The following is a 144,179-nucleotide window of genomic DNA, read 5'->3' as shown; positions in this document are numbered from 1 at the left end:
AACAGAAATGTGAAATAAATTATTAGTGTTTTTTTTCCTAAGCAGGTCAGGTATACTCACTTCAGGCAGTCTGATGTAATGTCTTCAGGAAGCTCACGTCCAGAGAACACAGACTAGAGTTTATGGTCTTTAACTCAGAGCTCCCCAAGGAGTTAAGAACGTGTTCAAGTATGTTGTGATGACTGCCTTACTCTGAATGCATCCACAGAGAGAGATACCTGTATTAGAGTGAAGCAACATAGAAAGAAAAGTAGAAAGTACAAAACATCTCTTCCCCACATATACCTTCGCTGCTTCCCATGAACCATTGCTGGAGTCCATCAAGGCTGACATGAACCATCGTTGGAGTCCATCAGTGCTGACAGTGTAGTGATTTTGATGGCTCTCCACTTTGTGATGTCATCAAGAGTGGCCACACGAGACACGGGCCCCAGCACCTGGAGCTGATAGTCAACAATGCCTGATGAAGAAGCCTGTAGAACACGATTTTGCACAGATTAATTCATCCCCAAGTCATTTTAATTAATGAATCAAGGAGTCAGTTTAAAAACTGGACTGGTCTTCCTAGAGTAGAAACATGCACGGCCATAGTCATAGTTTCCATTTTGTTTCTAAGAGACAAACGTCAAACGGCCAAATTGATATCATTATTAGCTGGATTAGTTTAGCTAAAATCATCATCATCCAATTTTTCAGCGACCGCATCAAGATTGTCTCAAAACGTTGGTGTCCGGGCCAAGATCAAACTGGGTCACGTCATAACCGAAGGGGAACTAGGTGTCTGCAATGGTCGACTGGGTGATGTTGCCAGTGGTGCATCCTGTTGAAACGCAAATAATGGTGAGAAAGAGAAGTCATAGACACCCACCAGCACACAAACATGCTACCCAGGAAAATCTCATAGCTTATGATCAATTAGTATTTTAAAAGCTGTTTCTCCAAGCTGATTAGGGAATAGTGGGTTTACCTGCTCCTCGTTAGGATCTCCGGAGTGAGTTGAACTGCTTGAATAGTCTCTTCAGCTTCCTCTTCAGGGTTCCCTTCTTCCTCAGCTGGCATATGAAGATCTTAAGGAATTTTCTTTCCACCTCCTGTGAATACCGAACCAATTTTATTTATTTTTTATCAATAGCTTGCACCCTTTTACAAAGATAACAAGTGTAAACTTACTCTTCAGACGTTTTTGGGTCACATACAATGGTAGGGTTCCAAGGTCTTCCAATGTTTGTTGATAACAGTGTTTCTGAAAAGTTCAAGATTGTAAATTGTATTCTTATTGCATGTACAAATAAAAGTTATTTACTTACCCATACTGTGTTGTCCATGAAAGCAGGAGTGTTTCCATGGCAGTGACCAGAGCGTGACCTGAGTGGCTGTAGAATGAAAGGGGTCAGAGTTTGGGATGTAGGAGCCGTCCATAGTGTACACCATGTTACCCAGTACCTGTAAAACTCACTCCACTAATTACCTGAATATTACAGAGCAAAGTGATGCATTAAATAATGAAAGGTGATTCATAATCATATGTTTCTATATAACTGTATTGACCTCCCAACATTCTGTAATTGTGATTGGCTATAGGCTAGGGGGATATATATTTTTTCAAATTAGGCAAATCAGTTAAGAACAAATTCTTATATACAATGACGGCCTACCCCAGCCAAACCCGGACGACGCTGGGCCAATTGTGCACCGCCCTACGGGACTCCCAATCACAACCGGATATGATACAGCCTGGATTCAAACCAGGGACTGTAGTGGCACCTCTTGCACTGAGATGCAGTGTCTTAGAGTACTGTGCCACTCACGAGCTGTCAAAACCACAACCTTTCCAAAATTCCATTGCAAACAAAAATGAACTGATATGATAGTGTTGGTCTTGGTTTGTATGATAGTGTTATCAGTTTTAGAGAACCAGACATGTCTGACTCATTCTACTATGGAACTGTACGTGGGGAAAACACTGACACTACGAAACTGGCTATTGTGTTTCAACACAATAAAAGCTGTGGAATACAGAGTGTTACTGGTATATGACTTAACTGCAGGCTATGGGTATATGCCACTAGGGATCACTTCCTATGCCACTGTACATCTTAAAAGGAGATCAAGAGGAGATATTCATCTATAGATGAAGGACACAACTCTGCAGCCACTCTCCAAGCAACTTTTTGCATTGTCCAGTAGCAGTGTGTTCTTTTCAGCACGCTGAAGAGGATGGAGAAGTCTGCAGAATCTAAAGCGCTGAAGTAGGACCTGCAACTGCTTTGCTCAGCCTTCGAGTTGCTGGAATGAAATTAACTATGAACACGGGACTAATACAAATGAGTTAATAAAACATTCCCTACACCCAGTGATCCACACATCACTCATACTGTATGAAGGATTATAAAGTCAGATTGTATTTCCTGGTAGTTCAGTTACAGTAGTCTGGATTATTATACATTATTTTAATGCAGAGATGACAAACAGGAGGAGATGACGAACAGGAAGAGATGACAAACAGGAAGAGATGACAAATAGGAAGAGATGACAAACAGGAAGAGATGACAAACAGCATGATATTTACTTGTAGTAGAGTAGCATGTCTGAGGGATAATCTGCAAAGTTCAAGTAGAGGTTGTCTTTCAGTAAATCGTACATGCAGGTCAATAGTGGAAAAATGAGTCAATCATGTGTGAGATGTATTAGCTAAGTGATGTTCATAAGTAATGTCAAGACCATAACAGTCTCCTGAGAAATGTCAGGAGAGCCCTGGGGATCAGTATGGCCATGGCATCAGGTATGTTTACAACCAATGTGTTGGGGTTTTGGTTGATGGTGATTATCTAATAGGGAATGACAGTGGAAAGACAACTACTTTGTTATAACAAAGAATGTGTCCCTTCGTCATGTTGAGGAATTTAGGGGCAAATAGAGTATCATATATCAGTGTGACCCACAAAACTGTTACTGTAGCCAATCCAACATCCTCAGATCCACCTGGTACCTTGCTGATGTAGGCTTCCTGTACAATCTGTGGGACAGCCAGCATGTTGGTGACAAACAGAGCTCTGGGATGCTGTCAACAGCTCAGTGGCTGAGATGTTCATTATCATCGCTGACAAAATGCCCCCAAGGACAGTGCCCAGTGAGATCAGGGAGGAGGCAGGGTTAATCTGTCAATCAAATAGTAATCAGATCAGGCTCATTCAAGTGTGATTATCAATAAAAAACATTTATTTTATGAACCCATTGAGACACAGGGAGACGTTTTATATTTTCTTATCAAACAGACTTTGATCCATTCAAACAATGCAGTAGAACTCGAAGTCAAAATAGAAGGCTGAGACTATGTTTCTCTGAGTATAAAGGAGATGGCGCCCTCACCTGGAAGCCTCCGGTAGTGATAACTGCACTGGCCTGGCCCAGGTTCCAGACACTCACAGAGCCGAGCGTTGACAGGGACGACACAAGCACTGAGGAAGAGACCTAGGAGATCTGGGCGGTCGTCAGGCCAGTGCTGCTGTTCCCCATAGTTGCTATTAGACAACAGTACAGTAGATACATGCCGTGAAAACATTGTTTAGTCTTGAAGCAAAGTAGGGTTGATGACATATCATGAGCAGTGGTGACCAGTCATTCAGGGCAGGTGGGGCAGAGCCTGTTTGGAGCCCCACATTTTTAGCAAAAAAATGCACTTCGTTTTTTTGGGGGGGGTTGCCTGTTCTGCATGTCATTTTGGCATTAATACATGTCACTTAATACATGTCACTTATCAGTTTTGCTTTCTTGAGTAAGGCAGCTCCAAAATAAAGGTGTTTCAGCCTAGCTCAGTGCTTTCTGTGGTGGTGGGGCAGCCAGTGAAAAATACGGAGCGTAGGGTTTGGTAATGTTCTCTAGTTGCGCCGTGATTGGCTCAGTGTTCTATCACTCATGGGGACACTACGTCACTGCCAAATCTAAGGGTAGAGCTAAAAAATTCAAGCCCCTTGGGTGCTGCCATAGAGTTACATTAGAAGTGCCCATCCAAGACGGCTCAAGGTCATTGGCCACAGATAAAATGACGTCAAATCACGTTATATCTACAGTAGCTTTGACTGGACTGATCATGTCAACATCATACTTTCAAAATCTTCGCTAGCAGTCATCATCATAAGTCAAATCGACAATCTACTGGCAAATCCTTTTTAATCCTTGTCATATGAAGACAAATAATGAAGAGATATTACAGATAAAACGTATTGGTGCTCATCGGCCATTGGACATAAACATTACACCAAGTTGGAAATTGCAAATTCAACAATGAGTGGTTTGGAAGGAATCAGTGGCTAACTGCAGGCTTTACAAGCATTCACTAGCTTGCTATTCAGGGTAGAGGGTGTGTGGTCCCAATTCTAGGTTTAAGGTTATTTTTTCCAAGCTTCAAATTATGAACATTCAACATTGGCCATGCTGTCGATCCAGTGTGATTTCTGCCACGCTCAAAACAACAGTTAACTCAGAAATGGGAAATCTGACTTCAGTGAGTTCAAGACAAAAAAAAATACGTTTCAACGGTCATCCAACTAGGAATTGTAAATCGGGAACTGAAGATCACTGATTCGACCATGATTTGACCTTGTTGTTTTTTTAGAGTTTCCATTTGTCTTGAAAGTACCATAAATCCAGAGAATTCCAGACTTTGATGACAAAGTTTGATGACAAAATTTCCCATGAAAGAATGCCGTGCCACCTTCCTGTTCAAGTGAGCAAAGCACAACAAGGTGAGTCCAAAAATGTCCTGTACTCTGCTGCATACATGATGTAATATGCCAAGGAGATATGTATACTGTAGCTAAGAAAGCAATACCAAGTGTTTGTTGTGTAGTAAGCTGTTAGTAGCCCATGTGCTTCATCCTAATAATTTGGTCTATTTTCACCTCTTAATTCCGTCTACTGTTTTGACTTGGTGGAACATATGTAGCCTATAACCTGTTTTAGAGAAATGTAATAATTGAATATTGTGAGAGCTTTCATTGTCTGCTTATATGCTCCCTTTATTTATCCTACGGTTCTGACTTGGGGTACAGGGAGAACACTGCAAGAGTGGCCCATGTCCTGAATTCTGTCGCTGTACATTTCAAAAGTGCTAAACAAAGATACATTACCTACATCCGTCCTAGCTCGCTCATTAATGTATTAATTGAAATTACGGATTGCCTCTTATCCTCTTGTCTTCCATAGTTTGTACACCTCAATTGTCAGTAGAAGCCACATTTGTTTATGCAAGTCAGCCTTATCAGCTATGTTTTTTTTAAAAGGCAGTAAATGAGGCTGAATGAACTTTTTTGCTGCCAGACAAGGCTCCGCTGATAGCCAGGTGTAGCAGTGGTAAGGTGTTGGGACTACTGTTGGGACAGATTTATGTAGGCCCTAATAGTTTGTGGGCACCGTTTGTCACCATTATAGTGCAATTAATGTATTGTTTAGTGGCTTTGCTGGCATGCATCCCCCCTATTTTGTTTGTTTGCCCCACCAAGATTTACATTATAAAATGCAACGGATCATGAGAAACTCATGAGAACAATAACGCTCTCCTTGTTCCATTTCTAAGCATGAACCTGAGGGTCCTCAGTTCCATTGCAGAATAGCTTCAGACGATCCAGGATATCCATACTGACTGTCTTGCCCAGAGAGTCACAGGCCGTACTTGGGACCTCACACAAGACAGGAAGTCTGAAGGAAAACAAAATATCAAGACCAACTATTGTTAGTGTCATTTCAGTTTGGTTCTAACCATTATCGACATAATGCTATTACTAGAGAGATTCTACTACAACAATAACTGCTGTTATTGCTGCCACAAAAAAAACTCCCCAGTCCTTAGTGATTGCAAGCATACCCATATAACATGATGCAGCCACCACTATGCCTGAAAATATGGAGAGTGGTACTCAGTGATGTGCTGTGTTGGATCTGAACACTTTGTATTCAGGATAAAAAGTTAATTGCTTTCACACATTATTTGCAGTATTACTTTAGTGCCTTGTTGCAAACAGGATGCATGTTTTTGGAATATTTTCTCATCTGTACAGTCTTTCTTTTCACTGTCTATTAGGTTCGTATTGTGGAGTAACTACAATGTTGCCATTAAACTCTGTAACTGTTTTAAAGTCACCATTGGCCTCATCGTGAAATCCCTGAGAGACTTCCTTTCACTCCGGGCAACGGTGTTAGGAAGGACGCCTGTATCTTTGTAGTGACTGGGTGTATTGATACACCATCCAAAGTGTAATAAATAACCTCACTATGCTCAAAGGGATATTCAATGTCTTCTTTTTACCCATCTACCAATAGTTGCCCTTCTTTGCGAGACATTGGAAAAGCTCCCTGGTCTTTGTGGTTGAATCTGTGTTGGAAATTCACTGCTCGACTGAGGGACCTTTCAGATAATTGTATGTGTGGGGTACATAGATAAGGTAGTCATTCAAAAATCATGTTAAACACTATTATTGGACACAAAATTAGTCCATGCAACTTAAACACATTTTTACTCCAGAACATATTTAGGTTTGCCATAACAAAGGAGTTGAAAACTTTTCATTTTTCATTTATTTGTTAATATTGCAATAAACCTAATTCCACTGACATTATAGGCCAGTAACAAAACAAATCTCAGTTCAATCCATTTTAATCTCCATGTGTAAGACATGTTTAAAAAGTCAAAAGGGGTGTGAATACTTTCTCAAGGAACTGTATACTGTACTACTTACATCCTTATCTTAGCACTACTACAGCTACTGTTACTACCACTATAAAAGGATACTCACCGCAGAGGGTTGAAAGTGGGCGTTCAGTGTGTGTGTGTGTGTGTGTGTGTCAGGAATCAAGGTAAGGCCCAGCTGCAGACACGTCAATTTGACAATGGTTTAAATATTCTAACAGGGGCAATAGACAGGTCAAGGCAGGCGGGGTCAGTAAACCAGAGGTGGGGCAACGGTACCGGATATCAAGCAGGCAACTGGGTCAGGGTAGGCAGAGGTCAATAATCCAGAGGTGGGGCAAAGTTACAGGTCGGCAGGCAGGCTCAGGGGCAGGCAGAGTGGTCAGGACAGGCAAGGGTCAAAACCAGGAGGGCGAGAAAAATGGCGAGACTGGTACAAGCAGGAGATGAGAACAAAACGCTGGTTGACTTGACAAACAAGCCGAACTGGCAACGGACAAACAGAGAACACAGGTATAAATACACAGGGGATAATGGGGAAGACGGGCGACACTTGGAGGGGGGTGAAGACAATCACAAGGACAGGTGAAACAGATCAGGGTGTGATAGTGTGTGGCTGTGTGATGTTAGGAGGTGACTTTAGTATAGCTGTGTTGTTAAAGAGCTGGTTCTCCAAGAAGATAATCTTCAAACCCAATAACACAGTTATTCATACACTGTCTTATTTACACTTCTAGTGAACGATTCCTGTTTCATTTATAATAGGTCAACATTTATATTTACACCTAAATAGACATAACCAAGATGGCCATAAACAATGACATTGCATAATTTTAGAAAGGTCTGGAGCTCACCTTTCTGGTAAAAATTGCTATAAATTGCTGAGGTGTACTCATTTGAAGTCAGCGCTGCTGAGAGAGTTGGAGGAGAGAGCAGACAGATGGGCTTTGTGACACTATAAGACATTATGGCGTTCACAGGGCGCTTTGTATACCAAAATGTCAGTCTGAACCGGTCCAGAACCGCTTAAAGTCCACCATATTGGGGACTGAACATCTAAAAAGGTTGATACAAGGGGAGTTGAGGTCCTCCAGAGAGAGAGCTAAGTCAAACACACTGATGTAGTTCAGAAACATGGCAGTTCAGCTCTGGGTCTTTGGTATTTAGGTCCAAAGCCTTACAGAAGAACAAGCATCTGTCATACAGCACCATCACATGCTGTCATCATTCCCAAATAAATGTTAGTCAACAACCTGCAATGGATAAACACGTCCTATGACGGATAAATCATCTCAGTGGAGGATTTACAGGAGATAATCATATCCACAGGATTATGGTTGCGTGCCTAGTGGAGTGTTTAGCCAGTGTCAAACCTTTGTGACAAAAAAAAGTCTCACCTGTGCCAGGTAAAGTCTTAATGGTGGCGTACACATCTCTCTGTACAAAGTCAGCTGTTGTAACTGAAATCGACTTCAAGGACTGAGACTGAAGCAAAACTCAGACGATGTGATCAGAACAAAGGCTATGCATGGTGTCAAGAGTATTACATTTCATATAATCTAATGTGCAAAGAAAGGATTCATGCATTCAGGATTCTCTCAGTCAATGAACAAAAAGAGGGGGGGGAAGGCGTCTTGTACTTAAGATGATCTCTGACGAGGCTCCTGGTGAGGTTAAACCAGGCGATCACCTCTGACCTATCGCCGCTGTTCAGGGCTAAAGACCAGACACAGGGAAAGGTCAGCTGCTTCACAGCATCAGGGACATCCTCCTGAGGAGAGAAAACGGGATGGGTTGGGGTGAAGGGACATCCTCCTGAGGAGAGAAAACGGGATGGGTTGGGGTGAAGGGACATCCTCCTGAGGAGAGAAAACGGGATGGGTTGGGGTGAAAATACCCCATGTTCTCAACACTTCTCTCTTCATTTCAAAATTGGGCTGACCATGTGTCAAATATTCATACCAAGTACATTCAAAAACAAGAATACAATTCAGGAAGTAGAAGAGCTGCGTCCTAGTACGTGTTGGAACCGTTGCCAACCACGTCAGGTTGACTGAGGATGTGACTCTGCACCGAGGAGGCTATGGAATTCAGGAGCTGCAACGCCGGGGGAATTAGTGATTACCGATCGATCACTAAAGCCACTTGAAGTACTAAATCCAATGTTCTAAACTGGGTGGTTCGAGCGCTGAATGCTGATTGGCTGTGTTCTACTATTGAATACAAAGAAGAAGATTAGGAAGTCTTCATTATTTCAGGTTTGGTGTGCGTCTGACCTTTGAGTGAAAAGCATTGACAGGTCGGGGAATCCGAAGCCAAGGAACGTGGTTCTCAAAAACGAGTGGAAGCTTCCGTTTCCATAGCATTGCAGTGGTGTTGGCTCTATAAGACAAAAGGACTGTTCAAATGCATTTTTTTTATCACTATGGCCCGGCGTTAATAAACAAACACCTGAATTACTGTATGCCCATAGAAGCAGATAGAGGAACAGTTTCAGACTCCAATCCATACCATTCAGGAAGAGCAGAGTACTGCTGTATATTTCCCTCGGTCCCACTGCGCAAAACCTGGTTGAATAAATGTTGTTTCCATGTTATTTTAACCCAAAAAATGCAATGCAAAGACATTGAATTAACATGGAAAACTGATTGGATTTGCAAAAAGTCATCAGCATAAGGGAATTTTAACCTAAATAACACTGTGCATTTTTTGTTGTTGTTATCTTCAAGATGAATTCATGTTAGTTGACAACTCAACCAAATTTAAAATCAAAACTAGACATTGAACTAACGTCTGTGCCCAGTGGGCTGTTTCTCCAGTCAGTATAGAGCGCAGTGTAATGACATTCTGAGTGTTTCTCCAGTCAGTGTAATGACATTCTGAGTGTTTCTCCAGTCAGTGTAATGAGATTCTGAGTGTTACTCCAGTCAGTGTAATGACATTCTGAGTGTTACTCCAGTCAGTGTAATGACATTCTGAGTGTTACTCCAGTCAGTGTAATGACATTCTGAGTGTTTCTCCAGTCAGTGTAATGACATTCTGAGTGTTTCTCCAGTCAGTGTAGAGAGCAGTGTAATGGCATTCTGAGTGTTACTCTAGTCAGTGTAATGAGATTCTGAGTGTTACTCCAGTCAGTGTAATGACATTCTGAGTGTTACTCCAGTCAGTGTAATGACATTCTGAGTGTTACTCCAGTCAGTGTAATGACATTCTGAGTTTCCAGAGGAAAGAAACAGGAGATCTTAATGCAAAAATAACGAGCTTAGTGGCCTAGTTTCAAAAGGCAAAGGCTTGCTTGAGAGAGAGACAGAGCCAGACCATTGTACAATTGGCAGCAACATGCTGAGTTGTGAGCACATTTGGATATAAAAATTGGCAATACTAAATAAATACAGTAAACATTATTTTAGTAATATCTATCAAAACAATTTCAGGATTGTAGAAATACAATTCAAATCAGAAATGTCAATGCTGTTTACCTGAAAGGCTAGTAGAAAGGCTAGTAGACTGATATGTACCTGAATAGCAGGTCAGTGCATGTCAAAGAACAGTCCAAAGTTAGCCAGACCGATGGCTGCCATGTGGCCCTTTAAGTTGGGAGGGAATGTTTACAGCTGAGCCAGCTGGATAGGAGTGAGGAGAATTGCTGCTTCAACCTGGAAATGAAAATTTATTTAAAAAGAGGTGTCTGACATTACACCCTTCTTAAAAGGACCTCACAGCTGATTTTAGGTTATTTTAATCACTTCAATTAAGAAACAGCTTAAGCTTAGCTCATTTAATGTAAACTTGAATATAGCTTCAGACTCAGAACTCTAATAAAAAAATGTTAACACTGACAATACCTTGTGGCTTACTCCATTGAAATCACTCTTCAGAGTCACAAAGTCCAAATATAAAGCATAGATCCGGAATTGTTCAAAGTTGCTTCCAAGCAAATCTCTGTCATCATAGTCTACACACAGGAGAATACTTGGGGGAACGGGACCAAATCTGTCGACAATCTACCTGTTCGTTATTTATAGCTTTAGTTATTCCATCAGTCCAATAGATGGCGATGTTACTCTGTTATGGTGGTATTAGGGAAGCAACAAGGTAAATACTACATGCAACATCTGGGTCACGTTCAGAAGCCAAACGTTGCAGATGGAAATGTCATGAAAAGAGCCAATGTGATTCCTTATTCTACATGTCAGAGATGAGCGTTTTCTACACATATTTATATCTGAACGTTCCAAAACATTGTGTGTTGCTGAACGCACCCCTCCTATCTGCATGCAAAGGGAATATGGAAGATGTGTCACAATTGCTAAATGTTTTGAACTTTCATCCAACTCGGAATTCCAATGTGAAAACTCTGGCATTTTACAATTTTTTTTTAATGAGTTCCCAGTTGTCTTGGAAGCATCAATAGAACTGGTCCCAGATGACTGTTCCATTCCACAAATCCATTCTGGAGTTGGGCCTCTTATGACATCAGTTCTATGACATCAACCAAGGTCAAGAATGTACCAGAGCTGCCTAGCTAGCAAGCTAGCTGCTACATTCAGATTTTCCTGAGATACTGTACACAGGTAGGCCTATGCCACGGCACAGGTAAGTAAACCTTCCAATACTAGTAGGAAATGTCGTCACATGTATAATACCAATTTGTGAGGGTTTAATACTGTGCAGCAATTTTTGGGGGTTATTTTTGTCTGAGGTAAAAATGGGGGAAATATGTTTATCAAAGCAAAGTTTATTTGTCACTTGCGCTGAATACAACAGGTAAATGCTTACTTACAGGCTCTAAATAATAGTGCAAAAAAGGTATTAGGTGAACAATAGGTAGGTAAAGAAATAAAACAACAGTAAAAAGACAAGCTATATACAGTAGCGATGCTATAAAAGTAGCGAGGCTACATACAGACACCAGTTAGTCAGGCTGATTAAGGTAGTATGTCCATGTAGATATGGTTAAAGTGACTATGCATATATGATGAACAGAGAGTAGCAGTAGCGTAAAAGAGGGGTTGGCGGGTGGTGGGGGGTGGGACATAATGCAGATAGCCCGGTTAGCCAATGTGCGGGAGCACTGGTTGGTCGGCCCAATTGAGGTAGTATGTACATGAATGTATAGTTAAAGTGACTATGCATATATGATAAACAGAGAGTAGCAGCAGCGTAAAAAGAGGGGTTTGCACACAATGCAAATAGTCCGGGTAACCATTTGATTACCTGTTCAGGAGTCTTATGGCTTGGGGGTAAAAACATTGGGGGTAAAAACTGTGGGGGTAAAATCTGTGGGGGTAAAACTTAAAAGTCCCAATGCAGCCATTTTTATCTCAATATCATTTCTGGGTAACAATTAGCTAAATACCTGGCAGTTTATTTTACAATTTTAATTGAAAACAAACAAAAATAGTTTCTTAGCAAAAGCAATTATCAAGCAAGAATTTTGCTAGGACTATCTGGACTAACTAGCTGTTATTGGCAGGGAGGTTTGGAACTCTTTCTTATTGGTCTATTATCCAATTTACCGCTTGCTGATGTCACCAGGCAGGCCAAAACTCCGTCCCACCAAAACAGGCTGACATTTCTAGCAGTCTTTTCAAATAGCTCTTACACATTTTCACAGTATTATTCCAAGCTCAGTGTGGAAATGCATATTAAACACAGGAAACCATGTTTTTGACTGCACTGGGCCTTTTAAAAATGTTATGCTAGCTAGTTAACGTATGTATAAAAAAGAATGTTTTAACAAAAAACTAGAATAAAAACAGACTTCGGGGTTTTGAGTAAATCTATATGTATTTTGATAAAGCACAGAGTTATTTTGTTTTTCTGTGTTAGTTAAGACTGTGCTCAGGAGTAAAATTACTGCCACCTATGTGTCTGCTTCAAATTGACTTCAGTGCAACCGAAAGCTAATTGATTTAAAAAAAAAAGAAAGCTAATTGATTTGATTTTAAAAATAACTGTAACAATAAGGCAGTTATTGTTACAGTTACACACACACTGAAACAGACAGATAGCTCCCACAGACATAGTATTTTGAGTTTGAGGACATATTGTGTTACCTAACTTCAATGGATTGACCTGTCAAATAATCCAAGGTGAACATGAAGGCTTGCTTGGACTGCTTCAGCGACAGTTGATGGACCACATTACCCTTGATGCTGTGTGACAAAACAGTTTTTTATTAAAGGACAACTCACATACTAACATCCATTGTGTAAAATAGACATCTAGAATATACAGCATTTGGCAGTTACAATTGAAGTCGGAAGTTTACATGCACCTTAGCCAAATACATTTAAACTCAGTTTTTCACAATTCCTGACATTTAATCATTGTAAGAATTCCCTGTCTTAGGCCAGTTAGGATCAACACTTTATTTTAAGAATGTGAAATGTCAGAATAATAGTAGAGAGAATGATTTATTTCAGCTTTTATTTCTTTCATCACATTCCCAGTGGGTCAGAAGTTTACATACACTCAATTAGTAGGTAGCATTACCTTTAAATTCTTTACCTTCGGTCAAACATTTTGGGTAGCCTTCCACAAGCTTCCCACAATAAGTTGGGTGAATGTTGGCCCATTCCTCCTGACAGAGCTGGTGTAACTGGGTCAGGTTTTTAGGCCTTCTTGCTAACTCACGCTTTTTCAGTTCTGCCCACAAATGTAATAGGATTGAGGTCAGGGCTTTATGATGGCCACTCCAATACCTTGACTTTGTTGTCCTTAAGCCATTTTGCCACAACTTTGGAAGTATGCTTGGGGTTATTGTCCATTTGGAAGACCCATTTGCAACCAAGCTTTAACTTCTTGACTGATGTCTTGAGATGTTGCTTCAATATATTCACATAATTTTCCTGCCTCATGATGCCATCTATTTTGTGAAGTGCACCAGTCCCTCCTGCAGCAAAGCACCCCCACAACATGATGCTACCACCCCCGTGCTTCATGGTTGGGATGGTGTTCTCCGGCTTGCAAGCCTCCCTATTTCCTCCAAACATATCAATGGTCATTTTGGCCAAACAGTTCTATTTTTGTTTCATCAGACCAGAGGGCATTTCTCCAAAAAGTATGATCTTTGTCCCTATGTGCAGTTGCAAATGGTAGTCTGGCTTTATGGCGGTTTTGGAGCAGTGGCTTCTTTCTTGCTGAGCGGCCTTTCAGGTTATGTCAAAATAGGACTCGTTTTACTGTGGATATAGATACTTTTGTACTGGTTTCCTCCTGCATGTTCACAAGGTCCTTTGCTGTTGTTCTGGGATTGATGTGCACTTTTCACACCAAAGTACGTTCATCTCTAGGAGACAGAACGTGTCTCCTTTCTGAGCGGTATGGCGGCTGCGTGGTCCCATGGTGTTTATACTTGCATACTATTGTTTGTACAGATGAACATGGTACCTTCAGGCGTTTGGAAATTGCTCCTAAGGTTGAACCAGACTTGTGGAGGTCTACATTTTCTTTCTGAGGTTTTGGCTGATTTCTTTTGATTTTCACCATGATGTCAAGCAAACAGGCACTAAGTTTGAATGTAGGCCTTGAACTACATCCACAGGTACACCTGCAATTGACTCAAATGATGTCAATTAGCCTATCAGAAGCTTCTAAAGCCATGACATCATTTTCTGGAATTTTCCAAACTGTTTACAGGCATAGTCAGCTTAGTGTATGTAAACTTCTGACCCACTGGAATTGTGATACAGTGAATTAATCTTTCTGTAAATAATGAATGGAAAAATGACTTGTGTCATGCACAAAGTAGATGTCCTAATCGACTTGCCAAAACTATAGTTTGTTAACAAGAAATGTGTGGAGTGGTTGAAAAACGAGTTTTAATGACTCCAACCTAAGTGTATGTAAACTTCCGACTTCAACTGTAAATGCCAAATCATTAGTCCCTGTAAACAGAGCTGAAACTCACATTGCACTATTTTTATTTAAACAGGGAGTCTCATTGAGATTAAAAATCGATTTTACAAGAGAGCCCTGTAAGCATTACAATAAAAACAATAATAAATACACACATGTATGTGTATAAAACAATATAATTCAGCAAACAATAAGAAAATAAACAGATTTAATAAAACCAATCACATTCAACTACATAGGCAGGTTAAATGATTGACTGAGGACCTCTGAGTGGCACCAGCACATCTAGCTGCAGTGAACTCTGCAGATTGTTCCACAATTTAGTGGCAAAAAACTCAACTCAGATTTTCCCAAATATGTGGAGACTTAAGGTATCTCTAGTGTTAACCATTCCTGAGAACAGTTTTGGTAACTTATGATTCTTAACCTAATTTAATGAAGTTATACATTAAGGGAGTTTCTGTCAGATTGCTTTATAAATAATAAAAGAGATTGCAACTCTTCTTACAGACAGAGAGGTTCATCCTGGATTTTTACACAGACAAAGATGAGTCCTAAAATCGCCCCCTGTGATAAAACGTATTGCGGAATGGTAGTGTGTGTCCAAGGGTTTTAAAACATAGGTTGCCACATGTATGTAAACAATATCACCAAAATCCAATACAGGGAGAAGTGTTGTTTGAACAATCATTCTCCTATTTTCAATACTGAGGCATAATTTATTTCTAAATAAATAAACTTTGATCTTAGCTTCTTAGTCAGATTCTCTATATGCGTTATGAAGGGCAGCTTGTCATCAATCCAGACACCCAGGTACATAACAAATATGCAGGTCCTCAGGGTCAACATTTCGTGACCTAGAGAACAACATGAGCTTGGTTTTACTTGTATTTAACACCAATTTAAGATCTGTAAGTGATTTCATGCTGAAGTTCACAAATGGCCTGCTGCACTGAGGTGGCACAGGAATACTAAACTGTGTCATCTGCATAGAGATGAATGTTACAAGTATTAACAGTGTTTCCTTTGTCATTAATATACAAGGTGAACAATAATGGACCCAAAATAGAACCCCGAGGAACACCTTTTGAATATCAAGAAATTCAGACTCAACCCATCTGTCAAGATGGCCTGAGTTCTGTTGCTAAGACAATTCTGAAATCAAAAACAGGCTGTATATCCCAGGCCTATTCTTGATAACTTCTTCAGCAAACAGAATGATAAACCGTGTAGAACGCCTTGGACAGGTCAATGAACATGGCAGCACAGATCTTTTTAGCATCCAAGGCAATGACAAGATCATTAACAACTAGTGTGATTGCTGTGGTAGTACTATGCCCAGGCCTAAACCCTGATTGGTTTATATTGAAAATACAATTATCAGATAAAAAGGAACAAAGTTGTACCTCAACCAAGAATTCAAGAATCTTAGCTACTGTAAACATGGTAGTCTTAAAATGGGGCGATAGTTGTCAAGATCATTTGTATGCCTACCGTTATGGAGGGCAGCACATATCCGGATTTCCATGCTTTTGGAATACTTCTTGATAACAATGTTAAATAAAAAATGTGGACTACTGAGCCAGCAATAAACAGAGCTGCACACTCAAGCAGACCAGGATCCAAATGATCAGCCCCTGTGGATTTGTTTTGTTGTAATGTTAACAAAGCATCCAGGACTTCTTTGTCAGTGAATTTCCAAAAATAAAACTCCTGACCAGCATTTTCAGTATCATTCAATAGATTTAACATCATCATCCAAACTACTCTTTTTAAGAGCTGTCTTTGAAATGCATTCAAATATGTAGCCCACATTTTTTACATTTTAGTCATTTAGCAGACGCTTTTATCCAGAGCGACTTACAGTAGTGAATGCATACATTTCATTATTTTTTTTTTTGTACTGGCCCCCCGTGGGAATCGAACCCACAACCCTGGCATTGCAAACACCATGCTCTACCAACTGAACTACAGGGAAGGCACAGAGATAAAATGATGATTTAATGCATTAATGATATCAATTGTCAGTAATAGGGCCAGAATCGAATTGAATGTATTGGGGGAGAGAAGAGGAGACAACCCTTGATTGATGTAACAGCTTTCCAAAATGTAGCACCCTGTACATTCAGATAGTGAATTAAGATAATAATCTGATTTGGGACAATGGTCACTAATATCCAAAGCAAATACTCCACTCCCAGCATATTACTCTGGAGTATTTGTAAATTTGAGGCCAATCAAAGTTGATTTTGTAGGGTCCTTTAAGTTTGGATGAGTAGGCTTTGCAATCAGCTGGGTCAAATTTAGATTAGGCCAAAAATTCCAGTCAACATCCTGCATTTCCCATGCAAGATTAAAATCTCTGGGGTAGTAAAAATTGCAATGAAATCAGTGGAGTCACAGCTGATATTCCTTGGGATGACTGAGATAAATTCTTGGGAGAAATAATGGGAGAGAAACCTGGAACACTATCTAGTGTCTGAAATTAGGGGACGAGTGTCGTCAGTGTCAGGTTTTAGAGGGTGTCTCAGTCCTGGCTCAATAGCCGTCAGGCTTCCCTGTAAAATTAGATAAACAATTATATTTAAGTGGCATTAGAGAAAATGCATTGCTATAAAAAATAAATAATGAACAATAGGTCAAAAGAGTGGCTGGAGACTAGCCTTAGCTATTTTGAGTAGTTCACAATCTATTATATAGATGGCAATAGCTTAGGACCACTCCTGGTTTACCAAGATGACAATGTTGTTTAGAAGTGTCCAAATAAACCAATTTCAATACCAATAATCCAAATTTAAACCTTTGCAGAAACCTCCGCAAATGATTGGAAAAATGGACTAATCTCCCATACATCTGACGACCCCAGAACCCATAAGAAACACTTTTACAAGAGTTGCATTTGACAGGTTCGTGGGGTCCAGTATCAGCTCAGCTTTCTGGTTTGGTGAGAGAGAGTCTAGAACTGCCACCTGGGGAGGAGAAGGCAGAACACGAATGCAATCTGCCTTATCTGGCCAAATCTCCACGTAAGCAGCGTCAAATTACAAGATTCCAACGGTGCACTTTCAAAAAAGAGTAGCAAACAATTGTTTTACCTCTGAGATGTTGAAGTCTTTGAGATCAGAATAGGTTGCGTATTTGGAGTATGGACCCAGGCTGATTACCAGCTAGTCAGCATTATTGCAGATTTCCTGCTGGCAAACTAAAAGACCTGCATGGCGATTTAGATTTTTCAAATATGGAGTAGCATACATGGATTTCTTTAGACAAGGAAGCAACATGTCAACTGTCCGATACAACAGAACAGACAGACAATGTGAACAGATATCACCAGGTATTTCAGCAGGACTCCTGCGATTCCTTATCTTCTACACAGATACATTTTATGGGAAGGCTCTGTGCATTCCTCTTACACTGTAAATGGGGAAAAAATATATACATGACATTTGCAATAATCCATGGCTAATTTTAACAGGAAGTTGCCCCTACTCACACAACCTGGACTAGACGTAAGATAGTGAATGTAAATCCGGGACACTCAAAGTAGTATATTACGTTTGGTGTGGTTACATAAAACAGAAGGTTACATACTGGTACAAGCGAAACATCTCTCCAACTACAGACGCCAGTGTCTCAGGTCAGGCAGTTTCTGCTCCCTCAAAAACACCTTTTAAGCCCAAGTCCACCTTTTGTCCCATTGTCCAGAATGCCACACTAAATACATTTGCCAAAAAGGTGCATTTTAATGTGGAGAATCTGTTTAAGGGTAAAATTGACTCCAAACAAACGCAAATTAATCTTTCTGAGACAGAGAGGGATGCAGTTGAATCATTGTCCAAAAATGAATGGATTGTGGTTAAAAAAGCAGACAAAGGTGGCGATACAGTAGTGTGGAGTAAAGACAAATATGTGACAGAAGCCAACCGTCAATTAGACAATGATGAATTCTACCAATCTCTTACTTTCAACGCTACAGAGGACCTAAAAACTGAATTGAAAGGGATCCTCACAGAAGCTAAGGAGAATGGCTACATTTCAGACAATGAGTTCAAATTTATTTTCAATGGCAGTCCGTGTATGGCTTCTTTTTACCTTCTTCCAAAAGTCCACAAAAATCTTGAAAATCCCCCAGGCAGACCAGTCATTAGTGGTAATGAAAGTCTGACAGAACCCATCTCTAAGTACATTGATTACTTTATTAAGCCTTTTCTGACGTCACTCCCAAGATACCACAGATGTGTTGAACAAAATTAAGGAATTGAACAATATAGGTACAGCTTCCTTTTTAGTCTCCATGGATGTGGAGTCTCTATACACCATCATTGAACATGAACAAAATTTGGCAGCTGTGCACCATTTCTTGAGTACCCGGCCTGAGACTGAGATGCCTCCTACACAATTCATCGTCTAACTGACTGAATAGACTCTTAATCATAACATCTTTATCTTTCAGGACTGTATTTTTAAACAGGTCAAAGGATGTGCCATGGGAGCTTGCTACAAGCCCTTCGTATGCTGGTTTGTACTTGGGTAAATGGGAAAAGGACTTCATTTTGGATCCTTCTAATAACCAGTTATTTGACCGGATTATATGGTGGGGACGCTATATTGATGATGTTTGCCTGTTTTGGTCCGGCTCAGAAGATGAACTTATTTCCTTCCACCAATACCTTAACAGCATTAACCCTAACATCAAACTAACTATGGCATACAGCAAGGATAACATTCATTTTTTGGACCTCAACATTAGTAAAAATGACAAAGGTTGTTTGCACACATCAATCTTTAGGAAGCCTACAGATGGGAATACCATTCTGAGGGCAGACAGCTTTCACCCCAAAAGGCTAAAAGAGAATATTCCATATGGCCAATGCCAAAGAGTCCGCAGAATTTGCGATCAGGAAACAGACTACAGTGTTACTTGACAGAGAGAACTTGTTGCGAAGGGGAGTGCATCGTGATACATCAGAGAGAGTGTATTTTGTTACAAAATACAGCACTGAAGCAGAGAACATTAAAAGAATCATTAAAAATAATTGGGGAATCATCCAAAGTGATATGCTACTACGCCAAGTCTTTCCTAAGCTTTAAGAGATGTCCTACCCTAAATGACAAATTAGTCCACAGTTATCTTCCGGGTGACTCTCAAAAAACTTGGCTTGACCACAAACCCAAGGGCTCTTCTAAATGTAACCAGTGCAACCATTGCAGAAATATTGACACAGCTTCCAAAATGGAGTATTACGTCAAGCATTTCATTAACTGCAAAACCACTCATGTCATCTATAGATTGGAATGTCCACAGTGCAAGGTGTTCTACATTGGACGGACAAAGAGACGCCTTCAAGATCGCCTAGCGGAACACAAGTACGCCATACTGGTAGGCAATGAAGACTACCCCATGGCAAGGCACTACAAGTCCTTACACCATTGCAACCCTGCCTCCCTACAAGCTATGGGTATTGATCATATTCCGGCCTCTATTAGAAAAGGGGACCGTCTTAAACAGTTAAACTTTTTAATGTGTATAGTATTGCTTACTATGTGTGTCCAATCAATTTTGTAACCACTCCCTCTTCAAATTAGGGCTAATTGGAAAAGCTGTTCAAAAGAGGACATTGTATTATTTCTTTGTACTCCCTGACGAAGGCCATGCAGCCGAAACGCGTCAGATTTTTAAAACTTTGTTTCTATTGAACATGCCATACAAATAAAGGCATTTTAATTAATTATATGAAGAGTGCCTTGGTCCTCCTTTCTTTTTGAAGAAATTGTCCTTAACTGACTTGCTTAGTTAAATAAAAAAATAGACCGTGACACATACGTCTCGTGTCTGAGCCGTTGAATTGTGACTCCACTTTGTTTCTCTACTCTTTGCAATTGCAATTCGTAACATGTCATACAAAATGGATGATGGAGATCTATAAATGAATACATACCATACGAAAAGTAACATATCTTCAAACCATGCAATCCAGGATTTCGAACTGTGGGAATTGAAGGCTAATGGTAAACGTCGAATTCATCACCACATTTTTAATCACTGAATGGATGTCAGGAATCTGTCAAAACACATGACCAGAGGTCATCAGCACTGCACAACTCATCATGACATTCCATCGTGCTTTGCTATTGATAAATTAAGTACAAGATTGATAGGTTGCTCATTTGCTCATTTGCTGTCTTTCGCTTTCCACAAAGGAAGACACGGGGAGACACGGGGATTGCTATTTGTCAAGTTGAAGCATGCAGTCACCCCCTCCCCCCAAAATGCATTACCTCTTCCTTTGTGTTCAGTTGCGTCAGAAACTCATCAATATTTTTGAAAGACTCTCCTTTCTCCAGCCTCTCAAAACAGAAGGTTCAGGTCATCTGTGTCATTCAATGTTCCAGATTTCAATGTCAACTGTGCCGTTTTGGTTGAGGTAAGCAGCGACAATGATTCCTTCTACAAATAAAACTGAAAAGAAAAATAAAGTGGTGCATGTCAGTGAGTGGCACAGCAATGTTATTGAGGGGATAACCATCCAGACAAACACTTAGGGCACTTACGCTGGAGAAGCCGGGATTGAGGACTTGTAACTCATGCAGTTCAGCAAAAACAGAAAAGATGCCAAAGTTCCTCAGGAGCCGGTCAATGCTTCCACTGGTGTTCGAGACAGATGGGATCTGAAACTAAATACTTTAAATCCCCGTAAGCAGATGACTTGAGTGGATTGGCCCAGAAAAGTGTGGATGTTTGTGCTTTCCAGAATCATTTATTACCTAATGAGTCATTTCTCTAAAGGAATGGATGAAATGAGTGAATATCACTCCGTTGGTCTCTGTCCATGGAGGCTGATTGGCTGCTTAAAGCATCAATGCAGAAACAGAGAACAGAGCCTATGTTACCTTGACTTCTTATTCAATTGTAGGCATATCACCCATTGCATTGAAGATGGCACTGGGTATCATGGCATTACATACACAATTGGGTCGGTCTGACAGCTGAAGTTCTTGGATCTGAGACAGGAATGGAAATTCCTGGATGGAGATTCCAAGAATGGTAGGAGCTTCTTTTGGAACCACTTGTCAACGAAACCAGCGTTGTTCAGCTGTGCATTAATGAAGTTGCTGATTTTGAGCTCTCCTATGGCATCAAAGACATGTGGCATAGCTGGACTGCTGATGTTGGGCTTCTGGAAAGGTAGAAACAGTTCCCATTGACAAAGTCTACACATATTGCCAACATTTTGTTCTAATTCTGGGATTAAACATACCCTGCTGGAGTACTCCAGAAGAGCCTTATACAGAACAGCAGCTTCCACATCTCTGTTGAGTAAGTCTTTTTGCTTGCCAATTGGCATTTCAGCAGCATCGCTAAGTTGTCCACTGAGAGAAGGGTTGTCTCAAAGAAAATAACGCAGGGTAGTGAACAAAATGAGACAACTGTGACATCAACATGAGAAACAACAAATAAGAGGGGAGAATTGTGTCTGTTGCTCCCGACAACACTCCCTGATGAAAAAGCTGACTGAGGAACAGGCATATTCAGAGATGTTAAAATTGCAAAGGGAGTCAGAGGAATTGCCAGACAACAGGTGTTGCTCCAGTTGTGAGCTGTAGGAAACGATAATGAAAAATACATGTTTACAAATGATATCTCAGTGAGTCTCAATTTCTTACACCATGCGCTATACAAGAAAGTACTGAACCCACCTGCTGATTTCAGCACAAAGTTGTTCTTCTTCAAAAAAAAAATAGAAAAAAAAAAACAATAGTTATTTTAGAACCCAAAACAAATTGCCAATCTGATGAAAGAAAATCTAAATGTCCCAGTTAGCATCTTTGCGCAGATATCTGAACAATGCAGATATCTGATGTATGGCCCTTCCATGTAAACAAGTGTCTAATTTGAATACGATCCCATTCAGGGAGTACTTACCACAACAAAAGGTGGAGGCCTTGAGCAAGCTTTGAGGAAGATAGTTGAAATAAGGACATTCAATTAACAGGAAGACTTAAAAAAAGACATTGACTGCTTTAGTGACACCCCAGTGTAGTAGGTAAAATACATTGACTGCTTGAATGACACCCCAGTGTAGTAGGTAAAATACATTGACTGCTTGAATGACACCCCAGTGTAGTAGGTAAAATACATTGACTGCTTGAATGACACCCCAGTGTAGTAGGTAAAATACATTGACTGCTTGAATGACACCCCAGTGTAGTAGGTAACATACATTGAGTGCTTGAATGACACCCCAGTGTAGTAGGTAAAATACATTGATTGCTTGAATGACACCCCAGTGTAGTAGGTAAAATACATTGACTGCTTGAATGACACCCCAGTGTAGCTCCATTGTTAGGCTACTGGACTTATTAGCAGATGGTTGTGTTCAGTTTTTAAAAATCAGCCGCCTAATGGAGCAACTGCAGAGCAGGCTCAACTTGCCTGATGCCATAAATGCCATATATTGTCAGCCTTTCACCAGAAATATCAGTTTCAGGCTTAATGTAGCTCTCAAGAACCCAAGTGGGGTATACCCAGTTCACAGCCAGCGGGGTTCTCAGCTGGTAGGCCTACTAATCACAGCTGGCTCCCTCGTGAATAGAATCCTGACACTCTGTTTAATCCCATCCCTCTATCTAAATGCAAATATGCCTCACTTGCAATAGACCTACAGTTTTGGAAACATTTTGGATTTAACACTCATATAAGCGAGAACTAATTTGTCTAATACAAAAGATACATTTACTGTGTTGCAGTTTAGCAAAGCTACACCCGGACGTTTTCAAACGTAGCCTCGGCTACGACATGTCCTCTCACCTTGTTATATAGCGCAGTGTGTTTTATGAATGAACATTTCCTCTGCATGCTGGAGCTGGGCACAGGCTAATATTGCAATGTTCAAAACCATACAAAAGAAAACTTCATCCTAGCATATAGCCCAGGCGTGTCAAACTCATTCCATGGAGGGCCTTGTGTTTGTGAGTTATGGTTTTTCCATTCAATTAAGACCTAGACAACAAGGTGAAGGGAGTTATTTACTCATTAATGACCTTATTTCATCAAGCAAGTACAAGAGAGGAGCCACTTGGCCCTCGGTGGAATGAGTTTGACGTGATTTAGCTGTCTTGAGTTTTGGCATGTCGTGAAGAAGGAAGCCTGTTTCTCTGAAAATGCTGATGAAACATAATGAATACCAACACAGAATATGAAGATAAAGAAATTCCTATTGACAAAAAAAAAAACTAAATAGAAATGAAGATCGTAACTAATCCTAATTTGTCCAGAATTTGACATGATAGTTACGTACTGTACTGTACAGTAGAGCATTGTTACGCAGTACAGTTTGTGAATTTAGAAAAATTGCACATAAACTCACTATGGAAAAGATGAATGAGCAACATGATTAACGGGTATAACAATATGTAGATAAAAGATTCATTAGAAATTCATGAACAACACTTCAACTAAAGTGTTACCATCATTTGTGTATGTACATCAAAAATAACCTCAATACCCTAGTGTGTAAGTCTAGTGTGGTGCTAGTTACTGGGTTATTGGTACATGTTGTGTTACAGCAAGATATGTTATCATCATTACATTTATTTTTAGAAAGTGTTCGCAAATCTGTTTTACCAAAGCAATAATAGCCACAAAAATCCCCCAAAGCCATTACAATACACAACCGTCCTCTCAGGCATTGTTGCTTCAACCTACACATTTCACTGAAATTAATTTTCCACAAACAAATATATATGAATATCGTTTGTTGTAGCCAATCATTTGACTGACACTGAAAAACGTATTTAATTAGTGTTTTTTTTTATTAAACACTAACAGTTCATTCAACTTTCAAGCTAAATGTAAAAAGTGTATCAAGTTACAGGGTCTAACTTGTGGTGTGTCCAAGTTAACTTGGGGTGGAAGACACCGGCTGTGTCACGCATGAATAAACAACATATCTATGGTGTCAGGCTAAACAGTTTCTTTCTATTCATGAAAAGAAGACAGGCTGAGCCTTTCTCCTCGTGTCAATAACTGCTTTGCATTTGATCATAATGATATTCTGTATATGTGCTCTGTAATGATATATTTTTCAGTGATTGGGCTTAAGGGATAGACCAGACGCTGGCATGATCATCAAACAACTGCACATCAATGGTCAACTTGCGGCCAGCTGGAAGTCCTTCCAAATCCACATCCTTGTATAAAATACCACATTTTCACAACACTTAAAAAATATATTTAAAAAAAAAAAAAGTGTTTATTTATTTTAGCTAGATATGTATTCCATCAGAACAGTTCATACAAGTGATTCAATCCCTTGTTGTGTCAGAAGAAGAATTTACGCCAGTAATGTAGGCCAGCAGCAAATGCTTGCCCGGGATTGGAACGTCTAACCAAGAACTGAATGTAGCAAGCAGGCTCATCATAACTCTACAAACTGCCCTGGTTACCCCAGATGAAGTACCAGGCTCATCATAACTCTACAAACTGCCCTGGTTACCCCAGATAGTTTCAGGCTCATCATAACTCTACAAACTGCCCTGGTCAGTTGGAAATCTCCTTCCTTAAACTCGTCACCAAGCTGGTTTTTCAGCAATGTTAGTCACCCATTAATAGCATATCATTGCATACAAGTGTTTTAGAGGTGAGTCATGAACATTAGTGTGAACGTGATCAGATGCATCAGGCCCATAGGGTCATATGCTCCCTCACATTTGTCCTGTTAAAAAAATAAGTATATTTTGTTGTTGTTGTTTCTCTGTAATAATACTAGCCACCTAGCAATTTTATGAAGATGGCTTTAGCTAGCCCACATATATTCCAATCTCCCAACATCATAACTAGCTACCAAGAGGCAATTTCAGGCTATCAATCAAGTTAGAGTAGCTAGCTTGTCTAACTATTTTAGCTGGAATGCCTGCTGGCAAGGTTGGTAGACTTTAGAAAAGCAAACGATAAGACTCCCCATTCCCCTCAGATTTTTGGTGTGCATGACGCCCCTGAACGTGATCCAGTGGTATGAGTCTCTCTCTCTGGTCTCTCTCTCTGGTCTCTCTCTCTCTCTCGCTCTCTGGTCTCTCTCTGGTCTCTCTCTCTCTCTCTGGTCTTTCTCTGTTCTCTCTCTCTCTCTCTGGTCTCTCTCTGTTCTCTCTCTCTCTCTGGTCTCTCTCTCTCTGGTCTCTCTCTCTGGTCTCTCTCTCTCTGGTCTCTCTCTCTCTGGTCTCTCTCTCTGGTCTATCTCTCTCTCTCTCTCTGGTCTCTCTCTCTGGTCTCTCTCTCTGGTCTCTCTCTCTGGTCTCTCTCTCTGGTCTCTCTCTGGTATCTCGCTCTCTGGTCTCTCGCTCTCTGGTCTCTCTCTCTCTCTCTCTCTCTCTCTCTCTCTGGTCTCTCTCTCTGGTCTCTCGCTCTCTGGTCTCTCTCGGGTCTCTCTCTCTCTCTCTGGTCTCGCTCTCTGGTCTCTCTCTCTGGTCTCTCTCTCTCTCTCTCTGGTCTCTCTCTGGTCTCTCTCTCTCTGGTCTCTTTCTCTGGTCTCTCTCTCTGGTCTCTCTATCTGGTCTCTTGCTCTCTGGTCTCTCTCTGGTCTCTCTCTGGTCTCTCTCTGGTCTCTCTCTCTCTGGTCTCTCTCTGGTCTCTCTCTCTGGTCTCGCTCTGGTCTCTCTCTCTGGTCTGTCGCTCTCTGGTCTCTCTCTGGTCTCTCTCTGGCCTCTCTCTCTTTGGTCTCTCTCTCTGGTCTCTCGCTCTGGTCTCTCTCTCTGGTCTCTCTCTCTGGTCTCTCTCTCTCTGGTCTCTCTCTCTCTGGTCTCTCTCTCTCTCTCTGGTCTCTCGCTCTCTGGTCTCTCTCTGGTCTCTCTCTGGTCTCTCTCTCTCTCTCTCTCTGGTCTCTCTCTCTGGTCTCTCTCTCTCTGGTCTCTCTCTCTCTCTCCCTGGTCTCTCTCTGGTCTTTCTCTCTCTGGTCTCTCTCTCTCTCTGGTCTCCCTCTCTGGTCTCTCTCTGGTCTCTCACTCTCTGGTCTCTCTCTGGTCTCTCTCTCTCTCTCTGGTCTCTCTCTCTGGTCTCTCTCTCTCTCCACTTTCATGCTCGGTTTTGGACCTCATATTGTAGCTTATAGAGACCCCAACTGATGTATAAAACAATCTTAAAACGTTCTACTTTGGTTTGGATACAAGCATCATGTAACCTTTAACGCAGTACATTCATTTGACCTGGTTGAAAACCATTTTTTTTTTGGAACCTAACTTGCTTACCACTTTTTCCATGTGCTTTCTTCCTTCACCGACTCCATGAAATTATTACGTCTTCCTAAATAGTTGGTCAAATGATTAATTTGGTGTATGGTTTCCCTGGAAACAAGGATGGCCCCATATACCCCACTCTTCCCTACCGAGAACATAAATTGCATAGAGAGGGAAACATGATTGACAGTAATTACAGCTGTGTCTTTTTTAATAAGTATACACTGACTTTGTATACCTCTTATGGCTTTATTCATCCCAAATACATTGAACTGATGTACAATGACATTCACAAAGATAAAAGGCGTAGTAGGGGAAACAGTAGTTCAAATATACAGGATAACAAGGATGAAAACATAGAGCAAAAAAAAAAAAACACAGGCCAATGTTTTCAATGGAGGATCTCTTGCTTCTCGACTTCTTAGCTGTAGTTGTCTGAAAATAAATTGGGAAATGCAATGTGTATTCAATGTGTATTGCCTCAGGCTATGCAATCACTCATAGATATTATTCCTATTTAAAATTCACAAAGTGACTGCAGGCGACATCGTGCTTTCACACTTTTCCCCCACAATGGTGTTGCTTTAAGAGTACCAGTGGGGGGCAGTTAAGAACCAAGGCAAGATGACACAGAAGTTATTACAGGGTGAGACAGATAGCACTGGGTGGATTAGATTTTCACTGGTAGTATCCTTGGTTACATCACAGAATTCAAAGAAGACTGATTTCCTCTCACTAACTACTGGTATTATGTTTCTCTTCAACTTGGCTTCTGATTGAAATTCTGTGATTCTGGTGCAGCGCAGTGGTGTAAAGTACTTCATTAAAGGAAAGGGTCACCCATTTTGAAAGTTATATACACTGCTCAAAAAAATAAAGGGAACACTAAAATAACACATCCTAGATCTGAATGAATGAAATAATCTTATTAAATACTTTTTTCATTACATAGTTGAATGTGCTGACAACAAAATCACACAAAAATAATCAATGGAAATCCAATTTATCAACCCATGGAGGTCTGGATTTGGAGTCACACTCAAAATTAAAGTGGAAAACCACACTACAGGCTGATCCAACTTTGATGTAATGTCCTTAAAACAAGTCAAAATGAGTCTCAGTAGTGTGTGTGGCCTCCACGTGCCTGTATGACCTCCCTACAACGCCTGGGCATGCTCCTGATGAGGTGGCAGATGGTCTCCTGAGGGATCTCCTCCCAGACCTGGACTAAAGCATCCGCCAACTCCTGGACAGTCTATGGTGCAACGTGGCGTTGGTGGATGGAGCGAGACATGATGTCCCAGATGTGCTCATTTGGATTCAGGTCTGGGGAACAGGCGGGCCAGTCCATAGCATCAATGCCTTCCTCTTGCAGGAACTGCTGACACACTCCAGCCACATGAGGTCTAGCATTGTCTTGCATTAGGAGTGACCCAGGGCCAACCGCACAAGCATATGGTCTCACAAGGGGTCTGAGGATCTCATCTCGGTACCTAATGGCAGTCAGGCTACGTCTGGCGAGCACATGGAGGGCTGTGCGGCCCCCCAAAGAAATGCCACCCCACACCATGACTGACCCACTGCCAAACCGGTCATGCTGGAGGATGTTGCAGGCAGTAGAACGTTCTCCACGGCGTCTCCAGACTCTGTCACGTCTGTCACATGCTCAGTGTGAACCTGCTTTCATCTGTGAAGAGCACAGGGCGCCAGTGGCGAATTTGCCAATCTTGGTGTTCTCTGGCAAATGCCAAACGTCCTGCATGGTGTTGGGCTGTAAGCACAACCCACACCTGTGGACGTCGGGCCCTCATACCACCCTCATGGAGTCTGTTTCTGACCGTTTGAGCAGACACATGCACATTTGTGGCCTGCTGGAGGTCATTTTGCAGGGCTCTGGCAGTGCTCCTCCTGCTCCCCCTTGCACAAAGGCGGAGGTAGCGGTCCTGCTGCTGGGTTGTTGCTCTCCTACGGCCTCCTCCACGTCTCCTGATGTACTGGCCTGTCTCCTGGTAGCGCCTCCATGCTCTGGACACTACGCTGACAGACACAGCAAACCTTCTTGCCACAGCTCGCATTGATGTGCCATACTGGATGAACTGCATTACCTGAGCCACTTGTGTGGGTTGTAGACTCCGTCTCATGCTACCACTAGAGTGAAAGCACCGTCAGCATTCAAAAGTGACCAAAACATCAGCCAGGAAGCATAGGAACTGAGAAGTGGTCTGTGCAGAACCACTCCTTTATTGGGGGTGTCTTTCTAATTGCCTATAATTTCCACCTGTTGTCTATTCCATTTGCACAACAGCATGTGAAATTTATTGTCAATCAGTGTTGCTTCCTAAGTGGACAGTTTGATTTCACAGAAGTGTGATTGACTTGGAGTTACATTGTTTTGTTTAAGTGTTCCCTTTATTTTTTTGAGCAGTATATATATATATTTTTTTTTTTTTTTTTTTTTGCATCTCTTAGTGATGTATAATTGATTCCCTGGGTCATTTCATGTTTTTGTGTGTATCTGAGTTATTAGTGTTCAAGCAGGTGGATATCCAGCCGGTATGACGTAGTACTGTGGTAAAGTCTCTCTCAATATGACGTAGTACTGTGGTAAAGTCTCTCTCACTACACTGGAAGTTAATAGGAACACGACTTTTAGATCTCTAAAACGTCTATGATACGTGTCAGATTTCAATACTAGCCGATGTCATAACTTGGGATTTTTGCAATATTCCTACCTGGAGAGATGTGTAATTTAACAGAGGGTCAAGCACATTTCTCCTATTTGTCTGCCTCTTCAGTCCAGGGTGCATTGCATGGTGCCGTTGCCAGAGATAGAAAGGAGGTAGGAATCCAATGAATGAAGGAAACGTATAACGTCCCACCCAGCCAACTGTCGACCAATCGCGTTCATGTTGTCATGCTGCGTTACACGTTGCTAAGCCAATCGGCACGTAACCCCTTTTCAAAGTCAGTGTGTATATGTCGAGAAACGTAACTATTTTCCTCAAAAATAAGTAATGTCACGATTCCAAAGCTATACGATATTACAGATAGCAAGTTAGTTATCTTACATCTAGGAAAATATTTGCAATGTTGTACTTCTAATGTTGGGTTTTTTGTGCTAGTGCCTAATAGACTCCCATTCACTCCTTGAAGGAGAGCGCTCTTTGTCCCAGAATCGCCCAGAATGAACCGTGCAGCCCATTGACGTACCATTGACGTTTTCCATCTCTTCAAAAGTATATCTACCATTGCTAATGTTAGACTCCACTCTGTGAGCCACATCAATCTACAGGTTGGTGAGATTGTAGACTCTTAAATTGATAGTGATAGATTTGTTTGACTGATTTTACAGCTGACTAGCTACTTTACCTACTGATATTGTTTTCAGTATTATTGTGTGTAGCTACGTTTGCTAGCAAGTTACCTAGCAAGCTAGCTAGTCAGCCAGCCCATAAAGAGATCATTGCATTGTGGATTTTGTAGTCGACTTGAGCTGCAACAGATTTCCACAACGATTTTCCATGTTGCTACCAATCTTATTATAACGCCAAAATTAAACATTTGTTCACAAATACATTTTAGTCTCACATATTAGTGTTATTTAACACTGTACATTAATGAGGGGTTCTGGGGGGGATTTGTCCTTTAAATTAAAAAATGTTTGAAGTACTACTTAAGTCGTTTTTTACTATTTATATTTTTGACAACTTTTAACTTTACTTCACTACATTCCTGAAGAAAATAATGTATTTTTTACTCCATACATTTTCCCTGACACCAAAAAGTACTCGTTACATTTCGAATGCTCGGGCAGGAAAGCAATATGGTCCAATTCACACACCTATCAATATAACACACCTATCAACATGACACACATATCAATATAAAACGTTGTCATCTACCTCTGATCTGGCAGACTCACTAAACCGCAAATACTGCTGTCACGTCCTGGCCAGTATAAGGGTTAATTGTCATTTTAGTTTGGTCAGGACGTGGCAGAGGGTATTTGTTTTATGTGGTTCGGGGTGGTGTGTTAGTTAGGAGGGCGTTTGATTTATTATTTCCGGGTTTTGAGTTATGGTCTATGTTGATGTATTTCTATGTGTAGTCTGGTTGATGTATTTCTATGTTAGGTTGATTGGGTTTGGGACTCTCAATTGGAGGCAGGTGTTTCCTCGTTGCCTCTGATTGAGAGTCATATATATGGGTAATTGTTTGGTGTAGGTTTTGTGGGAGATTGTTTCTTGTCTAGCATGTATGAGCATGAGAAGACTGTCTATATTGTGAGTTCGTTTTGTTGTTTTTTGTGTTCATTTTGATTTAATAAATGTTAAAAATGAACAAACACAGTCCTGCTGCATTTTGGTCCTCCTTCACCGGCGATAACCGTGACAGAATCTCCCACCACCAAAGGACCAAGCAGCAGAGGAAAGAGCAGAGGGAATTTGGATTGGATAAACGGGAGAGATGGACATGGGAGCAAGTTATGGCCGGAGAGGGCCCATGGAAGAAATGGAGCAAAGACCGGGAATGCTACCGAGGAACACGACTGGCGATTAAACCCGAGAGGCAACCCCAAGAATTTTTTTTGGGGGGGCATATGGGTAGTTTGGCGGGGCAAGTTTGGAGCCCCAGGCTGTTTCTCGAAGGCCAGTTAATGGACAGGTCTTATGCTTCGGGGTAATGGGTGTTATGGCGAGGCCAAGTGTTTTTAGGCCAGTACTCGCTATACCAGCGCCCCGCAGTTACCAGGGGGTAGTAGGCATTCAGCCAGAAAGGGCGATGCCAGGTTTAAGCTCGAGACCGCCAGTAAGCCTCCACGGTCCTATATATCCTGTTCCCGCTCCACCCACTAGCCTAGAGGTGCGTGTTCCCAAGCTGGCATATCCAGTACCAGCACCACACACCAGGATTATAGTGCGTCAGCCCAGTCCAGTACGTCCTGTTCCCGCTCCACGCACTAGCCCTAAGGTGTGTGTTTCAAAGCTGACATATCCAGTACCAGCACCACGTATCAGGCGTCTAGTGCATCAGCCTAGCCTCGCCAGTCATGAGTCGCCAGAGCTGCCCGCCGGTCATGAGTCACCAGAGCTGCCCGCCGGTCATGAGTCGCCAGAGCTGCCCGCCGGTCATGAGTCGCCAGAGCTGCCCGCCGGTCAGGTTCTGCCAGAGCTGCCCGCAGGCCAGGTTCTGCCAGAGCGGCCCGCCGGCCAGGTTCTGCCAGAGCGGCCCGACTGCCCGGTTCTGCCAGAGCGGCCCGACTGCCCGGTTCTGCCAGAGCGGCCCGACTGCCCTCCGGCCCAGCCCGAGTGGCCCGACTGTCCTCCGGCCCAGGCCGAGTGGCCCGCCTGTCCTCCGGCCCAGGCCGAGTGGCCCGCCTGTCCTCCGGCCCAGGCCGAGTGGCCCGCCTGTCCTCCGGCCCAGGCCGAGTGGCCCGTCTGCCCGGCGCAGCTATCAGCGCCACCAAAGTGGACGACACCGAAGGTGGAGAGAGGTTTACGTCCCGCACCTGAGCCACCTCCAGGACAGGTGGGTTGGGGAGGGAGGGTGTAGCACAGTGACGGCAGCCACCCTCCCTTCCCTCCCTTTAGTTTAGGGGGATTTTTGTTGTTGTTTGGGGTTTTTGTTTCTTGAGGTGCTTCCAGGGTTAGCACCTTTAGGGGGGAGGGGGTACTGTCACGTCCTGGCCAGTATAAGGGTTAATTGTCATTTTAGTTTGGTCAGGACGTGGCAGAGGGTATTTGTTTTATGTGGTTCGGGGTGGTGTGTTAGTTAGGAGGGCGTTTGATTTATTATTTCCGGGTTTTGAGTTATGGTCTATGTTGATGTATTTCTATGTGTAGTCTGGTTGATGTATTTCTATGTTAGGTTGATTGGGTTTGGGACTCAATTGGAGGCAGGTGTTTCCTCGTTGCCTCTGATTGAGAGTCATATATATGGGTAATTGTTTGGTGTAGGTTTTGTGGGAGATTGTTTCTTGTCTAGCATGTATGAGCATGAGAAGACTGTCTATATCGTGAGTTCGTTTTGTTGTTTTTTGTGTTCATTTTGATTTAATAAATGTTCAAAATGAACAAACACAGTCCTGCTGCATTTTGGTCCTCCTTCACCGACGATAACCGTGACAACTGCGTTTGTAAATTACATCATACCTGGGCTAGGCTCCTCTCTCCAGGCCTCCAAGTTCATTGATGGGATATTGTCGCACAAGAGAAAACCGTCAGGGTATTTCCCAAACCTGAAGGGGTCAAGAGGGGCCTCATTCACTTCACTGTTGTCACAGATCACGCGAGATAGTGAGTGCCTTAGAAGTTCCACCCTCTGACCCTGTGTAAACACACCCTCACTCTCCCACCAGAACCTGAAAAAAGCATACAGCAATTCAATGATAATAATAATCAGTCCAATATAGTCAAAAGAAGGCTTCAGAATATAGCATACGTAGGGGTCCAAGCAGCAAATACTACAACAATACTTCAACAGTGTACCTAATACCAGTTACCTTCCAAACCCCTCCATGGTTATAGTCTATGTTTTCTACGAATGCATCTGTTCATGTGTTTAAAAAAAACTCACCTGTCCCCATCTCGAATCATCTTTATCTGTTTTCCAATGAGACATGAAAAGAGTGGACCAGTCCTGGAGCCAGGCAGAGGTTCCTCTACCAGTCCTCCTAGCCACACGTCAATGTTGTCAGGATGTCTAAACAGGTCCATGATCTTCCCAACAACACTTGCATCCTTTACAACTTCTCTGAAGTCGTCTTGAGTCGCTATTCTGTCAAGTCCACAGAACGTCCTCCAGTCATTGTAACCTGGGACGTAGTTATTGTGCAATTGCATTATGCCTGCTTACTAGAGGATTCACAACAGATCTTCACAGTGGAGTTGTGCAGAGTGATTAATACCTTTTTGAATTTGGTTGGATTTCAATTAGATTACTTTAAATTGTCCTAATTATTGACTCCTGTTTATGGGTAACACTGACCTGGAAGTCCATGATCACGTCCCCTCTGCAGGTTGAGTGCGGCCAAGTCCAAGCCCCCTGGGACAGTAAGCACAACCAGTCTCTCTGTCAGCTCCTCTGTCAGTAGCTTTTCTGGGGTCACTACAGCCGCCGGCGTCCCCAACAGGCCTCGGAGGACTGGCTCTAGTCCACCTTTCGTGAAGGTAAAAAAAGATGACAACATTTCACAATACACTTTCCACTATAAACACATTATTCTCCGCAAATACTTCCAGTCAAATTAGTTCTAGGGTAGTTATGTAAGTTTCACATGCCTCCAGCAGAGCTAGCTGTGTTAATATGATCCCTTTCATTGCAATAAAATGCATATCTGTGGGGCTAAATCATTCAGTCTTGCTAGTAACCACTGAGAACTGGCTTTGGCTGGTATAGTTCTGCATCACTTTGGATGTTCAGTAATGTATTCTGGAGCAGCTCACATGATTATTCCTATTTAAAATGTCTAAATAACAGTTCCAAGTCTCTGTCAGATTAACAATATCCTATGAACAGTACTAAAAGTACTAGAACTTTAAAAAGGGAGTCCCCATGGCAACTGTAGTAAGGTACATGTAGTTATAGACTTCAGAGGTTACATTTAAGAAGAGACTCGCCAGCCTGGGTATCTACTGCACAAGAAACCTCCTGCTGTACAGCCTGAAATGAGACTTTGATAACCTTTACCAAAACAGAGGTGGGGACACCCTTTGTTATTGTTTCATCTAAGGATTGGCCCTTTTAAGTGTTTAGTATGCAACAGTTCACCCTATTAGTTTCAATAGTAATTTATTTATTTATTAAATGTAACCTTTATTTAACTAGGCAAGTCAGTTTAGAACAAATTCTTATTTACAATGACAGCCTACCGGGGAACAGTGGGTTAACTGCCTTGTTCAGGGGCAGAACGACAGATTTTTACCTTGTCAGCTTGGGGATTCAATCCAGCAACCTTTCGGTTATTGGCCCTACAGCTCTAACCGCTAGGCTACCTGCCGCCCCAAAATATGTATGCAGCATATGAGAATACCAACCCTCTTTGATGAGTCGCCAGGGACTGAAGAAAGTCTTATGCAGACTCAAAGAGGAGAAGCGTTCATGTTCCTGGAAGCTCTGGTTGAGTCTCCTGAGAACTGAGGGAATAGTGGCATGGCCAAATCGGAATGCAGCAGTAGAGAACACATTGGAGGCTGAGGGCTCTGTAGTTGGATCATAGCCCCCATAGGGACCAATGTAAAGATCAAAAGCCTCTCTTCCAATGATTTTGGGAACATAATCCCTGGTGGTTATAATCTAGGGGCAAATACAGAACAAAGCAAAAGGAGACCTTTCGTTAATTTTAAAGAATACATTTTGGAAAATACAAGTTTCTATGTCCATTCTATTAAAAATATTTATTTCCTGTGGTGCAAGTTGGAACAGGACAGGTTACCCTCAGGGTTAAAATTAATGCACTGCCACCAGATATCCTTGCAGAAAATTAGCAAGATTATCTAGGACAGGCTGTATACATTCATCTGAATATATTCTACTGAGATGGTATTTTGGGATATTTTATGCGAGCTTGGAGATATTATTGTTTATTTGTTCCCCTGTGGTTAACCTCAGAAAATGTAATTTGGCCTCAATGTAAATAATGTATTGTGTCATTTTGGAGTAACTTTTATTGTAAATAAGAATAGAATACATTTCTAAACATACCTACATTAATGTGGATGCTACCAAGGTTTAGGATCATTATGAATGAATCCTGAATAATGATGAGTGAAAAAGTTACAGACGCACAAATATCATGCCCCAAAGACATGCTAACCTCTCACCATAACAATAACAGGGGAGGTTTGCATTTTTGTGGGGTTATGATATTTCTGTGTCTGTAACTTTCTCCCTCATCATTATTCACGATTCATTCAGCATTATCTGTAATCGTGGTAGCGTCCACATTTATGTAGAAGTGTTAATTTACGTTGAAAGTGACTCCAAAATGGAGAAAAAAAATACATGAATTACCATTAATTTCTATTGGGCAGAAAATAATCTGAAAAACAACCAAAACAAACAAGAAATGCATCCAACACATGTGTAGATTCACAAGCTTGATGTGGTCATTGCGTGCTGCAAATATGGGACCAAATACTTTTACTACTTTAATACACATAATCGAATTTGTCCCAATACTTTTTCTCCACTAAAATGGGGGGACTGTGTACAAAAGTGCTACAATTTCACAACAGTTCACCTGACATGGATGAAAATACCCTCAATCTGCACTTTAACCATCATAGTCATTGGTTGATTTCAAATCCACATTTTTGGAGTATAGAGCCATGAGAAGAAAAAATGCTTCACTGTCCCAATAATTACAGAGGACACTGTATCACACACAGAGACTGCAGTATGTACAGGACACACTATATTACACACAGAGGCACTGCAGCATGTACAGGACACTATACAACACACAGAAATTGCAGTATGTACAGGGCACTGTATCACACAGAGACTGCAGTATGTACAGGGCACTGTATCACACAGAGGCTGCAGTATGTACAGGACACTGTATAACACACAGAGACACTGCAGTATGTACAGGCCACTGTATCACACAGAGACTGCAGTATGTACAGGGCACCGTATAACACACAGAGACACTGCAGTATGTACAGGCCACTGTATCACACACAGAGACACTGCAGCATGTACTGGGCACACTACATTACACACAGAGACACTGCAGCATGTACTGGGCACACTATATTACACACAGAGACACTGCAGCATGTACTGGGCACACTATCTTACACACAGAGACACTGCAGCATGTACAGTATATGAAGCCTTGCTCTCTTCACATTTGACAAGACAGACAATTTGATCATCTGTAGAAAATCAAAACTTCGGAGACTTTGTTGAAACAACTGTATTCTGGTTGGTGCACTCATTTAGCTTCTCTCCAACAAGACATCATACAGTAAGGGAAAAACGTATTTGATCCCCTGCTGAGTTTGTACGTTTGCCCACTGACAAAGAAAGGATCAGTCTATAATTTTAATAGTAGGCTTATTTGAACAGTGAGAGACAGAATAACAACAACAAAAATCCAGAAAAACGCATGTCAAAAATGTTATAAATTGATTTGAATTTTAATGAGGGAAATAAGTATTTGACCCCCTCTCAATCAGAAAGATTTCTGGCTCCCAGGTGTCTTTTATACAGGTAACGAGCTGAGATTAGGAGCACACTCTTAAAGGGAGTGCTCCTAATCTCAGTTTGTTACCTGAATAAAAGACATCTGTCCACAGAAGCAATCAATCAATCAGATTCCAAACTCTCCATCATGGCCAAGACCAAAGAGCTCTCCAAGGATGTCAAGAACAAGATTGTAGACCTACACAAGGCTGGAATGGGCTACAAGACCATCGCCAAGCAGCTTGGTGAGAAGGTGACAACAGTGGTGCGATTATTCGCAAATGGAAGAAACACAAAAGAACTGTCAATCTCCCTCGGCCAGGGGCTCCATGCAAGATCTCACCTCGTGGAGTTGCAATGATCATGAGAACGGTGGGGAATCAGCCCAGAACTACACGGGTGTCACGTCCTGACCAGTAAAAGGGGTTATTTGTCATTGTAGTTTTGTCAGAGCATGGCAGGGGGTGTTTGTTTTGGGTGTTTTGGGTTTAGGTTCTATGTTTTCTATTTCTATGTTTAAATCTAGTTTTCTATTTCTATGTTGGGTTTTTGGTAGGACCTCCAATTAGAGACAGCTGGTTGTCGTTGTCTCTAATTGGAGGCCATATTTAGTTGAGGTTTGTTTCACTTGTGTTTTGTGGGTGGTTACTTTCTGTATAGCCTGTGTGCCTTATGGAACTGTTTTTCGTCAGTTGTTTATTTTTGTTTAAGTGTTTTCTTTAAATAAATTAAGAAGATGAGCACTTTACCAGCTGCACCTTGGTCCAATCCTGACGACGCCTGTGACGACGGGAGGATCTTGTCAATGATCTCAAGGCAGCTGGGACCATAGTCACCAAGAAAACAATTGGTAACACACTACGCCGTGAAGGACTGAAATCCTGCAGCACCCGCAAGGTCCCCCTGCTCAAGAAAGCACATATACATGCCCGTCTGAAGTTTGCCAATGAACATCTGAATGATTCAGAGGACAACTGGGTGAAATTGTTGTGGTCAGATGAGACCAAAATGGAGCTCTTTGGCATCAACTCAACTCACCGTGTTTGAAGGAGGAGGAATGCTGCCTATGACCCCAAGAACACCATCCCCACCGTCAAACATGGAGGTGGAAACATTATGCTTTGGGGGTGTTTTTCTGCTAAGGGAACAGGACAACTTCACCGCATCAAAGGGACGATGAACGGGGCCATGTACCGTCAAATCTTGGGTGAGAACCTCCTTCCCTCAGCCAGGGCATTGAAAATGGGTAGTGGATGAGTATTCCAGCATGACAATGACCCAAAACACACAGCCAAGGCAACAAAGGAGTGGCTCAAGAATAAGCACTTTAAAGTCCTGGAGTGGCCTAGCCAGTCTCCAGACCTTAATCCCATAGAAAATCGGTGGAGGGAACTGAAGGTGCGAGTTGCCAAACGTCAGCCTCGAAACCTTAATGACTTGGAGAAGATCTGCAAAGAGGAGTGGGACAAAATCCCTCCTGAGATGTGTGCAAACCTGGTGGCCAACTACAAGAAACGTTTGACCTCTGTGATCGCCAACAAGGGTTTTGCCACCAAGTACAAAGTCATGTTTTGCAGAGGGGTCAAATACTTATTTCCCTCATTAAAATGCAAATCATTTTATAACATTTTTGACGTGTTTTTATGGATTTTTTTTGTTGTTGTTATTCTGTCTCTCACTGTTCAAATAAACCTACCATTAAAATTATAGACTGATCATTTCTTTGTCAGTGGGCAAACGTACAAAATCAGCAGGGGATCAAATACTTTTTTCCCTCACTGTATGTTCTCTCCTTGTCATTTCAATGTAAGGAAGCCTGGGTTACGCTGTGCTTTACAGATTCTTCTTTGACCAATATAATGTCGCTTTTATCCAGCTGAGATAGGGGAAAGTATTTAGTAGTCTACCTGGCCTTTAATCTAGATAATACCCTGTCCCTGTGGTCGAAGGGATTCCTAAGCAGTAAAACGAACACCATGAGGGTTATAGTGTTATCCTCATATCCACTCTGGGATTGGGCCATTTTCTATCACATTTTGAAATGACAGAAGTACATGCAGGCCATTCAGTTCACCTTATTCTATGCCAGATGGACTAAGCAAGCAGGTTCATCCCCTTTTAACTTTCAAAACTGACTTTCAACCAGAAAAGATAAGAACTGAACACAACAATATCAACCATTTTACCGTTACAGTTAATTGAAGGAAATCAGTCAATTTAAATAACTTAATTACGCCCTAATCTATGGATTTAACATTACTGGGCAGGGGCACAGCCATGAGTGGTGGGCCTGGGAGGGCATAGGCCCACCCACGGGGGAGCCAGGTCCACCGACTGGGGAGCCAGGCCCAACCACTGGGGAGCCAGGCCCAGCCACTGGGGAGCCAGGCCTGCCACTGGGGAGCCAGGCCCACCCACTGGGGAGCTGGCCCAGCCAATCAAAAGGAGTTTTTCCCCTCAAAAGGGCTTTATTACAGACAGATATGCTCCGCAGGTGAAGAAGCCGGATGTGGAGGTCCTGGGCTGGCATGATTACACCTGGTCTGTGGTTGTGAGGCCAGTTGGACGTTCTGCCAAATTCTCTAAAACAATGTTGGAGGTGGCTTATGGTAGAAAAATCAACATCAACAGCTCTGTTGGACAATCCTGTAGTCAGCATGTAAATTGCACGCTCCCTCAAAACATGATACATCTGTGGCATTGTGTTGTGTGACAAAACTGCACATTTTAGAGTGGCCTTTATATTGTTCCCAGCACAAGGTGCACCTGTGTAATGATTATGCTGTTTAATCAGCTTCTTGGTATACCACACCTGTCAGGTGGATGGATTATCTTGGCAAAGGAGAACTGTTCACTAACAGGGATGTTCATTAACAGAAATAAGCTTTTTGTGCATATAGAAAAATGTGGGGATCTTTAATTTCAGCTCATGAAACATGGGACCAACACTTTACATGTTGCGTTTATATTTTTGTTCAATATAATTGATTACATCTATTTTGTATTGACTAATGTAAGACCAATGGCCATTTTTAAGAAGTTATTTGTGCACTTTAAATTCAAACCCCATTCTGATACAGATAAGAACTCTGAATTAAGAGATTGACCTCTGACATAAAAAGGAATAACTTCTTACCTGGATAATGCTAATAACACTCTGATAATCTCACTACAATAAGTAACATCATACATCAGGCGCCAGGAACTAGGGGTGCTGGGTCATCCCACAACAAAACAAGTCTCCCCCAAAGTGAAAATACTACATAACTATGTATTTTAATACAATTCATGCAATATTATCGTGACGTTCAATCATGTACAGTAGGACTTGCCTGGTGCAGAGCTCCGATGATCTTCCGGGCCTCTTGGTAAATAATCTCTGAGCTCCAGTGTGGGTTGAGGCTATTCAAGGCCTCTGCGATTCTATTGTGTTCCCTCATCCACAAAGTGTGTAGAGCCACCAGGGTCAGAACCTCATTCACCCTGCTGTCCCCAGCCAGGAAACAATCCACCCTTTCCCCCTGGGGATCCCCTGGATCTTGGAAGCATGGAGACGGGGTGTTGGGGACAAAAGGCAGGTAGGGTCTGCCACTACGGTCAGTGAATCTGCTGTTGACAGCCAGCCGACCCTCAGAGTTTGAGAGGTCTCGAAGGGCACTCTGTAAATATGGGGTGTGGCCATATACAGTGGATGCATCCAGGAAAGACGTGATTGAGTTCATTTGTTGACGCTGTAGCACTTGTTTGATGTCCGCCGTCGCAGCCTGTGCATTACCGGAGAAGCAGGCTGGCGATGAACGAAAGAAAGGCACACAGCTTCTGTTCCCAGACAGTTTGTCATCAGGGAATGTCTGTGAGAGAAAGAACACAACTTAGTTTGAGCCAAAAATGCTCAGTTAATCATATTATATAAGTGTTTTCCAAAAGCTATATTTTACAACACTTTTGTCTCCCTAAAAGGGATTGGTAGGATTTGGGAAGCAGACAGACAACTGATGTGAAAGCGTATTCATTAGGGTGATTACGAGTGGTTACCTCAATAGGGAAACAGGGGTTTATGTTTTCACACGTCTTTAAACAGTCCAGTCCTCCCAAGAAAGCAGCTCTGCTTGTGCTTTGAGGAGTGAAGGATATGTCATGGTCGATGTACTGGCCCCAGTCCACTAGCATCTGACAATAAACAGCATCTAGCAACATTGGTCTGGTGGAGCTCTGCAGTATTTTCTTGCTGACTTCATGTACCTGGTAATGCAGTGGGAACATGACACAGTATGGTTAGATGATAAATGTTGATATTTTGGAGTGTCTCCTGTGTTTGATGGTTCTAAACTCGTCCTCATAAAGGACAATGAAGAAATCGACAGCTTCACTGTTCACAAACACAAGTACACTGCAAGCATGACCATAGCCCATGTCTCTCAACAAAGATGACCTTTAAATAACCTCTTAGATGTAAAGTCCCCTGTTTAGAGGACCTGCATGGTTCTGGTATAGGTTTTAACCTGGCATATTTGCTTTTAAATGGATCTGTGAAAACGATAGATTGAAATGGCTTGTATCGAGCGATAGCCCTGGTTCTCACAGACACAGCAGTGTATATTTTCCACCTGTGGTATGTAGGATGTGAAATTTGACACCACTTGAAGGTGGGATGTCCCTCCCACCATTTAATTCTCTCTTCAGATTATCCAACAACTCCTGGCTGAACCCTACGACACTGACAAAGCACATACATTTACATTTAAGCCATTTTGCAGACGCTCTTATCCAGAGCGACTTACAGTAGTGAATGCATACATTTCATACATGTTTTTTCTCCGTATTGGCCCCCCGTGGGAATCGAACCCACAACCCTGGCATTGCAACCACAAAGCTAGCACATGCCGCGTTCACAAAGCTAGTCGGAACTTGGACTCTCAGAAACGTTTGACTTGCTAACTTGTTGAACGCGGCACATGTGTATACCTTACAACCAGTTAGCACATGAAAAATTTCACAGCTTCCTAGTTCTGACTAGCACGTGAACGTGGCAACATGCCTGCAATAGATACACACGGCGAGGCAGGGCTTAACATGCCCATGCGCCCCGAGTACAGTACAAACTCAGTACTCCCATTACTCCTGTGTTAAATTGCCAACTTTACTCATTACCCGATAAAACATTTTTTTATCATTCTATGAACATTTGGGATATGCTTGATAGGTTTAACGTACTTCCATGTTGTCTAAATCAACTACCTAAAAACACTTTCATTCTGAACGTGAAAATGTTTAGCATGAACAGATGTCAAATGGAAGGTATGATCACGATTAGCAGTCAAAGTGACGATTCTAACGAATTTTCTTAAACTAGCTATCTAAATCCTGCTGTTTGTTTGAACAATAGTAGGAGAAAAGACCAGCACATTCATTTTCACCAACTGCCCAAGGACCAGGTGAGAAGAACATCATGGTTTCAGGCTATTGCGCTGCTATGATGATGATGGAAAGCTGTCTGGCTCTGGTTATTTGATAAATCTAGGAGTGTTCGAAGCACTTCATCGCTGGTATGTCGTTACCACCTGTTTGTATCTAAATAGCTATGTGTATTGCATAAATCTTGCTAGTTAACTTGTAGTAAGGACTAGTGAGCTGTATCCAACCAAATGACAGCTATAATATTCTTCGGCATTTGGATATTAATGCAAACCTGGATATTCCACCAACTAGGTGCTGTATTACCATAGGTTACTTTGGGCCATTTGGTAGGGTGGTCTCCCCAGCTGGTTTCCGGCAAGTTGAAAGGGCATACAGTACCAGTCAAAAGTTTAGACACACCTCCTCATTACAGGATTTTTCTTTATTTTTACTATTTTCTTCATTGTAGAATAATAGTTAAGACATCAACACTATAAAATAACACTTATGGAATCATGCAGTAGCCGAGACAGTGTTTAAAGAAATCAAAATATATTGTATATTCGAGATTCTTCAATGTAGCCACCCTTTCCCTTGATAAGGGCTTTGTACGCTCTTTGCATTCTCTCAACCAGCTTCATGAGGTAGTCACCTGGAATACATTTCAATTAACAGGTGTGCCTTCTTAAAAGTTAATTTGTGGTATTTCTTTCCTTCTTAATGTGTTTCAGCCAATCAGTTGTGTTTTGACAAGGTAGGGATGGTATACAGAAGATAGCCCTATTTGGTAAAATACCAAGTCCATATTATGGCTAGAAAAGCTCTTATAAGCAAAGAGAAATGACAGTCCATCATTACTTTAAGATATGAAGGTCAGTCAACATAGAAAATGTCAAGAACTTTCAAAGTTTCTTCAAGTGCAGTCACAAAAAACATCAAGTGCTATGATGAAACTGGCTCTCATGACGACCACCACAGGAAAGGAAGACCCAGTATCAAGCCACAAGGTGAGACCCAAATGCAGACACAGGAGGCAGATGGTTGGAGTCTTACAGTGTTTATTAATCCAAAGGGGTAGGCAAGAGAATGGTCGTGGACAGGCAAAAGTTTTAAAAAACAGATCAGAGTCCAGGAGATACAAAGTGGCAGACAGGCTCGTGGTCAAGGCAGGCAGAATGGTCAGGCAGGCGGATACAAAGTCCAGAAACAGGCAAGGGTCAAAACTGGGAGGACTAGAAAAGGGAGACTGCAAAAAGCAGGAGAACGGGAAAACCGCTGGTTGACTTGGAAACATACAAGACGAACTGGCACAGAGAGACAGGAAACACAGGCATAAATAGACTGGGGAAAATAAGCGACACCTGGAGGGGGTAGAGACAATCACAAGGACAGGTGAAATAGATCAGGGCGTGACACCCAGCTTTACCTCTGCTGCAGAGGATAAGTTCATTAGAGTTAACTGCACCGCCGATTGCAGCCCAAATCAATGCTTTACAGAGTTCAAGTAACAAACACATCTCAACATCAACTGTTCAGAGGAGACTGCGTGAACCAGTCCTTCATGGTCAAATTGCTGCAAAGAAACCACTACTAAAGGACACCAATAATACAAAGAGACTTGCATGGGCCAAGAAACACGAGCATTGGACATTAAACTAGTTGAATCTGTCATTTGGTCTGATAAGTCCAAATTTCAGAGTTTTGGTTCCAACCACTGTGTTATTGTGAGATGCAGAGTAGGTGAACGGATGATCTCTGCATGTGTGGTTCCCACTGTGAAGCATGGAGGAGGAGGTGTGATGGTGTGGGGGTTCTTTGCTGGTGACAATGTCAGTGATTTATTTAGAATTCAAGGCACACTTAACCAGCATGGCTACCACAGCATTCTGCAGCGATACGCTGCAGGTTTGTGCTTAGTGGGACTATTATTTGTTCTTCAACAGGACAATGACCCAACACACCTCCAGGCTGTGTAAGGGCTATTTTACCAAGAAGGAGAGTGATGGAGTGCTGTATCAGATGACCTGGCCTCCACAATCACCCGACCTCAACCCAATTGAGATGTTTTGGGATGAGTTGGACCGCAGAGTGAAGGAAAAGCAGCCAACAAGTGCTCAGCATATGTGTGAGCTCCTTCAAGACTGTTGGAAAATAATTCCTCATGAAGCTGGTTGAGAGAATGCTAAGAGTGTGCAAATCTGCCATCAAGGTAAAGGGTGGCGACTTTGAAGAATCTAAAATATATTTTGATTTGTTTAACAATGTTTTGGTCATTACACATGTGTTATTTAATAGTTTAAGTCTTCACTATTATTCTACAATGTAGAAAATAGTAAAAATATAGAAAACCCCCTGAATGAGTAGGTGTGTCCAAACTTTTGACTGGTACTGTATAGGCAAGCCAACAATAATCAACTTTTCTAAATACCTAGACCGTTCAAGGGCAGGCAAACACTGGAAGTAGTTACGCGACATATCTAAGACTAGCTAATTCAATCGAGATTAACTTCTCTCGCTAGCCAGCCAGATAACGTCAGCTAACAGGCAAAAAAGCTAGGGGTAAACAAACAGTGACAGCTCTATTAGCTTTACTGTCAGTGTTAGCAGGTCGGGTAAAACAACAGAGTGACAGAAGACGTATCATGCAAATAATTTGCGCTACCGAGTGGCGCAGCAGTCTAAGGCACTGCATCTCAGTGCTAGAGGCATCCCTACAGACCCTGGTTCGATTCCAGGATGTATCACAACTGGCCGTGATTGGGAGTCCCATACTGTAGGGTGGCGCACAATTGGCCCAGCATTGTCCGGGTTAGGGTTTGCCTGGGGTAGGCCATCATTGTAAATAAACATTTGTTCTCAACTGACTTGCCTAGTTAAATAAAGGTTAAAAAAAATGAGGTGTTGTGACAACCAGTAATAACGCTGCTGAAAACCTTCATTAAAACATAAAAAAAGTGTCAGTAGTTTGCTTAGGCTGCCGCCAAAGTTAGAATTATTACACGGGACTACTCTACGGCTGTACCCTACTCGGGGGCGTGGTCATGTTAAGCAACTTCTCGCCGTGTACACTACCGTTCAACAGTTTGGGGTCACTTAGCAATGTCCTTGTTTTTGAAAGAAAACGTCCATTAAAATATCAACTTGATCAGAAATACAGTGTAGACATTGTTAATGTTGTAAATGACTATTGTAGTTGGAAACGGCAGATTTTTTTTAATGGAATATCTACATAGGCGTACAGAGGCCCATTATCAGCAACCATCACTCCTGTGTTCCAATGACACGTTGTGTTAGCTAATCCAGGTTTATCATTTTAAAAGGCTAATTGATCATTAGAAAACCCTTTTGCAATTATGTTAGCACAGCTGAAAACTGTTGTGATAATTAAAAACTGTCCTTCTTTAGACTAGTTGAGTATCTGGAGCATCAGCCTTTGTGGGTTCGATTACAGGCTCAAAATGGCCATAAACAAAGCACTTACTTCTGAAACTCATCAGTATATTCTTGTTCTGAGAAACGAAAGCTATTCCATATGAGAAATTTCCAAGAAAATGAAGATCTTGTACAACGCTGTGTACTACTCCCTTCACAGAACAGCAAAACTGTCTCTAACCAGAATAGAAAGAGGAGTGGTTTCCTTACATCATAGCACAGCAGGAGGAAGTGGTTTCGTCGCTCTAGAACATTCAGAGATCGCTTTATAGTCAGTAATCTAAAATATTTTGTAGATTTTAAACAAAAATACACTTTCTGTTTGTCATAGACGGACGATTAGTATAAGAATATAGGCCAGTTCCTACTGAGTTCAGGAAGCCAAGCTGGAGCTCTGTGATGTTCACAGCGGTGGGGCAGATGTTTTGATCAAGAGAGACACTTAGAAAATATGCATTTTACAGGTATAAGGAAGGTGAAATCATGTAGTTAGTAATTTTATCATTTGATTATGCTGTATTTAGAAAGCATATCAGTAATTTCAAACCTTATTCATATAGTTTTGTTGAATAAGAAATACATCATATCAAATATTTTTTATTTTCATATTTTATCATAGTTGTATTTACTTGAACTTGTGTCCTCAAAAGTGACTATACCTCAACAATTTACAACAATTTTTTTTTTATCAGAAAAGTGAGATTTTAATATGTACTATGTAGCATTACTAGTTATTGTTTATGACCCTCTCATGATGAATAGTTACTTTTGGGGATTACGTAGATGACATTTTAGATTACATTTTAGATTACATTTCACTGACGATTACAATTAGTTTCAAGGAGTGTTTGAGGATTACAAGGGTGTTTTACCAACTTCACAACCCAGGAGGAAAAAATGTGAATTTACAGTAGCTTCAGAATCACAGTAAAAAATAAGTTGTAATACAGACTAATAAATTATAGGTTCCATTTAGTGGGTTAAACACTGTGCAAACTGCAGGCTGTGTAGCTATGTAATGTATTGTATATTTAACGATGTTTTTCTCCATTTTAAAAATCCAGTCAGTGTGTGGTGATAACATGAAATACGACAGCTGAAAATATCTGAAATACAAATATGAATGCAAATCGGATTATAATCCTTTTGGGAAAAAAAACCCATATTAACACATTCTCAGTATGATAAAAAAATATATATATTTTCTATAACCAGAAATAGTTCATATCTCTCGTACCTGCCTAATGAATGCATGCAGCATGTGTGCTTTCCATACAATTTACTAACCTAATTTTGTAGTTATTTAAATGCAATGGATATTCTGCACACGTTTTAATAGAAAGGAGATAACACTGGAAAACTAAGTAGACTCCTTTCAAATAGCTTTCTTATGAAAACATGGTGCACCTGCAGTCTCACAATTTAGAGATTACCGGGGGAAGTTGGAAGCCATTATATAGTTGCCCATGGTTCCAGCCCTTTGGTTCTCTTTCTCCGTCTTCATATTCTGCCGGAAGCCATCTGGCCAAGGCGCTGTTGGCTGTGCCCCAGAAAGGCTTTTGCCTGAAAAATATGTTTAAATCTGTCAAAATACCCCACAATACAAAACAGGTGTGTATGCCATCTCCGATTGCAACATCTCACAGAGAATAAGTTAATTATAGTGCATGGTGGGAGTTTTTAGAGGAATTGTGTGGAAATCAACAGAAAATAGCTATGTGTGTGTGTGTGTGTGTGTGTGTGTTTAGCTTGTGTCTGTGTGTGTGGGGGGTGGTATTCAATTTCTAGTTACTTAAAAAACATCAAATACTACAGTAATTTTTTTAATCTATGAAGAAGAAAAAAAATCTACTTTCTAACCTATTTTGAGAAATGTAAAATATAAGTATAAACAAAACTTATTGTGGATGTTCAGATTGAATGAAAACGATACAGGAAATATACCAGACACCTATTATTGCAGACTCCAGATATGGAACGGTACTTGTTGGCGAGGCAATCGTTGTGACAGAAGGCTGGGAGAACGGGTGGAGGACAACCCGACAGGTCTGCAATCAGCGCCAAGTCCTCCAATGAAAGGAGCTCTTGAGAAGTGACAGCACTGAGTTAACTAATGCAAATAGTCTGCAACAGATCGTCTAATTAGGCTGGTCAGGGCAGCCATTTTGCAATTCAATAATATTGCTGACACTGTATATGCGAAAGGCTTATCTTTGACGTTTAACTCTAAGTGAAGTGTGCATCTGCATGCATCTCTTCTGTGTCGTACCAGTATCTGGCTCAAGTTAGAACCACACAGATCTCAGGAAGTTATTTGACTATTCCACAGAATAGACATGACCTTTGTGCTGTCATTGCAAGCATATAGCATAGCCTACATTACTCATATATATAGTGTGATAACGGTTGAAGTGAAATATGACCATAGACCTACCTGATGCAACAAGAGCCCTTTTATGTCTCCGACTGGCTCTGTCCTTTAGAATACATAAAGTTGTGTCAAACACCTCTGCAGCTCTGGAAATCTCTTGGGTCTCAGGCTCTGCTTGCCGGAGAAATGTAAACAGCTGCATTGGGGACCGGAGTGTGCCTCGCCTGTGATTCAGAGGAATTGGCAGATAAGTAGTGAAAAAGCGGACCCCGCTCCCCCCCCGATCTTACTTTTTAAAAAAAAGTAATGTATCTAGGAACACTCTGACATGAACCATGCACACACAGTCATTAGGTGCATTACTCTGTCCTGGTGTGACATAATGCTGTGTCCACCATCTGAAGGCTTTCTTGAAAGGAGGAAAGGAGTAATCCCCCATTATCAAATGATGCTCCTGGAAGAGTCAAACATAAGACTTGTAAGGAAAACAACCATTATATATAATATGGAAACATAATATAGAGAGCGTTTCTATTTATTTACAAATTGTTGGAGAATGTATACAAAAAAAAAACAAGGCAATATTATTTTGATAATAATAAAGCTAGTGTTGTGATCCCTGTAGTAATTTGGCAAGGAAGAAAGGGACAGTGACATTCTGCTCTGTTACTATATCTCCTGTAAAGCAGTGAGGGAAAGTTGCATATACCTTTTGAATGGCACCTAATGTGGCTGAGCAGGAGATAATTAGTAACCTCTCTAGGTTACCCGAAGTGACATGTATCGACATCATGACATTACGTGGAGGGGGAAGTAGATACTGAACCCAATACAGACTGATGTGATCCAGGAAATACCCCCTCAGACAATAGGGCTTTAGAATGAGCAGTCACATGTCACTCTCACAAGGCTTTCAATTGCACAGATCTGATACCCTTCTCATATCAACTATCATGTGGGTTTTCATTTCCTTCAAATAGATGTTAAAAAAAATATATTTTAAAAAAGATGAATGTTTAATATGCCCTATTTAATAGCTCCGTTTTCCCCCTGACAATCTCCCCAAGATACATCGCACTAGCAAATACCTATTGGGAGGGAGACTGCCATGTAGAAGTTGGTCATTAGAGAACAGTCTAATTCCCCCATCCTGCCTGGACGGAGGAATTAGACTGTTCTCTAATGACCAACTTCTCAATTATATAATCCATAGTATTATATAAGTTTTTTTATGTCCTTGGGTGGAAAAGTTGACACGAATAGAATATAGAGTATGTGCAAAATACAAAATACATCTGTGTTTAATTCAATCACGCACACATAATAAAATAATCAATAGGAACAATAACCAAACAAAAGAGAGAGTACTCACGTTTGGAGTTTCTGGCCTCGTCACTTAAAAACCTCATGAGAATCGCGCAGTATACAATGGCATATTTAATCAGGTTGAAATGTCCAGCCATGGTTTGGTGATACCTGAATGTACAGTAAGTCAATCGCAGAAATATATATTTAAACTTTTTCATGAGTAACTATGTTAATTTAAAAGCAGTAGACAATCCACCAGGAGCTGAATGTGATAAAATATGATAATACTTAATGAGTGACATGTTTAAAGCAACTCCTAGTAACTGCCATAACGAGTATTTCAAGAAGTTACACCAAAGCTGCGATCGAACAACATATTTGCCCACCTTTTTTCCGTTTTTCTCAGAGAAGACTCTTGTCGTCTGTTGGCAAGGAGAAAACTGTCTTGTTGGTCTGGTTTCATAGTGTCTGGCATTATAAGAGGTTCAGTTATACTTGGTTGACTACGTTGCAGAAACACTTCAAACCTTGTTTTCTTTAGCTGCACACTTTGCCTGCACTGCCTACGCATTTAGAAGACAGAGAGACATGGTGTGTATCTCATGGTGTGTATCTCACCATGCATGTCTTGCCACTGAATTGTGCATCAAAGTCTTGCTTATTTGAGCTAGGAAAAAGAAAGGGAAATTACCTTTCTGACTCAGCGTGAGATTACCTTGTCTTTATTATGTCTGAGCAGGAAACATCACTGCCATTCTACCAATAAGAAAGGTACCATCCTGTATTTTATAGAGTAATGACATTTAGATACTGGCCATGTTACATATTATATATACATGTAAAATGCTGAGATGTTATTGTAATGTGGTAACCGTTACAATGGAAGATTTTGCATAAATGTACAATCGTATGACATGTAATTTAAAAGAAGGCCTTTACTAACATCAGAAAGTCTCCCAATGTATTGTTTGTGTCAAATTGACTGACACTGTTTATTCCCAGTGGTCCTTCTGCATTGATAGTGATTTATCTCCTTGCAAGGTTGGATTTTTTTGTCAGGCAGTTTTCGTTCCACTACAGTGACTAACTGTGTGTCCACAGATGTTATGCGTTTCTTTCAGATAGTAATTCTTCACAAAATAATGTTCACGCTGCTGCTCCCATATACTTCTGTCCTCTCACGCTGTCATTTGTAATTGGCTTAATTTAACAGTACAGTAACCTCTTTTTCTAATTCTCTAAAACAGCCTTCAGGATTTCTTGTAATAAGAGAGTAGGCACTAGTTCTCTTGGAGACGCCCTCAGACGCCCCTAATCACAAATGCTTCAGTTAGCATTCAGAGCTTACTGTTGCCTCTGTCGTCAAGAGTGGGTGTCATGGCCCCGCGGGAGATTGAGTGAGGCACTTGAGCTCTGTACTTGACAAACTGCTGATGAAACTGCATAGCATTACCAAGCAGGCCGTGACTTCAGTTCAGCGGAAGGACATGGTCCATGTCTTCAGGATGTTCGTTGAAACTCTCCATCTTGTTGTTGTTCTTCATGGTGTCTGATTTCTCTCACAGAGATATTCTGTATATCGGTTCAGGTTTGGTTTCTGCACTTGTCTTCACCCCCAAAAAATGATGGTGCTACGGAAGAAACCTGAACGGTGAAAATGGCTCAGTCTACAGGTGTGAGAGGTGCTATTTAGGAGCCTGTTGTACAGCGCCTACTGTTACGAGTCCCTGTTTAGCACCCGCTGGGAGGTCCTGGCCTAGCAGGTACAGAGTATCGAAAAAGTGAAAGATTGTGCACCGACGGTTGCATGTGGTGTGACATTCTGAACCACTGGGAAGAAGTGCCGGAGGTTGCCCCTGTAGTGCAGAACCTGAGGGACTGGCCATCTAATGAGATGGATTTGAAAGACAATTGGAGAGCAGTGGAACATACAGCAGACAATTCAGTCATGCATTTTTTTTTGTTGTTTCTTGACCATTTGAATCTGCCCTTTAGAAATTCCATACAGAGCTCAACAAAACAAAACTTAGAAATCTGATCAAAGTCAAGCTACGGACAGGTGGCAGAATACCTCCAATTAGGAAAACAAAATGCCAAGCAGAGCCCTAGTAAACACATTTTGAATCTAAGAATGGGACAACAAAGTTCTAAGCAAAATGTTATTGCTGTATAATTTAAAAAGAGTTTTTCCTGTCACTGGTCTCAATTTCCTTCTTACCCTATTCAAGACTCTTCAAGCAGCAGATGGCCTTTGTTCCGCAGCAAATCAAGAATATTGATTTGTTAGTCGGCGTTAATTTCCACCATCAATAGCTGTGAACATTTAAGGTAGGGCGCGGAATTCATTAAAAGACCATTTGACAATAAGGAGGAATGATTTGGGATTTATTTAGTAATAGAAAATAAAACAAAAGAGGCTGAGTGATAATACATATAGATGTATGTGATGGTTAGCGTTTGTAATGACTGTCAGACTGCATGGCTTCATAAAGTAAAAGATTACAAAACTTAAAACATACATGTTGATTTCGTTTCATAAACTAGCATTTTAGTCATCTGACAGATACAGTATCCTAAGATAACATTGCTACAATAATCCTGCATCTTCTTCCCCTGGTGACCTTCCACACAACCCTTTGTTATGGGAGAATATCAGTGACTAGCAGTGAAGGTCTACATAAACTAAAACACCCTCTGGTGTCATGAACGCCTCCACCAAGCCCTGCATTAACACAAAACTCTCCAGACACTCTTTTTCCCAAAATCATGCAGCAGCCACGCTCTGAAGTCATGCTGAAGTCATGGAATAAGTTAAATCAACCAGAGAGTATAGCCCAGTAGAACACTATTTCCAAAATGTTTTCATGTCTATTGATTTGTACAGTATAATCTGTTCCGCTTTTACTTTGCAAATATGAAGAAAGAAAAAAAAGTTCACCTACAAATGAATTCCAAAAACTTTGCAGTGAACCTAGAACATAGAAACCCTCTTTGTGACTGTAGGCATATTCATAGGTTGGGTCGCGTCACTGGGTCCGTCACTGGGTCGCGTCATGCCATCGTCATGAACGTTCTCAAGCCGTCCTCTATCGGCGGCGCCATAGTGGTGCTCTAAAGTGGTGATACACCCAGGCTAACTACTGTTTCATCTAAATTACACTAATAGTGCCTGGAAATATGATGACTGCTAAAGTAATTAAATATTTAGTAGGAAACAACATTGCCAGAATTATGATGTTGTCAAATTTACTGTAGACAAATGGCAATGTTGTCATTAGCTATCAAAGTTTGTAAAAAGAAAATAGCAATGGTAATGTTAGCTAGCTAAAATCTGGTGGCCTTCCCTCAATCTTAGCTAGCTAGCTAACGTTACACTGCATCTAAAGCCAATCTGGTGACGTCAAAATGATGACAAAAGGTTTTCCTACTAATTATTTGCCTCCTTTTGAATTTCCAAGCTACTGTAATGCATTTATGATGAAATCTTCATCTGCGCTCATTGACAATGCTTTGAGTAAAATGCTCAGTCAGGCATCAGTTCAAAACGAACGCTCAAAACAGTATTGTGACGAAACATGCAACCCATGAATATGCTTTTCTACATGGAAAAAAAAATCTATCATTGAGCATATTCATACTGTAATGTCAATAACAACCAATTAATGCAAGTATAAATATCCTCTACTTCCAAAGTCAAATATGTTTTTTTTTTTATATTTTCCTTATTATTATTTAACAAGAGCCTTACAAAAATAATAGGAACAAGATATACATATCAATTTAGTTTGAATGTGCATAAAATAGTCAATTAGCTCATGTGACTAAACTGTACATGACAACACAAAGAAGTGTCTAAATCATGTATTTTCCAGAGATGCTTTGACTGTTGACAAAGACAGGGTCCACAGAGGCCACTTTGGAAGCGATAAAAGAATGAATACAATGTAGGACTGCCGTCAGATTGGAAAACTCCAGCTCCTGCAATGAAAAGAAAAACCCTGAATACAAATTCTAAGAATTACTCTTAAGAGTTTGCATAACATTTACAAAATGTTTGCATACATAAAAATGTCCCAATTACTTTTGTAACAAATAGGCACTTGTATCTATTACTACTACTACTACTACTACTACTAACAACAATAATATTAGTTAATAATATTACTCTACTGGTTCCCCACATGGCATTTACCAGAGATAGTTTGATTCTATATATTGATGAGGTTATTAAGTGTCCACGGGAGTGGAGGCTGCTGAGGGGAGGACTGCACATAATAATGGTTGGAACGGTGTGGAGAGAATGTCATCAAACACATGAAAACCACCCCGATTTAAAGGTGCCACCAACCTTCTGTGGAACACAACATTCAAACATTCTGCCTTCTATCAACACTCTCCTCAGTGAGGACACTGCAATGCAATGGAACTTGAGTAGTTAGTTATTTAATTTAACCTTTAACAAATTCTTATTTATAATAACGGCCTACCGAAAGGCAAGAAAGAGGCCTCCTGCAGGGATGTGGGCTGGGATTAAAAATAATAATAATAATAAAAAAAAAATATATAGGATATAAACACACATTACGACAAGAGAGACAACACACCACTACATAAAGAGAGACCTAAGACAACAACATAGCAAGGCAGCAACACATGACAACACAGCATGGTAGCAACACAACATGACAACAACATGGTAGCAACACAACATGACAATAACATGGTAGCAGAACAAAACATGGCAGAAGCACAACATGGTAGCAGCACAAAACATGGTACAAACATTATTGGGCACAGACAACAGCACAAAGGGCAAGAAGGTAGAGACAACAATACATTTCGCGAAGCAGCCACAACTGTCAGTAAGAGTGTCCATGATTGAGTCTTTAAATGTAGATGGAGATTAAACTGTCCAGTGTGAGTGTTTTTTGCAGCTCATTCCAGTCACTAGCTGCAGCGAACTGAAAAGAGGAGCGACCCAGGGATGTGTGTGCTTTGGGGACCTTTTAACAGAATGTGACTGGCAGAACGGGTGTTGTATGTGGAGGATGAGGGCTGCAGTAAATATCTCAGATAATGGGGAGTGAGGCCTAAGAGGGTTTTATAAATCAGCATCAACCAGTGGGTCTTGCGACGGGTATACAGAGATGACCGGTTTACAGAGGAGTATAGAGTGTACCTTCATCTCTATCTGTTTGTTTTCAGCATTCTTGAAGAGGAGTTTAACCCTTGTTTTCCCATCATCAGAGGAGCCTTTCAGTTGAGAGAATTTGTATCTCCATAATATCTTCTACAGAGGATAAGAGTTGACAATATAGCAAGGGTTCATTATTATTAACTAATCAATAAACAGTAGGTATTAACCAGTCTAGCATGGATAATACCCCCCTACTGTATAGCCTGTTGAACATTCAGTTAGAATAGTGAATGAACAATGACTCACCTTCGAGGAGCTCTCGGAACAAGTGAAGCCAGATCCAAAGTCTATAGTCAAACACAGTACTTTACCCTGGCTGCTGCACATGTAGGTCTTTGACTGTTGATAGAAAGAGCTGTATTTAGAGAACAATCAGACATTTCAACATATACATTTTGTAATGGTAAGATTCAATATGTCAGTCTATTGAAGCATCTCAAACTAAAACGATTCTCTGCAAAAATCTGTGGGATTATCAGAACAAAGCAGCTAGTGAAGAAAGGTTGAAATAATGTGCATGTTCATTGTGTTTCCATTGAGGGGTGTATCTTAGGTGGGTGGTTTACAAAAGGAGTAGTTAGGGGATCCTGTTTAAGCTTTTTGTGTGAAAGCTTAGGAACTGCTGTCGGGGTCAGAGTACAGTCTACATATGGATTATTGTGAAATGAATTTCTTCCAATGCTTGAACTTCCTCTGAGCTTTGAATACACCCAACCCTCTTAAAGGATCAACAAACTGTGAACGTGCAATGCTGAAATAGGCTATCCATTTATATAGCCCTGCTATTGCTGCAGGCGTGTTCAGTCCATTATGCTTGAGAGGAATTTAGATCGTGTCAACTGAGAATTCTTCTAAACTAGTTAAAATATACTTATTCATGTTACCATACTAGAACGTATTGATTGCTTTACATGTATTAGAAATGTATAGGTTAGGGTCAATGGAGGGTGGATAGGAACTGGGTGTATGGAAAGTTACTGAGTGAGACAAGGGGAAGTGCAGAAAGTTCATATTCTGTTCAAACATGTTATTGTTTAATATCAATGTTTCTAAGGAGGGAGGCCAGCTGAAGGGCAGCAGGTCGTCACTGATAAGGCAGGTCAGCTGAAGGGCAGCAGGTCGTCACTGATAAGGCAGGTCAGCTGAAGGGCAGCAGGTCGTCACTGATAAGGCAGGTCAGCTGAAGGGCAGCAGGTCGTCACTGATAAGGCAGGTCAGCTGAAGGGCAGCAGGTCGTCACTGATAAGGCAGGTCAGCTGAAGGGCAGCAGGTCGTCACTGATAAGGCAGGTCAGCTGAAGGGCAACAGGTCGTCACTGATAAGGCAGGCCAGCTGAAGGGCAGCAGGTCGTCACTGATAAGGCAGGTCAGCTGAAGGGCAGCAGGTCGTCACTGATAAGGCAGGTCAGCTGAAGGGCAACAGGTCGTCACTGATAAGGCAGGCCAGCTGAAGGGCAGCAGGTCGTCACTGATAAGGCAGGTCAGCTGAAGGGCAGCAGGTCGTCACTGATAAGGCAGGTCAGCTGAAGGGCAACAGGTCGTCACTGATAAGGCAGGCCAGCTGAAGGGCAGCAGGTCGTCACTGATAAGGCAGGTCAGCTGAAGGGCAACAGGTCGTCACTGATAAGGCAGGCCAGCTGAAGGGCAGCAGGTCGTCACTGATAAGGCAGGTCAGCTGAAGGGCAACAGGTCGTCACTGATAAGGCAGGCCAGCTGAAGGGCAGCAGGTCGTCACTGATAAGGCAGGTCAGCTGAAGGGCAACAGGTCGTCACTGATAAGGCAGGCCAGCTGAAGGGCAGCAGGTCGTCACTGATAAGGCAGGTCAGCTGAAGGGCAGCAGGTCGTCACTGATAAGGCAGGTCAGCTGAAGGGCAACAGGTCGTCACTGATAAGGCAGGCCAGCTGAAGGGCAGCAGGTCGTCACTGATAAGGCAGGTCAGCTGAAGGGCAGCAGGTCGTCACTGATAAGGCAGGTCAGCTGAAGGGCAGCAGGTCGTCACTGATAAGGCAGGTCAGCTGAAGGGCAACAGGTCGTCACTGATAAGGCAGGCCAGCTGCGGAACTAGGAAGGAGCAAGGAATTCGGCTCCAGGTCAAGTCAACAGATGAAGTGAGAAAAACCTCTAGAGGGGGGGGCCAGAGGGGCCCACCACAACGACCCTCCTACTGCAGTCTTGTGTCACACACAATTATTTCCACGCCCACCAAGGTTCTCGCATAAGGCAGGGCCATGACTACACCAGTGAGAGGAACCAATTAAGTTCCTGCCTAGCAACAATGTATCTAATCAAATGGCTACCCAGATTATTTGCATTGCCCCCCCCCCTCCCCTTTACGACCGCTGCTACTCTCTGATAATATCTATGCATAGTGACTTAAACAACAATACCTACATGTACACATTACCTCAATAACCTTGACTAACCGTTGACCCGCCACATTGACTCTGTACCGTAATACCCTGTATATAGCCTCCACATTGACTCTGTACCGTAACACCCTGTATATAGCCTCCACATTGACTCTGTACCGTAACACCCTGTATATAGCCTCCACATTGACTATGTACCGTAACACCCTGTATATAGTCTCCACATTGACTCTGTACCGTAATACCCTGTATATAGCCTCCACATTGACTCTGTACCGTAACACCCTGTATATAGCCTCCACATTGACTCTGTACCGTAACACCCTGTATATAGCCTCCACATTGACTCTGTACCGTAATACCCTGTATATAGCCTCCACATTGACTCTGTACCAGTACCCCCTGTATATAGCCTCCACATTGACTCTGTACCGGTACCCCCTGTATATAGCCTCCACATTGACTCTGTACCGGTACCCCCTGTATATAGCCTCCACATTGACTCTGTACCGTAACACCCTGTATATAGCCTCCACATTGACTCTGTACCGTAACACCCTGTATATAGTCTCCACATTGACTCTGTACCGGTACCCCCCTGTATATAGCCTCCACATTGACTCTGTACCGTAACACCCTGTATATAGCCTCCACATTGACTCTGTACCGGTACCCTCCTGTATATAGTCTCTCTAACTGTTGTATTCGGCACATGTGACTAATACAATGTGATTTGATGTGTAGTGGCTGTGTAGATGTGTGAGGAGTTGACCCTGACTAGTACGAGGTTATAAATAGCTGTGCTTGTGTAATCATAACTTGTCTCTGTAGCTGTATGACCCAGTGGGTGAATAAACTTGGTTTGAGCTTTTCCTAGTCGTCCGTTTGAGTTTTTACTCTGTTTGTTCAGAAACTGACAATATAAAATGCAAGAACAAAGTGAAATATCTACGGGGTGCCTCCAGACTGTAGCCTTCCATCTACTGCCCTGACAAGAACAACCAAATGTGTGACATTATGCTTTTCACAGTCTTATTGAAAGCAGTGATGTGTGAGGAGTGTCTCTGTAGTGAAGTGTAGATCTATGTGGAAATAATAAGGTTCTGTGTAGAAACCCTATCTTCCCCATGTTTCCGTTCTTCAGCAAATGAAGCCCACTCAAACCGAATGCTACTATTGCTCCTTACCGCTTCGGACACTTTGTTTGACACATTTTGCTGTGAATTTCAGGTGTTGCTCCTTTCACACTCTCTCACAAGGCTGGCGGGAACCTGCTGTTTTTAATGATTGACTACAGTGAACAGTGAATGCAGTAGGACTCTTGAGTGTCTTGCTGTTTAAAAATAACCTCTTCTCCACAGAGGTGCCTGGATGAAATTGAGTTGCCATGAAAAGAAAAGCCTTTTGTGATAATTTGATGTGTCATGCTAAACACAGACTACACGTTGCTAATTGGAAAGCTTCCTCAACAGGGATTGGGAGAATACAACATGCAGTGGTTTCAAGAAATGTCTATTCCAGAGTTAGGGTTAGTGCTGTCGTTCTACTCAACATAACACAACTAAAAACATATATTAAATTGGCTCATGACTATGACCCTGTCTAAGTTGAATGTGAATACACCAATACCAGCAGCATACCACCCTGCATCCCACTGCTGGCTAAGTAGAGTTGGTCCCTGGATGGATGGGAGACCAGATGCTGCTGGAAGTGATGTTGGAGGGCCAATAGGAGGTACCCTTTCCTCTGGTCTAAAAAAATATCCCAATGCCCCAGGGCAGTGATTTGGGACATTGTCCTGTGTAGGGTGCTGTCTTTCAGGTCAGATGTTAAACGGGTGTCCTGGCTAAATTCCCAATCGGGCCCTTACACAGTCACCTAATCATCCCCAGCTTACAATTGGCTCATTCCTGTAACTGTTCCCCAGGTTGTTGCTGTAAATGAGAATGTGTTCTCAGTCAACTGACCTGGGAAAATAAGGGTTAAATAAACACTTAACTCCATGTAAAACTATAAGGGACAAACAGTGTAGGTTTGTTCTAAATAATGTTTTTTTTTTAAAGCTGACGTCCATCCAATTAGTTTTCAGTTCCAGGCTTAGCCCAAGTTCAACTCTGTTGAGAGCTTTTCTGAAACCACAGGAGGCTTAGCCAAAGTTCAATCTCTGTTGAGAGCTTTTCTGAAACCACAGGAGACTTAGCCCAAGTTCAACTCTGTTGAGAGCTTTTCTGAAACCACAGGAGGCTTAGCCCAAGTTCAACTCTGTTGAGAGCTTTTCCGAAACCACAGGAGACTTAGCCCAAGTTCAACTCTGTTGAGAGCTTTTCCGAAACCACAGGAGACTTAGCCCAAGTTCAACTCTGTTGAGAGCTTTTCTGAAACCACAGGAGGCTTAGCCCAAGTTCAACTCTGTTGAGAGCTTTTCTGAAACCACAGGAGACTTAGTTCAACTCTGGTTTGAAACCACAGGAGGCTTGTCTAATTGGCTGGAGAACTGAGCATCACCAGCTAATGTAAATAATTCATCACATCTCATTGGTCTCCCAAGGATAATGTCTCAAGTTGACATAATTAATGGTGGAAAATGCTAATTATTATTGCTTTTTCACAGAGTGACAGAGGGGAAAAAGACCACATTTTAATTATGCCTTTTGTGCTGCCCACATTGCACACCTCAGGATAATGTTCAGACTAGGCTCACTCAGAGAATAAACACAGACAATTTATTCTATTCTATTTGTATTTGTGGTTCTGCTGAGACATGGACCACAATGCTTGATCATTCGCAGGACAGGGATTCCTCCCAGAGTCGTCATAGTGTACAAGGCTAAGTATGTCTTTAGTAGTGTACAAGGCCAACTATATCCTTCATAGTGTACAATGCCAACTACGTCCTTCATAGTTACCCTTGTACAATATGAAGGACGTAGTTGGCCTTGTACACTACCAAGAACAGTTGGCCATGTACACTACTAAGTACCATGCAGTGCATTCGGAAAGTATTTAGACCCCTTGACTTTTTCCACATTTTGTTACGTTACAACCTTATTCTAAAATGGATGAAATTGTTGTTTCCCCCCTCATCAATCTACAAACAGTACCCCACAATGACAATGCAAAATCTAGTTTTTAGAAATGTTGAGTAAATGTATACATATATATTTTTTTAAATCACATTTACATAAGTATTTAGACCCTTTATTAAGTACTTAGTTGAAGCACCTTTGGCAGCGATTACAGCCTTGAGTCTTCTTGGGTATGACACTACCAGCTTGGCACACCTGTATTTGGGGAATTTCTCCCATTCTTCTCTGCAGATCCTCTCAAGCTCTGTCAGGTTGGATGCAGAGTGTTGCAGCACAGCTCTATTCAGGTCTCTCCAGAGATGTTCGATCGGGTTCAAGTCCAGGCTCTAGCTGGGCCACTCAAGGACATTCAAAGACTTGTCCTGAAGCCACTCCTGTGTTGTCATGGCTGTGTACTTAGGGTAATTGTCCTGTTGGAAGGTTGAACCTTCACCCCAGACTGAGGTCCTGAGCGCTCTGGAGCAGGTTTTCATCAAGGATCTTTTTGTACTTTGCTCTGTTAAACTTTCCCTCGATCCTGATTAGTCTCCCAGTCCCTGCCGCTGAAAAACATCCCCACAGCATGATGGTGCCACCAGCATGCTACACCGTAGGGATGGTGCCAGTTTCCTCCAGACATGACCCTTGGAATTCAGGCAAAAGAGTTTAATCTTGGTTTCATCAGACCAGAGAATCTTGTTTCTCATGGTCTGAGAGTCCTTTGGGTGCCTCCTGGCAAACTCCAAGCAGGCTGTCATGAGCCAAGTGGCTTCCGTCTGGCCTCTCTACCATAAAGGCCTGATTGGTGGAGTGCTGCGGAGATGGTTGTCCTTCTGGAAGGTTCTCCCATCTCCACAGAGGAACTCTGGAGCTCTGTCAAAGTGACCATCGGGTTCTTGGATACCTCCCTGACCAAGACCCCTTCTCCCTTGATTGCTAAGTTTGGCCGGGTGGCCAGCTCTAGGAAGAGTCTTGTTGGTTCCAAACTTCTTCCATTTAAGAATGATGGAGGCCACCGTGTTCTTGGGGACCTTCAATGCTGCAGAAATGTTTTGGTATCCATCCCCAGATCTGTGCCACGACACAATCCTGTCTCGGAGCTCTATGGACGATTCCTTCGACCTCATGGCTTGGTTTTTGCTCTGACATGCACTGTCAACTGTGGGACCTTATATAGACAGGTGTGTGCCTTTCAAAATCATGTCCAATTAATTGAATTTACCACAGGTGGACTCCAATCAAGTTGTAAAAACACATCAAGGATAATCAATGGAAACAGAATGCACCTGAGCTCAATTTGATTCTCATAGCAAAGGGTCTGAAAACGTAGGTAAGTAAGCTATTTCTGCTTTTAAATTTTGTATAAATGTGCAAAAAATTTAGCTTTGTCATTATGGGGAATTGAGTGTAGATTGATGAGGGAAAAATGCATTTAATCAATTTTAGAATAAGGCTGTAACGTAACAAAATGTGTAAAACGTCAAGGGGTCTGAATAATTTCCGAATGCACTGTATGTCCTTCATAGTGTACAAGGCCATCTTATATATCTTTCATAGTTTACAAGGCCAACTATGTCCTTCATAGTTTACAAGGCCATCTTATATATCTTTCATAGTTTACAAGGCCATCTTATATATCTTTCATAGTTTACAAGGCCAACTATGTCCTTCATAGTTTACAAGGCCAACTATGCCCTTCATAGTTTACAAGGCCAACTATGTTATTTGTAGTGTACAAGGCCAACTATGTTATTTGTAATGTACAAGGCCAACTATGTTATTTGTAATGTACAAGGCCAACTATGTTATTTGTAGTTTACAAGGCCAACTATGTTATTTGTAGTTTACAAGGCCAACTATGTTCTTTGTAGTTTACAAGGCCAACTATGTAATTTGTAATTCACAAGGCCAACTATGTTATTTGTAGTTTACAAGGCCAACTATGTTATTTGTAGTTTACAAGGCCAACTATGTTATTTGTAGTTTACAAGGCCAACTATGTTATTTGTAGTTTACAAGGCCAACTATGTTATTTGTAGTTTACAAGGCCAACTATGTCCTTTATAATTTACAAGGCCAACTATGTACTTTGTAATTTACAAGGCCAACTATGTCCTTCGTAGATTACAAGGCCAACTATATCCTCCATAGTGTACAAGGCCAACTATGTTATTTGTAATTTACAAAGCCAACTATGTTATTTGTAGTTTACAAGGCCAACTATGTTATTTGTAGTTTACAAGGCCAACTATGTTATTTGTAGTTTACAAGGCCAACTATGTCCTTTATAATTTACAAGGCCAACTATGTCCTTTGTAATTTACAAGGCGAACTATGTCCTTTATAATTTACAAGGGCCAACTATGTCCTTCGTAGTGAGTGTACAAGGCCAGCTACTGTATGTCGTATTAATGTTGTATTTTTAAAAACGTTTTTTTTTTTTCAATAAACAGCAAGTCCCGGTCCACTGAAGTACAGGATACATCACATTCCACTGAAGTACAGGATACATCACATTCCACTGAAGTACAGGATACATCACATTCCACTGAAGCACAGGATGCATCACATTCCACTGAAGCACAGGATACATCACATTCCACTGAAGTACAGGATACATCACATTCCACTGAAGTACAGGATACATCACATTCCACTGAAGTACAGGATACATCACATTCCACTGAAGTACAGGATACATCACATTCCACTGAAGTACAGGATACATCACATTCCACTGAAGTACAGGATACATCACATTCCACTGATGTACAGGATACATCACATTCCACTGAAGTACAGGATACATCACATTCCACTGAAGTACAGGATACATCACATTCCACTGAAGTACAGGATACATCACATTCCACTGAAGTACAGGATACATCACATTCCACTGAAGTACAGGATACATCACATTCCACTGAAGTACAGGATACATCACATTCCACTGAAGTACAGGATACATCACATTCCACTGAAGTACAGGATACATCACATTCCACTGAAGTACAGGATACATCACATTCCACTGAAGTACAGGATACATCACATTCCACTGAAGTACAGGATACATCACATTCCACTGAAGTACAGGATACATCACATTCCACTGAAGTACAGGATACATCACATTCCACTGAAGTACAGGATACATCACATTCCACTGAAGTACAGGATACATCACATTCCACTGAAGTACAGGATACATCACATTCCACTGAAGTACAGGATACATCACATTCCACTGAAGTACAGGATACATCACATTCCACTGAAGTACAGGATACATCACATTCCACTGAAGTACAGGATACATCACATTCCACTGAAGTACAGGATACATCACATTCCACTGAAGTACAGGATACATCACATTCCACTGAAGTACAGGATGCATCACATTCCACTGAAGTACAGGATACATCACATTCCACTGAAGTACAGGATACATCACATTCCACTGAAGTACAGGATACATCACATTCCACTGAAGTACAGGATACATCACATTCCACTGAAGTACAGGATACATCACATTCCACTGAAGTACAGGATACATCACATTCCACTGAAGTACAGGATACATCACATTCCACTGAAGTACACGATACATCACATTCCACTGAAGTACAGGATACATCACATTCCACTGAAGTACAGGATACATCACATTCCACTGAAGTACAGGATACATCACATTCCACTGAAGTACAGGATACATCACATTCCACTGAAGTACAGGATACATCACATTCCACTGAAGTGCAGGATACATCACATTCCACTGAAGTACAGGATACATCACATTCCACTGAAGTACAGGATACATCACATTCCACTGAAGTACAGGATACATCAGCACACAGGACATGACCATGTGTTCCTACTTTCAAGGGTTCAGTCTATGAAAGATTAAGAGAGGCTGTTATTTCATTGGCCTTCATTTTGTTTGAGTCTGCAGTTCATATGTTGACATTTTCTTCTGGTACAGTTGAGAACTTGCCTAAGGAATGAATGTCCTCAGAATTAAGAGGAAACTTAATTGAGCCCCTTGGAATCATGATCCTGAACTATCCATGACCACACACGCACTCTATGGAACATAAATGGATATATTTGCCTTCAGAGATTGTCAGATTGATAACTTATTTTCTCAACAGCCAATGAATTTTAGGAACCTGTGTCTGGTAAACCATTTAAGCTGTGTGATTACAATTGCTAGTTTAATATCAAATCAAATCAAATTGTATTTGTCACATACACGTGTTTAGCAGATGTTATTGCACGTTTAGCGAAATGCTTGTGTTTCTAGCTCCAACAGTGCAGTAATATCTAACAAGTAATATCTAACAATTTCACAACAACACACACAAATCTAAAGTAAAGGAATGGAATTAAGAAAATATAAATATTCGGGCGAGCAATGTCAGAGCTGCATAGATTAAGATACTAAATAGTATAGAATACAGTATATACTGTAAACATTATTAAAGCGGCCAGTGATTTCAAGTCTATATATATATATAGGGCAGCAGCCTCTAATGTGCTAGTGATGGCTATTTAACAGTATTTAACAGTCGGATGGCCTTAACAGTATAACTGACATGGGTTGGTGAGGACAGTTGATGCAGTACCAAATTGTGGAATTTTGTCGGTTCACACTTTGCCCTTGAAATGTATTTCAGCACTGCAGTGATTTACATCTCTTCTGACAGGTTCTTTCCTTTGTATTATTTATACATGTCTGTAGTTAAAGGGGTTCTTGAGCATCATAGCCCTCAGGCTTAACTGTGCTTTTTACTTAGCCTTTTGCCTTTGGTTGGCTGCTTTTGAAGAGGAGGATTATACAGAACCCTGCCGGCCATTCCATGAGGTCCCGACTTGACATCTAGCATACTTTTTTACTCTTGGTTCAAATGAATGATCATGAAAAGAAATGAGTTCAAAAAGGGAGCATAGTTATTGTGGAAAAACATCAAATCTAATTGTGAAAAATATTTGTAAAGTTTTTGACGAGTGTCCAGTTTTTCAGACATTGCTAAGCCAGGTGTTATGAAGTGTCCTGCAACGCTCAATAAGGCACTTCAGGTGTTATGAATCCCTGTACATTCCTTTAAAATGCTGTATGTGAGTATCAGAAATGACCCTATTGGTACTTTTGTCTTGAAACAATCAATAACACCTCTATACACACGGATGATAGTAGCAGGCCCACTGTGTAGATTGACTAGGTTATTCCTATTATTAGCTGAGGTGAGTCAGTCTAGTGTAAGAGACTGTACCTTTTGGCTGTAATGATGAGTAGCTAAGTAATTTAATGCAGTCTAAACTTTAGAAAATCTTTTACATATACAGGTAAAGATAATATGAAAGATTAAATAAAAATACATTAAATACTGAAAGGAAGACCATAATGCCGCAGGCCTTACCGTAACAGAGCTCATCACCAACATGCTACAGACCTTACCGTAACAGAGCTCCTCACCATAATGCTGCAGACCTTACCGTAACAGAGCTCATCACCATAATGCTACAGACCTTACCATAACAGAGCTCATCACCATAATGCTGCAGACCTTACCGTAACAGAGCTCATCACCAACATGCTGCAGACCTTACCGTAACAGAGCTCATCACCATAATGCTACAGATCTTACCGTAACAGAGCTCATCACCATAATGCTACAGACCTTACCATAACAGAGCTCATCAGCATAATGCTACAGACCTTACCGTAACAGAGCTCATCACCATATTGTTGCAGACCTTACCGTAACAGAGCTCATCACCATAATGCTGCAGGCCTTACCGTACCAGAGCTCATCACCATAATGCTGCAGACCTTACCGTAACAGAGCTCATCACCATCATGCTGCAGACCTTACCATAACAGAGCTCATCACCATATTGTTGCAGACCTTACTGTAACAGAGCTCATCACCATATTGTTGCAGACCTTACCGTAACAGAGCTCATCACCATCATGCTGCAGACCTTACCGTAACAGAGCTCATCACCATATTGTTGCAGACCTTACCGTAACAGAGCTCATCACCATCATGCTGCAGACCTTACCGTAACAGAGCTCATCACCATATTGTTGCAGACCTTACTGTAACAGAGCTCATCACCATCATGTTACAGACTTTACCATAACAGAGCTCATCACCATATTGTTGCAGACCTTACTGTAAGAGGCAATTTAATGGTTCAATGAGGTGAGGACTAATTCTTTAGATCCCTTTAAGCTACGTTTTATTAAACTAACACTAATGTTTTAAAAAGGAACAAACCGTGAAAAGAAACTGCCCGTCTTCCAATTCTCTGTGCAATTGATTTCCTTGTCGGAGAAATTAAAAGCAGCTCTGGATCAGTAATTAAAATTTGTATCTTGGAAATGTTACCTATTTGGACAAATTAAGGTTTCCATAAATAACAATCACACAGCCTAACAGTTGTATTGTCCTGCCCCAAGAAAATGCATTAAGTATGTTCTTCCTCATAATGACATACATTTTTGTATTTTGCAAAACTTTGTCACATGAACTCTGAGAACTTTTCTAAAAGGAACAGATTATAAAATGTATTCCTTTGTGAATTTAATATATTCCCTCCAGGCATAAACTGGTTTAATCAACGTTGTTTCAACGTAATTTGTCAACATATTGTGTTAACTCTCTGGTACATGTGGGACGAACTCGTCCCACCTACGTAACAGCCACTGAAATCCAGTGGCGCGATTTTTGAATCGTTAGAAATGCTATAACTTCAATTTCTCAAACATATGACTATTTCACAGCTATTTAAAGACAAGAATCTCGTTAATCTAACCCCACTGTCCGATTTCAAAAAGGCTTTACAACAAAAGCAAAACATTAGATTATGTTAGCAGAGTACCCAGCCAGAAAAAATCAGACACCCATTTTTCAAGCTAGCATATCATGTCACATAAACCCAAACCACAGCTAAATGCAGCACTAACCTTTTATAATCTTCATCAGATGACACACCTAGGACATTGTGTTATACAATACATGCATGTCTGTTCAATCAAGTTCATATTTATATCAAAAACCAGCTTTTTACATTAGCATGTGACGTTCAGAAAAAGCATAACCACCGCAAACTTCCGGTGAATTTACTAACAGTTTGCTAAATTACTCACGATAAACGTTCACAAAAAGCATAACAATTATTTTAAGAATTATAGATACATTACCCCTCTATGCACTCGATATGTCCGATTTTAAAATAGCTTTTCGGATGAAGCACATTTTGCAATAATCTAAGTACATAGCCCGGCATTACAGGGCTAGCTATTTAGATACCCACCCAGGTCAGCATCCACCAAAATCACATTTCCTATAAGAAAGATGTTCTTACCTTGCTTGTTCTTCATCAGAATACACTGCCAGGACTTCTACTTCAATAACAAATGTTGGTTTGGTCCCAAATAATCCATCGTTATATCCAAACAGCGACGTTTTGTTCGTGAGTTCTAGAATGCTTTTTCGCGGTGTCGCGCATGGCGCATTGGCGTGTCAAAAATGTCTAAATATTCCATTACCGTACTTCGAAGCATGTCAACCGCTGTTTAAAACCAATTTTTATGCCATTTATGTCGTAGAGAAGTGATAATATTCCGACCGGGAGTATGCATTGAGCCTAAACAGCCGAATAAAATTTCTCCTCAGAAGCGACTCATGCACGCGCATCATTGAAAGGTCCTCCGAGCATCCACTTACAAAAGGCGATAATATGTTTCAACCTGAGGTTCCCTCGTAAACCTTCAGTTATTTCGCGGGCTCTGAGAGCCTATTGGAGCCCTGGGAATTGTCACGTTACAGCTAAGATCCTTACTTTTCAATAAAAAGAGGTAAGACGCACGACTCCTTGTCAGACAGGGTACTTCCTGCTTGAAACCTTGTCAGGTTTTTGCCTGCCATAGGAGTTCTGTTATACTCACAGACACCATTCAAACAGTTTTAGAAAATTCAGAGTGTTTTCTATCCAAACCTGAACAATAATATGCATATTCTAGCTTCTGAGTTGGTGTAGGAGGCAGTTAAAAATGGGAACATATTTTTTCCAAAATTCTCAATACTGCCCCCTATACCAAACAGGTTAGGAATCCTCATGGAAAATACATTGGATTTTTTTTTAAAGTAAACTGTTGTTTTGAGGGTGATATTTCACCCACGGGATTATGTCATCATGGGACCCAAATATCAACATAGACAAACTTTGTATAAAATATGTTGAATTTGTACCTTTAAAACAATGTCAAGTCTTCAACGTTACAGTATATCCACTATCAGAAAAAATAAAAAAATACACTGGGAAGCACCTCCTACTGGAGAATTTATGCATCTACAGTTACACTTTGGTCTCCCATTCAGGATTTTAATCAAGCCCTGCTCGGCTATGATACTTGTCCCTGGCTATTACCAATGTGCTATCGTGAATGATTGTTGAGCAATCTACACTTAAAAACGAAATAGATTCACTTTTTCCTGTCAAAGTTATTCTACAGGGTAGGTTTAATGTTTAATGAAATGTAACTGGATTCACCTCAACCGAAAATTGAAGATAAAGAATAGGACTAAATCAAATCAAACTTTTTGTGAAAGTTCATTTAAAGTTTGAATTGATTTAGTCCTGTTCTTTAACTTTAATTATTTCTCATTGATCAACGACTCAACCCATTATGACCCAGTTATCCACTGTGGAATGATCCCACTGGGTTGGCACTGTATTTTGCTGCAGTTAACATTTTTCAATGTGTGATAACACTATGAAGGCTCTCTGGGGAATGTGGCCCAGTTCAAAATTAGCAAAATGTCAGTCATATCTCAGCACTACTTATAAGAACCCCCAAGCATTTCACTACAGAGAGCTTCACATAATTTCCAAACAAACCACTTTGCTGTTCCACATACCCCGACTCTCTGCACCTCCATAAAGACGGCTCTTTGAAAGGACTTCTCCCACACAGCGAGGTCAGAGGTCATCTCCACACTGAAGGTGTGACTCTGGCCGTGGCCGACCAGGATACTGAAACAGAAAGGCTCTCCGTCCTGCACCTCTTCATCCTGCTGGAGGCCAAGGTAGAACTTGGCCTGGATCCAACAGTCCTCTGCCATCCACAGCTACAACACCACATCCAACATGAAGTGTCATCAGTTCTATTCACTGGGAACCATATTTCAACTTGATATGAATAGGCTTCTATACGAGTAACTGTCATGTTGGTGTAGATCTACATCAAGACATGATTCACAAAACATGTTGAGTAACATGCACATAATTCAGGTAGCAGTCGATCCTATTATCTTATTCTGCATGTGAACTTTGAACATACCTTGTGAACCTTGAACAGAACCTCATAAAGGATATACAGGGTTTCAGCTTGTCCCCAGTCAGTTGCACTAACCTGAGATGGGGGGGGGGGACAAAAGTGAGTGTATATTATAAGCCTTTATTTTCTCATCAATGTAATGTCTTACAGACAGGATTTAAGATACTTCGAACCAAAGTAAATGAACCAACATATAGTGTGCTTGACAAACATCCTTTGGAAGCTCTGCATTAACCCATTTAACCCGTCTTACTCAACCAAATAACCTCACCTCGGGAAGACAATTACATGGTTTCATTACCCATGATTTGTTTAGTGGGTGGTTCGGGGGTCCAGCTCAAAACTCATTTCAGAAATAGATGATGTAATTGTAAAAGCATGAACGAAAAGATCCAGAATAACCAATGTAGCTACACACTGACTGTAGCCCACCAACATGCTCCCGGGCTAAAGGAACATTTAATGGACTATCATGGTGGAATAAAAGCTGAACTTGTCAATCCTTGGACTCCTGAACAGTTAATGGATGAAGAGGAAATCAATAAAGAGGTTCATACAGGAGGACTCGTGAAGATGTAGAGCCAAGGGCCTCTCAATGCCAGGAACTTGAAGGTATTCGATGGACCAGCATCATCAGCATGCGGGTTTCCACACACCCAACCCATGTGGACAATCTGCAGAGGCAAGGTTCAAGGGATGAAAATCCATTCTGTTGCATTTTTTTGTTGTTGTTATTTTTAATTAACCTCTATGCTATGAGTGGATACGTCTTTATTAACGGTACAGTTGAAGTCAGAAGATTACGTACCCTTAGGTTGGAGTCATTAAAACTCGTTTTTTTCAACCACTCCACAAATTTCTTGTTATCAAACTAAAGTTTTGGCAAGTCAGTTAGGACATCTACTTTGTGCATGACACAAGTAATTTTTCCAACAATTGTTTACAGACAGATTATTTCACTTATAATTCACTGTATCACAATTCCAGTGGGTCAGAAGTTTACATACACTAAGTTGACTGTGCCTTTAAACAGCATGGAAAATTTCAGAAAGTGATGTCATGGCTTTAGAAGCTTCTGAAAGGCTAATTGACAAAATTTGAGTCAATTGGAGGTGTAACTGTGGAAGTATTTCAAGGCCTACTTTCAAACTCAGTGCCTCTTTGCTTGACATCATGGGAAAATCTAAATTGTAGACCTCCACAAGTCTGGTTCATCCTTGGGAGCAATTTCCAAACACCTGAAGGTACCACATTCATCTGTACAAACAATAGTACCCAAGTATAAACACCATGGAACCACGAAGCCGTCATACCGCTCAGGAAGGAGACGCGTTCTGTCTCTTAGAGAGGAACACTATTTGCTGTGAAAAGTGCAAATCAATCCCAGAACAACAACAAAGGACCTTGTGAAGATGCTGGAGGAAAGAGGTACAAAATAATCTATATCCACAGTAAAACAAGTCCTATATCGACATAACCTGAAAGGCCGCTCAGCAAGGAAGAAGCCACTGCTCCAAAACCTTAATAAAAAACCCAGACTACAGTTTGCAACTGCACATGGGGACAAATATCATACTTTTTGGAGAAATGTCCTCTGGTCTGATGAAACAAAAATAGAAATGTTTGGCCAAAATGACCATCGTTATGTTTGGAGGGAGAAAGGGGGAGGCTTGCAAGCCGAAGAACACCATCCCAACTGTGAAGCAAGAGGGTGGCAGCATCATGTTGTGGGGGTGCATTGCTGCAGGAGGGACTGGTGCACTTCACAAAATAGATGGCATCATGAGGCAGGAAAATTATGTGGATATATTGAAGCAACATCTCAAGACATCAGTCAGGAAGTTAAAGCTTGGTCGCAGGGTCTTCCAAATGGACAATGACCCAAAGCATACTTCCAATGTTGTGGCAAAATGGCTTAAGGACAACAAAGTCAAGGTATTGGAGTGGCCATCACAAAGCCCTGACCTCAATCCAATAGAACATTTGTGGGCAGAACTGAAAAAGCAAGTGCAAGCAAGGAGGCCTACAAACCTGACTCAGTTACACCAGCTCTGTCAGGAGGAATGGGCCAAAATTCACCCAACTTATTATGGGAAGCTTGTGGAAGGCTACCCGTAACGTTTGACTCAAGTTAAACAATTTAAAAGCAATGCTACCAAATAGTAAATGAGTGTATGTAAACTTCTGACCCATTGGGAATGTGATGAAAGAAATAAAATATTAAATACATAATTCTCTATACTATTATTCTGACATTTCACATTCTTAAAATAAAGGGATGATCCTAACTGTCCTAAAACAGCGAATTTTTACTAGGATTAAATGTCAGGTATTGTGAAAAACTGAGTTTAAATGTATTTGGCTAAGGTGTATGTAAACTTCTGACTTCAACTGTAGCTATAGTTAAAGATAGTTAAAAACTTTTTCAGGACACTGCCTTTGAAAGATAATTTGTAAAAATACAAATAACTTCACAGATCTTCAATGTAAAGTGTTTAAACCCTTATGGTTCAATGAACCATAAAAAGTAATGAACATGCACCTGTGGAACCTTGTTTAGACACTAACAGCTTACAGACGGTAGGCAATTAAGGTCACAGCTATGAAAACTATGGACACTCACGAGGCCTTTCTACTGACTCTGAAAAACACCAAAAGAAAGATGCCCAGGGTCCCTGCTCATCTGTGTGAATGTGCCTTAGGCATGCTGCAAGGAGGCATGAGGACTGCAGATGTGGCCAGGGCAATAAATTGCAATGTCCGTGCTGTGAGATGGCTAAGACAAAGTTACAGGGAGACAGGACGGACAGCTGATCATCCTCGCAGTGGCAGACCACATGTAACAACACCTGCACAGGATCAGTACATTCCAACATAACACCTGCGGGACAGGTACAGGACGGCAACAACATCTGCCCGAGTTACACCAGGAACGCACAATCTCTCCATCAGTGCTTAGACTGTCCTGGGCTGAGAAAGGCTGGACTGAGGGCTTGTAGGCCTGTTGTAAGGCAGGTCCTCACCAGACATCTCCAGCAACAACGTCGCCTATGGGCACAAACCCACTGTCGCTGGACCAGACAGAACTGGTAAAAAGTGCTCTTCACTGACGAGTCACGGTTTTGTCTCACCAGGGGTGATGGTCAGATTCACGTTAATCGTCGAAGGAATGAGCGTTACACTGAGGCCTGTACTCTTTAGCGGGATCGATTTGGAGGTGGAGGGTCCGTCATGGTCTGGGGCGATGTGTCACAGCATCATTGGACTGAGCTTGTTGTCATTGCAGGCAAACTTAAAGCTGTGCGTTACAGGGAAGACATCCTCCTCCCTCATGTGGTACCCTTCCTGCAGGCTCATCCTAACATGACCCTCCAGCATGACAATGCCACCAGCCATACTGCTCGTTCTGTGCGTGATTTCCTGCAAGACAGGAATGTCTGTTTTCTGCCATGGCCAGCAAAGAGCCCGGATCTCAATCCCATTGAGCATGTCTGGGACCTGGTGGATCGGAGGGTGACGGCTAGGGCCAATCCCTCCAGAAATGTGCTGGAACTTGCAGGTGCCTTGGTGGAAGAATGGGGTAACATCTCACAGCAAGAACTGGCAAAGCTGGTGCAGTCCATGAGGAGGAGATGCACTGCAGTACTTAATGCAGCTGGTGGCCACACCAGCTGACTGTTACTTTTGATTTTGACCCCCCCCTCTTTTGTTCAGGGACACAATATTCCATTTCTATTAGTCACATGTCTGTGGAACTTGATCAGTTTAAGTCCCAGTTGTTGAATCTTGTTATGTTCATTAAAATATTTACACATGTTAAAGTTTGCTGAAAATAAACGCAGTTGTCAGTGAGAGGACGTTTCCTTTTTTGCTGAGTTTAGATGAACATAGTTACAGATGACGATAGTTATAGTTAAAGATAGCTATAGATGAATATAGCTATAGATGAATATAGCTATAGATGAAGAAAGCTATAGACAAAGATAGCTATAGATGAAGATAGCTATAGATAAATATAGCTATAGATGAAGACAGCTATAGATAGCTTTAGATGAAGATAGCTATAGATAGAGATAGCTATAGATGAAGACAGCTATAGATAGCTATAGATAGCTATAGATAAAGATAGCTATAGATAAAGATAGCTATAGATAAAGATAGCTATAGATAGCTATAGATAAAGATAGCTATAGATAAAGATAGCTATAGATAGCTATAGATAAAGATAGCTATAGATAGCTATAGATAAAGATAGCTATAGATAAAGATAGCTATAGATAAAGATAGCTATAGATGTAGATAGCTATAGATAGCTATAGATAAAGATAGCTATAGATGAAGACAGCTATAGATGAAGATAGCTATAGATGAAGATAGCTATAGATGGCTATAGATGTAGATGGCTATAGATGAAGACAGCTATAGATGAAGATAGCTATAGATGAAAATAGCTATAGATGAAAACAGCTATAGATGAAGATAGCTATAGATAGCTATAGATGAAGATAGCTATAGATGTAGACAGCTATAGATAGATGTAGATAGCTATAGATGGAAATAGTTATAGATGAAGATAGCTATAGATAGCTTTTGATGTAGATAGCTATAGATGAAAATAGCTATAGATGAAGATAGCTATAGATGAAAATAGCTATAGATGTAGATAGCTATAGATAGCTATAGATAAAGATAGCTATAGATGTAGATAGCTATAGATAGCTATAGATGTAGATAGCTATAGATGAAAATAGCTATAGATGAAGATAGCTATAGATGTAGATGGCTATAGATGAAAATAGCTATAGATGAAGATAGCTATAGATTAAGATAGCTGTAGATGTAGATAGCTATAGATGAAGATAGCTATAGATGAAAATAGCTATAGATGTAGATAGCTATAGATAGCTATAGATGAAGATAGCTATAGATGAAGACAGCTATAGATAGCTATAGATGTAGACAGCTATAGATAGCTTTTGATGTAGATAGCTACAGATGAACAGGAAGCGGCGCAGGTCCTAATCCAGGCACTTGTCATCTCCCGTCTGGATTACTGCAACTCGCTGTTGGCTGGGCTACCTGCCTGTGCCATTAAACCCCTACAACTCATCCAGAACGCCGCAGCCCGTCTGGTGTTCAACCTTCCCAAGTTCTCTCACGTCACCCCGCTCCTCCGCTCTCTCCACTGGCTTCCAGTTGAAGCTCGCATCCGCTACAAGACCATGGTGTTTGCCTACGGAGCTGTGAGGGGAACGGCACCTCCGTACCTTCAGGCTCTGATCAGGCCCTACACCCAAACAAGGGCACTGCGTTCATCCACCTCTGGCCTGCTCGCCTCCCTACCTCTGAGGAAGCACAGTTCCCGCTCAGCCCAGTCAAAACTGTTCGCTGCTCTGGCACCCCAATGGTGGAACAAGCTCCCTCACGACGCCAGGACAGCAGAGTCAATCACCACCTTCCGGAGACACCTGAAACCCCACCTCTTTAAGGAATACCTGCGATAGGATAAAGTAATCCTTCTAACCCCCCCCCCCCCCCCTAAAATATTTAGATGCACTATTGTAAAGTGGTTGTTCCACTGGATATCATAAGGTGAATACACCAATTTGTAAGTCGCTCTGGATAAGAGCGTCTGCTAAATGACTTAAATGTAAATGTAAATGTAATGAAGACAGCTATAGATAGCAATAGATTAAGATAGCTATAGATGAAGCCAGCTATAGATGAAGATAGCTATAGATGAAGATAGCTATAGATGTAGATAGCTATAGATGAAGATAGCTATAGATATAGATAGCTATAGATGTAGATAGCTATAGATGAAGATAGCTATAGATGAAGATTGCTATAGATAGCTATAAATAAAGATAGCTATAGATGAAGATAGCTATAGATAGCTATAGATGAAGATAGCTATAGATGAAGATAGCTATATTATAGCTATAGATAAAGATAGCTATAGATGAAGATAGCTATAGGTGAAGATACTTATAGCTCCTTGGGTGAGGACATACCTGATCATCCGGAGAGCAATATCTGTTAATCATTTTCATCTGTTAGAGGAGAAAACAAGGGATTGCAATTGTAAGTGGAACTGCGTTAGACCTGGCAAATCAACAGGCGGCTCCTTGTGTTACCTTACTGTGGATACTGACATTGGATGCAATGAAACCACACACAACTTTATAATCCGACAAATCCCATGCTGCTACTGTGGCATGGTCAGACCAGCTTTAATACTTTACTGATTCTGTGGCATGGTCAGACCAGCTCTAATATTTTACTAATACTGTGGCATGGTCAGACCAGCTCTAATACTATACTGATACTGTGGCATGGTCAGACCAGCTCTAATACTTTACTGATTCTGTGGCATGGTCAAATCAACAACTAACGTTCTAATAAGCAAGCTGCAAGTCAGCTGCAGTATCATATCAAGTCATTCTCCATTGATGAACATGCCAGGACCCATTAGAATGTCACAGTCTATTTCTAGGTTGTTGGTCACCACAATACAAGTCAAGAGTTCTGCTTCACCAGCTACTCTCACAATTACATGCTGAATGAATGTTTCGTTATCAGACTACTCATCCATAATCAGGTGACGCACGACTGAATGAATCCTACTTTAAAAAAAGAGCAGCTGTGTAGTTGTGTAGCTCAGAGCAGCCTTTCTGGATCCTTAGCAACACAGTGTACTAATCAACAGGGAATAATGGAAATGAGATAGCTAAACACTAGCGAGCATGTGAGAGTATTAATGATGGATTACTACAAGGCAGTAATTCATTATGCCCATCAATACCTATTTTCTAGAAGAGAAGGAAAGGAGCATTATAATAGTTATCATATTCTAATGAGAATAGAATTCAAAAAATTCTAATACCACTGGGATTTTAGCACACATCTTCTGTTGAGTTACTTGTGCTTTGGCCCTTGGCAAATCCCAATCTGGATCCTGTCCATTCAATCTGTGTCTGGATAAAAAATTCAAAATACATTTTTACCTGGTCATACTGTGGACTTACATTCTCCAGTGTCAAATCACTGATATTGCTTGATATTGCTTGAAGCCAGTCAGTGCTTTCTGCTGCAGTGCAAAATTGTAGAATATTGATGCTCGCTCCATCTAAGGCGCAGACTTCAAAGCTGTTCGACCTGGAGGGGTATGAACGTTCAGGTTAGAGATGTACAGTACAGTAAGTTAAAAGCACTTTTTGAACTAGAATGGTCAGAGTGGAAAACCTTTTACCAAGCTGTTCTTTCACTGAAGTTAGGTCAGTGTTACGGTGCAAATTAACATTACAGTTCTACTGCATTCCCTAACCATAGCAACTAAACAGATTGCACATTCTGTAGCGTTATAGCCTTTACTTTGACTGATCTTTACAATGTACTCCACACTTTTCTAGAGAAAGAAAAGTATAGAGAAATAAATAAAAAATTACTTAATTATATAATTCTGAGATATTTGATTGCAAAAGGAAAGGGCAACAGCACACCCAAATTCCTTCAGGAGCAAGCTCAAAAACAGAATATCAGACGGTTACAAATTACAGCTCGGTTTCAAAGTACATCATCATTTGTTGTATGTCACAGATAATGACACTGCCACTGTAAAATGGCGTACACATGTATTGAATCCCTTTCATCACTTATATTTAAGGTGATTCTTTTTGCCATTTCATTTTTGTGCATTTGAAACACACTCCAGATCAATTAGATTTAGAGACGACTGTCAATAGTATTGAACATAAATAGCCTTGAACATGACGATGCCATCAAAACAGTTTTTCTCTGATGGTTAGGCAATCACATTTATCACACAGATCTTGAAAAGCGTAAAATGTTAAGCAAACTCTCCATAGGCTGGGATGAAGTGTTGGACATCCAGCAGTGGATATGTTCTGTAGGGGGATGTTGAGAAACATGAGAATAATATTCTGTAGAGGGATGTTGAGAAACATGAGGCGAATGTTCTGTAGGGGGATGTTGAGAAGAGAAATATGAGGAGAATGTTCTATAGGGGGATGATGAGAAACATGACGACAATGCAGAGAATTATGAAAGCACTGCAATCAATGTTTGAAATAACCAGAGCTTGCACACACTCTCCCTGAAACTCAGACATTGTGTTACAATGTTACAAAGATCCTTTGGGAACATTGGTTCTTCTGTTGAAAACGCCCTTAACAATATGCAATGCATGTGTACAATTGGCTTGTTATAAATCTTTGTTCCACTGGGTGCTGACTCTGAGGGATGCTCAATTGTAAAGTTAAGTACAAATCCTCTTGATGTGTAGGGTAGGGTGCACATGTAAATTGCCCTATATAAAATGCAGTGAGAATATATATGAAGAGAATGATCAAAACATACAAAACAACTGTTTGGAGATAACATTATCTGAATGAATGCAAGCCGCAGTGATAGATACAGCTTTACTCTGTCTGCTTGACTTATTTCTGAGATTGCCTGGATAGTGGAATGTTCTGCTTCAACTATCAGCACACTGCAGCATGGTCCTCAGAAACCCAGACTGTCTCTGTCATGGTCCTCTAAAACCCAGACTGTCTCTGTCTTGGTCCTCAGAAACCCAGACTGTCTCTGTCATGGTCCTCTAAAACCCAGACTGTCTCTGTCATGGTCCTCAGAAACCCAGACTGTCTCTGTCATGGTCCTCTAAAACCCAGACTGTCTCTGTCATGGTCCTCAGAAACCCAGACTGTCTCTGTCATGGTCCTCAGAAACCCAGACTGTCTCTGTCATGGTCCTCTAAAACCCAGACTGTCTCTGTCATGGTCCTCTAAAACCCAGACTGTCTCTGTCATGGTCCTCTAAAACACAGACTGTCTCTGTCATGGTCCTCAGAAACCCAGACTGTCTCTGTCTTGGTCCTCTAAAACCCAGACTGTCTCTGTCTTGGTCCTCAGAAACCCAGACTGTCTCTGTCATGGTCCTCTAAAACCCAGACTGTCTTTGTCATGGTCCTCTAAAACCCAGACTGTCTCTGTCATGGTCCTCTAAAACCCAGACTGTCTCTGTCATGGTCCTCTAAAACCCAGACTGTCTCTGTCATGGTCCTCAGAAACCCAGACTGTCTCTGTCATGGTCCTCTAAAACACAGACTGTCTTTGTCATGGTCTTCTAAAACCCAGACTGTCTCTGTCATGGTCCTCTAAAACCTAGACTGTCTCTGTCATGGTCCTCAGAAACCCAAACTGTCTCTGTCATGGTCCTCTAAAACCCAAACTGTCTCTGTCATGGTCTTCTAAAACCTAGACTGTCTGTGTGAGTGACAGAGGACAATAGAAATTCCATTAGTCCACATTGTTCCATTGTTATTGGGAATTGAGGAGTGCATTGAGAAAAAGCAAGGGGGATGAGGGGGTAGGATTAGTGATAGCCACATGTCCTGAAGTGGAATACATATGGCTTTTCTGCTGACTAGTCATAGAGAGTATATTGAGATGAATAGAAATGTAAAACCTAGTGGACATCCAAGATAACAGCAGCCAGGAATATACTGTGAAATTCAAGATAACAGCAGCCAGGAAAATACTGTGAAATCCAAGATAACAGCAGCCAGGAAAATACTGTGAAATCCAAGACAACAGCAGCCAGGAAAATACTGTGAAATCAAAGATAACAGCAGCCAGGAATACACTGTGAAATCCAAGATAACAGCAGCCAGGAATACACTGTGAAATCCAAGATAACAGCAGCCAGGAATACACTGTGAAATCCAAGATAACATCAGCCAGGAATATACTGTGAAATCCAAGATAACAGCAGCCAGGAATACACTGTGAAATCCAAGATAACAGCAGCCAGGAATACACTGTGAAACCCAAGATAACAGCAGCCAGGAATACACTGTGAAATCCAAGATAACAGCAGCCAGGAATATACTGTGAAATCCAAGAGGAGGAAGATTGATAGCTGTGAGACTAATCCAAGAGGAAGAAGATTGATAGCTGTGAGACTAATCCAAGAGGTGGAAGATGGATAGCTGTGAGACTAATCTAAGAGGTGGATAGATCTGTATCACATCCAGGTGTGATTGGGAGTCCCATAGGGTGGCGCACAATTGGCCCAGCGTGGTCTGGGTTTTGCCGGGGTAGGCCGTCACAGTAAATAAGAATTTGTTCTTAACTGACTTGCCTACATAAATAAAAACAAAATAAAAAAACGGATAATAAACAGTGAGTAGCAGCAGTGTAAAAACAAATTGGGGGGGAGTGTCAATGTAAATAGTCCGGGTGGCCATTTGTGTCACGACTTCCGCCGAAGTCGGTCCCTCTCCTTGTTCCGGCAGCGTTCGGCGGTCGACGTCACTGGCCTGATAGCCATCGCAGATCAACTTTTCATTATCCATTTGTTTTGTCTTTGTCTTACAAACCAGGTTTCAACCCCAAATTACTTGTTCATTATTTAACCCTCTGTTCCCTCATGTTTGTTTGTGAGTAATTGTTTATTCTATTGTGGTCTGTATTTGTGGCCTTGTATTTATACAATGTGTATTGTGATCTTATTGAGTAAATTGCTTTCATTACTCATATCTAATGTCCTGCGCCTGACTCATCTCACCAGCTACATACAGACGTTTTACAATTTGATTAATTGTTCAGCAGTCGTATGGCTTGGGGTAGAAGCTGTAAAGGAGTCTTTTGGTCCAAGACTTGGTGCTCCGGTAGAGAACAGTCTATGACTTCGGTGACCCTGAGTCTTTGACAATGTTTTGGGCTTTCCTCTGACACCGCATAGTATATAATATACAGTTGAAGTCGGAAGTTTACATGCACCTTAGCCAAATACATTTAAACTCAGTTTTTCACAATACCTGACAATTAATCCTAGTAAAAATTCCCTTTCTTAAGTCAGTTTGGATCACCACTATATTTTAAGAATGTGAAATGTCAGAATAATAGTAGAGAAAATGATTTATTTCAGCTTTTATTTCTTTCATCACATTCCCAGTGGGTCAGAAGTTTACATACAATCAATTAGTATTGCCTTTAAATTGTTTAACTTAGATCAAAAGTTTTGGGTAGACTTCCACAAGCTTCCGACAATAAGTTGGGTGAATTCACAAGCCTCCCACAATAAGTTGGGTGAATTTTGGCCCATTCCTCCTGACAGAACTGGTGTAACTGAGTCAGGTTTAAAGGCCTCCTTGCTCGCACATGCTTTTTCAGTTCTGGCCACAAATTTTCTATAGGATTGAGGTCAGGGCTTTGTGATGGCCACTCCAATACCTTGACTTTGTTGTCCTTAAGCCATTTTGCCACAACTTTAGAAGTATGCTTGGGGTCATTGTCCATTTCGAAGACCCATTTGCGACCAAGCTTTAACTTCCTGACTGATGTCGTGAGATGTTGCTTCAATATATCCACATAATTTTCCTGCCTCATGATGCTATCTATTTTGTGAAGTGCACCAGTCCCTCCTGCAGCAAAGCACCCCCACATCATGATGCTGCCACCCCTGTGCTTCACGGTTGGGATGGTGTTCTTCAACTTGCAAGCCTCCCTCTTTTTCCTCCAAACATAACGATGGTCATTATGGCCAAACAGTTCTATTTTTGTTTCATCAGACCAGAGGACATTTCTCCAGAAGGTACGATCTTTGTCCCCATGTGAAGTTGCAAACCGTAGTCTGGCTTTTTTTATGGCAATTTAGAGCAGTGGCTTCTTTCTTGCTGAGCGGCCTTTCAGGATATGTCGGTATAGGACTTGTTTTACTGTGGATACTTTTGCACCTGTTTCCTCCAGCATCTTCACAAGATCCTTTGCTGTTGTTCTGGGATTGATTTGCACCTTTCGCACCAAAGTATGTTAATCTCTAGGAGACAGAACGTGTCTCCTTCCTTATGACGGTTGTGTGGTCCCATGGTGTTTATACTTGCGTACTATTGTTTGTACAGATGAACGTGGTACCTTCAGGCGCTTGGAAATTGCTCCCAAGGATGAACCAGACTTGTGGAGGTCTACAATTTTGTTTCTGAGCTCTTGGCTGATTTCTTTTGATTTTCCCATGATGTCAAGCAAAGAGGCACTGAGTTAGGTAGGCCTTGAAATACATTCGCAGCTACACCTCCTATTTACTCAAATGATGTTAATTAACCTATCAGATGCTTTTAAAGCCATGACATAATTTTCTGGAATTGTTCAAGCTGTTTAAAGGCACAGTCAACTTAGTGTATGTAAACTTCTGACCCACTGGAATTGTGATACAGTGAATTATAAGTGAAATAATCTGTCTGTAAACAATTGTTGGAAAAATTACTTGTGTCATGCACAAAGTAGGTATCCTAACCGACTTGCCAAAACTATAGTTTGTTGACAAGAAATTTGTGGAGTGGTTGAAAAACGTATTTTAATGACTCCAACCTAATTGTATGTAAACTTCCAACTTCAACTGTTTACTTGTATCTGTACAGGGTGAATACTGAATTATTATAGGCAAAGAGGTTTTATTGTCTTCTCAGGAAATCTGTCTTATCTACATTAGTCTCATCCCCCACACAAGCTCTTAGATGCTGTGACATCCTGCTGAGATTGGTCCTGGGAGTGTTTAGGTAACTGTAAACTTGGTATTGTTTTATTGGTCAATGGTGGTAGGTTTTGGGTTGAAAGGTTACATCTTCAGATGTTATAAATGGAATGCAATGCCTTTGTTCTCTCTCTTATCCTGTATCCAGTCCATGGAGGAAGGTTGTATGATCAATTCTCATTTCCTAGACTTCATGGCCTCTGGGCTAATAGGAATTTCTTTGTTCATGCTTTGTCTTCTTAGTTAACCTTAGGATCTATATGCCTAGAAGTGTGCTTTGTAATGCTTCTTAATGCTTTGTAACTTAATATTTATACATTGTATGTGAATCTATTCATTGTACAATGTTAATTAAATATTTGCCTTTGATATAGACAATTCTCAGACCAATTCTTGCTAGTCTACGTCAACTCATTGACTTATGCTTAGCTGTATATTTTAATGATCTTTGTGCAGTCAGATAAACATTTTAATAGGCTAGATGCTTAGTCTTATTATGAGTTGCATGTGAGGTATGTATGTATGTATGTATGTATGTATGTATGTATGTATGTATGTATGTATGTATGTATGTATGTATGTATGTATGTATGTATGTATGCATGCATGCATTTATGTATGTATGTATGTATGTATGTATGTATGTCTGTCTGTCTGTCTGTCTGTCTGTCTGTCTGTCTGTCTGTCTGTCTGTCTGTCTGTCTGTCTGTCTGTCTGTCTGTCTGTCTGTCTGTCTGTCTGTCTGTCTGTCTGTCTGTCTGTCTGTCTGTCTGTCTGTCTGTCTGTCTGTCTGTCTGTCTGTCTGTCTGTATGTCTGTATGTATGTATGTAAACTCAGTGAAAAAAGAAATGTCCTCTCACTGACAACTGCATTTATTTTCAGCAAACTTAACATGTGTAAATATGTGTATGAAAATAACAAGATTCAACATTTGAGACATAAACTAAACAAGTTCCACAGACATGTGACAAAGAGAAATGAAATATTGTGTCCCTGAACAAAGGGGGGACCAAAATCAAAAGTAACAGTCAGTATCTGGTGTGGCCACCAGCTGCATTAAGTACTGCAGTGCATCTCCTCCTCATGGACTGCACCAGATTTGCCAGTTCTTGCTGTGAGATGTTACCCCACTCTTCCACCAAGGCACCTGCAAGTTCCAGCACATTTCTGGGGGGAATGGCCCTAGCCCTCACCCTCCGATCCAACAGGTCCCAGATGTGATCAATGGGATTGAGATCCGGGCTCTTCGCTGGCCATGACAGAACACTGACATTCCTGTCTTGCAGGAAATCACGCACTGAACGAGCAGTGTGGCTGGTGGCCTTGTCATGCTGGAGGGTCACGTCAGGATGAGCCTGCAGGAAGGGTACCACATGAGGGAGGAGGATGTCATCCCTGTAACGCACAGCGTTGAGATTGCCTGCAATGACAACAAGCTCAGTCCAATGATGCTGTGACACACTGCCCTAGACCATGACAGACCCTCCACCTCCAAAGTAAAGGCCTCGGTGTAACGCTCATTCGATCGACGATAAATCCGACCATGACCCCTGGTGAGACAAAACCGCGACTCGTCAGTAAAGAGCACTTTTTGCCAGTCCTGTCTGGTCCAGCGACGGTGGGTTTGTGACCATAGGTGACGTTGTTGCCGGATATGTCTGGTGAGGACCTGATTTACAACAGGCCTACAAGTCCTCAGTCCAGCCTCTCTCAGCCTATTGCGGACAGTCTGAGCACTGATGGAGGAATTGTGCGTTCCTGGTGTAACTCGGGCAGTTGTTTTTGCAATCCTGTACCTGTCCTGCAGGTGTGATGTTCGGCTTTACCGATCCTGTGCAGGTGTTGTTACATGGGTCAAACATTTCGGGTAGCCACCCACAAGCTTCCCACAATAAGTTGGGTGAATTTTGGCCCATTCCTCCTGACAGAGCTGGTGTAACTGAGTCAGGTTTGTAGGCCTCCATGCTCGCACATGCTTTTTCAGGGTGTGTCAAGAGCAATAGAGACTTTAATAAGAGCAATAGAGACAGGGAGCTGGTGGGATAATGATGTAGCTGGTGGGGATAATGATGTAGATGGTGGGGATAATGATGTATGTGGTGGGGATAATGATGATATGGTGGGGAGAATGATGTAGGTAGAGGGATAATGATGTAGCTGGTGGGGATAATGATGTAGCCGGTGGGATAATGATGTAGCTGGTGGGGATAATGATGTAGCCGGTGGGGATAATGATGTAGCTGGTGGGGATAATGATGTAGCTGGTGGGATAATGATTTAGAAGGTGGGGATAATGATGTAGCTGGTGGGGATAATGATGCAGCGGGCGGGATAATGATGCAGACCATGGAGATAATGATGTAACTGGTGGGATAATGATGTAGCTGGTGGGGATAATGATGTAGACGGTGGGATAATGATGTAGCGGGTGGGGATAATGATGTAGCGGGTGGGATAATGATGTAGCTGTTGGGGATAATGATTTAGAAGGTGGGGATAATGATGTAGCTGGTGGGATAATGATTTAGAAGGTGGGGATAATGATGTAGCTGGTGGGGATAATGATGCAGCGGGCGGGATAATGATGCAGACCATGGAGATAATGATGTAACTGGTGGGATAATGATTTAGCTGGTGGGATAATGATGTAGATGGTGGGATAATGATGTAAGTGGTGGTGATCATGATTTAGCTGGTGGGATAATGATGTAGCTGGTGGGGGTAATGATGTAGCTGTTGGGGATAATGATGTAGCTGGTGGGGTTAATGACGAAGCTGGTGGGGATAATGATGTAGACAGTGGAGACAATGATGTAGCGGGTGGGGATAATGATGTAGCGGGTGGGATAATGATGTAGCTGTTGGGGATAATGATTTAGAAGGTGGGGATAATGATGTAGACAGTGGAGACAATGATGTAGATGGTGGGGATAATGATGTAGCTGTTGGGGATAATGATTTAGCTGGTGGGATAATGATGTAGCTGGTGGGGGTAATGATTTAGCTGGTGGGATAATGATGTAGCTGTTGGGGATAATGATGTAGACGGTGGGATAATGATGTAGACAGTGGGGGTAATGATGACAAGAGAGAGAAAGATCTTGTTCACAGATGATTCATGTCTCATGTTTACATACACATTCTGGTAAAATAATTCATTATAACCAATCAGTTATTGAAATTAAATTATGCCACGTTGTTAACGGCAATAACACTAATAACGTATCATCCTTAATTAGATTGAACTCATAAAATGGAATATCTGCAATCAAGAAGTTGTTTGCATCAGCCACACGTCCACTCAATCTCTGTCTTGTGTGTATTTGAAGAATCTTAAAATCTCATAAAATATGTCCACTCAGTCTCGTCTTTTACGGATTAAGCGTGAAAAGTGTGATTATGGGTATCAATACAAATTGGGAAAAGAAATGATACTTCCACTCTTTTCATGCATGGTATTCATGTTTCTTTGGAATTGACAGAAACAAGCACCATAATGCATGATATTGTATCAGGTTGTGACTAACAGCCATAACTTATTTAATTTCTAAATAAGAAAGATACCCATTGATTACCACTTTATGTATTTCTAAATAACAGCTCCATTAAGGATCTAGAGGACTGCCATATCTCTTACATCATGTTATCTAGCAGAGGAAGGAATGAAAATAACATTTCCTGGGATTTCCTGCCTTCATTTGATATTGTTTATATCTCTAAAAGAACCAATTCAGTGTGTTAAAGTTAAACCTTCCCATCCTATCATGGCTTCACCGTCTGGGCCCTGCAGCAGCGCTGACCTTTTAACACATTGCATGCCTGTGCATAGATATTGGAGTTACAACCTTTCACCTAAATGAAAAGTGCTCGCAAAACCAACAGCAGCGCTTGGTGAACTGTGCGCCTCAGAGGTGAATTTCATCACACAGGATTACCTTACCTTAATTTATCCGTTCCGGCTTTGTATCTGGAGGCTCGGGCCATCAACAAGGGTAGGGACACTGCATCCAGCCAGCGCTTCTCATACTTTGGTTCATTAGCCGAGGGTGAGGAAGGCGAGGATGGGGCCTACATGGTACAAGTGAAGAAGACAGTGATGGTTTCCTCTCAATCATAGGCTAAGGTCACTTTGATCATTGTGCATTCAAAGTGCATTCGAAAACAATAATGTCCTACTTTCAGTTCCTTTTGCACTTGAAAGGATGATATCCTTGTTACTTCCTAAATACTGTATGCTATTAATTATTGGTGATCATTATGGTCACCTAGCGAGCACACCTTTTACTTACTGTGTCCTGGGATTTCACAATGGCATTTCTCTACAAGTCAATCGCAGCACCTGGCACATATTCTTGCACAAATGATTTGCTTTTCCTCCCCTCTGAGCAAATCAAAGGCTATAACCAATTATGTCTACTTTCCAGAGAAAACGATTCCCCCTTTGTCAGTTCTTGTAGAGAGCAATTAGAGACCAATGCTTAATAATTACACTTGACTTTCAAGTTGTGCTGCGCAAGGGAGTGGTAAAGATTACAAGAAATGGAATACTATCTGCACGTCAACACGGATTAGAGTGACGAGGTGTCAGTTTTCACCAAGGACCTGGGAAACAAGATGCTAAGCTGCCACTCTTGTCCTTCATATCATTCACTCTTCCAAAACTCGTGATATTTCTGAGACGACAAATAGACCGAAGCGTAATTATTTAGAGGCATGTAAATGAATCCATAGGAAGCTGTCCTTAGGGCAATGAAAGGAAAACACTGTCAATCATTTCAATGTCAACGCCACATACAGGAGATGACAAGCTCAGAGAATTATAATCACCTGCAGGCAAGCAAACAACAATGCTAGAGGAAGGCAAAATAGTGGGGAAATATTGTCTGGGTTAAGCATTGTGTGTTAACTATGCAATTACAGGGCACTATGTTTTTCCACTAGCGGCTGTCCCCATAGGAGAACCCTATTGGGTTCCAGGTAGAAACCTTTTGGGATCCAGGAAGAATTCTCTGTGGAAAGGGTTCTACATGGAACCCAAAAGAGTACTACCTGGGATCTTCAAAGGGTTCTCCTATCGGGACAGCCAAAGAACCCTTTTAGGTTAAAGATAGCACCTAACTTTCTAAGATCGTACCTCCTTAAGTCGCAGAGAGAATCAGGTGAAAAAATGCAAGTCAACCATGGTTTCCAGTGTTTAGTCTATATGATTTCCAGTATTTAGTCTACATGGTTTCCAGTATTTAGTCTACATGGTTTCCAGTATTTTCTACATGGTTTCCAGTATTTAGTCTACATGGTTTCCAGTATTTAGTCAACCATGGTTTCCAGTGTTTAGTCTATATGATTTCCAGTATTTAGTCTACATGGTTTCCAGTGTTTAGTCTATATGATTTCCAGTATTTAGTCTACATGGTTTCCAGTGTTTAGTCTATATGATTTCCAGTATTTAGTCTGCATGGTTTCCAGTGTTTAGTCTATATGATTTCCAGTATTTAGTCTACATGGTTTCCAGTGTTTAGTCTATATGATTTCCAGTATTTAGTCTGCATGGTTTCCAGTGTTTAGTCTATATGATTTCCAGTATTTAGTCTACATGGTTTCCAGTATTTAGTCTACATGGTTTCCAGTATTTAGTCTACATGGCTTCCAGTGTTTAGTCTACATGGTTTCCAGTATTTAGTATACATGGTTTCCAGTGTTTAGTCTACATGGTTTCCAGTGTTTAGTCTACATGGTTTCCAGTATTTAGTCTACATGATTTCCAGTATTTAGTCTACATGGTTTCCAGTATTTAGTCTACATGATTTCCAGTATTTAGACTACATGGATTCCAGTGTTTAGTCTATATGATTTCCAGTGTTTAGTCTACATGGTTTCCAGTGTTTAGTCTATATGATTTCCAGTATTTAGTCTACATGGATTCCAGTGTTTAGTCTATATGATTTCCAGTGTTTAGTCTACATGGTTTCCAGTGTTTAGTCTATATGATTTCCAGTGTTTAGTCTACATGGTTTCCAGTGTTTAGTCTATATGATTTCCAGTGTTTAGTCTAAATGGTTTCCAGTGTTTAGTCTACATGGTTTCCAGTGTTTAGTCTATATGATTTCCAGTATTTAGTCTACATGGTTTCCAGTATTTAGTCTACATGGTTTCCAGTGTTTAGTCTACATGGTTTCCAGTGTTTAGTCTATATGATTTCCAGTATTTAGTCTACATGGTTTCCAGTGTTTAGTCTACATGGTTTCCAGTGTTTAGTCTATATGATTTCCAGTATTTAGTCTACATGGTTTCCAGTATTTAGTCAACATGGTTTCCAGTGTTTAGTCTATATGATTTCCAGTATTTAGTCAACATGGTTTCCAGTGTTTAGTCTATATGATTTCCAGTATTTAGTCTACATGGTTTCCAGCGTTTAGTCTATATGATTTCCAGTATTTAGTCTACATGGTTTCCAGTATTTAGTCTATATGATTTCCAGTATTTAGTCTACATGATTTCCAGTATTTAGTCTACATGGTTTCCAGTATTTAGTCAAACATGGTTTCCAGTATTTAGTCAACCATGGTTTCCAGTATTTAGTCAACATGGTTTCCAGTATTTAGTCTACATGGTTTCCAGTATTTAGTCTACATGATTTCCAGTATTTAGTCTACATGGTTTCCAGTATTTAGTGTACATGGTTTCCAGTATTTAGTCAACCATGGTTTGCAGTATTTAGTCTACATGGTTTCCAGTATTTAGTCAACATGGTTTCCAGTATTTAGTCTACATGGTTTCCAGTATTTAGTCTACATGGTTTCCAGTATTTAGTCCACATGGTTTCCGGTTTCCAGTGTTTAGTCTACATGGTTTCCAGTATTTAGTCAACCATGGTTTCCAGTATTTAGTCTACATGGTTTCCAGTATTTAGTCAACCATGGTCTCCAGTGTTTAGTCTACATGGTTTCCAGTGTTTAGTCTACATGGTTTCCAGTGTTTAGTCTACATGGTTTCCAGTATTTAGTCTACATGGTTTCCAGTATTTAGTCTACATGATTTCCAGTATTTAGTCTACATGGTTTCTGGTTTCCAGTGTTTAGTCTACATGGTTTCCAGTATTTAGTCTACATGGTTTCCAGTATTTAGTCAACTATGGTTTTCAGTATTTAGTCTACTTGGTTTCCAGTATTTAGTCAACATGGTTTCCAGTATTTAGTATACATGGTTTCCAGTATTTAGTCTACACGGTTTCCAGTATTTAGTCTACATGGTTTCCAGTATTTCGTCTACATGGTTTCCAGTATTTAGTCAACTATGGTTTCCAGTATTTAGTCTACATTGTTGACTTGTTTACGCTGCTGTGCGTTTTTGTTGCTGATCTTACTTTGCTACCTGACGGTTTTTACTTTTTCATTACCGTATATTTTTACTTTTACCCTCACTCAACTTTTTTTCATTCAACTTTTTTACCCCGGAGGTTTTTTCTGGACATGGTTCGTCAGGACTTCAAACAGCCAAAGCTAAGTAACATTAACATGATGCCTTCTAATTGCAGTCGTTGTACTTATAATATACAGTAGAACGATCGCCTTACGGCAAGGATAGCTGTGCTGCAAGCCCAGCTTCAGACGCAATCGTTAGGCAAGGGTAATTTCAGTGTAGGAAAGGATGAAACAGCGTCTGTGCCACCAGCAAGTACAGATAGTAACGTTAGTATGAAACCCCTCGCACGGTCCCCGCAGCCGGACAACTTTCTCATGGCTTCTGGAGGGAAACGCTGTAGGAACGCTCAACCGGTGTCGCTCATTCAGCCGACAGAAACTTTAAACCGGTTCTCCCCATTAAGCGAGTCGGAGTCAGAGGCCGAGACTTCTCTGGTCTCTACTCCTCCCGCTATGGGGTCTGAGACGCCGACGGCTCCCACCATTTGCTCTGACAAATTGAAAACCCTAGTCATTGGCGACTCCATTACCCGCAGTATTAGACTTAAAACGAATCATCCAGCGATCATACACTGTTTACCAGGGGGCAGGGCTACCGACGTTAAGGCTAATCTAAAGACGGTGCTGGCTAAAGCTAAAACTGGCGAGTGTAGAGAGTATAGAGATATTGTTATCCACGTCGGCACCAACGATGTTAGGATGAAACAGTCAGAGGTCACCAAGTGCAACATAGCTTCAGCGTGTAAATCAGCTAGAAAGATGTGTGGGCATCGATTAATTGTCTCTGGCCCCCTCCCAGTTAGGGGGAGTGATGAGCTCTACAGCAGAGTCTCACAACTCAATCGCTGGTTGAAAACTGTGTTCTGCCCCTCCCAAAAGATAGAATTTGTAGATAATTGGCCCTCTTTCTGGGACTCACCCACAAACAGGACCAAGCCTGGCCTGTTGAGGAGTGACGGACTCCATCCTAGCTGGAGGGGAGCTCTCATCTTATCTACGAACATAGACAGGGCTCTAACTCCTCTAGCTCCACAATGAAATAGGGTGCAGGCCAGGCAGCAGGTTGTTAGCCAGCCTGCCAGCTTAGTGGAGTCTGCCATTAGCACAGTCAGCGTAGTCAGCTCAGCTATCCCCATTGAGACCGTGTCTGTGCCTCGATCTAGGTTGGGCAAAATTAAAAATGGCGGTGTTCGCTTTAGTAATCTCACTAGTATAAAGACCTCCTCCATTCCTGCCATTATTGAAAGCGATTGTGATACTTCACATCTCAAAATTGGGTTACTTAATGTTAGATCCCTCACTTCCAAGGCAGTTATAGTCAATGAACTAATCACTGATCATAATCTTGATGTGATTGGCCTGACTGAAACATGGCTCAAGCCTGATGAATTTACTGTGTTAAATGAGGCCTCACCCCCTGGTTACACTAGTGACCATACCCCCCGTGCATCCGGCAAAGGCGGAGGTGTTGCTAACATCTACGATAGCAAATTTCAATTTACAAAAAAAAAAACAATGACGTTTTCGTCTTTTGAGCTTCTTGTCATGAAATCTATGCAGCCGACTCACTCACTTTTTATAGCTACTGTTTACAGGCCTCCTGGGCCATATGCAGTGTTCCTTACTGAGTTCCCTGAATTCCTATCGGATCTTGTAGTCATAGCAGATAATATTCTAATTTTTGGTGACTTTAACATTCACATGGAAAAGTCCACAGACCCACTCCAAAAGGCTTTCGGAGCCATCATCGACTCAGTGGGTTTTGTCCAACATGTCTCTGGACCTACTCACTGCCACAGTCATACTCTGGACCTAGTTTTGTCCCATGGAATAAATGTTGTGGATCTTAATGTTTTTCCTCATAATCCTGGATTATCGGACCACCATTTTATTGCGTTTACAATTGCAACAAATAATCTGCTCAGACCCCAACCAAGGAGCATTAAAAGTCATGCTATAAATTCTCAGACAACCCAAAGATTCCTTGATGCCCTTCCAGACTCCCTCTGCCTACCCAAGGACGTCAGAGGACAAAAATCAGTTAACCACCTAACCGAGGAACTCAATTTAACCTTGCGCAATACCCTAGATGCAGTTGCACCCCTAAAAATTAAAAACATCTGTCATAAGAAACTAGCTCCCTGGTATACAGAAAATACACGAGCTCTGAAGCAAGCTTCCAGAAATTGGAACGGAAATGGCGCCACACCAAACTGGAAATCTTCCGACTAGCTTGGAAAGACAGTACCGTGCAGTATCGAAGAGCCCTCACTGCTGCTCGATCATCCTATTTTTCCAACTTAATTGAGGAAAATAAGAACAATCCGACATTTCTTTTTGATACTGTCGCAAAGCTAACTAAAAAGCAGCATTCGCAAATGGAGGATGGCTTTCACTTCAGCAGTAATAAATTTATGAACTTCTTTGAGGAAAAGATCATGATCATTAGAAAGCAAATTACGGACTCCTCTTTAAATCAGGATATTCCTCCAAAGCTCCATTGTCCTGAGTCTGCACAAATCTGCCAGGACCTAGGATCAAGGGAGATACTAAAGTGTTTTAGTACTATATCTCTTGACACAATGATGAAAACAATCATGGCCTCCAAACCCTCAAGCTGCATACTGGACCCTATTCCAACTAACTACTGAAAGAGCTGCTTCCTGTGCTTGGCCCTCCTATGTTGAACATAATAAACGGCTCTCTATCCACCGGATGTGTACCAAGCTCACTAAAAGTGGCAGTAATAAAGCCTCTCTTGAAAAAGCCGAATCTTGACCCAGAAATTATAAAAAACTATCGGCCTATATCGAATCTTCCATTCCTCTCAAAAATTTTAGAAAAAGCTGTTGCGCAGCAACTCACTGCCTTCCTGAAGACAAACAATGTATACGAAACGCTTCAGTCTGGTTTTAGACCCCATCATAGCACTGAGACTGCTAGGGAGTTTTTCCTAGGGAGTTTTTCCTAGCCACCGTGCTTCTTTCACATGCTTTGCTTGCTGTTTGGGGTTTTAGGCTGGGTTTCTGTACAGCACTTTGAGATTTCACCTGATATACGAAGGGCTATATAAATAAATTTGATTTGATTGTTTCCAGTATTTAGTCTGCATGGTTTCCAGTATTTAGTCTACATGGTTTCCAGTATTTAGTCAACCATGGTTTCCAGTATTTAGTCTACATGGTTTCCAGTATTTAGTCAACCATGGTTTCCAGTATTTAGTCTACATGGTTTCCAGTATTTAGTCTACATGGTTTCCGGTTTCCTGTGTTTAGTCTACATGGTTTCCAGTATTTAGTCTACATGGTTTCCGGTTTCCAGTATTTAGTCTACATGGTTTCCAGTATTTAGTCTACATGGTTTCCAGTATTTAGTCAACCTGTCACATTCTGACCTGTAAAGGTGTTATTTGTTAGTGTTTAGTTTGGTCAGGATGTGGCAGGGGGTATTTGTTTTATGTGGTTTAGGGTGGTTGTGTGTATGTGTCCATGTAGAGAGGGGTATTTGATTTATTAGTCCAGGGTTTTGGCTACTGTTCTATGTTAGTTTATTTGTGTTAGTTTATGTTCTGTCTAGTCATTTGTATTTCTATATTTAGTTAATTGATGTTGGAGCCTTCAGTTGGAGGCAGCTGTCTATCGTTGCCTCTGATTGAAGGTCCTATAATTAGGGGTGTGTTTGTATTGTGGGTAGTTGTATTCTGTTTTGTGCTTGTCACCTGACAGAACTGTTAGTGTCGTTTCTGTTAATTGTATAAGTGTTTATTTTGTTTCTCCTTCTTATATATTAAAAAGAGAAGATGAGTATACACTTCCCTGTTGCGTCTTGGTCCTCCACACACGACACTCGTTACACAACCATGGTTTCCAGTATTTAGTCTACATGGTTTCCAGTATTTAGTCTACATGGTTTCCAGTGTTTAGTCAACCATGGTTTCCAGTGTTTAGTCTACATGGTTTCCAGTATTTAGTCTATATGATTTCCAGTATTTAGTCTACATGGTTTCCAGTGTTTAGTCTACATGGTTTCCAGTGTTTAGTCTACATGGTTTCCAGTATTTAGTCTACATGGTGTCCAGTATTTAGTCTACATGGTTTCCAGTATTTAGTCTACATGGTTTCCAGTATTTAGTCTACATGGTTTCCAGTATTTAGTCTACATGGTTTCCAGTATTTAGTCAACATGGTTTCCAGTATTTAGTCAACTATGGTTTCCAATATTTAGTCTACATGGTTTCCAGTATTTAGTCTACATGGTTTCCAGTGTTTAGTCAACCATGGTTTCCAGTATTTAGTCTACATGGTTTCCAGTATTTAGTCTACATGGTTTCCAGTATTTAGTCTACATGGTTTCCAGTGTTTAGTCTACATGGTTTACGGTTTCCAGTGTTTAGTCTACATGGTTTCCGGTATTTGGTTAACCATGGTTTCCAGTAAGTCCACAGCTGATCTATTATGAGAACCCAGCCAGCTGATCCATGATGTCACATTAAGTCAAACCTGACTTGTTTATGCATAGGTAAGCATGTGTCAGAGTATATTCTCCCACAGTTGAAAAGAACACATGAATGCCATGATAGTATAGTTAATGCAGTGACCATGTTAATACAGTGATAATGCAGTGATTATGCAGTGATACTGCAGCGAATACAGTGACCTTGTGGTTAATACAGTGATAATGCAGTGAGTATGCAGTGAGTATACAGTGATATTGCAGTGAATACAGTGACCGTGTTGTTAATACAGTGAGTATACAGTGATACTGCAGTGAATACAGTGACGACACCATTAATACAGTAATAATGCAGCGATGATGCCGCGATACTGCAATGAATACAGTGATAATGCAGTGATAATGCAGTCCACAGAGCTCAGTGCTTCAGGATAGATATTCACTAGCTGTTCTGGAAGATAACAATAGACTGAACAGACACAGATTTCCTCTGAAAAGGGGCCTTCTGACGTCCTTTCTGTTCATCCTAAATATTTCATGTTCAAAGACTATAAGGGAATTAAGTCTTTTGAGAATAGAATACGCTGCACTCATTCATAATAAAGCTTATTATCAGTCAGGTACCAATACTAGAGATTACAAAACACAATTGGAGTGTGCTTTTGGTTTCCGTCAGGTGTGAACGTATAGATAGCCTTTGCAAGAAGGTCCATTTGCATGACAGGAAATGTGCATGCTGGCAAAATATTCTGCAGTGTTTTTAGACCAGGAACATTCAAATCACTGTGAAGAATGTAGAATGGGAAACCACTCACAATATAACTGCAAGACAAGGAACAATTGGCCAGTAAAATATTTTTGTAGCATGAGCTTACAGTCTCGGTTTCAATAGTACACTCAGTTTCCCCTATTGCCAGAGGTTCAAGATGTTGTTCAGGGAGACAGGTCTCATGAGAGTGATGTTACTATGAAATGGCATCGCTACAGCATGTAGGCTACCTATCCACTCTGCGATTCCATTTGAGGGGTCACAACAGTATCCTGCACTCTAAACTAGTCCCTGTCATATCCGCTAATACTACAGAATCTGGGAGCTGTTATGAACATGGGTTACAGTACTTCAGGGCTGACGAAGGCAAAGTCACTTTGCAATGCTAAGAACACTCTGATTGGCTTCCATCTACATCATTAGTTCACTGCTAAGTGAGTATGGTTGTAGCAATGCTTTAATCTGGCTACGGGATGACTGTAGGAATACTTACACCTGTCAACTTCCATCCTCACCTCCTCCCTCAGTCTAAACCAGATATCAAATCCTCAAACCGGGTATTGGGAGCTTTCTCAAATTGTCAGTTTGTATTAGTGTGACGTTAATGCATGCTACTTGAATCACAAGCACATTTAATGGAAGAAAAACAATGCAATTGCATAAAGGTTTACTTACTGTGTTGCTAGAATTACCATTTAAATGTAAACCACTGTCAAATAGTGGTGAAGATACTCTGCTACTTTGATCAGCGGGTGGTACAGGAGAGCCTGAAAACCATGAGAGCAAATGTTATATTGTTGAAACATGAAATACTTAATGTGCTCAGCCTCAGCCGCAGAATCAGTCTGAGAATCAGCCTGTCTAAGAATCAGCCTGAGAATCAGCCTGAAAATCAGCCTCAGTCTCAGAATCAGCCTGAGAATTAGCCTCAGTCTCAGAATCGGCCTGAGAATCAGCCTGAGAATCAGCCTCAGATTCAGTCTCAGAATCAGCCTGAGAATCAGCATCAAAATCATCCTTTGGCTCTACCTCAGAATCACCTTTATAGGCCAGGTTCAGGTACAGTACATGAACAGAATGTGATTTAGTGATATGATGCTGCCACAGAATATTGAATAAACTGTGAGGGAAAAAAGTATTTGATCCCTGCTGATTTTGTACATTTGCCCACTGACAAAGAAATGATCAGTCTATAATTTTAATGGTAGGTTTATTTGAACAGTGAGAGACAGAATAACAACAAAAAAATCCAGAAGTATTTGACCCCCTCTCAATCAGAAAGATTTCTGGCTCCCAGGTGTCTTTATACAGGTAACGAGCTGAGATTAAAGGGAGTGCTCCTAATCTCAGTTTGTTACCTGTATAAAAGACACCTGTCCTCAGAAGCAATCAATCAATCAGATTCGAAACTCTCCACCATGGCCAAGACCAAAGAGCTCTCCAAGGATGTCAGGGACAAGATTGTAGACCTACACATTGCTGGAATGGGCTACAAGAACATTGCCAAGCAGCTTGGTGAGAAGGTGACAACAGTTGGTGCGATTATTCGCAAATGGAAGAAACACAAAAGAACTGTCTCGGCCTGGGGCTCCATGGCCTGGCTCCATGGCCCCTCGGCCTGGGGCTCCATGCAAGATCTCACCTCGTGGGGTTGAAATGATCATGAGAATGGTGAGGAATCAGCCCAGAACTACCTGTCCCAGACCTGTTGTCCCAGACCTGCTGGAACCCTGACCTATTCACCGGACGTGCTACCTGTCCTAGACCTGCTGTTTTCAACTCTCTAGAGACAGCAGGAGCGGTAGATATACTCTCAAAGATCGGCTATGAAAAAGCCAACTGACACTTACTCTTGTGTTACTGACTTGTTGCACCCTCGACAACTACTATGATTATTATTATTTGACAATGCTGGTCATTTATGAACATTTGAACATCTAGGCCATGTGCTGTTATAATCTCCACCCGGCACAGCCAGAAGAGGACTGGCCACCCCTCATAGCCTGGTTCCTCTCTAGGTTTCTTCCTAGGTTTTGGCCTTTCTAGGGAGTTTTTCCTAGCCACTGTGCTTCTACACCTGCATTGCTTGCTGTTTGGGGTTTTAGGCTGGGTTTCTGTACAGCACTTTGTGATATCAGCTGATGTAAGAAGGGCTATATACATTTGATTTTGATTTGATTTGATTTGAACTACACGGGAGGATCTTGTCAATAATCTCAAGGCAGCTGGGACCATAGTCACCAAGAAAACAACTGGTAACACACTACGCCATGAAGGACTGAAATCCTGCAGTGCCCGCAAGGTCCCCCTGCTCAAGAAGGCACATATAGATGCCCGTCTGAAGTTTGCCAATGAACATCTGAATGATTCAGAGGACAACTGGGTGAAAGTGTTGTGGTCAGATGAGACCAAAATGGAGCTCTTTGGCATCAACTCAACTCGCAGTGTTTGGAGGAGGAGGAATGCTGCCTATGACCCCAAGAACACCATCCCCACCGTCAAACATGGAGGTGGAAACATTATGCTTTGGGGGTGTTTTTCTGCTAAGGGGACAGGACAACCTCACCGCATCAAAGGGACGATGGACAGGGCCGTGTACTGTCAAATCTTGGGTGAGAACCTCCTTCCCTCAGCCAGGGCATTGAAAATGGGTCGTGAATGGGTATTCCAGCAGGACAATGACCCAAAACACACGGCCAAGGAAACAAAGGAGTGGCTCAAGAAGAAGCACATTAAGGTCCTGGACTGGCCTAGCCAGTCTCCAGACCTTAATCCCATAGAAAATCTGTGGAGGGAGCTGAAGGTTCGAGTTGCCAAACGTCAGCCTCGAAACCTTAATGACTTGGAGAAGATCTGCAAAGAGGAGTGGGACAAAATCCCTCCTGAGATGTGTGCAAACCTGGTGGCCAACTACAAGAAACGTCTGACCTCTGTGATTGCCAACAAGGGTTTTGCCACCAAGTACTAAGTCATGTTTTGCAGAGGGGTCAAATACTTATTTCCCTCATTAAAATGCAAATCATTTTATAACATTTTTGACATGCGTTTTTATGGATTTTTTGTTGTTATTCTGTCTCTCACTGTTCAAATAAACCTACCATTAAAATTATAGACTGATCATTTCTTTGTCAGTGGGCAAACGTACAAAATCAGCAGGGGATCAAATACTTTTTTCTCTCACTGTATATAGACAGAATATATCGACAAAATATATACATATATATATAATATATATATATATATAATGTATGGATGATAAACATTGTATACAGTATAGAGACAGCATTGTTCCCTCAATCCAAAAGTTTACAAAAAAACACACGAGCAGTGACCAAACACCATGACTGACTCTCTGGGCACCACAGGTATCATAACACTTTGGCTGCCTCTCTGGGCACCACAGGTATCATAACACCGTGGCTGCTTCTCTGGGCACCACAGGTATCATAACACCGTGGCTGACTCTCTGGGCACCACAGGTATCATAACACTGTGGCTGCCTCTCTGGGCAGCACAGGTATCATAACACCGTGGCTGACTCTCTGGGCACCACAGGTATCATAACACCGTGGCTGCCTCTCTGGGCACCACAGGTATCATAACACCGTGGCTGACTCTCTGGGCACCACAGGTATCATAACACCGTGGCTGCCTCTCTGGGCACCACAGGTATCATAACACTGTGGCTGCCTCTCTGGGCAGCACAGGTATCATAACACCGTGGCTGACTCTCTGGGCACCGCAGGTATCATAACACCGTGGCTGCCTCTCTGGACACCAGTCAGTAGAGAATCTAAAGAGGGCCTAGTATGTGTCTAGCCTGGGACCCGGACCATGTGGTTCATTAGCATAGCTAAGAATACAACTAGGTCTAATTGAGCTCTTTTTCCACTCTCTCATTCAACCAATCAGCATAAAGCTCTACTTCTTCATTGTTGACTCATCAAGCCGACAACTTCAAAGGTCCATTTCCTGACTCAATCAGGTTGCTAGGATTCTGGACATCAAAGCTATTGGATGCCAATTGTTTTTTTAATCACATTGTCAAAAACAGACCAAAAAAAAACAAACATTCAATATAAGAGCAGATGACAGCAGCCTGTTGCATGACTTTTCCCTTCACTGTGTCTCCTTGCATGCTGTTGGTCAAGCAGGGAGGCCAACAGAGACAAACGCAGGTGTTTGATGTGACATTAGCTTCGGTACTGAAGCCCCAGCTACTGTTCTAGCCAATCTTCTAAAGAATACAGCAAACCTCAGTTAGAGGTTAATAAAAATGTTTTACTTTTTAATTAACTAGGCAAGTCAGTTAAGAACAAATTCGTATTTACAATGACGACCAACACCGGCCAAACCTGGACGACGCTGGGCCAATTGTGCGCCGCCCTATGGGACTCCCAATCACGGGCGGTTGTGATACAGCCTGGATTTGAACCAGGATATCTGTAGTGATGCCTCTAGCACTGAGATGCAGTGACTTAGACCGCTGAGTCACTCGGGAGCCCAGTAAGACAGAGGAGGCCTCATGAAGAATGGGTTGAGTCAAGAATGGCCAGACGACAGTCAAACAACTGACAGGCTTCACTTGAGCTTCACTCTCCATTTGTTGAATGCGTAGTTACAGTACAGAATACGACATGAAACATGTAATGGTCCATCCACTCAGAACTCTTACCCAATGGGAGCTTTAGAAACGACGGAACTTCCCTGAGGAACCGAACAGTGATGGTGACTTCCTCCCCGGCAGTCCGCAGGAGATGAACCTGCCAGAGGAGGGAGGGAGGGAGGGAGGGAGGGAGGGAGGGAGGGAGGGAGGGAGGGAGGGAGAGAGAGAGAGAGAGAGAGGATGACAGAGAGAGAGAGAGGATGAGAGAGAGAGAGAGAGAGAGAGAGAGAGAGAGAAAGGGAGGATGAGAGAGAGAGAGAGAGAGAGAGAGAGAGAGAGGATGAGAGAGAGAGAGAGAGAGGGAGGATGAGAGAGAGCGGATCAGAGCTTGTCATCTCAAATGAATAAAATAGCAAGCCAAAAGTACATGTAGCTGTACAGCACTTAAGCACACGCAACGCACCACTTGAGCAAAATACAGAATATGCAATCAGCAGTTAAGCCCTGTCTGAATTGATGTCACTTCAGTAATCACATACAATACCATAACTTCAAATATAGCCATGCATTTGCCTGGTGAGAAGCTAGCAAAATACAAGCCAATAATATAAAGTAATTACCCTCTCCACGTCTGAGATCACACAAACCCATTATCTGATTTCTAGAAGGTATCTGCACTTGATATGGCACAGACAGAGCCAAGTCAAGAAATAAGGTATTTTTTTTTTTAGCAGTAGGCCTACAATTATACAAATGTTCATGCTTATTTTTCAGATTTGTATCCAAATGAAAGCCTTTCCTTTCCAACTACCCTCAGCTTTATTGTCAACAATTAATATCTTCTACTTCTTCCCAAAAACATCAGTGGTTTGCCCTTGTTGCTATAGCCGGTGACTATTGAGACAGCTTGGCTTTATACGCTTTACATTTTCCCGAAGTGAATTGCTCATGATGTCTCTGACATTCTGGAGGTGAATAGAAGAGAACAGCTGTTTGGAGCTACGTAGAGACAGAGAGAGAGAGAGAGAGAGAGAGAGAGAGAGAGGAGAGAGAGAGAGAGAGAGAGAGAGCGTGAGAGAGAGAGAATCGCTGATAGCGCTCCTAAACTCGGAGACTCAAGTTCTGTGCAGCTTTTGTCTAATGAATATACTCCATATCGATTTGTCACAGTCAGGACGAGAAAACAAGACAAACTAAATTAGTCTCCTGTATGACATGACAGACTCCGTTCGCTTGACGAAGCATGTCTCAGCTTTTGGCAATCACAGGGAATGATTTTGCTTTCAAATCTGGGAAAAGATTACGTGACAATGTCTGTGCAGCAGCTAATTAAATTATACTCACAACTTCTTCATGACTACAATGTTCGACATTAATGCCATTGATCTAAACAGAGTAAAAGAGAACGTATGAAGCACAGTTAGTAAACAACATCCTCATTTAAAAGTATCATTGTAAATATTGTTCGGCAATTCTACACCATGTGTTGAATCTGATGAGAGAACATGCATAGAGCAGAAAAGTTAAGCAAATAAATATACACTTTTGTTTATCAGTTGGATCTACGATCAAATTCAAGTTCAAGTATTTTGTAGCAGTGTCAAATAGCATCTTTTGAAATTACAACTCACACTCCAATGGAAGAGGGCAGCTCAATTAAAATTCAAAGAGCATATCTCTCTGTCTCTCACCTCTGACCTCAGGCAGCTTTGACAGATAAAAGTTAAGAGCCAGTGTACTAACCTGTAACATAGCGTCCCCAACGAATAGCTTCCCAGTTTGATCTGCTGCAGGCGGCAATCGTTGAGTGTCAAAGGTTAATGAAAACATTAGAAAATAATTACTAATTCCCATTCATGATGGAAATAGCAATCAATGTTCCTGTCTGCTTAATCTCCACTGACACCATAGAGCTCTAAGGAACACAGGAAACCATGAAATATGGAACTAATAAGTCATTTGCAGCAGCGATTTACGAAACAATGAAACTTCTTAACTGGTGAAAAGATTTCCATGGCTCTCTGAAGAAGGATGTTAAAACTTTCCTCTCTGGTTTATTAAAGACATGTTCTTCTCTGGGTTATTAGAGACATGTTCTTCTCTGGGTTATTAGAGACATGTTATTCTCTGGGTTATTAGAGGCAGGATGTTAACTTTCCTCTCTGGGTTATTAGAGGCAGGATGTTAACTTACTCTCTGGGTTATTAGAGGCAGGATGTTAACTTACTCTCTGGGTTATTAGAGGCAGGATGTTAACTTACTCTTTGGGTTATTAAAGACATGTTCTTCTCTGGTTTATTAAAGACATGTTCTTCTCTGGTTTATTAAAGACATGTTCTTCTCTGGGTTATTAGAGGCAGGATGTTAACTTTCCTCTCTGTGTTATTAGAGGCAGGATGTTAACTTCCTCTCTGGGTTATTAGAGGCTGGATGTTAACTTCCTCTCTGGGTTATTAGAGGCAGGATATTAACTTACTCTCTGGGTTATTAGAGGCAGGATGTTAACTTTCCTCTCTGGGTTATTAGAGGCAGGATGTTAACTTTCCTTTCTGGGTTATTAGAGGCAGGATGTTAACTTCCTCTCTGGGTTATTAGAGGCAGGATGTTAACTTTCCTCTCTGGGTTATTAGAGGCAGGATTTTAACTTACTCTTTGGGTTATTAGAGGCAGGATGTTAACTTACTCTTTGGGTTATTAGAGGCAGGATGTTAACTTACTCTTTGGGTTATTAGAGGCAGGATGTTAACTTACTCTTTGGGTTATTAGAGGCAGGATTTCATGCTTTCACTACCAGAAGGGGGGGGGGGGGGTTCTAATAGCTAAGTTGAAACAGAACGTGTCTAGTTTCTATTCATTAAAATTAAACCACTGATTTACACCTTATCAGCAGATTTCCATCTATAGCTGAGCAACTGCATTCTGGTTTAGTAGTCATACAGTAACTACATGATATAAAGGCAACTTAACCTAAAATGTTGTAAATTGATATCATTCATAACAGTAGTGTAAATGTCAGATGTTTCAGTCCACATCACTGGGGGATGTTTCAGTCCACATCACTGGCAGATGTTTCAGTCCACCTCACTGGCAGATGTTTCAGTCCAACTCACTGGCGGATGACTCAGTCCACATCACTGGGAGAAACATTCAATACTTACCAGCTTGATCTTTAAACATCTTTGAAATGACCACAGGCACTTTATGCTCAGCACCCCCCTGAGAGTCACAACAGAAAGGTCATTACTAATCACAAAGTGTAACATTTACATAAATCTATGGGAAATATGCACCGAACAAGCAAGCAGATCAAAGTTTAATTCCACAGAGAATTGTACGTTTATCTACAGTTGAAGTCGGAAGTTTACATATATACTGCTCAAAAAAATGAAGGGAACACTTAAACAACACACCCTAGATCTGAATGAAAGAAATAATCTTATTAAATACTTTTTTCTTTACATAGTTGAATGTGCTGACAACAAAATCACAGAAAAATAATCAATGGAAATCCAATTTATCAACCCATGAAGGTCTGGATTTGGAGTCACACTCAAAATGAAAGTGGCCAAAACATCAGCCAGGAAGCATAGGAACTGAGAAGTGGTCTGTGGTCCCCACCTGCAGAACCACTCCTTTATTGGGGGTGTCTTGCTAGTTGCCTATAATTTCCACCTGTTGTCTATTCCATTTGCACAACAGCATGCGAAATTTATTGTCAATCAGTGTTGCTTCCTAAGTGGACAGTTTGATTTCACAGAAGTGTGATTGACTTGGAGTTACATTGTGTTGTTTAAGTGTTCCCTTTATTTTTTTGAGCAGTGTACTTAGGTTGGAGTCATTAAAACTCATTTTTTCAACCACTCCACAAATTTCTTGTTAACAAACTATAGTTTTGGCAAGTCGGTTAGGACATCTACTTTGTGCATGACACAAGTAATTTTTCCAACAATTGTTTACAGACAGATAATTTCACTTATAATTCACTGTACCACAATTCCAGTGGGTCAGAAGTTTACATACACTAAGTTGACTGTGCCTTTAACAGCTTGGAAAATTCCAGAAAATGATGTCATGGCTTTAGAAGCTTCTGATAGGCTAAGTAACATAATTTGAGTCAATTGGAGGTGTACCTGTGGATGTATTTCAAGGCCTACCTTCAAACGTAGTACCTCTTTGCTTGACATCATGGGAAAATCAAAAGAAATCAGCCAAGACCTCAGAAAAAATTGTAGACCTCCACAAGTCTGGTTCATCCTTGGAAACAATTTCCAAACGCCTGAAGGTACCACATTCATCTGTACAAACAATAGTACGCAAGTATAAACAACATGGGACCACGGCAGCCGTCATAATGCTCAGGAAGGACACACGTTCTGTCTCCTAGAGATGAACATACTTTGGTGCGAAATGTGCAAATCAATCCCAGAACAACAGCAAAGGACCTTGTGTAGATGCTGGAGGAAACAGGTACAAAAGTATCCATATCCACAGTAAAACGACTCCTATATCGACATAACCTGAAAGGCCACTCAGCAAGGAAGAAGCCACTGCTCCAAAACCGCCATAAAAAAGCCAGACTACGGTTTGCAACTGCACATGGGGACAAAGATTGTACTCTTTGGAGAAATGTCCTCTGGTCTGATGAAACAAAAATAGAACTGTTTGGCCATAATGACCATCGTTATGTTTGGAGGAAAAAGGGGGAGGCTTGCAAGTTGAAGAACACCATCCCAACCGTGAAGCACAGGACCTCAATCCTATAGAACATTTGTGGGCAGAACTGAAAAAGTGTGTGCGAGCAAGGAGGCCTACAAACCTGACTCGGTTATACCAGCTCTGTCAGGAGGAATGGACCAAAAGTCACCCAACTTATTGTGGGAAGCTTGTGGAAGGCTACCCGAAACGTTTGACCCAAGTTAAACAATTTAAAGGCAATGCTGCCAAATACTAATTGAGTGAATGCAAACTTCTAACCCACTGGGAATGTGATAAAATAAATCTGAAATAATTCTCTCTACTATTATTCTGACATTTCACATTCTTAAAATAAAGTGGTGATCCTAACTGACGTAAGACAGCATTTTTACTTGGATTAAATGTTAGGAATTGTGAAAATGTATTTGGCTAAGGTGTATGTAAACTTCCGACTTCTACTGTAGCAGACACAGTAACAGGAACTTCCTTATCTATACCATGTATGAGCTGTGCGTTGATCTAGCAGACACAGTAACAGGAACTTCCTCATCTATACTATGTTGATCTAGCAGACACAGTAACAGGAACTTCCTCATCTATACCGTGTTGATCTAGCAGACACAGTAACAGGAACTTCCTCATCTATACCGTGTTGATCTAGCAGACACAGTAACAGACAGTAACAGGAACCTCCTCATCTATACTATGTTGATCTAGCAGACACAGTAACAGGAACTTCCTCATCTATACCGTGTTGATCTAGCAGACACAGTAACAGGAACTTCCTCATCTATACCGTGTTGATCTAGCAGACACAGTAACAGACAGTAACAGGAACTTCCTCATCTATACCGTGTTGATCTAGCAGACACAGTAACAGGAACTTCCTCATCTATACCATGTTGATCTAGCAGACACAGTAACAGGAACTTCCTCATCTATACCATGTTGATCTAGCAGACACAGTAACAGGAACTTCCCCATCTATACTATGTATGCATTCAAATCTCCTAATAAAGGCCCAATATTTATATTTCTGAAAACGAACAACTTACTTTGATGCTTAGACCCAGTCCTCCAGCTGCTTGTCTTCGGAGTACGACAGTTCTGTGCTTTAAAAAATGGGAATTGACCTTGGTAAAATAATATTGAAATGTTGAAACAAGTTTGGAGTGTAACACTGTGGTGCTAATTTTCCAGTTGATAGTCTTTACGATCAAAACCATAACATTGAAAGATACAGCATGCCTCCATAGAAAAACATAAAGAACGCAGTAACAGCTTCTTATGAGGGGTGGACTGGGACAAGAATTCGGCCCTGGCACTTTATCCACACCAGCCCATATCACAGCGCATGCTGCCAACTCCCACCGGATACCATTTTTATGTATTTGTGTCCAGTATGAAGGAAGTTAGAAGTAGTTTAGAATGCTAGTAGATACCCATAGACTTCCAGTCATTGCACTAACGCTAGTTAGCATTGGCTGGCGAAACTACCTCTAACGTTAATACTGGACACAGAGACATAAAAATGGTATCCATGAGTTCATCTGAATCTGGACACGGGGGGCCAGCACAGAAAAAAAATGTATGAAATTGTATGAAATGTATGCATTCACTACTGTAAGTCGCTCTGGATAAGAGCGTCTGCTAAATGACTAAAATGTAAATGTAAAATGTAGATAAAGGCCCTCATTGCCAAAATCCCGAAGTATCCCTTTAATTACTATTACAGGGATCCTGACTAACATTTTTCCCTGGTGTCACTGGTTCCACTAACTACAGTATGTCATCAATTTGATATGATATGTTATGTCCTGCAAAAAAATAAACAAATGGTATGATATGTTACGAATCCAATTCATAAAGAATCAAACTTTAAGAAGTGTAAAGAATAAACAACTGAGGTATTCAAGAAACAAGTTGCTTCATTTAACATCCAAACAGGAATGCATGAATCAAGATATTTGATGTGTAAACTTATACAGTGATTGTATAAGTTTACACCAGTCTCAACGTCAACAGTGAAAAGACGAATCTGGGATGCTGGCCTTCTAGGCTGAGTTGCAAAGAAAAAGCCATATCTCAGACTGGCCATTAAAAATAAAAGATTGAGATGGGCAAAAGAACACAGACACTGGACAGAGGAACTCTGCCTAGAAGGCCAGCATCCCAGACTCGCCTCTACACTGTTGACGTTGAGACTGGTGTTTTGCGGGTACTATTTAATGAAGCTGCCAGTTGATGACTTGTGAGGCGTCTGTTTTTCAAACTAGACACTCTCATGTACTTGTCCTCTTGTGCAATGGGGCCTCCCACTCCTCTTTCTAGTCTGGTTAGAGCCAGTTTGCGCCATTCTGTAAAGGGAGTAGTACAAAGCGTTGTACTTGATCTTCAGTTTCTTGGCAATTTCTCGCATGGAATAGCCTTCATTTCTCAGAACAAGAATAGACTGACAAGTTTCAGAAGAAAGTACTTTGTTTATGGCCATTTTTAGCCTGTAATCGAACCCACAAACGCTGATGCTCCAGATACTCAACTAGTCTAAAGAGGGCCAGCTTTATTGCTTCTATAAATCAGCACAACAGTTTTCAGCTGTGCTAACATAATTGCAAAAGGGTTTTCTAATGATCAATAAGCCTTTTAAAATGATAAACCTGGATTAGCTAACACAACGTGCCATTGGAACACAGGAGTGATGGTTGCTGATAATGGGCCTCTCTACGCCTATTTTTATTTATTTTATTTTTATTTCACCTTTATTTAACCAGGTTGGCCAGTTGAGAACAAGTTCTCATTTACAACTGCGACCTGGCCAAGAGCAAAGCAGTGCGACACAAACAACAACACAGAGTTACACATGGAATAAACCAGCGTACAGTCAATAACACAATAGAAAAAAGAAAGTCTATATACAGTGTGTGCAATTGGCGTGACGAGGTAAGGCAATAAATGGGTCATAGTAGCGAAGTAATTACAATTTAGCAAATTAACACTGGAGTGATAGATGAGCAGATGGTGATGTGCAAGTAGAAATACTGGTGTGCAAAAGAGCAGAAAAGTAAATAAAAACAATATGGGGATGAGGTAGGTAGTTGGATGGGCTATATACAGATGGGCTATGTACAGCTGCAGCGATCGGTTAGCTGCTCGGATAGCTGATGTTTAAAGTTAGTGAGGGAAATATACGTTTTCAGCTTCAGGGATTTTTGCAATTCGTTACAGTCACTGGCAGCAGAGAACTGGAAGGAAAGGAAGCCAAAGTAGGTGTTGGCTTTGGGGATGACCAGTGAGATATACCTGCTGGAGCGCATGCTATGGGTGGGTGTTGTTATCGTGACCAGTGTTGATATTCCATTAAAAAAAATCTGCCGTTTCCAGCTACAATAGTGATTTACAATATCAACAATGTCTACACTGTATTTCTGATAAATTTTATGTTATTTTAATGGACAAAAAAAAAAAAAAAAAAAAAAAAAAACAAGGACATTTCTCAGTGACCCCAAACTTTTGAACGGTGGTGTATATCTATATGTGGACTAACTAATATCATAGGCTAATTCATGTTGGGTTCAACACCTTAGAAAGTGTCAACTCAAAACACACTATCTAGATTAGAGATGAAATGGTATGAACATTTCTTATCACGATTATAGTGACCAAAATGATCACGGTTATCAGTATTATCGCGGTATTGTTAAAAGGTGCTGGAAATGTTCAAAAAAGTTCTGATACACTGAAATCATTTCACCACGTTTTATATTGAAAACCAACAAACAACATTAGCATCACTATGCACTTTTTGTGTGCATAAACATTAAAATAATATCATTAACATTAAAGATGGCACCATGTGTCCATGAGACGTAAAAGTTTCCCTAGTGCAGGTTTTAATGAACACAACCTTAAGCAAATCAAATGTGCATATAAAAGCAAGTAAAGCAAATGTGCATGTAAGAACAATACAACCATATGTAAACAAATCCAATGTGCAGGTGTTGACATTAAGGTGCTGCTGGCCTAACATAAGGTGCTGCTGGCCTAACATCCTGTATGTATGTTCTCTCCTTCATAAAGATATAAGGTGCTGCTGGCCTAACATCCTGTATGTATGTTCTCTCCTTCATAAAGATATAAGGTGCTGCTGGCCTAACATCCTGTATGTATGTTCTCTCCTTCATAAACATATAAGGTGCTGCTGGTCTAACATCCTGTATGTACAGTGGGGGAAAAAAGTATTTGATCCCCTGCTGATTTTGTACGTTTGCTCACTGACAAAGAAATGATCAGTCTATAATTTTAATGGTAGGTTTATTTGAACAGTGAGAGACAGAATAACAACAAAAATATCCAAGGTGAGGCAGCTCTGGTGCAGGGTCCCTTCACCACACCAGTGAATCCTCTTCTGCTGGAATGGGTGGGGTCCCTTCACAACACCAGTGAATCCTCTTCTGCTGGAATGGGTGGGGTCCCTTCACAACACCAGTGAATCCTCTTCTGCTGGAATGAGTGGGGTCCCTCCACCACACCAGTGGATCCTCTTCTGCTGGAATGGGTGGGGTCCCTCCACCACACCAGTGAATCCTCTTCTGCTGGAATGGGTGGGGTCCCTCCACCACACCAGTGGATCATCTTCTGCTGGAATGGGTGGGGTCCCTCCACCACACCAGTGTATCCTCTTCTGCTGGAATGGGTGGGGTCCCTCCACCACCAGTGGATCATCTTCTGCTGGAATGGGTGGGGTCCCTCCACCACACCAGTGGATCCTCTTCTGCTGGAATGGGTGGGGTCCCTCCACCACACCAGTGTATCCTCTTCTGCTGGAATGGGTGGGGTCCCTCCAACACCCCAGTGTATCCTCTTCTGCTGGAATGGGTGGGGTCCCTCCACCACACCAGTGGATCATCTTCTGCTGGAATGGGTGGGGTCCCTCCACCACACCAGTGGATCCTCTTCTGCTGGAATGGGTGGGGTCCCTCCACCACACCAGTGGATCCTCTTCTGCTGGAATGGGTGACAGAGACAGGTTGACCTTGATATCTTCTTTCCCTCTGTCTTCTGGGGGGGTCGGAATCTGACCCTCTTCACCTCTCTGTTGCCTTGTTGAAGTAATCTTTCTCAGCAACCCAGCCAGGCCTTTCTCCTCTGATGCCGCTGTGGGGGTGTTGGTGGTGGAGGTGCTGCTGGTGCTTTGTGGTTCTTCCCTGACTTGTGCAGCTGCCAGCTTCAAGGCCTCCTGGATACAGCTGTCAGTGTCAACTTTTGCAGCATCAGGCTCATCTAAAAAGCTCATTTTGAAGTGGGGGTCAATGAAACAAGCCATGTGCATGACTTTCTTTGCCTTCTCTGTGTATCTGTTGTTTAGGTCTTCTCTCATTACCCTTTTCATCTCCTTGGTCAGGGTTGGCTCCGTATTCTTTTCCACCAGAACATCACGGGTGATGTGGTCCAGAACAGGCTTGATGGCTGACAGTGTCACTCGTGTTTCTGAGGCAAGTGCATCTGTAAACTTGCTCAGAGGTTCAAGGAGCTGGCACAGTTGCTCCATGACACTTATGTCGGCATCCTTGGGCATCAGATGCCATGTTCCTCTTTCTCCAGCCAGTGTCGCACAGATTGGCTGCTGTTGGCTGAGGAAACACTCAATCATCTTCTGTGTCGATCCCCATCGGGTCACCACATCATGGATCAGAGCCTTGTGTGGCATGTTAAGGGCAACTTGCTTTTCTCTCAGTTCTCTCCTTCTCTTCCAGCTCCGTGAGAAGCCTTGGACCAGATGACGGCCGGCCTTGACTGCTGTGTCAACTCTCTGAATTTTCAGAGCCTTTGAGATGGTCAGGTTCAAATGATGGCCAAAGCACCCAAGCCACAGATCTGGGAACTCTTCAAAAGCCTTGATCATGTTTGTTGCGTTGTCTGTGGTTATGTAAACCAGGTCTTTGTTGATCCCCCCAACTCTTCCAAAATATTCTCAAAAAACTCTCTGATGTTGTGAGCCCAGTGATCTTCTGGGAAGAACTGTGTTTCCAGGCAGTTTGATTCCAGTTTCCAGTCTGAGGTGAGGTAATGGATAGTGAAGCTGATGTAGAGTTGACCACCCCCTGCTTTCACTGGTCCAGAGGTCAGTAGCTGCAGAAAACCATGTGCCTTGAGCAAAACTTTTTCCAACATCAGTTTTAACCTGGTTGTACAGGTTTGGGATTTCAGGCTTGGAAAATAATGTTTGTGATGGCACTTTTTAGTGAGGCACGGGAGCCTTCATCAGCCTCAGAAAGCCAGGCCTCTCAACAATATGAAATGGCATCATGTCCTTTGTAATGTAATATGAAAGGGCTGCACTGAGATCCTGAGTATTTTTTGATGTGGATGCATAAGTAGCCTGCCTTTTTAAATGCTTGCTGGAGTGTCTGTGTCACAACTGTAGATGAGGAGGGACCAGTAGTATCACTGGGTTTGCCTGCTGCACATCCACTCTGTAAACAAGGGAATAGCAAATGTAATATTATTATTATTGGTGTTGTTACATTATAATTATTAGTAATACTCACTCACACACACACACACACACAGTCTATCTTCGGTGTTGCATTTGAGTATATGCAATGACCCCATGCACAATTTACATAAATACAAATGAGTCTTAAGTAGACAGGGATAGTCATTGCAATGAGCCCAAAAATGGGCATAAATACAGGAGTCTTGTATAGGAGTCTAGTGTTTCTCCTGTTGGAACACTTTTACAACCAAGTCAATGACTGCCGGATTTTAAATGAACAAAATGTGTTGGTTGGGTGACTAAACTACATAACGTGTTATTGTGTGCAATGGGCGAATAGAGTCTGCAGGCACACGACTCATACAGCAGCAGAACAACGTGTAGTGTTTTTACAATAGTAGGTAACACTGAAAGCTTCAGTTTACATTATTGACAAGCTATTAGCAAGTTAGACAGACAAACCATGACATTTTCCCCCATTCCGAAATCCCCACATCATGCATTGAGCTAAAAGTTAACTTACCTTACATTCGCTATAAAGTAGCGAGTGGTGGTCACGAAGATGACTCAAGAGATTTGATGTGCGTTTTCTTTTTTTTGCATATTCTGCAGACAGGGTGATCATCTTCGATTAAGTTTCCCTCAGCACTCTTGCAAAACCCAAAATACTACCACACTTCAGATTTGGTCCTCTTTGAAGGCTGAAAAATCTCCTGAGCGCTATCATTGCCTTCCTCCATGTTTTCACACAAAACAAACCCCATGCTGCGTCTGCGTTAGACTGTTGCTAACTTTGGTTGATGCTGGACACTAGTTACCGTGAGTTTTTCAAACCACGGTTTTAATGATAATTAACATTTGAAACGGTAATACAAACCGTCTAGAACGTTACCGTGGTTTATCGTGAAACCGGTAACCATTTCATCCTTAATCTAGATCTCTAACTCTAAATATAATACCCACTGCTAGTAGCCATGTATTCATCCAACAGTAAATGTTTAAAAAACTTTGCAATTGTAGGCCTATGCCCTCGCAATGGCCGGTGAGGATTTAGAATGTGCACCGCTCCATATCTCAAAGTCATTTCAAATACCTTAGTTTTAAAATAGTTGCTATTGAGCTAAATATTGAGAGTTGAGAAATATGAAGTATACGGTTCCTTCAGAAAGTATTCACACCCCTTGAATTTTTCCACATTTTGTTGTATTACAAAGTGGGATTAAAATTGATTTAATTGTACTTTTTTGTCAACAATCTACACAGAAGACTGTAATTTCAAAGTAAAAGGAAAAATTCTAACATTTGTAAATAATCCATGAAAAATTAAAGACTAATATATCTTGATTAGATAAGTATTCAACCTCCTTAGGTAATACATTTTAGAATCACCTTTGGCAGCGATTACAGATGTGAGTCTTTCTGGATAAATTACAAAAATATTTCCACAACAGGATTGTACAATACTTGCTTTTTATTATTTTCAAAACTTCAAGCTCTGTCAAATTGGTTGTTGATCATTGCTAGACAACCATTTCAGGTCTTGTCATAGATTTTCAAGTAGATTTAAGTCAAAACTGTAACTCGGCCACTAAGGAACATTCACTGTCTTTTTGGTAAGCAACTCCAGAGTGGATTTGGCCTTGTGTTTTAGGTTATTTTATTGCTGAAAGGTGAATTAATCTCCCAGTGTCTGGTGGAAAGCAGACTGAACCAGGTTATCCTCTGTGCTTAGCTCCATTCTGTTTATTTTTTTATCCTGAAAAACTCCCCAGTCCTTAATGATTACAAGCATATTCTTAACACGATGCAGACGCCACTATGTTTGAAAATATGGAGAACGGTACTCAGTAAATCAAAGTATAAATATTTAGCAGTATTACATTGGTGCCTTGTTGCAAACAGGATGCATGTTTTGGAATATTTTTTTGTTTGTGTACAGGCTTCCTTCTTGTCACTCTGTCAATTAGGTTAGTATTGTGGAGTAACTACAATTTTGTTGATCCATCCTCAGTTTTCTTCTATCACAGCCATTAAACTCTGTAATTGTTTTAAAGTCACCATTGGTGTCACGACTTCCTCCGAAATGTCGGTCCCTCTCCTTGTTCGGGTGACGTTCGGCGGTCGACGTCACCGGTCTTCTAGCCATCGCCAATCCACTTTTAATTTTCCATTTGTTTTGTCTTGTCTTCCCACACACCTGGTTTCAATTCCATCATTGCATGTTGTGTATTTAACCCTCTGTTCCCCCCCATGTCCTTGTCCGGTATTGTTTATTGTAGTGCTTGTGCATCTTATGCTGGTGTGTGACGGGTTTTACCCATTGATTTATTGTACTGTTTACGGTGGTTTTATTTATTAAACTGTGCCGTTGTAAATCAGCTTTGCTCTCCTGCGCCTGACTTCTCTGCCGCCAGTACGCACCCCTTACAATTGGCATCATGGTGAAATCCCTCAGCTGTTTCCTTACTCTCCGGCAACTGAGTTAGGAAGGACGCAGCGTATCTATGTAATGATTGGGAGTATTTGGAAACACAATGTCAACTTTCACTGCTATGCAGATGACACACAGCTGTACATTTTGATGAAACATGGTGAAGCTCCAAAATCACCTACCCTGGAATCCTGTGTTTCAGACATAAGGAAGTGGATGGCGGCACATGTTCTACTTTTAAACTCGGACAAAACAGAGATGCTAGTTCTAGGTCCCAAGAAACAAAGAAATCTTCTGACAATGAATCTTGATGGTTGTACAGTCATCTCAAATAAAACTTTGAAGGACATTGGCGTTACTCTGGATCCTGATATCTCTTTTGACGAACATATTCCAAATATTTTAGGAGCAGCCTTTTTACATGTTCGTAACATTGAAAAAAATCGGACACTCTTTACCAAAAATAATGCAGAAAATCTAATCCATGCTAATGTCACATCAACATTAGACTACTGCAATGCTCCTCTCCTTGTCTACCTGGATAAGGCGCTAAATAAACTTCAGCTAGTGCTAAATATCGCTGTTAGAATCTTGACTAGAACCCCCCAAAATTATCATATTACTCCAGTTCTAGCCTCTGGCTTTCTGTTAAGCCTAGGGCTGATTTCAAGGTTTTACTGCTAACCTACCAAGCATTACATGGACTTGCTCCTACCTATCTTGCCGATTTGGTCGTGCCGTACATACGTACATGTATGCTACATTCACAAAATGCAGGCCTCCTTAATGTTCTTAGAATTTCTAAGCAAAGAGCTGGAGGCATGGCTTTCTTCCATAAAGCTACATTTTTATGGAATGGTCTGCCAATCTATGTGAGAGAGGCAGACTCGGTCTCAACCTTTAAGTCCTTACTGAAGACTCATCTCTTCAGTAGGTCCTATGATTGAGTGTTGTCTGGTCCAGCGTGTGAAGGTGAACGGCAAGGCACTGGAGTGACGAACCACCCTTGCGGTCTCTGCCTGGCCGGCTACCCTCTCTCCACTGGGATTCTCTGCCTCTGACCCGATTACGGGGGCTGAGTCACTGGCTTGCTTGTGCTCTCCCATGCCATCCCTGGGAGGGGTGCATCACGTTATGCCAGGCGTCTTTCACTATACTCAACATGAGTGGGTTGAGTCACTGACGTGATCTTTTTTGATGTCCTCGGGCAGTGGGGGGGGGATTTCGTGGGCTATGCTCGGCCTTGTCTCAGCGTAGTAAGTTGGTGGTCTGTTGATATCCTTTTGGTGGTGTGGGGGCTGTGCTTTGGCAAAGTGGGTGGGGTTATATCTTGTCTGATTTTCCCTTTCCCAGGAAAACTTTGTACGGGGCCACAGTGTCCCCGACCCCCCCTGTCTCAGTCTCCAGTATCTATGCTGCAATAGTCTATGTGCCGGGGGGCTAGGGTCAGTCAGTTATATCTAGTGTAATTCCCCTGTCTTATCTGGTGTCCTGTGTGATTTTAGGTATAATCTCTCTAATTCTCCCATCTCTCTCTCTCTCTCTCTCCACTCCCGGAGGACCTGAGACCTAGGACCATGGCTCAGGACTACCTGGCCTGACGACTCCTGGCTGTCCCCATCCCCAGTCCACCTGGTCATGCTGCTAATCCAGTGTTTACTGTCCTGCCTGCAGCTATGGAATCCTAACCTGTTCACCGGTCGCGCTACTTTGTCCCAGACCAGCTGTTTCGACCCTCTCTGTCCCTCTCTGCCTCTCTCTCTCTTTCTCTCTTTAACATATATGCTGTCTCGACCTCTGAATGCTATGACAAGTCAACTGACATTTACTCCTGAGGTGCTGACCTGTTGCCACTGTGATTATTATTTTACCTTTCTGGTCATCTATGAACGTTTGAACATCTCGAAGAACGATCTAGCCTTAATGGCCATGTACTCTTATAATATACACCTGGCAGAGCCAGAAGAGGACTGGCCACCCCTCAGAGCCTGGTTCCTCTCTAGGTTTCTTCCTAGGTTCCTGCCTCCTTTGGGAGACTTTCCTAGCCACTGTGTTTCTACATCTGCATTGCTTACTCTCTGGGTTTTTAGGCTTGGTTTCTGTATAAGCAGTTTGTGACAACTGCTGATGTAAAAAGGGCTTTATAAATGCATTTGATCGATTGATTTGATTGATAGACCATCCAAGTGTAATTAATACATTTACCGTTAATAACATCTATCAATAGGTGCCCTTCTTGACGAGGCATTGGAAAACCTCCCTGGTCTTTGTGGTTGAATCTGTGTTTGAAATTCACTGCTCGACTGAGAGACCTTACAGACAATTGTATGTGTGGGGTACAGAGATAATGTAGTCATTCAAAAATCATGTTAAACACCATTAATGCACAAAGAGTGAGTCCATGCAACTTATTATGTGACTAGTTATGCAAATGTTTACTGCTGAACATATTTAGGCTTGTCATAATGAAGAGGTAGACTACATGTAAAACAACATAATTCCACTTTGACATTTTAAATCAAATCAAATTGTATTGGTCGCATACACATATATAGCAGATGCAGTAATATTTAACAATTCACACAAATCTGGAGTAGAAGAATGGAATTAAGAAATATATAATATTAGGATGAGCAACGTAGAGTCCAGTATATATACAGTTGAAGTCGGAAGTTTACATACACCTTAGCCAAATACATTTAAACTCAGTTTTTCACAATTATCTGAAATGTAATCCTAGTAAAAATTCCCTGTTTTAAGTAAGTTAGGATCACTTCTATATTTTAAGAATGTGAAATGTCAGAATAATAGTTGAGAGAATGATTTATTTCAGCTTTTATTTCTTTCATCACATTCCCAGTGGGTCAGAAGAATACATACACTCAATTAGTATTTGGTAGCATTGCATTTAAATTGTTTAATTTGGGTGAAATGTTTCGGGTAGACTTCAAAAAGCTTCCCACAATAAGTTGGGTGAATTTTGGCCCATTCCTCCTGACAGAGCTGGTGTAACTGAGTCAGGTTTGTAGGCCTCCTTGTTCGCACACGCTTTCTCAGCTCCGCCCACAAATTTTCTATAGGATTGAGGTCAGGACATTGTGATGGCCACTCCAATACCTTGACTTTGTTGTCCTTAAGCCATTTTGAAACAACTTTGGAAGTATGCTTGGGGTCGTTGTCTATTTGGAAGACCCATTTGCGACCAAGCTTTAACTTCCTGACTGATGTCTTGAGAAGTTGCTTCAATATATCCACATAATTTTCCTCCTCATGATGCAACCTATTTTGTGAAGTGCACCAGTCCCTCCTGCAGCAAAGCACCCCCACAACATAATTCTGCCACCCCTGTGCTTCACGGTTGGGATGGTGTTCTTCGGCTTGCAAGCATCCCCCTTTTTCCTCCAAACATAACGATGGTCATTATGGCCAAACAGTTCTATTTTTGTTTCATCAGACCAAAGGACATTTCTCCAAAAAGTATGATTTTTGTCCCCATGTGCAGTTGCAAACCGTAGTCTGGCTTTTTTATGGCGGTTATGGAGCAGTGGCTTCTTCCTTGCTGAGCGGCCTTTCAGGTTATGTCGATATAGGACTCATTTTACTGTGGATATAGATACTTTTGTACCTGTTGCATCCAGCATTTGCACGAGGTCCTTTGCTGTTGTTCTGGAATTGATTTGCACTTTTCGCATCAAAGCACGTTCATCTCTAGGAAACAAAACGCGTCTCCTTCCTGAGCTGTATGATGGCTGCGTGGTCCCATTGTGTTTATACTTGCGTACTATTGTTTGTACAGATGAACGTGGTACCTTCAGGCGTTTGGAAATGAACCAGACTTGTGGAGGTCTACACATTTTTTTCTGAGTTCTTGGCTGATTTCTTTTGATTTTCCCATGATGTCAAGCAAAGTTTTAAGGTAGGCCTTGAAATACATCCACAGGTACACCTCCAATTGACTCAAATTATGTCAATTAGCCTATCAGAAGCTTCTAAAGCCATGACATCATTTTCTGGAATTTTCGAAGCTTTTTAAAGGTACAGTCAACTTAGTGTATGTAAACTTCTGACCCACTGGAATTGTGATACAGTGAATTATAAGTGAAATAATCTGTCTGTAAACAATTGTTGGAAAAATTACTTGTATCATGCACAAAGTAGATGTCCTAACCGACTTGCCAAAACTATAGTTTGTTAACAAGACATTTGTGGAGTGGTTGAAAAACGAGTTTTAATGACTCCAACCTAAGTGTATGTAAACTTCCGACTTCAACTGTATATATATACACACACATACGCACACATATATACACTACCGGTCCAACATTTTAGAACACCTACTCATTCTATGGTTTTTCTTTATTTTTACTATTTTCTACATTGTAGAATAATAGTTAAGACATCAAAACTATTAAATAACGCATATGGAATCAAGTAGTAACCAAAAAATGTTAAACAAATCAAAATATATTTTATATTTGAGGTGAATAATGTTTCATCAAATACTTTTTTATATATTTTTTGATAATTCAAGAGGTCTTAATATTCAAAATCAAATAGCTGAATCCTTGGTATGAGCTTCTTAAAACAGTTCCATATAGCTTAGTAAGAACCCCCCTCCGCCCCTTCCCTGGCTTAGACAGGGCTTACACTCTTATGGGGCTCCCGAGTGGCGCTGTGGTCTAAGGCACTACATATCAGTGCTAGAGGCATCACTACCGACACCTTGGTTCAAATCTAGGCTATATCACAACCGGCTGTGATTGTGAGTCCCATAGGGTGGTGCACAATTGGCCCAGCGTCGTCTGGGTTTCGCTGGTGTAGGCAGTCATTGTAAATAAGAATTTGTTCTTAACTGACTTGCTTTCTTAAATAAAGGTTACTTAATGGAGAGAATGGAATGGCCTCATATTTGATACCATTCCGCTCCGGCCACGAGCCCGTCGTCACCAATTAAGGTGCCACCAACCTCCTGTGTTCTGAAGGCACTGTACAAACAGAAAGCTGAGACCATCCTTTCTTTGTCGGGGAAAAAGGTGAGGAAGTTTTCCAAAGCTGTGTTTTTCCCGCAATTGCATTTTGAAAAGTTAATCAGAACAAAAAAAAATGATTGAGCGCATCAAGGGAGAGTGGCTCACTCATCACAGCAGCAGGCCCAAGGGAGGGAACAGGCACAGGGGCAGCGCAGACACTTTCATTACCGGAATCATGAGGATAATGCATTTTACTGTTTGACCAAAATCCTGGTTTTAGCCACCCCCCCCCCAAAACAAAATGGTGACAATGTAGTATGTGCTATTTCTACATTTTCTAGGCACCCTTTTCGTGTTTCACTATCCATAATCTCTCCTAAATGATAAAACACTTGACTTTGTAAATCTTAACAGACCCAACAAAAAAATGGTGCAGCCCATCTGGCATTTTCCAGAATTGCCAGATGGCCAATCCGCCCCTGCCATTTTAGAGACTTTCAATACAGTATATTAAAACGAATGTACACAAGATGGCGTGGCTTCTTTAGAAAGGTATGACGCAAAGCATATCAACTAAGGCTAAATGTGAATCACATCTTTCATGTCCCCATTACATCCAACTAAAAGCTATCGTAAGCTATACACATCAGTGTCAGGATGTGAAAAGCTTGAGTCAGCTGTGGTCTCGTCATCATCAGGGGATAGGTATTAATGTGAACGGAACTGAAGTCATTTCAAGTCAATGAACAATGAGTAACAGGAGCACAAATACCAGTTTTGAGTTTAAAGTGTTAGTTACGTGTGCCTGGTTAACCCAAGTATGGGATGTCAAGGTAAAGCCTCAGTACTTACATTTAATTGTGGGTCACCCCCTCTCGTGCAAACCACATCCAGCTTCTGTATGATCAACACCTCTTTTGTCAGCTTTAGGCGGACATCATAAGTATTACTGGTCTCCTTGTTATACAGCAGGGCAATTCCAGATTTTGTCTGTTGAGATAGATAGAAAAACTTACATTTTACCTGCCTGAGTTACTGTGTTGCTATAGTGACCTAGTTCTCTCACTAACAACAGGAGCTCAAAGAGCTGCTTCACAAGAAAAAAAAAAGGCTTTTGCATTTTTCTGACAAACTTTTTTTCTCTCCTTTCCCTCTAAAGTGTTGTGCTTTTACTTCTGTTCACATGATATCCTCCATGGATTCTTTCTACGCCTTGTTTGTCGTTCCATATCTTGCTTTTTTGCCCTAATGGGCTAGAAGAAGAAAAAAAACACAAGGATGATAAAAAAGGAACAGAACGCACATTTGGCAGGCAAACGATTTTTAAATCTTTGAGAATTCTAGAACGCTGTCTTTCTTAATAAAGCTCCACTCGGATTTGATCAGAGGAAATACATGTACAACTGAACAATACATTTGAATTAAAACAATGTTTGCCTAAGCAGCATTTTTGTTGAAGCACTAAGTACCATACAGACCACTTGACTTTTTCCTCATTTTGTTACGGTTACAGCCTTATTCTAAAATTGTATTAAATTAATTGTTTCGCTCATCAATCTATACACAATACTCCATAATGACAAAGAGAAAACAGGTTTCTGCGGCAGGTAGCCTAGTGGTTAGAGCGTTGGGCCAGTAACCGAAAGGTTGCTAGATCGAATCCCTGAGCTGACAAGGGAAAAAATCTGTCATTCTGACCCAGAACAAGGCAGTTAACCCACTGTTCCTAGGCCATCATTGTAAATTAGAATTTGTTCTTAACTGACTTGCCTAGTTAAATAAAGGTTAAATTTAAAAAATATATTAAAAATGTATTAAAAACAGAAATACCTTATTTACATAAGTATTCAGACCCATTGCAATGAGACTTGAAATTGAGCTCAGATACATCCTTTCCAATGATCATCAGGGAGACTAGTCAGGATTGAGGTAAAGATGAACGGAGCTGAACTTTTCCACAAGAGAGAGTGCCTTGGATTTTTTATGTTTTTACACAGCTGCAACTTCATTTGGTCGCTATAAGTTATACCCTTTTCACCAATGAAGACCTCTTTTTGTCTTCCTACTTGATGCAGCGTTCCCTCTTTTTTGCATTTTTAAATAGTATGATGTTACGTTTGGTTACATAAGACAGAACGTTACTTAAGGAAAAAAATAGAAGGAGGGTGGTTGGTCAGGGAGGACAAGTGGGCCCAATATGCGAATGTCTGGCCACCCAAAGGTTGTGTGTTCGGATCTCATCACGGACAACTTTAGCATTTTAGCTACTTTTCAACTACTTAGTATGTTAGCTAACCCTTTAACCTAACTCCTAACTCCTAACCCTAGCTTTAACCATAACCTAAACCCTAACCACTAACCCTAACTCTTAACCATAACCTTAACCCTAACTTTAAGCCCTAACCTTAACCCCTAACCTAAAGCACTAACCCAAACTCTTAACAATAACCTTAACCATAACCTTAACCATTAACCTTAACCCTAACCATTAACCCTAACCCCTAGCCTAGCTAACGTTAGCCACCTAGCTATGGTTTGGAATTCGCAACATATCCTACGTATTGCAAATTCGTAAATATTGTACGAATTCCAATTCATGACATATCGTACGAATTGTATGATGGACATCCACATACGAATACATACCATACGAAGCGTAACATATAATAATACTTTGAGTGTCACAGATTTACAGTTACTATGTTCTGTCTACCCCTGAGTCCAGGTTGGTTCACAACAAGAAGCCTCCCTTCACTTCACACATCACAAGACCCAGTAACCAGCACCCTGGTGGTGGGAGAAGAGAGACATGGAATGCACCCTGACTTCCGATCTTGTCAGAGCTCTCCATCATGTACTTGTGTTTCTTCATCTCCCCTGCTGAGATTCTGGGTTCACAACCGCAGGTGATAATACAATTTCAAAAAAAATGGTGTTATATTATTTAGGTTTACAAACATTTGTTGAACTTTTAGGTTTTCAACCACATGATACTTCATAAGAATTAACTTCACGTTAAAGTCTCAAACAAATCTCAATTATTTAGAAATGGAAAAATAAACTCGTAATCAAAATCTCTGTTAATGCCATTTGTGTTTTCAGGAAATCTAATAAGCTTTCTCATAGAGTAGCAGCATCCCTTACTTTCGTGCTCCCGAGTGTAAGACACTGCATCTCAGTGCAAGAGGTGTCACTGCAGTACCTGGTTTGAATCCAGGCTGCATCACATCTGGCTGTGATTGGGAGTTCCATAGGGAGTGTCATCTGGGTTTGGCCAGGGTAGGCTGTCATTGTAAATAAGAATTTGTTCTTAACTGACTTGCCTAGTTAAATAAAAAATAAAAAATAAAATTGTTAGCTACGCTATCCTTACGAACTGCGTAGCATTACAGCAGTATGTACATGTTAGCTAGTTACCTAATGTTAGTTGGCTACTAATACATCGAACTTGCCAGGCAGAATATTAACTGTCTGCTATTTAATAACTAACTACTAACAAAGTTTAATGACTTGATTATTTACATAATTCTTAGCTAAGTGTTATAGTCATGCGATTCAACGGCTATCTACTCCGATTTCAGAGCACTCTCGCGCAGAATAACTCATGAATTTACGAATGCTCATTGAATATGGCCGGTGTCAGTAAACATAGGCCAAAAAAAATGCAATTGTTGCCAGCAGCACAGTTACAGTCACCAACGCGCTGGATAACATGAAAACAGCCTAACCAGCTCTGCTATGGCGAGTTAAATAGTCAGAGTGAGGTGTTCTCTCATTTTTGTCTGGAAGTAGCTAGCCAATGTTAGCCAGTTAGCTTGGGTGCTTGGCTGCCGTTGAAAGCTCGGATCAACCCTACTCCTCGGCCAGAGCGTCCTGTGTGTGCTCTGAACGCTCCGAGAGCGAAACACTCTGAATTTACGAACGGACAATATGACAACGCTCTGGATTTATGAAGGGTTTAGCTAGTCATTTGTTACGCTAACAAGCTAGCAAGAGGTTGCATAACAATAGCATCAACTTCCGGGTTAGACAGGCGAAGCACTAGTACGCTCAACTGAAAGGATACCTTTTGTTTACAGTATACTAAAATGAACTAATAGTATATAGTATGTAGTATATACTCATTAAGTATGTAATATACAGTATGTTAGTATGGGTATTTGAACCAAGCTTATGTGTTCACTGCTATGAACGGTACTCCACTAAACCCCATAATCATTCTGTAATCTGTGATGATGGAATTTATTAAAATGATTCAAAACAATTGGTCGGCTACCTACCTGGAACCAGATGGAACATGGTGTTTGTAAAAGGAAGTGTAGTTACTGTGCAGTTATTAGGTAATTAGCATTTTAATAAGTCATTTCTAAGTAACGTTCTAAGCAGTGGTCTGTAAAATAAAGTGTTACTGTATTTACCATAATGAGCTGCCCCATAATGCATCAGCATTTAAGACATCTTACATAAACACTTCATAGAAATAATCCATTATTTGAAATATTTATTCAACACTGTAATCATTTGTGACACTGGTGTGGGACTGTTTACCAGAAGAAATTTGTTATATGTCAAGATAAGACCAGTGTTACCATGAATCCTGAAAGTCATGAATATTTAATGTACAGTATATTTTGTTTCACCGCCAAGCTCTGTTTCCTCCCAGTTCATAATGTTGTTATTGTAGCCTTTGGTGAGAGCGTTGAGCCAGTAACCAAAAGGTTGCTAGTTCGAATCCCCAAGACGAAAATGTGAAAAATCTGCTGATGTGCCCTTGAGCAAGTCACTGAATTATAATCACTCCAGGGACGCTGGACAATGGTGACCCTGGTCTTGACTCCACTCTCCGAGGGCCTCTCAGAGGGAGTTGGGATATGCAGAAAACACATTGCAATTTACACATGTGTATTAATACGTACTTCTACACATGTGAAATAGAACAAATATAAGCATCCACCAAATTATTATTATAAAATATGTTTCTATTGGGGTGAGAACTTTATTGATGAATTAATGAATTTATACTTATTTATTTGTACAGATTGTGGCAGTGCTCTTATTGTCCATTCAGCAACTCTCCGCCATTCACCCACAATGTTGTCATTACGACACTGAACCACTTCCCTGTGGTTTTTAATGGGTGGCTGTTTTCGGGCTTGTTAACCACATGTTTGGTGGTACGTTACTACAAAAAAAAACTCCAAGGACAAACATAGTGAAAACCTCCATTTAGGTAGATATTATTTGCAGTCATTGGCTTATTGCACTAATAAGATGCCAAGATTCAATTTACACTTTCTTTTCACCCCATCTGCATCCCCTAGAGAGAGGATGCCAGATATAATTATTGTCTTGTGTCCCCTCTCATGTATGTTGTCCAGATGCGTTTTTCCTTAGTCGCTACATAAAGCTTTGAATAATAGTTATCTCCTTCTGGAAGTCAAGGGAAAATGCATGACCTAAATTCCAAACTGTCTTTGAAAAAGAATGGGACCCTCCTCTACAACTTTAAAAAAGGTATGGATCAAACATTTGTGCTATCTAGAGATTGCATCCCATCTACTTCCTAAAGCGGTATGGGAATCAAACATTGTACCTTATAGAGTCAAGTATTTTATTACATTTTTTATTTAACCTTTATTTAACTAGGCAAGTCAGTTAAGAACAAATTATTATTTACAATGACGGCCTAGAAACAGTAGGTTAACTGTCTTGTTCAGGGGCAGAACGGCAGATTTTTACCTTGTCAGTTCAGGGATTTGAGCGTGCAACCTTCCGGTTAGAAGTCCAACGCTCTAACCACTAGGCTATCTGCCGCCCCACAACGTCAGCCAACATAACGTGTAACGTAACTTATTTGAAAAGGCATTACTTTATTACATTTTTCAACATTTTCTTAACATTTGTCATAATTAATTATTAAAGCAAATACACACTATTTCACATGCAGCAATGGATAGATATGTTCACAAAAGGATATGGATACATGAAAAGTACTGGGTGTTCTTAGTAGGTGTCGTAATCAGTGCTTTTGTCAAGCTTGGTCTTTCATCTGTTTCCCTTTATGATCTCAGTCTGGAATCATAATGGACTCAGTGGAATACAGGTGAACTCAGTAGAATACAAATGAACTCAGTGGAATACAGGTGAACTCAGTAGAATACAAATGAACTCAGTAGAATACAAATGAACGCAGTAGAATACAAATGAACTCAGTGGAATACAAATGAACTCAGTGGAATACAGGTGAACTCAGTAGAATACAGGTGAACTCAGTAGAATACAGGTGAACTCAGTAGAATACAGATGAACTCAGTAGAATACAGATGAACTCAGTAGAACACAGGTGAACTCAGTAGAATACAGATGAACTCAGTAGAACACAGGTGAACTCAGTAGAACACAGGTGAACTCAGTAGAACACAGGTGAACTCAGCAGAATACAGGTGAACTCAGCAGAATACAGGTGAACTCAGTAGAATACAGGTGAACTCAGATGAATACAGATGAACTACATAAAGGTTTGAATAATAGTTATCTCCTTCTGGAAGTCAAGGGAAAATGCATGCCCTAAATTTCCCTCTGGTTGGAAGTCATTTAAACTTTCCCTCTGGTTGGAGGTCATTTAAACTTTCCCTCTGGCTGGAGGTCATTTAAACTTTCCCTCTGGTTGGAGGTCATTTAAACTTTCCCTCTGGTTGGAGGTCATTTAAACTGTCCCTCTGGCTGGAGGTCATTTAAACTTTCCCTCTGGCTGGAGGTCATTTAAACTTTCCCTCTGGTTGGAGGTCATTTAAACTTTCCCTCTGGTTGGAGGTCATTTAAACTTTCCCTCTGTTTGGAGATCATTTAAACTTTCCCTCTGGCTGGAGGTCATTTAAACTTTCCCTCTGGCTGGAGGTCATTTAAACTTTCCCTCTGGTTGGAAGTCATTTAAACTTTCCCTCTGGTTGGAGGTAATTTAAACTTTCCCTCGAGGGATAATGTCAGCGAAGCGATGCTCAGTTGAGGGCCAATCATAATCTGTTTACAATTTTAAGGGAATATCCTAAATTGTAATACAATTTGGGGCTGTCAAAATTACACCAAAAGTACACCTATTGTGATCTGTGATCATTCAGGAATTCAAGGAGAATACAATCCAGCATAATGATACACATTAAATATAATATTAACAATAATCACACATCATCAGCAATATGACAGCGAGGTTAAACAGGTATTATGCAAATCAGTAGAACCTGGTGTGCGCAAACACTTCGGAAATATCCAATTTTTAGAGAAGGCAAGGAGGATTAAAAAAAATAAAAAATCTCATTTTGAAATGCATAGGACATAATTCAAATTCATGAGGTCTCTGCCTTAGAACAAAATGAAAATGTTGTGGGTCACTAATAACAATGCAGTGGAGGAGTTGCATTTTTTTTATTTGATAAGTAAACATGTCAGGAAAGGATTTAAAATCGGTATCAGCCTAGGTGATCTTATAGGAATCATATATAGGAGAATCATTATCTGGTTGAGATTGCATCGCTTACAGCCAGTATAATAGAGAGTCAAGTTAAAAGCCACCAAGGTGGCTGTGGATATGACATTTTCCAAACAGAAACGTCAGTAGGACTCACATGGTTTAATATTAAAGCCTGATTGATTTCCTGGCTACAACTCCATCGACTTTCACAGTCCGCTGGGGTGTAATTATGTTCCATGCTAAGAGGAACCTCCAGGCCTTTGACCAGAGGGAGTTGCATGGTTTCCCCCCCCCCCCCATGTACATCACAGTTTTCATTACAGCATAAATCAAAGGAGGTGTTTCATTAAAGAATAATAACCAAAAAGATCAGATGCTGAAGGCAGATTAGAACATGGTTTGATAGTACAGATACTGGTTGACCAGGAATGTTGAACATTTAATATACCTCACAATGGATGATCAATCCTTGGAGAATGTAACTGGAGTGATGGGACTTAATGAGCGCCAGGTTGGCCCATCCCATGACACTTAAGACTTAATTCATTTACATGACTAGATCAGATAGTATCTTTCCCATTCATTGGGCTTGAGCCTTATGGCTGAATCTACAGCTATAGGACGTGGGACACGGAGTCATCTCAAAAAAAGAGTGTAAACGTAATTCTAAAAAAGTTTAAAGGGCAGACCAGGGCAGTTTAGAGGCTCACATTGAAAAGCAATAGAACATCTAATCAATTTAGAACATATAAACAACAAAATGGCATACAGACATCCAATTGTCTCTGTAATTATCCTAAAAAAAAACAGAGCATCTGTGGAAATAGGGGCTGTTGATCCCGTGGGAAGAAGATGAATGGTTAAACACCTTTAATCATTACTGAGATTCATAACAGAAGACAATGCTTCTGTTATTCACTTGTGTTCTTATGAATGTTTTATTGTCTAATGTTTCATACGCTACTATCTTTTTTTGTGTGTCTGAAGTTACCACTCTACTTATGATTAGGTCATATCAACCTTTTAAACCTAGAAACCATAACAAACTGCCAACCCTGCCTTTGTTTTGGTAGAAAGAAAAAAACTGAGGGATGAGTCTGGAGAAATGTAACCACTCTCAAATGTATAGGCAGAGCTATGGATGCAAGGACTGACCATCTATAATATCAAAATAAATATTTAATTTATACATAAAAAAAAAATGGATGTAGGAACTGTGGATCTCTTATATCAAAAATACAACTTTCATCACTGCAGGTCTGAACGATATTGGAGGGTTGTTTTATAGAAACAAATAAATTGGGGAAATTCACTTTCAATAATGGAAGAATATAAGGAGGAATTATTAACAAGTTAAAAAAACAAAACATGTATTGCATTGGTCATTAAGGTCACGTTAGGGGGGAGGGGAGGGACTGAAATATCAGACTGGTGGATTCAACCTTGATCTCAGTGGACAATGGATGTTATGATACATAATCTAGTGTGTTGTCAACAATTCAATCATACATTTGACTAAATTAAGTATTTGTTATAATATAGTACACTTTTCTTATTCCACAGTACTGAGATATGAACCACCTGGTTGGTCCCCCAATTTTATTTTTTTTAAGTATTGCTTTTTAGTCTTTTTACATTTTAACTATTTATTTCATATTCCTCCTCTTCAAGGTCTCTACAGTACTAGCAGGAATAGTGGAACATTAATACCTCACCAACTGAATTGCAGCCTTTTATCCCATATCTTTGGGGACCAACTCCCGAGTTTTCTTACAGCCCTCTGACTGGGCTAAATTAGAGTGCCACAGCCATGACTGAAACCCAAAAGAATACAAATGATTTAAATTGATGCAGGAGGGCTGAGTTGACCAATCAAGTTCAAGTTAAGATTGTTTTCACATCAACTTTTAAATCCACTGTCAAAACATGCTCTACCAGCAGGTTGAGAATAGGGTAAGGGTTCATTATGTACTTTTTAATCACAACTCTTATTTACCTATAGCGTTGCAGGAGTACAAAGAGGCGATTATTGATAACCACAAGCCATATAGGAACAGAAGTATTCATCCAATAACAATATAGGAACGCAATGAATGCAGAATAGATTGTGTCAAGGTAAAATAAAAACAACTTTCTTTATATTTCATTATAATTATCCTACTTCCTGCTTCTCAAGCATCCATGGGGCAATGATCTACTGATGTGATATTTTGTTTTAAACCCTGACCTTTTCTTTCCAGCGGAACTGGGGCATATCTGATTAAACCAACTAAACAAAATACATATTTAGTAGGTTAAAGAAAGGCAGAGAGAGCCTGTACTTGCCCAAGTTGGAACCAAGAGGCTGGCTGGACGCTCTATCTGTTCCGGTAGCTGTTTCCCGGCCACATTCATTTCCCATACAGCCGCTGGCTCTGTCCGCAGACCTCGAAGAGACTTTCATGAGTGAGTCATTTATCCAACAATACTCGGTTAATGCCGTTTTACAACGTTCCATTCACCAAGAGGCACACGGACGGGCAGACTGACCAAGCGTATAGCCAGTGCGCAACGGGGTAGACTTCAAAGGTAGGCAGGCAGACTACTTCGCTCAACAGTGCACTATCTAGTCGCTAGGTGACATTTCCCGACGGTGTTTCTAGATCTGGTAGATAGTCACGCAATAAATGGTAACTATCTGAAAATAAATGCACAGCTCAAAATGTTAGATAGATGAATCCATAAAGTGAGGTTAAAACAGCTGCCGCTGCTCCTCGCTGCATTCTGTGTCGTGATTGGTGAGGCGCACAACACACCGCCTGTATGCTGTCTCCACCTGTTGTCATTGTAAGAAATTCAATTCATTTTATATGATAAAAAAAATGTATACTAATGTTTTATTAAGCATGGATTTCCATTATTAAAATGGTTAGGTAGACCTTATGTGTCTAATCAACAGAACTACAGCCATACGGCTATGAGTTATTCCTCTCAATAATAAAGGACATGATTAACATCTACATTTTGAATAAATTAGTTGATTTTGTCATATTTCAAAGGGAGCAGGGCTAGACTTCAAACGTCCAAGACTCTCTGCAACAGACATTGAAATGTATCTTACACATTCAATCCATGAACCAAATGTATTGTTGTTTTGAAAAACATTGATAAGAATGTATTTTGGAAGAGAACACAACGCTGTGAATTCCCCCGAATTCTAACAATAAAAGATGTACGGGCAATATAGTTCCACGTTTTATTAGTCATATGTACAAGATTTTAGAGTAAGTATAATACAGGAGGATATAGTTTACAATATATTCTTTGTCGTCTACAGTTTTCGGGAATACCCTGGAGGTTAGAATATGTGTGACACTGCAGACGGGCTTTTCACCTTTTTCCACATTTCCCTCACCCTCAAATGGAAAAAATATCCCTCTTCTCCAGCCTGACTGTCCATGATATGGATCACTCTCACTGCAACCAATGTGGTACTATTTTTAGCACGTCTCTCCTCATATTCAAGACAGTTATGTCGTCTCAGGTTCTATATGTTTGATTCAGCCCGGGATTCTGAAATTGGGGGATTAATTTGCACTGCCAGCTGGAAGCCTGTTTAAATGGTGCAAGCGAAAAAAATGTTGCAGTTTGACAAAAAAATAAATCGATGCACCTGATGAGAGGAAGTACTTGAGGTGTTATTTCAATTATTGAAGCGAAAATGAAACACTGCAGTCTAACATGTCAACTCTGAAAATCTTTCCATTATTGCAAATAGCAAGATTTTTCTATGGGAGAGGAATCCTACTACTCTGGCTCTGATGCCTCTTCTCCCTCAGGAGGCTTAAAAGATTTGGCATGGGCCCTCAGATCCTCAAAACGTTTTATAGCTGCACAATATTGAGAGCATCTTGACTGGCTGCATCACTGCTTGGTATGGCAACTGCTTGGCAAGGTGCAGTTTTTGCCATGATGCTCTCATACGGTCTGCGTCTGAGTGATGGAATCAGGGAGAACAGGCCGTGGTTGAGCTGGCTGAGGTCCCTGGAGGGCAGGCAGTGTGCACCCAATGGTGCGTTCGGCCGAGCGAACAACCCTCTGTAGAGCCTTGTGGTCAGTGGCGTTGGAGTTGACGTACCAGGCTGTGATACAACCCGACAGGATGCTCCCGATGGTGGAACTGTAGAACATTTTGAGAGCCCTCTTGTTGAAGGTTGAAGTGTCTCTGTCATGCCTTAATCACCACGGTGTCAATGTGGTTTGACCATTTCAGTTCCTCAGAGATGTTTAGGAATTGTCAGTTTTTGACCATTTCAGTTCCTCAGAGATGTTTAGGAATTTTCAGTTTTTGACCATTTCAGCTCCTCAGAGATGTTTAGGAATTTTCCGTTTTTGACCATTTCAGCTCCTCAGAGATGTTTAGGAATTTTCAGTTTTTGACCATCTCCATGCTGGCCACATTGATGAGGATGGGGGCGTGCCCAGCCTGGTTCCTCTTGAAGTCCACAATCAGCAACTTTGTTTTGCTGACATTGAGGGAGAGGTTGTTTACCTGGCACCATGCCATCTTTGTTGGTAATCAGGCCCACTACTGTCGTGTCATTAGCAAACTTGATGATGGAGTTGGAACTGTGTGAGGCCATGCAGTCGTGGGTATACAGGGAGTACAGGAGGAGACTGAGGACGCACCCTTATGGGGCCCCCATGTTGAGGATCAGTGTTGAGGACGTCATGTTTTCTACCTTCACCACCTGAGGGCGGCCTGTCAGGAAGTCCAGGACCCAGTTGCATAGGGAGGAGTTCAAACCCAGGACTGTGGGCTTTATGTTGAGCTTAGAGGGCACTATGGAAATGAAGGCAGAGCTGTAGTCAATGAACAGCATCCTGACATACGCATTCCTTTTGTCCAGCTGGGTGAGGGCAGTCTGCAGTGCAATGACAATTGCATCTTCCGTGGATCTGTCGGGGCGATAGGGTCGAGTGACAGGGTCAAGTGTGTCGGGGAGAGAGGAGGTGATGTGATCTTTGACTAGCCTCTCGAAGCAAGTGAGTGCTACGGGTCGGTAGTCATTCAGGTCAGTTACTTTCCCCTTCTTGGGCACTTAGGATGATAGTGGACATCTTGAAGCAGGTGGGGATAACGGCCTGAGCAAGAGAGAGAAAATGTCCGAAAACACACCGTCTGGGCCAGCTGCCTTGGAAGGGTTAACACACTTGAATGACTTACACATGTCCTCCATGGAAACCGCAAGGGGCTCTCCTCTGCAACTCAGAGTCGTTATGCTCGAAGCAGGAGAAAAAGGTGTTTAGCTCGTCTGGTAGGGCGGCGTTGGTTTCCGCGACGTGACTGGCTTTCTTTTTGTAATCAGTAATCATTGGAAATCCTTGCCAAATATGCCTCGTGTCCGACCCGCTGAATTTCTCCTCTACTTTGTCCCTATACCTGTGTCTCGGCATCTTGATCGATCTACGTAGGTTCGTGTTCGTAGTTTAACTTCTTCGGGGTAGCCCCCCTTCTTCTCAACTTCCGCCAAAGGACATACCCTAATCTAACTGCCTGTAGCTCAGGCCCAGAAGCAAGGATATGAATTTTCTTGGTATCATTTGAAAGCAAACATTCTGAATTTTGTGGAAATGTGAATTTCAAGAAAATAAACATATGTTTTCTGTTTTTTATTGTTGCTGCATCATCTTTCAACTGACCAAGAACAGCCCTAACATACATATAGTATGCTGGGGATGATTTGAATGAAGAACATAAGATGGCATCAATAGCTGAGCAAAGTTTTAGACAGATAACTTCAAAAATGAGCAAGGTACATGACCTTGAGCATGAAGTCAGTTTGTAACACCATTTGGTTGGTTTGTTATGCATGTATTGTTTGAGGCTGATTCTGGCCTTTGAGGCTACCATCCTCTCATCGATGGATAGGTTCTGGGCAGGCTGAAAATAGGTCTTGCAGGCCTCAACGATGTTGGGGTAGAGAGGTTTGATCTTGCAGAGCCTATCAAACCTTGGTGTGCCTCTCTTCTTGTCATTCTCCCCATCAACTTCTGGGTCACTGATGTGAAGCGCCCGTGAGATAGTCTGAAACCTTTTACAAGATATGACAGTCATGGGGAAAGGCAGTTGATAGAGAGCTGATGTTTTCCAGTAGTCCCTTAGAGTTTTCAACTTCACCAGCCCCATGTAAATGACCATTGAAAGATAGCAGAAAAGGTTTGACATGGAAATGGGCTTCCATGCCTGTTTCTTTCCATCCTGCTTCTTAGCCCCGTACTTATTGGTATTAGACACCAGGGAATCAACAACTGGCGAGGTGAAAAACAGTTGAAAAAGTTGAATTGGGCTGTACTTTGCGGTCATGTCGAGTTGAGGTCCTGGCTGCATTTTTGGTCTAAAAACTGGTGGAATTGGTTCCACATCGTCTTCTAACACAGAGTGCCAACGACCCTCTGGCCCTCTGTCTGCAGGTTTCTCTCTTCCCCACCTCCGCTTTTTTGTCACTGACTTCACACCTGTAGATGGCCGGGTAGGTGTGGAGCCGGAGACAGCAGGGGTCCGGCTGGATGAACCAGCTTCAAAGGGGGATGGACACCTAGACATTGGTGGCTTATAATCAGAATCACTGTGAACGAAAGACAAAAATCAGTAAGAATACTTTCACGTATGAGCCCTGTATCAACACGTAAAATAAACAGATATGTATTATATAGAGTACAGGGAACATAATCACTATGGTGAAGTGCTGTTCCATTCCATGTTTATGTAAATTAAATGTACAAAATATATCACACACACACACACACGCACACACACACACACACACACACACACACACACACACACACACACACACACACAGTATAGCCAGTGTGTACTTTACACATTTCATTACTGATGATATTTTTATATATTGCAAATAATATAAGAAAAACTTTTTTTAAAAATCGGTAATTAAGAATATTTGATATTATTAATTTCAAACAACGACATTAGCATTAGAACTTATCAGTCCAGCATGGCATCCTCTCCATGCAGAAACATGTCTTCCGCCTGGGAGTCAAAACTAGCTTCGCTGAAAGATTAATCTTCCTCAAGCAACTCGGTCTCGCTTTCTCTATCAATTTCTTCTATAATTTGGGTTAAATCTGTATACCTAGACTTTGTTTTAGCTTTTCCTGATTTATTAGCCATAATTTAAATATATAAACTTGCTGAAAATGCTATTGACTATGTACTGCTATGCGTAACACTCGTGGCTCGGTCAAGTAGGATTTGCAATGGCGAATGAACCTCTTTTATGCCAGAGTTTACGACAAAGGCTGGTCTTCGAACGTATAACCATTACATATTGCCGTTTACCTTAGCTCATTGGCTATCTTCCAAGCTAGATTTCAAGATGATCAGTGGTCATTGGGCCAAAATACAGTCAATCAACGATAGACCGGTCCTACCATTGGTGCGCAATGAGGTCATTGATTGCTGTCTTCAAATTGGTTTGTTTCGGTCAATACGTCCCGGGAAAAGAACCATCAAGTATAGTTGTGTTAGTAACAACCAGAGGATTGCAATGAAACCAACCATGACTGGATAAACGTTTGTTTTGTGTGTGTAATTACCAAGAAAGTTTAGTCCAAAGTTGAACGAGATGGAAATCACGATGCAAGCGGTTTACAAATGTTTCGTGTTAGGCTATAAAAATGGATTTTATCAAACAAAACGAACATTCACTAAGTAGTTAGGACACTTGGCATTGCCACCAGAGGAAGATCTTCAAAGGTAAGCGATTTATTTTATTGTGATTTCTGAATTTTGTGACGCTAATGATTGGTTGGAAAATGCTTGGTTGGAGAATGCTAGTAATACTTGTGTGTGCGGGGCGCTGTCCCCAGAAAATCGCATGGTATGCTTTTGCCGTAAAGCCTTTTTGAAATCTGACACAGTGGCTGGATAAAAAATAAGTTAATCTTTTAAATTATGTAAGATACATGTATTACATAAATGTTTAATATTACGAATGGTGTATTTAGAATTTTAGAGCTATATAATTTCACCTGATGGGACGGTAACGTCCCACCTACCCCAGAGAGGTTAACCATACTCTTGTCCTTGTCGTGTTAATAAGCAGCATCTCTCTCCTTCATTTTCTAGACAAGGCTGCCATCAATCCACAGTTTTGGATTCGGGTCAATTTTGAAAGACACCATCGGTATTACATCATCTATGATTGTTTGATGAGTCCGGTGACTGAGTCGGCGTATTCATTGATGTTATCCCCAGAGTCGACCCGGAACATATTCCATGGCACGTGTTCAAAACTGTCTTGGAGCATGGATTCTGATTGGTCAGACCAGCGTTGTACAGACCTGACCACCAGAACTTCCCTCTTGAATCTTTGTTTGCATGTAGGGAGGAGCAAAATGATATGATACAATGCGTATGAGGTTAGTGCAGACTGTCAGCTTTAATTTAACCTCTATGGGCTAGTCCCACCTACTCAACAGCCAGTGTAATCCCGTGGCACGATATTCAAATACCTTAGAAATGCTATTACTTCAATTTCTCAAACATATGACTATTTTACACCATTTTAAAGACAAGACTCTCGTTAATCTAACCACACTGTCCGATTTCAAAAAGGCTTTACAACGAAAGCAAAACATTAGATTATGTCAGCAGAGTACCCAGCCAGAAATAATCAGACACCCATTTTTCAAGCTAGCATATAATGTCACATAAACCCAAACCACAGCTAAATGCAGCACTAACCTTTGATGATCTTCATCAGATGACAATCCTAGGACATTATGTTATACAATACATGCATGTTTTGTTCAATCAAGTTCATATTTATATCAAAAACCAGCTTTTTACATTAGCATGTGACTAGCATGTGACTAGCATTCCCACTGAACACTTCCGGTGAATTTACTAAATTACTCACGATAAACGTTCACAAAAAACATAACAATTATTTTAAGAATTATAGATACAGAACTCCTTTATGCACTCGCTATGTCCGATTTTAAAATAGCTTTTCGGTGAAAGCACATTTTGCAATATTCTAAGTAGATAGCCCGGCCATCACGGCTAGCTATTTTGACACCCACCAAGTGTGGTACTCACCAAACTCCGATTTACTATTAGAAAAGTTTGATTACCTTTGCTGTTCTTCGTCAGAATGCACTCCCAGGACTTCTACTTCAATAACAAATGTTGGTTTGGTTCAAAATAATCCATAGGTATATCCAAATAGCGGCGTTTTGTTCGTGCGTTCAAGACACTATCCGAAGGGTAAACAAGGGTGACGCGCCCGACACGTTTCGTGACAAAAAAATTCAAAATATTCCATTACCGTACTTCGAAGCATGTCAACCGCTGTTTAAAATCATTTTTCATGCTATTTTTCTCGTAAAAAAGCGATAATATTCCGACCGGGAGTCGTTGTTTTCGTTCAAAGAGAGTAAACATGGAGTCGACTCGTGCATGCGCCTCCAGTCTCATTGTTCTCAGATCGACCACTTACAAAATGCGCTAATGTTTTTCAGCCAGGGCCTGCAAAGCCACCATTCATCTTTCTGGTGCCTTCTGAGAGCCTATTGGAGCGTTAGAAAATGTCACGTCATGCCAGAGATCCCCTGTTTTGGTTAGAGATGATCAAGAAGGCCATGAAATGGTCAGAGAGAGCGCTTCCTGTTTGGAATCTTCTCAGGTTTTGGCCTGCCAAATGAGTTCTGTTATACTCACAGACACCATTCAAACAGTTTTAGAAACTTTAGGGTGTTTTCTATCCAAATCAAACAATTATATGTATATTCTAGTTACTGGGCAGGAGTAGTAACCAGATTAAATCGGGTACGTTTTTTATCCGGCCATGCAAATACTGCCCCCTATCCCCAACAGGTTTTAAGGGTGTTTTCATCCATATCGGGTGAACTGTTTAGAAAGTACAAGCATGGTGTAATCATTATGTGGTAGGAATATGGGACCTACTAAACTTTTGACTACTTCAATACACATCTCCTAAAATGGGGGGACGGTGTACAAAAAGGGCTGTAATTTCTAAACGGTTCACCTGATATGGATAAAAACATACTCAAATAAAGCTCACATTCATAGTCATTGGTTTATTTCAAATCCAAACTTTTGGAGTTTAGAGCCAAAAGAAGAAAAATTGCTTCACTGATCCATACTCTCCCGTACTCCCTGTTCATCATGACACCGAAACATCATCATTAAGTTTGCTGACGACACAACAGTGGTAAACCTGATCACCGACAATGATGAGACAGCCTATAGGATGAAGGTCAGTGACCTGGCAGTGTTTTGCCAGGACAACAACCTCTCCCTCAAAGTAAGACAAAGGAGCTGATCGTGGACTACAGGAAATGGGGGGGGGGGGGGGGGGGGGGGGGGGGGGGCACAACCCCATCCACACAAACAGGGCTGTAGTGGAGCGGGTCGAGAGCTTCAAGTTCCTCGGTGTCCACATCACTAAGAATCTATCATGGTCCACACAAACCAACACAGTTGTGAAGAAGGCACGACAATGTTTCTTCCCCCTCGGGAGGTTCAAAAGATTCGGCATGGGCCCTCAGATCCTCAAAAAGTTCTACAGCCTCACCATTAAGAGCATTTTGACTGGCTGCATCACCGTTTGGTATGGAAACTGCCTGGTATCCGACCACAAGGCACTACAGATGGTAGTCACTAGGGCTGAGCTGGGGCTGAGCTCCCTGCCATCCAGGACCTCTATACCAGGCGGTGTTAGAGGAAGGCCCTAAAAATTGTCAAAAGACTCCAGCCACCTAAGTCATAGACTGTTCTCTCTGCTACCGCATGGCAAGCTGTACCAAGTCTAGAACCAACAGGACGCTGAACAGCTTCTACTCCCAAGCCATAAAACCTTGTCGTCATGTTATTATTTTTCCAATATTTGTATTTTTTTTCTCTCTGCGTTGTTGGTAAGGGCACGTAAGTAAGCATTTCACTGTTAGTCTACAAGCATGTAAGAAATACATTTTGATTGGATTGACCATTTGATTTGATTGATTTGCATTCCAGCTCTTTGCTGAATAACTGTTTTTGAATTAGCATTTTTGTAACTGGTTAGGCGATTTGTCTTAAAAAATATGACTTGATAATTAGTTGAGTACATCATTCATACAGTACATCCCATTGTTGTCATCAAATGCATTGTTAACAATGTGACATTTTCCTTTATGTGACCATATTAACATTAGTAAGCTTTCTCCCAGTGTTATTAAGATGTTGATACTGAATGGAAATATATCTGTCCTGATGAATAACATATCAAAGCCCTTGTCATAATTTTTAAGCAGTAGTGGTTCCTCCTTTAAAAGTTGCGTCATACTGAGGCACACCTTGCATGCTGCTGCAGCATTCTGTGGCACGTTATCTAATTGTCAGCCATTTTTTCTGTTAATGCAAGTTAGTGCTAGTTTGACCACCAGAGGGAATCTTTGAGAAGCATTTGAAAGTCTTCCATATTGGCATTACCAGAGAATTTAAAACCTTTTTTGTAATAACATAGTATATTGGATTGATTTTAAGAAATTTGGCTTAATTAATTTGATTAATATTATGGTGTTTCTATTCTGAGAAAAACTGAAAACGTTGATCATCTCAGCAAGGTTTTACCTGTGGTCGTGGAGCTGGGTGGAAGTGCGACTCAAATGTAGTTTATATAAAACATCTGCATTTGCATGTCTTTTTTTCTTGTTAGTTTATTAACGAAAGCATAAAGATGTTGATGAAGAAATACTGGACTGCTGTTTTGAGTTAGAAATGTAACACTTTAGAGAACTTAAGGATCGAATACATTGCAAGTTGCGGGATTTTCGCAACAGTAACCATGCTATAAAAAGTCTATTGTCCTCCTAATAGGAAACATTTGCATGATGGGCTACACCTGCTACAGTTGTGAAAAACAAGTGTTTGAAAACCTGTTTTCAAAATGCCTCCAGTTGTCAATCACAACTGTAAATAAAAACACAGCGTCTTGTTTACATCTTGTTCATTCTTTATTGTAACCACAATGTCACACATAATTTGAAAGGTTTCCAATTACTTTTAGAGTTTGGTATTTACAAATGTGCACTTTTCATTATTATTTACATTGTTTTAGTTCGAATGTGCAGACTTTTTTCATTAAATTATTGTTTAATGTAGGATGCTACATTTTTGACCAGTTGCAATTGTAAGTAGGCCTAATAAAAAATCCTACTTCTATTAGCCTGTTAAGCCTCATAGCCTACCTAAGTCAGTTAAGTTATTTTATATAGGTCTAGGCTCCGAAGAAATAGACTCCAGCTAAGCCTTCTTGTTGTTTGTAAAGACAAATTAAAATGAAGATTATTGTTGAAATGAATTGCTCGACTGGTGTAGGTTTTCTCCATCTGTTGGTGTGCAACACTTGCATAACAAGTTAGCCACTGTTCACCACTGTTCACCTCCTCCTACCTCCTACTGTTCACCTCCTCCTACCTCCCACTGTTCACCTCCTCCTACCTCCCACTGTTCACCTCCTCCTACCTCCTACTGTTCACCTCCTCCTACCTCCCACTGTTCACCTCCTCCTACCTCCCACTGTTCACCTCCTCCTACCTCCCACTGTTCACCTCCTCCTACCTCCTACTGTTCACCTCCTCCTACCTCCTACTGTTCACCTCCTCCTACCTCCCACTGTTCACCTCCTCCTACCTCCCACTGTTCACCTCCTCCTACCTCCCACTGTTCACCTCCTCCTACCTCCCACTGTTCACCTCCTCCTACCTCCTACTGTTCACCTCCTCCTACCTCCTACTGTTCACCTCCTATTCATTGTGCTGCGGTTGCCGCCAGTTGTTGTTTACATTTACCCTTTATTTAACTAGGCAAGTCAGGTAAGAACAAATTCTTATTTACAATGTCGGCCTACCCCGGCCAAACCCAGATGATGCTGGGCCAATTGTGCGCCGCCCTTTGGCACTCCCAATCACGGTCGGATGTGATACATCCTGAATTGGAACCAGGGACTATAGCAAAGCATCTTGCCCATCTTGCGCCACTTGGGAGCCATGACCAATATATATATATTTTTTCTCAGAACATTAACCGTGTGTAGGTGTGTAGTGTGTAGGTAGATGTGCAAAGGTATATACAAATGATTTGTTGCAAGTTGGGGAGGGGGGTGGGGTGGGGTTTCACACCTAGCTCAAGTTGGGGAGGGGGGGTTCACACCTAGCTCGGCTATTAGACAATTATTAGTAAAGGTTGAATAGTCTATTGTTCAGCTAATAGCCCATCCTGCTACACTTGTGAAAAACTAATAATAATACTTTTCCCCTTTCCACATGTTAAAGATTCCAATAGATAAAGTGTTTTTAGCCACAATCGACCTCAAACCCAAATAATACATTTTAGCACAGTCAATAGCGTGCTGGACTTCGGGCTAGAATGTTGAGGGTTTGAAACCTGCTCCTTGCTTCTTTCATTACATTATTATGCAGGTTTCAGAGGAAATAGCCTGGATTGTTACTCCCATCTCGTTCCTCCCCCTCTTCTACACTTCATTCTCCGCCTGAGTGGCTCGCTTGTGGGCGTGCTGGCAGGATGTACTGTTTTTTATTCTGTATATATGAATTACAAATCAGCCTTTACTTGAATCATGTTTCTAGTCTATTGCGTAGTTACAATGTGTAATCATTGATGTCCCAGGAGCATGAGTGGTAAACACTGTTGAAGTGTATAATTGTAATACATACATGCAGACACAACATCATTCAAAGAATGGAGTTTTATACACCTGGTATTGGATATGGCTGAAAAAAAACTTGCTAAATGGTGATTTTCGTGAATTAACTTTATGACAAAAAAATATGCACAAACATTTGACTAACATATTCCTGTCAATTGTAATTTTTTTTGCTTGACTCATTATGACGTTACAATTACTTACATTTGTTTCCACCATAATGTTTTGCCAGCCATCTTTGCTGAAGAAAGTCACCAGGGACAGGTGGCTCGCATCAAATTCGTCATTGGAACCACTCAATATGATTGGTCATATAAAAACCTTGGGACCCAAATCCATAATGAGTGCTCTAACTCCCCCTTGTGGTGGTCTGGAGCAATGCAGCCGTGACGCTGGGTACCTCTAAGTCTCGCAGTGTCAGATCACAACTATTAAAGGAGGAACCACTGTAGATGTGTTTGGCTGTGTCTGTAACCCCAGCCTCTTGCCCAGACCCTCTCACCTCGTCTTGGGTTTGGCTGTGTGTGTGGCCCCGGTGAGATTGTTGGTGTGTGTGTGTGAGTTCAGGGTGTGTGAGTGTGTGTGTCTGTGTGATTTCAGGGTGTGTGTGTGTGTGTGTGTGTGTGTGTGTGTGTGTGTGTGTAGGGTTTCCCCGGTGGTGAGGGTTATGTTGCAGACTGAGCTCCAGTAGGTCATACAGCTGCAGCTCTCCTTCAACAGTCTCCCCAGCTGCAGTTCTCCTTCAACAGTCTCCCCAGCTGCAGTTCTCCTTCAACAGTCTCCCCAGCTGCAGCTCTCCTTCAGCAGTCTCCCCAGCTGCAGCTCTCCTTCAGCAGTCTCCCCAGCTGCAGCTCTCCTTCAACAGTCTCCCCAGCAGTAGCTCTCCTTCAGCAGTCTCCCCAGCAGTAGCTCTCCTCTGGCTTTCACAGTAGACTGGACAAGGTCTGCCCCCTCCTGGAGAAACAGTACAACTACATAGTTACAGAACTCCACTACACAGTGGTGAGTGTGTGTCTACCTGTCTGTCCAGACTGTGGTCCTGTGGTACGTTCAGTCTGACCTCTGACCCCTGTGGCCCCTCCTCCTCTTGAGCCTCCGGAGCTCTTCAGAGACAGAACACCCTCGTCATCACCCTGAGAGACAGAACACCCTCGTCATCACCCTGAGAGACAGAACACCCTCATCATCACCCTGAGAGACAGAACACCCTCATCATCGCCCTGAGAGACAGAACACCCTCATCATCGCCCTGAGAGACAGAACACCCTCATCATCGCCCTGAGAGACAGAACACCCTCATCATCGCCCTGAGAGACAGAACACCCTCATCATCGCCCTGAGAGACAGAACACCCTCATCATCGCCCTGAGAGACAGAACACCCTCATCATCGCCCTGAGAGACAGAACACCCTCATCATCAGACTGAGAGACAGAACACCCTCATCATCAGACTGAGAGACAGAACACCCTCATCATCGCCCTGAGAGACAGAACACCCTCATCATCACCCTGACAGACAGAACAACCCTCCATCATCACCCTGAGAGACAGAACACCCTCATCATCACCCTGAGAGACAGAACACCCTCATCATCACCCTGAGAGACAGAACACCCTCATCATCACCCTGAGAGACAGAACACCCTCATCATCACCCTGAGAGACAGAACACCCTCATCATCACCCTGAGAGACAGAACACCCTCATCATCACCCTGAGAGACAGAACACCCTCATCATCGCCCTGAGAGAGAATGGAACCTCACACACACGTTCTATATCACCTGTGCCAGGGGGAATGGTGTAGTGGGTACTTCCACCTCCAGGTGTTTCTGTCTGATTGGCAGGTGACTGGTTCCGCCCACAACAGCTTATAGCAACAGTTGCCTAGATGATGTCAACAGAACTTTGTGTATATTGTCATGACGTTGGCCTGTGGGTAAGGTTTATGACCCCCCCCATAAATACCTTTCTCCCTTCCCTCTCTCTCTGACTCTACTGAAGGACTCTTGAATAGCCTTTGTTAAACATAGAGAGTCTAAGAACATCAAACAAGTGGGGGGAAAGGAACCATATTTCGGTAATAGAACCAGTTGAAAATATGCGTTGGTACTTAATGTATATGATGTCTGTTCGGGTGTCATCTGAGACATTATGACTGTTGACAGGACGACATAAACTGTATCGTGGGAAGTCTACACATTCTAGTTATCAGATTCACATGGAATTGTTGTTCAAATTAAATGTTTGAATATGAAACTATTTGTGATAAGATTAAATGTAATTTTAGCTTCCAAATGAGAGAACTGGGTTTTCATAAGGTTAGAGCGCTGCTCAATCAGTGGCCCACCTCTGTGAAGAGACATGGGTTATAAACTATGAAACACACCCTTCTCCCCCTCCACTATATAAGCCCTTGACAAAAATGTAACCTGTGTTCCGGGTACGTGAGGTCTGCAGCCTCTGCGTTAAAAAGGACTAACATGTCAAGTACAGACACTAAGCCAACCTCAACTGAGCTTTGGTTGTGAATGGTATGAACTTTAAACTCTTATCACTACAGAAGTGATATCTCCTAGCCGTTGAGTTAGCAGCGGCCGCTGTAAACGTGGGCTAGGAAAGGACGGACGACGTACCCAGTCTAACACACAACAAAGATACTACAACGTATCCAATTTACCACCAGAGACATTCTTCCGAGGACAGGAAGATCTCTGTTGGGCAACACGGCCAGCATCAACGACCAACCTACCAAAGCGCAGCTCAGAGTAAATATTTATTGCATTTTCCTTTTCCAAATGGCCGGTAATTTAGAATGCATAAGATACTGCATTTACGATAGCACAGCTTCTCCCTTTGTTCCTCAGTCTTCCCGCTCTTTCATTCAAGCCCAACCCCCTCTCTTTGTGTAACAAGCCTCATACAGGTTCCATCCACCAGGGACGTTTTCTGTATGACATAATTTGTATTCTATGTATATGTATTCTGTGTGATTAGTTAGGGTATTTGGTTAATAAATAATTAACCCAATTTTGTATTGCTGATTCAACTTGTAGCCAGGGTTCGTGAAGATAACCAAGAATTTACAACTTTCAGATGAGACTGAAATAAAGTGACGATTATATTGACTGCTATTGATGTAAAATATTACTAGGTCTTTAAGAGTTTATTCGGAAGATAACAGCTCTATAAACATTCTTTCGTGGTGCCCCGACTTTCTAGTTAATTACATTTACATGATTAGTTTAATCAGGTAATAATAATTACAGAGAAAGGATTTTATAGAATAGCATGTCATATCACTTAATCCGGCATAGCCAAAGACACTACAATATATACCATCACATCAACACAGGCACACACCTAGTGACACAGGTGTCTGTCAGGAAGTGGAAGAGTGTGCTGTGGTGAGCAGGAGGGAGACGGGGCAAACACTGTCAGCCAATCAGAGATTAGGGAAAGCATTTTGGGCAAGTCCAATCTAGGGGAAATGAACATGTAATATATCAATATTAGAAAGGCAGGGTTTCTTCAACTATGGTTTGGAACCCAAAGTGTGCCCCGGGCATGTCAGAGGAGGGTCACAAATTATGAGAATACATCTAGCATCACAAACAGTTCTTCTTAATTTGGGTCACTGGAGGATGGTCAATTTCTCGAGCTGAAAATGTTTAAGAATCGCTGAATAAAGGTAAAAGATCTGACTGACCAGCTAGCTGAGGGAACAGGTCTCTGATCATCCCGGCTATTGATCTGACAGTGCTCCAGGGCAGGCCGCGGTCCGAGGCAAACTTGGCACAGTCGTAAACAAACTGCTGATGGCTCTGCCGTAAATCTCCCCCAAGAACTCCAGCCACGAGAAGTGACAGCAGTATCAGCATCAGCACACCCTCCACTCTTTGACACACGCAGTAGAGTTAACAGAGCTCTGGAAACCAATGTATCCATATGAAGTCTGCATTTCACAAAAATATACATTGTATTTAGTGCCTTCAGAAAGTATTGGTGGACTGTTGGAAAGCAGACAGAACCAGGTTTTCATCTAGGATTTTTGCCTGTCCTTAGCTCCATTCCGTCTCTTTTTTATCCTGAAAAAGTATCCAGTCCTTAACGATACAAGCTACCCATAACATGATGCAGCCACCACTATGCTTGAAAATATGGAGTGGTATGCGGGTAATGTGTTGTATTGTATTTGTCCCTAACATAACACTTTGTATTCAAGACAAAAGTTTATTGCTCTGACACATTTTTTGCAGTATTACTTTAGTGCCGTGCTGCAAACGGGATGCATGTTTTTCTAATATTGTTATTCTTTACAGGCTTCTTTCTTTTCACTCTGCCAATTAGGTTAGTATTGTGGAGTAACTACAATGCTGTTTGATCCATCCTCAGTCTCTCTCCTATCACAGCCATTAAACTCTGTAACTGTTTTTAAAGTCACCATTGGCCTCATGGTGAAATCCCTAAGGAGTTTTCTTCCTCTGTGGCAACTGAGTTTAGGAAGGACGTCTGTATCTTGTAGTGTCTGGGTGTACTGATACACCATCCAACGTATAATTATTAACTTCACCATGCTCAAAGGGATATTCAATGTCAGTTCTTAAGTTTACCTGTCTACCAATAGGTGCCCTTCCTTGTGAGGCATTGGAAAACCTCCCTGGACATTGTGGTTGAATCTGTGTTTGAAATTTACTGCTTTGACTGAGGAACCTTACAAATAATTGTATGTGTGGGGTACATAGATGAGTAGTCATTCAAAATCATGTTAAACACTTTTATTGCACACATGCAACTTATTATGTGACTTGTAAGGACATTTTTACTCCTGAACTTATTTAGGTTTGCCAAAACAAAGGGGTTTAATACTTATTGACTCAAGACATTTCAGCTTTTCATTTTCAATTCATTTTGATAAACTTTCGAAAAACATAATATCTACTTTGACATTGTAATTCTACTTTGGACAAGCCAGTGACACAAATACCAATATAAAGCATTTTAAATTCAGGCTGTAACACAACAAAATGTGGAAAAGTCAAGAGATGTGAAGACTTCCTGAAGGCACTGGACTAGTTGATTATTGGTTACGTCACAATTTGGCT

The 144,179-nt window shown here is 41.3% G+C and overlaps 3 protein-coding genes and 1 long non-coding RNA gene across 5 annotated transcripts; all 4 read right to left on the bottom strand.

Annotated features, from left to right (window-relative positions):
- Nucleotides 1-26,980: 26,980 nt before the first annotated feature.
- Nucleotides 26,981-41,230, bottom strand: LOC115161765 (thyroid peroxidase-like). Its single transcript, XM_029712551.1, has 7 exons — nt 41,003-41,230; nt 40,300-40,818; nt 34,813-35,071; nt 33,764-33,934; nt 33,353-33,590; nt 32,929-33,137; nt 26,981-27,211 (listed from the first exon to the last, which is right to left on the bottom strand). The coding sequence occupies exons 1-7, from the start codon at nt 41,228-41,230 to the stop codon at nt 27,198-27,200; spliced, it is 1,638 nt and encodes a 545-aa protein (XP_029568411.1). The 3' UTR covers nt 26,981-27,197.
- A 5,981-nt stretch (nt 41,231-47,211) lies between these two features.
- Nucleotides 47,212-48,383, bottom strand: LOC115161764 (thyroid peroxidase-like). Its single transcript, XM_029712550.1, has 3 exons — nt 48,231-48,383; nt 47,748-47,880; nt 47,212-47,359 (listed from the first exon to the last, which is right to left on the bottom strand). Exons 1-3 carry the CDS (start codon nt 48,367-48,369, stop codon nt 47,212-47,214), a joined length of 420 nt encoding a protein of 139 aa, XP_029568410.1. The 5' UTR covers nt 48,370-48,383.
- A 3,460-nt stretch (nt 48,384-51,843) lies between these two features.
- Nucleotides 51,844-128,553, bottom strand: LOC115161929 (gamma-2-syntrophin-like). Of its 2 annotated transcripts, XM_029712771.1 has the most exons (17): nt 127,661-128,553; nt 118,720-118,857; nt 105,026-105,082; nt 102,434-102,491; nt 101,019-101,062; nt 100,620-100,661; nt 99,345-99,432; nt 95,345-95,436; nt 85,968-86,095; nt 76,500-76,629; nt 75,486-75,524; nt 70,029-70,145; nt 69,475-69,546; nt 69,053-69,262; nt 54,919-55,011; nt 54,655-54,765; nt 51,844-53,453 (listed from the first exon to the last, which is right to left on the bottom strand). In XM_029712771.1, exons 1-17 carry the CDS (start codon nt 127,727-127,729, stop codon nt 53,328-53,330), a joined length of 1,614 nt encoding a protein of 537 aa, XP_029568631.1. In that variant the 5' UTR covers nt 127,730-128,553; the 3' UTR covers nt 51,844-53,327. The 2 variants fall into 2 exon arrangements, with proteins under 2 accessions (XP_029568631.1, XP_029568632.1); XM_029712772.1 differs by lacking the exon at nt 127,661-128,553 and having other exon boundaries at nt 105,026-105,077; nt 118,720-118,798.
- Nucleotides 128,554-139,164: 10,611 nt separating this feature from the next.
- Nucleotides 139,165-140,161, bottom strand: LOC115161926 (uncharacterized). Its single transcript, XR_003869457.1, has 2 exons — nt 140,093-140,161; nt 139,165-140,028 (listed from the first exon to the last, which is right to left on the bottom strand). It is a non-coding gene; the product is annotated as an uncharacterized LOC115161926 (long non-coding RNA).
- Nucleotides 140,162-144,179: the final 4,018 nt, after the last annotated feature.

This window comes from Salmo trutta, chromosome 25 (genome assembly GCF_901001165.1).
Source record: "Salmo trutta chromosome 25, fSalTru1.1, whole genome shotgun sequence".
In the NCBI taxonomy this organism is placed as follows: domain Eukaryota; kingdom Metazoa; phylum Chordata; class Actinopteri; order Salmoniformes; family Salmonidae; genus Salmo; species Salmo trutta.
Note: the sequence above shows the minus strand (reverse complement) of the source record. Positions and strands in the feature narration are given on the sequence as shown.

Bases quoted from the DNA above. Each gene is read 5' to 3' on its own strand.
- LOC115161765 (XM_029712551.1), bottom strand. From the start codon at position 41,230: ATGTTCCCACTGCATTACCAGGTACATGAAGTCAGCAAGAAAATACTG. The intron at 40,819-41,002 runs GTAACCACTCGT...TTTCTCTCACAG, and splicing joins ACCCCTGTTTCCCTATTGAG to ACATTCCCTGATGACAAACT. The intron at 33,138-33,352 runs GTGAGTTTTTTT...TGCTTTTTTCAG, and splicing joins ATGATTCGAGATGGGGACAG to GTTCTGGTGGGAGAGTGAGG.
- LOC115161929 (XM_029712771.1), bottom strand. From the start codon at position 127,729: ATGAATGTGGCCGGGAAACAGCTACCGGAACAGATAGAGCGTCCAGCC. The intron at 118,858-127,660 runs GCAAGTACAGGC...CTATCTCAACAG, and splicing joins GCCTCTTGGTTCCAACTTGG to ACAAAATCTGGAATTGCCCT. The intron at 86,096-95,344 runs GTAAGTAAACCT...TGTACCATGTAG, and splicing joins ATGGTAATTCTAGCAACACA to GCCCCATCCTCGCCTTCCTC.
- LOC115161764 (XM_029712550.1), bottom strand. From the start codon at position 48,369: ATGCAGCTGTTTACATTTCTCCGGCAAGCAGAGCCTGAGACCCAAGAG. The intron at 47,881-48,230 runs GTAGGTCTATGG...TCACTTCTCAAG, and splicing joins AAGGGCTCTTGTTGCATCAG to AGCTCCTTTCATTGGAGGAC. The intron at 47,360-47,747 runs GTGTCTGGTATA...CATATTTTTCAG, and splicing joins TCTGGAGTCTGCAATAATAG to GCAAAAGCCTTTCTGGGGCA.